This window comes from Balaenoptera borealis (genome assembly GCF_965194805.1).
Source record: "Balaenoptera borealis genome assembly, chromosome: 1".
NCBI classification, from domain to species: domain Eukaryota; kingdom Metazoa; phylum Chordata; class Mammalia; order Artiodactyla; family Balaenopteridae; genus Balaenoptera; species Balaenoptera borealis.
Genome location: NC_138860.1, coordinates 87,536,887 through 87,652,334, shown reverse-complemented (window position 1 = coordinate 87,652,334; position 115,448 = coordinate 87,536,887). Strand labels below are relative to the sequence as shown.

Here is a 115,448-nt window from a genome sequence, read left to right as displayed (position 1 = left end):
CTATCTATACCGATATCTCTATGTCTATGTCTGTATATAATATGGGATCCAAAATACGTAAACTATTTCACATCTCTTTATTCACTTGACAGGTATTATGGATGATTCTCAAAACAACCCTACAAAGTACATACTGATACACCATTTTGTCTATAAATGGATATTTGATGTACCCTCTCTGAAGGCTCCAACTTCACATCCCAGATGTTCAAAGGAAACCTCTGGAGGCTGAGGTATAGGACATGGGTCCACGGCCTTTTTCTGCAAACGGCCAGATAGAAATAGTTTAGGCTTTGCAGACCATATGGTTTCTCTTGCAACTACTTAACTCCGTGATCGCAGTGTGAAAGCAACTGTACACAACATGTGGAGGAATAAGGGTGGCTGTGTTCCAATAAAACTTTATTAACGGAGAACAAAATTTGAATTTCATATGATTTTCACATGTCGTGACCATTAGTCTTCATTTGATTTTTTCCAACCATTAGTTTAAAAATGTAAAAATCATCCTTAGATTGCAGGCTGTACTGTACAAAAATGCAACGGGCTGGATTTGGTCCACAGGTCATAGGGAGCAAACTAGCTTGCCATTCTGGAGCCTGGTTGAAAATTAGAGAGGCAGTGAAGCGTAGAAGTAATATCTTAATACAACCTTCCTGCCTTCTCAGAAGGAAGCACCCTTTCCTCTGCTTGAAATGCATTATTCCACCAAATCCACTAAAATCCTACTCAAGGTTTAGATCACGTGCTCATCCTCTGTGAAGGCGTCCCAAAATTCCCTTGAAGAAAGGGATGCTGTTCCCCTCTCAGATTCTTTTAACACTTCTTTTATAGCACTACATACTGTACTTTTCCCCGCTACCAGAATCCCTACTAGGCCTCAAAGTCTTGTGAGTTCAATTTATTTGGTGTGTATCTGGAACTCGTACAGTGCTTGCCAACTGAGAAGGATTGAACCGAATTACTGAGCTTCACTCTCACTCTGTTGGGTGCAAGAAAAAGGAACTCATTAGCTCTAGTCTAGGAGGAGGGAGGGAGGGGGGTGATTTAGAATCAGGAACATCTTAAGGAACCTAAATTCAGGAAGCCGCCACCAGAGCTAAAACCATGGTTTCCAAAGCTGACAACCAGGGATCTTCTTTCTTTCTCAGGCCACATTGACTCCCATCTCTACCGTTCTGACTAGGCTGATTTCATTACTTTTCTTTTCTCAGCAGTCCTCTGAGTTCAAGAGCTCACAGATCAACTCACTTCTGAGAGTCCTAATTTTAAATTTCTGGGAGAGAGGATCTTTTGGCTGGGGGCACTGGTTGCATGGTATAAACATAAGTGCTGAAGCTTCTCTGAGTGGGTAGTCCAGGAGCTACTCGCCAAGAACGGAGGGAATGTGTTGGGCAGACACCTCAGAATGCCTGTGATGCTTGCTGACTTCATTTATCACATGATGGCTTGTGGTTACTTGTGTGTGTGTCTCTCTTTTCCATTGTCTAGACAGCGTGCTCCTTTAGAACAGGGGCAGAGCCTCACTCATTTTGGGGTCCCCAGTTCCAGTACAGTGTTTTGCACACAACAGGTAATAACAACTGCTATTGAATTGAATTGAAAACATCACCTTCTATTCAGTCTTTAAGCATCTTTCATCTTTATGAAAGGTACACATTCCATTGCTAGGCGAAAGACTTGTGGCGTAAAAGATAAATTTTCTTTTCCTGGCTTCTGGTTTTTTTTTAATTAAATTGTCTTTAGCTCAGGTAATTGCATTATTTCCATTCCAGGTTTTCAGAGGTCAAACAACCTCAGGTCCAGATGTACTATGAATGCAACTGTAATAGTTTCAGAGCAATTATCTCCTTCCAGCTCTGCGGGGTGGAACAACTTGAGCTCTGGAGCCAAGGCTAGTAAGAAATCCTGTTATATGTACCCCTCTCAGAGTCAGCCCAAAGTGAACTCAAGGCCAGTTTGAGCAGAGAATTACTTAGCTGTGGCTAGTGGCCTAGGTAGCTGCTGCCTATGCTGGCTTCTAAGCAGGCCTGGGAGCAGCTGAGTGCCCCAGATCTTACCTGAATCCCTCTGCCCTTTTACTGAGGCCAGGGAAGCTCAGCCGCTGCAGCCGCCAAGGTCAATCAGGAGAGGCGGCCCTTTCCTGGCTGACTTGTAACTGCTGGAGAGTTTCTCTCCACCGTTTATTATTTCTCCTCTGATCTGCTCCCTTGGGGGAGAAGTTGGCTCATTGTTTACCAAACCCAGTTGCTCCCACCCGTAGCTCCGCTGCCTCTTTCTGCTCTGATGAGCTGCAAGCTTCACGCAGAAGCTGATCTCAGGGAAGAGGCATTACAGACACAGCCCAAGGCAAATGCACCACGTTCTAGTTTGTGCCTTCCTTGCCTTGGCTGACATTGATTCTTGAGGCCTTTCTCAGGCTCTTCTAAGCTCCCTTCTACGTCCTGATTAGAAGGGAGAGGAGACAAGACAAAATGGATTTTATGTCCCACTAAAATGCCAGTTGTATTATTACATATATACTTTGTTCATAACGGACAATTTAAGACTTTCAATGTTGGGGTACTTAATGTAGTTCAAGGCTGATCTTTCTCCCAAGAGGACTGTGTGTGGGTGTGCACATACATATGTGCCACATCTCATGAAGTGCATAGAACTCAGTTTATCATTAGTTACCCCACTTAAATAACAATTATAAATAAAATCAAATACATATGAACTCAAGCAGATCTCTGACTATCCTTGATCACCTAATCAGACTCCTTTAAAAGCACCCATGGGTCTTTGGCAACAATTAAAGCTTTTACAGAAAGTTGCCTGGAGAAAAATAAAATAAAATAACTGTACTTTAAAAAAATGGGGGCTTCCCTGGTGGCGCAGTGGTTGAGAATCTGCCTGCCAATGCAGGGGACACGGGTTCGAGCCCTGGTCTGGGAAGATCCCACATGCCGCGGAGCAACTAAGCCCGTGAGCCACAATTACTGAGCCTGCGCGTCTGGAGCCTGTGCTCCGCAACAAGAGAGGCCGCGACAGTGAGAGGCCCGCGCACCGTGATGAAGAGTGGCCCCCACTTGCCACAACTAGAGAAAGCCCACGCACAGAAACGAAGACCCAACACAGCCAAAAATAAATAAATAAATAAATAAAAATTAAAAAAAAAAAAAAGTTCAAACCTTTCCTTTAAAAAAAAAAAAAAAAGTTAAAAAAAAAAAAAATGGTGTTAACATCCTGATCTGATTCACAGGCCAGTTCTCATGTCTGCCCTACCACAGCCAGAGTCCTCTGAGAATGGTATAGATAATTTCTTCTGCGATTCATAGTTATTTTGAAAGGTAGTGTTTTCACAAATGTTTATATACAACCTTTGGTAACTATAGCAAATAGCATGTAAATTATGTTGTCCTTTTTGGTGTGCAACATCCTTTTTATAGTCTCAAGTATAAAATCTGGTTGTATTACTCTCCTGATTCTGACAATTAAAGTTTCTAATTCATTTAGAAGGACAAAAAAAAAATGCCGTTAAGACCTTGGGGCATTTAATCTGTTGGTCACTTCCAGAATGGTTATCCTCTCAGCGTACCCACATGTGGGTCCATTCTTCTGATTTATTGTTGTTTAAAAAGAATGAAGAAGCTATATTCATTTATTCTGAAGGAGAGAGGAATTTCTATTTCCCACTACAATGACGGTCTATTTTTACCTGCTATCTCTCTTCAGAGTTCAATAATGTGTATCTCTTGTTAATACGTGTATTTCAACTTGTGTTCCTTTAAACTTTTTTTTTTTTTTTCTGGCCTGTAAAAATTGTAGTTCTCAATTTTCTACCCATCTCTTAAAGTTTGGGGGGAGGCATATTATAGTTTGTGGATTACCTGGATACCTTATTTTTCTTTCTTCTATACTGTAGCTTTTGGCCACTAAATGCTCTTTATTGACCTGAAGCTTAGCTAAGAAAAGATGATGAGGGAATTCCCTGGCAGTCCAGTGGTTAGGACTCCGCACATTCACTGCCAAGGGCCCAGGTTCAATCTCTGGTCGGGGAACTAAGATCCAGCAAGCTGCGTGGCACGGCTGGAAAAAAAAAAAAAAAGAGAAAGAAAGAAAATTTTAAACTAATAATTTTTAATTTCTAAAACATGATTTGTCACAGTACTTTTCTGAGATGCTTGAACTCTACTCTGGATTACTTTGAGGGATCTTTTCAAGTAGTATTTTTAAATGATAACATTATTTCTCTAAGATGTTCTGTCTGGAAAATATTTTCCCTGAGTGCTTATGTTTGCAGACTAATAGTTCAAGTGGGAAGCTAATAAAGGTAAAACAAATGATGATGCAATTAGTATGTCCTTTCAATTATCTGTGGTTCAAAAAAGTCGATGGTGAGATAGACAATATAAAAGAACAGGAGCTTTGGATCAAACAGAACCACATTTTGGGCCCCTTATATTTATGAGCTGTGTGACCTTGGGCAAAGCACTTAATCTCAGCAAGTCTGTAAAATGAGAACTAATATAACATCTAACATTTGTTGATTACTTGTTATGGGCTGGGCACTGTGCTAATTATGTCACATGCATTCATTATCTCATTTCATCCTCAAAATAATCCTATGAGGAAGGTACTATTAATATCCTCATTTACAAATGAAGAAATTGAAACTCAAAAAGGTTGAGTAATTTGTCCAAAATCACAGAGTAGCAGAGTCTGTAACTCAATGCCATGTCTGGCTCTAGAGACCAAATATATAAACACCACACTATATTGTGTCCCTATCGTAGAACTCTACTCATAAAGTGAGTTATGAGGATTAAATGCGATAATGCAGGAAAAGAGCATGCCTGGCACATAGTTAGTTCTCTTATTCTTATTACATGTTATTACATATTACCAGCAAAAATTTGTATAGCACTTTACTCGTTATAAAGCTCATTGACATAGTAGATCATTACTTCATGATATCATGTGAAGTATCATAAAACTGTGGCTCAGAAAGGTTAAAAGACTTGGCCAAGGTCATTTAGCTTATAAGCACACTGATATGGGAACTCAGATCTTTTAATGCCAGAGCACAGAAACTTCACTGCCTTCTAATCATGGGGGGGGTATATTTTTATATAATTAGTTTAAATTATTATTAGAAGAGGTGGCTATTTCTAGATTGAGTTCTAAACTTTCCTGCCTCTAAATTGCTGCTTTATCTTAGTAAATCTTGAAACTTGTTTCTTGATTCTCTCCTTTACGTCAGACAATTCACCTTTGAGAAATGTGAAGAGAAAATCCTCTTTTTCCTGACTCCCACATTTTTTTCCCCACAGTTAAATGTATTGATAGATATCATGTAGATATCTATTATGAATCATACACATATAGATAGATATCAAATTATGAATGGGCTGGGTGTTTTAGGGTGAATTTGTAAGTTGGATGTTTGGAAAGCTGAGCATTTTTCCTTCATAAAAACCATCTTTTAGATGGAACTTAAGCCCCACAATGACCCCAGAGGAACCTATCATAAGTATGTGCCAGATGCAGGGAAAGGGGGGTAAAGAGTGTAGAGGGAGATAAAGCAAAGTCCTTCTCCCTCCTTTAACTCCAGGCTTGCCCCAGAAGTAATTTTGAAACAGACTATTTGCTTTTAGTATTTCCTCTCTTTCTCATAGTTTATGCCATCTCTTCATGCCCCTTTATCTTCTCTTGCTCTGAGCAACCTCCAGATCAGGCCTTCCTTACACCAAGGAGTCCTCTAAATTCTAAAACTAACTACCTGCCCCTCCCCTCGTCTTTCCACTTCACCTTCCAATCTAAATGGCTGTTGGATATGAACTAGGTGTTTGGAGGAAAGCAGCCTAATGAAATAATTCACACTGAAGTATAAGAGACTGATTTTCCTTATTCCCTCTAGAGTTTTGCTTTTTAAAAAGATTATTAGTTTTAGACTCACAGACGTAGAGATCAGACTTGCGGTTGCCAAGGGGGAAGGGTGGAGGGAGAGGAATGGACTGGGAATTTGGGGTTGGTAGATGCAAACTATTACATTTAGAATGGATAAACAACAAGGTCTTACGGTATAGCACAGGGAACTATATCCAATCTCCTGGGATAAACCATAATGGAAAAGAATATTTAAAAAAGAACGTACATATGTATAAAATCGAGTCACTCTGCTGTACAGCAGGGATCGGCACAACACTGTAAATCAATTATACCTCAATTAAAAAAAAGATTATTAGTTTTGCATGTACATTTGTAATTGGTGGAAATTCTAGCAATGGAACAAAACAAAGTGAAAATAGATACTATGTAGAAGGTATTTTGGAAGTGATGTGCCATAATATGGGGAGACCAGCCCAACAAGGGTCTTTCTTGCCCTATCCTTTTATGCCACCAACCTCTCCAGTACACATACGCACACATGCACATAAACACACATCTCATCAGCTACCTTGGCTGCTAATCTTTTCCTCATCAACTGGACAATTATTAGAATGATGGCATTTCAGTGCTGGAGAGGGTTCTAGAGCTAATGTCATTAGCTCATTTTATAATTGAGGAAACAAAGCTCAGGGACAAGGGCTTGATGAGTGGTAGAATTGGCACGAGGTCTTCTGCCCAAGAATCTAGGGTAATTTCTTCTACACTCCATGCTTAACATTCAGAAGTCTTGCAGAATAAACTTAGAAACACTCATGATTGACCTTGTTCACTTATCCACTTGGATTCTCTTTTCCCTCTTTGGAGTTGGCAGGTAGAAGCCATCACTGCTGGGGGCAAGAGAGTCTGACCTGCTCTTCCTACCAACATGCTCTGACCCAGAGGCTGGAGATTCTCTGTCCTCTGCCAAGTGGGACTGTGGAGGAATTAGAAAACTGGGGCTGTTTGGGGGCCCTGGTACATGCTTTCTTCTTCATTAGCTACTCATGGAGAACATGTGAAAATATGAGGATTATTATTGCCTCTCTCCTCTTTCTCTCACTGAGCGCTTAGATTTTCACTCTAATAATTGGAACTACTCTTTTCACTCCCTCAGCAGTACAGCAGAGTGGGGGAGAGCACGGTCTCTGGGGAGGCAGGCTGCCTGGGACCATAGCTCAGCTAGCACTTCCTGACTGAGCGAACGTAGCAGGTTACTGAACCTCTGTGCCTCAGCTTCTTCTTCTGGAAAATGGGAGCAATAATAGTTTATACTTTATGGGGTTGTTTAATATAGATACCTGCTTAATACATGTTAGCTCTCGTCATCATCGTCATTACCATCAACACCTTGTGGGTGCTCTTAGTTTGCTTTGTAAATTTTTTTAAGGAAGGGAAGCCTTTCTGGTCTTAGCTGCCTTTCTCCATTGCCTGGCAATCCGTAAATCATACAGTCATTAAAGGTCAAGTTGACCCTTTGTGCAATTCTTGACTAGGAGGCCTCATTGTATATAGTGAGTCACCACCACTTGGAAGTGGATGGTGAATCAGTAGCCCATTAAGGAGAGGTCAGAAGGTCCCCTGGCTCAAAGTGAGAGGATCCAAACCTAGCTCTGGGGTGCAGAAAGAAACCGTGCACTTATATGGCTGAGTGGACTTGGGGTGCCATGGAGAACCTGTGCTACTCAGGTCAGAGGACATAAAATGGTGGGTAAATGCTGGAGCTTTAGAATCACACAGACCTGAGTCTGATTTCAGCTCCATCTTTACCTTGCTGTGGGACCTCAGGCAAGTTATTTAACCTCTCTGTGCCTCATTTTTTATCATCTGTAGATAGAGATGGTCTTAATAGAAATGACTTCATGGTAAAAAATGCTTGGAAAATGCTGAGAATCAAGTAAATACTCAATCAAAAGGAATTATTTTCATTATCATCACCATTATTATCGTGAATATGGGTCAGAACAGACAGTTCTAGGCATCAGCCATAATGGAGAAGCAAACTAAGGGGAAAAGGTAGCAGGAACAAGGATGTGTCTGATGTGGTGAGTTTTAGGTAGTGACGAGCCATTTAGCTAGTATTAAATGTAAAAAGTCATAATTTATTCTTTATTGTACCCCAACGAAGGAATGAGTGTTGTGTGTTGACATAATTTGCATTTTGTAGAGGAAGCGTCAGAGGACTGGAATATAAATAACCTTCCTGCAAAACACAGATCTGGTAGCTCCACTTAGGAGCTGAGCTTCCATTCAGGTCTTGCTTGTAGAAGGGTAACCATCCCGGCCCAGGCGAAGAAGACCTTGTCAGGTTTATAACTCCACAACTGGCTAAAAATATGAATGTCACATAATCATCCCGTCCTTCTTCTTGATCTCGATTGGCCCTCCTGACTTCATGCCATCTGCAAATTTGCACATCCTTTGTGCTCCTTTTTGCTCACGTTTTATGCCTTCTTTTGCCATCTCATTTACTCCGCATGTTTCAATCTCTGGGCTGCCATTTTTCTTCTTCATTTTTAATGCGGTGGTTATTCTCCTCCTCTCTTTCTCTTCCCTCCTTTACACCCCCACCTTCCTCCTCCCTCCACACCAATCAAATTCCTGCTTGCTTCTTGCCATGTTCATTATCCTACCTCATTCCCCCCTCATTCCTCGAAAACTGCTCACAGAGACTCACCCTTCCCCCCTCCAACTCTCAGTGCCCACCCTCCATAAATTCCAGCAGCCTGGCAATCAGTAACTTTAGCATCACACTTCACAGCTCCCAGAGTTTATACTACTTGTTACTACTCTCCTTGCTACTGCTCTCTAGGGTTCCTGCTAAAAAAAAAAAATTTTTTTTAATTCCACTTAAAAATATCTTGGGTACAAGTTGAACCCACAGTTAAGTTTACTCACACATTTACCGCATTTCCTGGTTTTATTTTAACTAGTAGCTCAGTTCTAGACTCCATTATGCAGTGAAGAAAGACTAGATCCTTAGGGAACACATTTTTTTTTCTACTGTGAAGAAGAAAACCACCTAAACATTCAACAGAAACCCCAGCCCTGGGTCCACCCACTCTCTTATCTCCCCACTCCCCCAAGCTGCAGCTGACGGGACAAGGCTTTTTCCTTCGTGGAGTCATTGATTTCACTCTTCCTGGAGCTCAGACTGCCTCCCAGTGTGTGTCTGTGTGCACACGTGAGTGGCCTCTGCTGTTTTTGCAGAGGGCTCACCTCTCTTCTGCCATTTTACCAGGACACAGGAGGCTGCTCTCCCGCTCTCCCTCTCGCTTTCTCTCCCTGCCCCCAACTCAGCCTAGGCTTTTTCCTGTCTCTTAACTCCACCAGTGCAGCAGCAACTAGCTGAGCTGCTTGCGTGAGAGAGAGAGAGAGAGAGAGAGAAAGAGAGAGAGAGAGAGAGAGAGAGTGTGTGTGTGTGTGTGTGTGTGTGTGTGTGTGTGTGTGTGTCTGCGTGCGCAGCTAGGCCAAGCCTGCGAGCCTGCCTGTCACTGGAGAGTTTTAGTTTGCATTCAGAAGAAAGGAGGAGGGGAGACGGGGGTTGGGGGGGGGGAGGAAAAGGTGGAGGGGGGAGGAGGGGGGGCGCGGAGAAGGGAGGGAGAATGTCTTGTTTGTGGCTTGTCAGCAATTGCTTGAGACAAGCTTCCATGTGTGAAAGCTACTTGGCATGAATGCCTGGGCCGTACCAAGTGTCACCGCAGCAAGAGGGGGAGTCAGAAGAAAAACAGATCAGACCAGAGCAGACAATAGGCCCCTAAAGTGTTCCCCCTAAGTTGCTTTGATGTTGTCCTAGTGTCTTGATACCAGGAGGCCAGGGATTGCAGGAAAAGGGTCTTTTTTGTCTTCATTCACTTTCCCCCCTCAGTTTCTGAAATGATTCTCCAGAATTTCTCCTCATAAAAAAGGTAAGAGCCCTAACAATTCCTTCTTCTGTGGCAGGCTGGTTCGCCCGTGCCTGGAAGTCGGGGTCTCATTTCTGCGCTGCTCAGGACGAGCGCTGGGGTCCTGCAATTGGAGCTCTAGCCTTGCCCCTGGAAGTCTTCGCAGGCACTCAGGGCTGGGGATGGCCCCTCTTTCTAGGGAACCCCAGTAACACGATCTGTGCCTCTGGGTTGTTGGGGGAGAAGGGGTGGATGGAGAGGGATGGGAGGAGGGTGTGAGGGTGGAGGGTGTGAAGGGGAAAAAAAGAGAGAGAGAGCAGCCTGAAAGAGAGCGAGAGAAGGGCAGAGCCCTCGTTCAGAGCAGCCCCAGCCCGGAGCCCAAGGAGGCCTCCTTGCAAGCTTGAGCTGTGCCTTCTCAGGCTGAGCAAGGGCCGTCTGAGGCTCTGCCGAGTGCCTGCAGAGATTGCACGGAGCTTTGTGTGTGCGAGTGTGCCTGTGTGCGTGTGCGTGTGTGCACTTCCCACACCCTGCCCTGGCGTGGCTCGTCGTGAAGGGGAGGTACCCCAATCCTTACCACCCGAGCCCAGACGCTCCGAGAAAGAGCGGCATGGCAGGCTAGGAGGGAGGGCAAGAGAACTCTGCCGCCAGACAATCCAGAAACTTTTCCCGTCTCAGGGATTTCTCTGGTGGTAGGGACCGTGAAGCAGCTGTGGGCTGCCCCGTGCCTCAGTTTCCCCGGCTGTAAAATCCAGAGAGCCGACCAAGGGTGCTGCATGCCTCCCTGGGATTTGGTAAAACGGAACACATAACCATTCTGTCTCAAACGCGTGGAGAAAGCTTCGAGCTAGAAATGCTGTGGAATCACAAAGTAGAAGTGTTATCATTGTTCTTGATCATCATCATCACGATAATAAAACCATCATTAAGACACCCTGAGACAAATAGACCGGGGAACACAGATCAAGTGTCTGAGCATTTCTAAGGAAACAAAAAGCCTTTTTCCACCTGTTGGCTTCTGTCCTTTTCTCTTGTGTCTTTTCGTTAGATTTATTGGCCGATTTGTACAGAGAATGGGGTGGGAGGGGTTGGGTTTTCCCCTTTCCTCCTCCTTGGTACATATTTTTTTTAAAAAGAAGGTCAATGTAAGATGCTTGAGACAGAAAATATGCCTCCCGTTATAGGAGTTTATTCAAGACCTTGTGTTTTCTGGCGCTGGCAGGGCATACAGGCACATCTATAAACTCTACCTTGGAGGTTAAAGATTTTTATTTTGGCTTTTAGAGATTAAACAAGATTTATTTACAATTGCTGTTTATCAGAGAGTAAATATCTTACTGTGTGCGTGAGGGTAAGAATGTGAAGGCTGTTTACTCGCTGGTGGTTTTGTGGATAAAACCTTTGCTTTTTAAAGTGACATCTTGAGAGATGGGAGTAGAGGACTAAAATCGGTGCCTAATAGTCAGATAAAAAATTTTTTTAAGAAAAAAAAATGTCTGCTTATTTTCTTGAATTGTGGGTTTCCCTTCCTCAGTTCTTATAACAGTGATTGTTTCAAGGCTCTCAGTTGTAGCTCTCTTTGAATTCTCTGAAGGAATTTTGCTTTCTTACCTAATTCTAGGTTTTCTGTGACTCTGCTACTTGTCCAAAAAAAAAAAAAAAAAAAAAATCTGTAAAAGTCTGGGAGGCTGTGCTTCCTTCCATTCTAACTGCAAATGTTTATCAGACCGACTCCCTGTGATAGCTAGAGATTGAAGCAAAGCGCCAGCCCTGGTTGAGAATATTTATGTTCTTCCCATTGAGGCCTAGAGAACCTGACTTCTGGGTGTGGGAAAGGATGAAGGGAAGGTATTAACCGGCTTGGATCTGGCAAGAAGCCACCCCTACCCCCAAAAAATGTTTCATTGAACAAGAACGGAACTTCATAGTTTAGAAATTAATTGTTTTCTACTTTGTAAGCAGAAGGTCTTACCATGGTTTGTCTCTGGCAAGATTTCAGGGTCCAGATATCTTCCTAAATGGTTAGAATTTCAGAACTGCAAGGGAAAAGAAAGGTTATTCCTCAAGTTTTAAATGAGGGCACTAAAGCCCGGGAAAGATCAGCACCGATCTGAGGGGGCTCAATGCAGCTGTGGTTGCATCTGGATCACACCCTGGGGTTCAGAGTGCCCTGCGTGTCAGTCGTTATGCCAGCCACCCTTACCTGGCCTCCACACTTGACTTTGCGTACCCCAGCATTGGGCCAGCCAAAGATAGGCACCTTTTGGAGTTCTTTTTGCTGTGCTCTGTTATAACAGCACACTCAGCCCTGCTCAAGGCACAAACGTGGCAAACATTTGTCACAACATGAATTTGCATGAATTCATTCGTGTATTCATTTGTTTATTCAAGTAGTATTTTAGGAGCACTTGCTATGTATCAGGCACCTTGCTGAGCACTGAGGATGTAGGAAAGAACAAGGCAGATGCACCCTTGCTCTCAGGGAGCTTGCAATCTTGGTGGTAGAATCAACGTTAACTGCATAAACAAATTAGTAGTTATAAGATTGATAATATACATTGAACAGCATGCAGATACGATAATGCAGGGCCTAAAGTTGTATAAGTCATTGACCTGAAGTTTGTAACTAGGCATAAGCTAACTGTCTTTTTGCCTTTGTGGTTGAGTTCTTCTTGCCCTGGCCAACTTGCATTCTGCTGGTAGCATTCCTACTCCCATGGAGTCCAGTGTTTCCAAAGACAGCAGAAAATTCCCTCTCTCTCTTTCCCCCCACCCTCCTCCGCACAATACAACAGAGACACAAATAACGTCTGCTAACCCTTTTACACTTGTACTATTAAACAAGTTCACACTCATTGTGAGCCAGCCTATATAACTGTCATTATCTGGGTGATTCACGTTAGCTATAGCCTCTGTGCACTGTTAAACCAGATGCGCATGGGCGGGGGACATGTGGTTAGTGAGGCTCTTGTCTCACTGTACTTGTTCCATAGTTCTTCCAGTTGATACGAAACACTTAGCTGCAGGCCACTCCACCGTTATCACTGTCATCTTGGAATTGCAAAGATAGTAGTGTAATGAAATGGCTTTGCCCATCCCTACCAACAAGGACACATATCTATAAAGGGAGAACATTTTTAAAATCTCTTCCATGGGTCACCTTTTGGTTGGGTTATGAATATCTTACTGGTTTTATGAGGTCAAAGGTAGGAGCACCCCGACACCCCACTTACCGTCTTGTTTGGAGAGAATATTTGATTGAAATGCCAGTTATTTCCTTGCAGGCAGATTTGTGTTAACGCTTGTATCACTATTTTCTACATCGTGTCTTTCTCAGTACTCAGAGGTGTTGTCTTCAATGTTGTCAATCCATTTTTTTTTTAGATTAATTTCGTAGTTTAAAAGGAGGACAGATATGCCCCCCCCCCACATAAATCATTAGGTCTGGCGCCTATACTTTGAGACCACACACAGGTTGTGTGGTCAAGTCGTGTGAATAAGAGTCATTTCTACGCACCCAACATTGTTACGCAGTGAGGTTGCTGACCCACATTGTCGCAACTGCCCTGTCCGGCGCTTGGGTAGTCGCCTGCATTTGGCACCTGTGGCCACTGCCTTCTCCTGTGAGCTGTATGACTTCATCTGCATGTATTTGATCACTTCCGAGACACTCCCCCCAACCCGCCTTGTTACTCACTGGGGAGCTGCCTTTGGGGGAGGCGCTCCGAGTTGCCTTGGAAGAGTAATCCAAAGAGAGGGGTAATCTGGGTGGGGAGTTAAGAAGTGAAGAAAACACGAATCTGGTTGGGGAAAAGATTGAACAGAACTGGGGAACCAGGCAGGAGTGATCCCAGTCATCCGTAACTCGGGGGGAATAAGAATGAAGACTGTGATGCTATTGTAAAAGGTACAGCGTGTGGATACTTGTATAAATAAAAGTGCTAGAGCCTCTAGTCCTACTGAAGTTAAAACCAGTACAACATGGAAGACAGTACCAAAACTCCTTGGTTACAAGCACTGCTTTTGCATGTAGTTTTACTGAAGGAAATTTTGTGGCCCCGCCCACTCCCAAAGAGACATACATATAAGATGTAAAATGGAAATTTTCTACATTTCCTTTAAGTCTTGACATTTTAATGCACTTTAAAATGGTATCTGCTTAGTCCTTTCTTGTAATTAAATAACATTGTTTAGTTAAGTATATTGTTATCCTTCTGTTATATTTGAGTAAGGTTATGTGTCTCATCCAAGGACTCACAAGAACATAAGGGGCAAGATGGCCAACTGATTAAATCTCCCCATTAGGTTAAATCCCTTCAAGAGTTGAGAAGCAAAGGAGTGAGGCAGTCACCAAATCACCATGATATTCGGGTCAAAAGTATTGTGTGGACATGGCATTAAAATAATTGCTTTAGTTTTGGCCCCCTTTTTAAAGACTGAGATTTAGAATGTTGATCAGAAGAGAGGGATCCCCAATTCTTATTTAATAATTACATGTTTTCTTACAAAGTACATTGGACCAGTTTCTGGTTTTGGTTTTGCCGATCTATGACCTAGGACTCCCCGTTCTTCTCCAGACCTCTTTTAGAATGAACGGGTTGGACTAAATCCTCTCTGTTTCCTTCCAGCTGCATTATTGAGTATTTCTCTGATTCTATGCATAGGATCTTCCATGAATCTGGTCTTTTGGTCACCTTACACAAGGCCCAGTTCAAGAACTATGGTTACCAAAGGGGAAATGTGACTTTTGTGGATATATGGGATTAATTCCTCTACACCCAAACTATGTTGACATTTTGAAGTGAAAAGCACAATAGGAAAAAGTGGGATTTTAACTTATGGATTTTAAGAGAATTTGCCAGTCAGCATGCAGGCACATGTGCAAGGAGACTTAAGAACCAATTTCAAAAGAATCAACGATTTTGAATGCATGTCTTCCTGTATAATAAGTATGAATTTAAAATGGACGGGCACTGGGTACATCTCTTAGCTTCACCATTCTCACAGCTTTTTCACAGAAATTGTGCTGTTCCTTTTTGCATTATGCTTACATGTTGTTTTGAGGATGCAAGGGACCAGTTTAAGCAATTATAGTGTTTATGATACATGCTGTATGTTTAATGTTATGCTTTTGGGGATGACAGGACTGTTGATGATCTTTATGATATGCAACTCCTGAAGGATATTGCTGAAGACTTGCTGATAGAATGATAAATAAATAAATAAATGTATGTGTGCATATATATATATATATATATATATATATATATATATATATATATATATGATGCCTTTAGGATGTGAGTAATAAATTGCTTCTGAAATGTGGCCAAGAGTGGGACAAAGAGCATTGAGAGTGAATGACATTTTTATTAAGCATGTTTTCTATGCGTAATTCCAAGCACTATTCATTTGAAATTGGCTAAAGCTTTGAAAAGATATAATTTAAAAATTTTACATGGTAGCTTTTAATGCAATTTTTAGAACCCCAGAGTAAATTCTTCTGCCGTGTTTTAGAAATATCATCTTCCTTGTAGCAAGGGGGATCAGTTCAAGGCTGCTTTGACAATTAGTAAATCACTGACTCTCTTTGAATTGGTCTTATTTCTATCTGGAAAAAAATAGTATATAATATATAATTACTTTCTAACTAGGGAAGAGAATTTTGAAAACCACATATAATAATTTTTTCACTTATATTGTTCTTTTATTCTTGATAGCTTAAAATTTCTGACATTGGATATCTTACTTAACCTTATATAACAATCCTTGGAAGGAGATACATAAGAGAAAGACATTATTGACTTTAAAGATGGGAAACAGGAATAGGTTTGTGAAATAGTATACCGGCACGCTTTTTAGAATGTAAGAATATACTCTCTAGAAATATGTGTAGTGTTTGGTTATTGATAAATGATAAACTATGATGGAAAGTAATACTCTACGTATTATTGCTGTCAATCTAATTTTTAATGATATAAATAATTATCAAAAGCATTTTTATGCTATTCACTTAAAGATTCAACATGCCTCTAATCTAAAGCTCTGGAGAACTGAAATGATTTCCATGAAAACCAGAATCACTCTTTTTCTTGAAAAATAAATTCACAAACTCAAAATTAACAGTAATGGTGGTTGAAAGAAGCCAAGCCATCATTTGCTCAGAAGAGAAACTTGTGAATCTTGAGGTAGCTTTATCTTGCCTAATACTAGATATATTGGACTGTCTATTACCCTTGGGGCTTGTGTAGTCAGTATATGTTTGAGGAGGAAAATTTCACTGAGGGTCTGTGGACAAGGGACTTTTTGAATGCAGGTCAAGGGCACACTTGCTCTGAGGAGTGGTGATTTATTGTATAGAAATCCATGACATACTGGGCTGTTTAAGGCAACCATACTCTAAAGAATGCAGGATTTTAGCTCTTGTGCCGGTGCCCAGGCACCTCTGCCTGCAACATTCTTCTGCCTTGTCTTTTCCAAGCCAACTCCCGCTACTCCTTTAAAACTGATCCTGGGCATTTCTTCTGGAAAGCTCCTTAGACCCAAACCACCCTACCTCTGCTCCACTGTTCCTGGGCTAAGCATTCACTTATGTGGCCCTTATCACGCTGCACTGGAATCATCTGGCTCCCACTCTGGTCTGTGGCCCCATCAAGGATTGGGGCTGTCTTTGGCTTTTGTACCCCTAATGCCTAGCATAGGGTGAAACAGAGCAGGTGATCAATAAATGTTGTTGAATGAATAAACAGTTTATATTGAAATATAGCTTCTTAATAAATTTAAATACAAAAAAGAATGACAGGTAAAAATCTTAAATTATACAATCTTATGTCCCACATTTTAAAAAATGGAAACTTCTTATATTAGGGTATTCACTCTTCTCCCCCTTTGCAAAGAATAAGTTACACATTCATAACGAAGTATTTTTATACCCTTGAATCCTCCTTTTTCTGATGTCCAGTTTTTCTCCCCTACAGCTTATTTGTCATGTTTCCCATTCTTGGATCTTGTGCTTCCCTTACCTAAGAGTTTATTTTTTGTTTCAGAGAATCCGGTGATAAATGAGTTGGTGAAATTTGTCTTGATATTTAGGTAGTAGCTGAAGACAACTTTCTTCTATCTCAGAACAGGGAAAATATAGAAATATTTTGAGGAAGTCAGGAAAATCAGGATAGTAAGGTGAGTGACTGACTTCTAGGAATCCGCAACTGTGACCCATCTGAAACAAAGAAGGGGAACAGTACAACTTAACTTTCATCTTCTAAAAAAGGTTTTAAGTGCTGAACCCTCTAGAAAAGGCATGCTGGTTGCAAAGAACTGACTCACTGAAATTTCTTCAAGAAAAGGGGCGTTCATTGTGAGGATGCTCACAGATGGAACCTGGAATCAGAATTAGAAATCTTTCAGCTACTGAAGCAGCTCTAGGGACAACTTTCTGTCTTCTATCCATCCCGTCCTCTCACTGTGTGTCTGCTTTACTTGGGCTCCTTTTGCTACCTGCTGGTTTGGTCTTCTAGCTTTATTCTGAGTAACCGCTCTCAATCTCATAGCTTTTGCTTACAAAGAATTGTTGCTTCTTTGACGTGCCAAGATCCCCCATGTCCAAAACCCTACCATCTCTACCTTACTTCCTTCCTGGCTTCTTCCTCATAGCTTCTGTCCTTATATTCTTTCATTTGTAGTATTTCCTGTTAATTGCTTCATTCTCTCAGAATTCCCTAATTCAGATTCCCAAGAAAGAATCCAACTCATCTTTCCATTGTCCTTCCTTACAGGACTTTAACCAGCCTGTGATTGGAGTTGCCCAAGGGTCAGAACTACATCTCTAGTCCAGGGTGTTATAGCAAAGGGAGGTGGGTGGGAACGGGGGATTGTCGTTCGGTACAAAACTGGATTGCCTTTTAGTAGGAACTATGGAAGGGCCATCTTCCCTTCCATGTAGCTGTCAACAAATGTACTTGACATGTCTATTATGAGTCCATTATGGAAGTCTAAGAAATTAAGGATAACCAGATTATTAAAAATTAAAATGTTTCATGGATGATGATTATTATAACGGAAATAAGAAGACCGTGGGAACAAATAGCAAATTTATAACCAGGAAAGAAATTGAGAGAGGGAAGTGTATTATAGTTAGTTCTTAATGAGTGACATAATTTCATATATTTATTAAAAACGAAAGTAGGTGAATAGTGAAAGGGAGACTATATTGGTATGGATCCCAGAGGCTAGTTTAAAAAGCAAGCATCAGGACTTCCCTGGCAGTCCAGTGGTTAGGGCTCCATGTTTCCACTGCAGGGGGCACAGTTTCCATCCCTGGTCCAGGAACCAAGATCCCGCATCCTGCATGCTGCAAGGCATGGAAAAAAAAAAGCAAGCATCATCCTGGAATTGGGGGCTAGACGACAAATAGGAATACTAAGGTTAAGGAGTTTCTGCCTATATTCTCTTCCTGTATTTTCTTCCTCTACTTCTCTGTTCTGTACTTGATTCCTCTTATCTTTAGCTTCTTCTGGAATAATCTGTCATCAACTAGTGATGTGACCTTGGGCTGGTTATTTATTCTCTCTGAAACTCAATTTACTCATCTGTAAAATAGGGCTAATGATTATTATTTCAATAGCTTATTATATGAATTAAATTAGATGGCATAATATATTTAAAGTGACTGGTACACATTACCTAGAATGTAATAGGTGCTCAGTCAATTGTAGCAATTATTCTAGCACACAGGAAGGAAGGAAACATTGACTAAACAATGTGCTGGGCAAAATTTTGCTTGTCATATCATTTATTCCTTATAGCAGTCCTGCAGGTCTTGTATTATTATTTCTATTTTTTATTGAGGTACAGGTACAGTATTATATAAGTTTCAGGTGTTATTTCTACTTTATGAATGAGGATACAATAATAATACTTAATGGAGTATTTGCTATGTGTAAAGCACTGAGCTAAACTCTTCCATGTGTTGTCATATTTAAACCAAGATAGGTGCTATTCATGTCTTCATCTCATAGTAGAGGAAACTAAGGTCTAGAGAGTTTGACTTGCCCAAAGTCATACAACTAGTAAGTGACAAATCAGAGCTTGTGTGTAAGTCTATCTGAACTTAGGTCAGTCTGACTCTAAAGTTTTCCAAAATCACAGAGTTGATGAATGTGAGTGTGACTAAGTCAAGATTCAGGTCTGGTTTAGGGCAATAATTCTGCAGTTCACTACCAGAGAAACATGCTGATTGATGAAGAATAGTGGTAGCCATACACACACTTATGCTGCATCTGAATCTGAGTGCCGTGATTAGACAGCAAGGGCAAATTTTGGAAAGGGTTCAAAGGGAGAATTTTTTTAATAATTAGAATATGTCAAAATAAGGTCTCTCAGACCTGGTGAAATGATTTAACAAACATGTGTTGAATGTCTATTGTGGGTCAGGCAGTGAAAAATAGTCTTAACACTGTGGAAATGCAAAATGCATAAGGCTGAATCCCTCTCTTTAAGGTGCTTTCATTCTGGTGGAGGGAGATAGATCCTCACGCAACAAATGATAAAGCATATAGCAATGGATCGAAGGACTGTGGAATCAAGAGAGAGAACATTAATTTGGTGGTGAAGGGAATGGTGGTAGAAGGAACTTGGGAAGGCTTCATGATGGAGATGGCATTTGCAATGGTCTGTGAGGCGACGAATATCAAAGTACTAGAAGGCTTCTATAGCTTCCTTTTTCTTCACGTCAAGGGTTTTATAAAGGGTGGTATAAAGTAGCTAACTACTGTGGTAATATATTGTCAGACAATAGAGTTTTCAAAGATTAGGCTCTTTGACTAAAAGTGGAGAAACATTTACTCTGATTAATCATAGAGAATAAACAACAAGGTCCTACTGTATAGCACAGGGAACTATATTCAGTATTCTGTGATAAACCATAATGGAAAAGAATATGAAAAAGAATGTATCAATATATATATGTATAACTGAATCACTTTGCTGTACAGCAGAAACTAACACAACATTGTAAATCAACTAAACTTCAATTAAAAAATGTTTTAAAAATTTAAAAAATTAAAGGAAAAAATCAGAGGCATATTGGCATTTTTGTGGTCTATACTTATCTATATTTTTATTGAAGGAATCATAAAATGGAATCCTCTATTCTGTGCATCCTCAGTTGGGGATCTGTAGTTGTCCAGCAAACCAACAAGGGCCTGCAAATCCCTCCAATGGCCAAATGGTACACCAGTATCAGTTCTCAGCTGTACTGAGTGGTATTAAGTAGTACTAAGGTACCGGCAGATAGGTCATTTATCCATCTACACTTTGATTGGAGATTTTTCTCTGTAATTGGGACTTCCCAATTTTCCTTACGTACAATACCAGGGTTTCTGGAATTTTTTTGAGACATCCTAATTTAAAACATTCTGTCTTGTCTCCATAAGTATATTCATGATTGGTAGTCTATGTGTTCTGATTGTTATTTCAGGTTGTTAATTAAATGGAGTTTCCCCATCTTAATCCTGTTTATAGAGGCCAAGTAGACATCTTCTGCATACGTACCTTATCCACTTGCAGTGAGAATGTCCATACTTGTCTTTACTCTGTGAGGTAGAAACCCAGCTAAGATCTATTGTTTTGATTTATTTTGGTTCTTTGCTCAAGTCCCTCTTTTCCCAAGCTCTGTCAATGGACTTTATGCTCATCCTTTTTTCAAGGCCTGGCTCAAATGTCACCTTCCTCACAAAGTCTTTCTCAATTCCTAGAGCCTGAGAAATCTCTCCAGCTCCATGGTGTCCATGTTACTTGTACTTTTCTTGGAATGATCATAATAGCTATACATATGTGTTCACTATCACAAATCCCTTAACAGGTAATAAACAAGAGGACAGGGCCTTAGGTTCTATTCACCGATGTGTCCCTCAAAATACCCAACAGGGTCCCTGCCTTACAAGTGGTTGGTGCTCAGAGGTGTTTATTGAACTGAACTGAGTCGAATTCTTGGCTTCGTTGGATTGGCTTTGGGTATGGTTAACATTGATGTCCGAGCCCCAGTTCCCTTTTAGAAAAGAAATGTTGCTTTAAAAAAAAGTATCATCTTACTGATTTTAGAATGAAAGAAACCATGTAATATAAACAGTTATTGTAATTATTATTAATAAGCATTATTAAAATAGCATGAACTGATAGGATTACTTCCTTCAGGCTTGGTAAACAAACTGGTCTTTTCCATCTCCAGTATCTGTGATTCTTTGAAATTTTATGTAGACAAGTACACGCTAATGTACACTGGAAGGAACAATTGAAACAGCTCATACTCACTGATGGGCTCTGAATTACTCTACTTGTAAGTGCTCAGGAAAAAGATCTCGGATTCATTGTGGATTGCTCAATGGAGACATCTGCTTGCTGTGCAGCCGTAGTCAGAAGAATGAATGAGATATAATAGGCTGTATTAACTTTGAGAATGGGATAAAGAATAATGCAGAAAATAATATAGTGCACATAATTTGGCATTGACTATTTCTGTAATTACAATAAAACACTTTAATGATATACATTGATGTTATGACTTCACCTTAAAATCAGGATTCGGCATTGGGTCCTTTCATTTCAAAGAAAACAAAGCAGAAATACAAAGGATCCAGAGAAAAACAACAGACTGTCTCCAAGACATACAAGGGATTTGCCTGTAATGAGAAACTGAAAAGACAAGGACATGTTAATTTGGATAAAGGGGGGAAAATGACATTGTATAAATTTATTTAAAATTAATGAAAGTTTCAGAAAATTGCTAGAGCTAGCTTCTGATTATCCCTGGTAATGGAGGTCAGAGATAGGCAGGATAATTGAAATCCTTGATAATCTCCAACCCTCATTTTAGCTATTAGTTGCAGCATCCTGTCCTATGAAAAGTTTTAACAGATGAATAAATACAAGACATAGCAGCCCATGGTTTGTCAACTAAATGGCTCATGAGAAAGACAGTCTGGGGTGTTGGGAAGCACACAGAATTTGGAATAAGGTGAGCAGGGTTCTATTTTATCATTTCTGTTTATCATCTGTACAACCTTGAGTGATATGCTTAACTTCTATGAGACCCAGTTAGTTCCCTCATCTGTAAAATGAAGGATCTGTAAAATTACGGGTTTGTTGGGAGAACTAAACAAGCTAGTGGAAGTGGTTGGTGAGCGGTAATGTATGAATTTGAGAGCTGGTTGTCAAGTGCTCCTGCTTTCCTACTTGTCTTGCCCATCTCAAGAGCAGACATGGCTCCCAGCACCTGGGGGCTTACACCACACCTTCCCTTCTCTTGAATCTTCTACTGCTTGTGCTCGTGGCAGGAGATTTTAGAAGAGGTATGCAACATTTCCATCATATCCAGAATCATCTGCAGCATGCCTAGTCCCTTGCTCCCAGAAAACCTTAAGATAATTTTGCATCTGTTTTTATTAATGCCTGATTATTTAAAGGTCATCTCCGGTAATTTTCTCAATAGCCCTTTGAGGTGCATACTGCAATTATCCTCACCTTCCAGATGCAGACGCTGAGGCACAGACAGCTTGCTTAGAGACAGATAATAATGACAGAGTAAAGAATCAAACCTATGCTAACTTGCCTCTGGGTTGATTTTAAAAGTCTAAAAATAGACTCATGTGACAGTATCTGCCCTGGAGAGTGACTGGCTTTTCCTTATTTCCCTAGGAACTCCTACTCTATCCTCGGGCACACAGTTCAGTACTCACCTCCATCATAGAGCCCATCCTAAGCCCTCTCCTCCCTTGGAAGAAGTCATCTTGTCTACCTGCACACCCTGTATTATAGCTCTTAACAGGCTGTTATGTTAACAACAGAGGAAACCCTTATACCCTATTCAGTTAATAGTTGCTGACTTAGCTGAACAAGTTAGTTAAAGCAAGAATCATACAAAATGATGGAATCATTCCTTAAGCCTTTATTTCAACTTAAAACATCCCTCAAGTTTTTGATGTAGGGCCAAGGCCTGTCTTTTGAGTTTAGGGCCTCCCATTAGTGCTTTGCATCCTACTTCTCGTATAAGCCACACCTCCGAGGCTTTCACAATCATTTTGTCTCAGTTTCTTTAAAGTGGAGCGAGATCTTAAAGACGTTTTGTGAGACAATCCGATTTTTCCAGATTTAATGATGTTTTACAGTTGGCTCTCCCACGTCTAAGTTGAGAGTACATTTTCAGTAACTCACCTTTTATGTGCCTTTCCCAAACATTCAACTTGGATCTTATAGAAACAACTTATCTCTTTGGCACTCATATTTCATTACTTTAAGTAACTTTAATTAAATTGTGTTAATTATGATAATAGGAAGAACTAGCATAAACAACTTTGGGAACAAACAGATTGGCTTCTGGTGAGCAGACAACTCCACAGGTGGGAGTAGCAGGGTGCAGGCCTGCTAGAGTAGCCACTACTGGCTGTGATCACGCAGCATGTCGTGGGCCTTGTCTTTACATTTGCAGAGGGAATGGAGACCACAGATTAGTCAGTTCAGTGTCAGCCACTTAAGAGAGCCCTGGCTCAGTATGGCTTCTGTTCCATGTCTGGCCTAGAAGATGAATACCTTGAAGGTCTAGCTTTTATCTTTCTGGTTAGTTCCAGAACCTAGCACAGTGGTGGGTGTATAGTGGGCCCTCAATAAATGTTGATAAACTAGCTAACTGACTATACCATCAAAAACAAAACTCAGCTTTGCCACTGCACATCTTCTGGTGAGGGTCCTAAGCACCAATCCACTGGGCAGAAGTTGGATTAGAGAGAAAGAGCTAGCAAATGAATTCCTAATATTGCTGTAAGATGAGATGATATATCACCATTAAGTAGTAAAATGGAAGGCAGCTATAAAGAAGTGAATTTTGTGTAATACGTAATTAACCCAGGTAACTCACTAACACAAAATAATAGTGAGACAATACACTTGATAACATCTTATAAAGGATTAGATAATATTCTTACATGAGGAAAAATCCACATTTACAACCACAGTATTTGACTATAAAAACCTCTCTGATGATTATGTTCTGGACCAGCTGGGTCAAGAAAAAATTTCCCTGACTGATGTATCCTTGCAGCACTGAGTTTATTATATGCTTCTTGTGACAAAGTAAAGCATCTTGAATTGAGCACCAGAAGAGGAAAGAAGTCAGAGCTGAAGGATATTAAACTTGATGGTAGGTTTTGGAGAAGCGGGTAGAGTGTTGGTGATGGCAGGGATATCCTCTTTCCTAAGATAAAGTGGGCAAAAACATTTAGCCTTACGCTCAAAAAATGTGTGAAACAAAATAAACTGAACAAGCACAGTTGGAAAAGTACAGAAAGTTTATATGACAAGGAAATGGGATGAGAAAGAGTATATATATACATATATAGTATATGTGTATGTGTGTAGAGTAGAAATAACCCTCCATAGGATCTGGTGTAAACCTTCTCATTAATTCTTTTAAATTAATTTTTAATTAATTAATTTATTTTTGGCTGCGTTGGGTCTTCGTTGCTGCATGCAGGCTTTCTTTAGTTGCGGCGAGCAGGGGCTACTCTTCATTTCGGTGCCTGGGCTTCTCATTTCAGTGGCTTCTCTTGTTGTGGAGCACGGGCTCTAGGTGCCCGGGCTTCAGTAGTTGCGGCACATGGGCTCAGTAGTCGTGGCTCGCGGGCTCTAGAGCACGGGCTCAGTAGTTGTGGTGCACAGGCTTAGTTGCTCTGCAGCATGTGGGATCTGCCCGGACCAGGGCTTGAACCCGTGTTCCCTGCATTGGCAGGCAGATTCTTAACCCCACTGCGCCACCAGGGAAGTCCCAGTATATATTATATGTGTGTGTGTGTAGAGTAGAAATAACCCTCCATAGGATCTGGTGTGAACCTTCTCATTAATTTTCTGTATTGAGAATCTGTAGGCCAATTCCAATAATTAATTCTTGAGGCCCTCCCTTCTCCTCAAGAGGTTTTGAAGCAGTTGTCTAGAAAAGGAAGAATGGAATTAACACTGTATTGAGCACTCATTTTATGCCAGTTATTATGCTAAGTGTTTAATATATGTGAGCATATGCCTTTGAATATAAGTTGCAATTGATTTTTGTAAGATCCACATTACTTTATGTGCCACTATGAAAGAAAAAAAAAACTTCTCCCAATTAAACCATGGTGTACCGTCAATGTTAAAATACATCTTGATTTCAGAACTGTTGAACGTGAAAAATATGCATCTTAGAATCAGTGAGATGTGGTACCTCATTCAATCCTCCCAACAACCCTTAAATTAAGTATTAATATTGCCGGATGAAGAAAGTGAGGCTCAGAGAGGTCAAGTAATTTGCCTGAAGTGAAGTAGCAGATAAGTGTTAGAGCTGGAGTTTAACCCAAATTAGTCTGTCTCCAAATCCAGTGCCCTTTCCATAGTACTATGCTGCTGATGGAAATCAGTGCTTGCCCAGGAATCAGAGATTTTAGAAAATAAATAATAAAAACAACGTATTCTAGTAAAAGCAGTTAGTTTTGGACTTGTCTCCCCAAAACCTTTTCTCAGGGGAAAACTGAGAGACCCTGGAGTCAAAGAGAGCCATGGATTTCTAAGAGTAGAAGGACAATCTGAGTTCCTCTGGTTCAGTCTCTGTCTGGTGCTTGAACCCCGAACATGACATTCCCCCAAGGAGCCCTGTGGCCTCTGAGAAGCACCAGCAGGGCAGGGCCACTTGGGCAGCTCAGTGCACCTTTTGTGAGCTTTGCTTTCATCTACTCACTGGTCCTGGTTCTATGTGTGGAGACATCTAGAGTTAGCCTCATTGTCTTAGCACCACGTGGCCCTTCCCGTATTTGAAAACAAGTATGAGGGCCCCTCCAATACTTCTTTTCTCTAAGTTGAACAATCTGAGTTCCTTATAGGACATGGTATAGAAATCTCTCTGGCCGCTATTCTGATGTCTGTATTCCTTTTAAAGAGAGGCATTCAGAGTTGATCATTTTGTTTCGTATGGAATAGAGAACTATCACCTCCCTTACTTTAGGTACAATATTTCTCTTGGTACAACCTGTGAGTACATTTGATGTTTCCAGCACCTCATCAGGGAAGTATAAACTCCTCTTTCCGCAGCCCCTTCTTCTTTACTCTCCTTCTCTATTTTTTTTTTTTTTTTAAACACCTACTGCTATGTAGGCAACCTGGACTTTAAAATTTATTTTGTTAGAGTTGACTTTCTAAGGATTTTTTACTTTGGACTTTTGTTTTGTTTTGTTGGGGTTTGTTTTTTGTTTTTTGTTTTTGCATTTGACGCTCATCTCTCCCAATTTTGTAACATCCACAAATGAGATTTTTAAAAAAGGTTTTTCAGAGCATTAACAAAAGTATTGCTATACAAATTGAGCCAGACAGAGCCAAAGAGAGAGCTGGTTGGGAGGTCGTAGGAAATCTTTTAGTTGTTCACTACCAATCCACCAAATTCTTCTGTCATACCCTATATTTCTCTATCTTGTTTATAAGAATATCAGGGGCCTTACACATGCCATCCCATTTAACCTGGGTAAAACATCCATGAACCAGATATTACTGTTGCTGTTTTACAGTTAGGCAAAATGAGCCTGAGACAGGTGAAAGAGCTTGCCCAGGATCATTTGTTAGAAGCAGAACCAGGATTTGCACCCATGTTTTCACATCCCTTCTCCTCTACCCGTGGATGTACCCCTTGCAAATTACTTTGCTGAAATCCAGAAATGGCATTTTTACCTCATTTTCCTGAACTACAGGAGAGTACTTTTGACCTCAAGGAGCCAAACGTCATAAAAGAAATGCACTCTCTTCCTCCTTCCCCCGGCGAACCACAGCCAAGAGAGTGGATACCTCATTCACCTCTAAGCATAGGTAGGACTCACACCCTTTCCTTCCTGTTGATCTCTCTTAGACACAAAAACAGCATTTGAAAAAAAAGATTCTTTCCTGGACCCTCTGGGCAATTGAACAGTAGTTGGTCCTGAAGGCCAGGAGCTAGGCCCAGAGAAAACAGAGATTTTAAGAAGCTGGTAAAAGCTAATTACCTAAATTCTTGGTAATAAAGTCAATTTCCATTCCTCAGCACATGCTATGAGGACTTCATATTTCAAAATAAATTACAGTTGTAAAGTTAAAAAAGAAAGGAAAAGAAAACAACAGAAGTGATGCACAGAAGATCCAGGGAACCAGCCATACTGCTCAGATCATGACTGGTATCCAGCTTGTTGGTAGGGAAGAAGGTGTGTGGGCACGGATGGGATTCATAAGGGGGCGCCACTCCAGCGTGAGGTGAGCCATACACTGAGGAAGTGTTGACTTCCACGTTGCTCTCTCGCTGAGGGACTGATCTTTGGTGGATTCCTTAACCTTCCAGGAGGAGTCTTTTTAACCATTAAATAGTGATAAAAACAAGGCACCATTAGTTCATGGGAGCGTCATGATTCTCAGACATAATTAATAACAGATGGTTTGCAACTAAACAATGCACTAGCAATATGTATAATTTAAATAATGGGGGCATCTGATTATCCTCCTTCATAAAGAGAGTCAAGGTCTGTGCTTGAAGCAAAAGATAGTGAATGAGGAAAGGTTGCCCTGTTGCTTCCCAAACAAGCGTTGTGCCCATTTTCTACGTAAACAGAAGCCTTTGCTCGGTGAGGAAGTTCATTCAGTACTTTTCTTCCAAAGCAACGTCGCTGAAGATAAATGAACTCACCGACACAGCTGATTGAGGTAAACCCCAACACGCTAATTCAGTCTTTCTGGAATGCTAATATAGTACAGTGAAGAATTAGGGAATTAGCTGAAACTTTTATCTTTTTTTCTAAAAAGGAACTACTCAACTCAAAATTAATTGCTAAGGGCAATGGTTCTACATTATTTCCCATAAACCTACCTTGGGGATTGAAGGACTGTGGGTAGTGGGAGCCACAGACACAGAATCTGTGTCCTAGGGCACTGTTAACACAGCGCAGGATTTTCAGGCAACTCCCAAGTGACTTTTTCTCACATCCATTCCATGTAAAACAATGGAAACCTATTTCCATGCTTATTTGTGTTTCCCGGGAGCCCTTAAATGCCATGGTGAAGATTAGAGGGCTAGGCCCTTCTTATTCCCTCTAGTGATTATTCATAATTTTCTAAAATCATCTTATTGAATGACGCCACCTAAAGATGAATTTTAGGTTTAATTGTCTATTTGTTCATTCATTCATTCAATAAATATTTATCAGGTACCTCCTGTACACTATGTTCTCTGCTAGGGACTAACAAGCATAAAAAATGAATAGGATTCAGTCATCATCCTCCAGGAGCTAATAATTTCGTACAGAGTAAGACATGGACACAGATAACTATAATACAAAGAACAATTTAATAAATGCTTTAAAAAGAGTCAGGCAAAATCCTGTGGGAGGTTCACATCTAGTCAGAAAGAGCAGAGAAAGCATCACGAAGATGGTATCATTTGACTCCAGGGATTGAACAGTATAAGGCATCTCACAGATGTAATTGGAGGAAGCATCCGTTCAGACCCAGGAAACAGCATAAATAAAAGCAAGCCATGTGCCAAGAAGAGTAAATAGACCAGTTTAGCCAAAGCATAGGATGAATGTAGGCACGTATGGAGAGAACAGTAGCTTAGGATACATGGTGAAGGATCTTAAACACTGAGTTAGAGAATTATAATCGAGTTTCTTGGGCAGTGGAGAGCCATTGAAAGTTCTTGAACAAGAAAAGTGACATAAGCAGACCTTTACTTTTGGAAGATTTATCTGGCAGTAGTATGTGGGGTGGAAGGGTCAGTCCAGAGTCTGGAAGACCAGTTAGAGAGCTACTAGAGTAATGGCGAGAAGTGGTGAGGACTTGAATTAGGGTGACGGCGCTGGGAATGCGACGGTGGGGTTGAACTTCAGAAACACAAGAGGCCGACTTGATAGGATTTGGCAACAGATTAAATGGGGGTGGGGAGAGACTCACGCATGGCAGGTAACTGGCAAAATAATGATGCTCTTAAGAGAAACTGGATGCATGCACTTATGTACTTACATTTATGTGTTTGGGCGAGGGGATGGCAGGATTAGGAATAATCTTTTTAAAAGGCAAATCAGATCCCATTGCTCCCCTGCTTAATAATATCCAAATGGCCATCCACTGCATTTAGCATGAAATGCTAACTCCTTACCATGGCCTAGTGTAAGCTCTACATGATCTGGCCCCTGGTTCACTCTAACCTCATCTCTTGGCACCCTCTCCAGTACTTCAGCTTTAGCTACACTGGCCTTCTTTCAGTCCCTGAAATGCACCAACTTTATTCCTGCCTCAGGGCCTTTGCATTTGCTGCACCCTATGCCCAGAACACTCTGCCCTCACATAACTGGCCCTTCTTGTCAGTCAGGTCTCAGCTTAGATGTTATCTCCTCAGAGAGGCCTTTCCTAACCAATCAATTACCGTACTCTTTGCCCACAGCCACTCTTTATCACGTCATCCTGCTTTTATTCTTCACAGCATTTGCCATAATCTGAAATGATCTTGTTTGTGTACATTGTATCTGTTCCCCTCTAACAAAAGTAAGCTCCAAGACTGTGTCCATATCATCACTATATCTCAATTATTAGAATCAAGCCTAGCATATATGAGGTGCTTCATAAATAGTTGCCGAATGAATGAATGAGTGAATGAATGGATTCTCTTTGGAGAATGTTGGCTTTTTATTCAGGTGTCACTTCGGGTAGAGATGGGCAACAAAGACTTGGATATGTGGGACTAGAGCTCAAGATAGGCCCAGGTTTGACATCTGTCTTCCAGGAGATGAAAAGTCAGGAAACATATTACAGCTCCAGTGCCTTTTTGAGCAAAGACATCACTTTAATGTTTCAGCCTCAATCGCTGATCCTAAAGCTACAATCTCCGACTCAACCTACATTGTCCAGGTGTGTGTATTCTGTCCTCCAGAGATTGTCTACTTGGTAGACTTTAGCAAAAATGCTACTTTGTCTGAAATAGTTTTGGAATACCTTTTTAGAGTTGACCACAGAGTCTGTAGCACCTTAATAATAATGCAAAATATTAATAACTTTCATTCACTAAGCACTTGTGCCAGGTACTGTAATAAGTATTTTCACATATTATCTCATTTAATCCACCTTAAAACCTTGTAAAGTAGGTAAAAAGGCTCCCTAATTTTGCAATTGAGGAAACCAAGACTGGAAGCATTAAAATCCTTGAAAAATGTCAAAACTAAAGTTTAAATTTAGTCTCAGTGACTCCAAAGCCTGCATGCTTACCCGCTTTGCAGGATGCTCTGTGGTGAGGTGTGTGTATGGGGAGAGTTTGTGGGAGGGTGGGAAGGGGGTGGGAATCTTTCTCTTCCTTTGAATGTGAATGTGACTTCTGAAAACAGCCAGGAGCTGTAGAACAGAATCCCGGTTGTACCACTCAATAGGCGTGTGATCTCAGACTAATAACTTTATCAACGATAAAATGCTGCTGAGAATGCTGTCTCATAGAACTTGTTCTGTCACGTACAATCTGCAAAACACTTGGCACACAGTGGGACTTAACTTTTCGCTCCTTTCTTTTTCTCACAAGAGACACAACTAACTTTTGATTCTTTTAGGTTTTGATGGTCTAGTTGGTAGATTATTGAGTCCCTTGCTTTTCCTCATCTTTCCTATTATCATATTTAAGAGTATTGTATAATTTGTTACCACTTCCACAATGAAGTTAGGCAAGAGGTAGGATTGGAGGTTGTACTGTCTGTGAAAGGAACCAGAGAAATGAAGTCTGTATTGATTGATTTAAATTATTGCTTCATTACTGTTTGAAATCTGTGACCTTAGGCAAGCATCCAGGTCTCAATTTGCTCCTCTGTAAAATGAGATCATATTATTTGTCTTCTACATCACAGGGTTGTTGTGAGGACCAAATTATTGTCACGAAAGAACTCTGGAGAGCATAAAGTCATATATAATTGTAAGGTACTATTATTGCCTTCATTACAAAATGAGAGTCCATCCTTCTTTTTAGAAGGTCTAAAACAATAATAGTCCTCTGATTGTAAACTGCCTGAATTAAACTCATGCCTTCTTTTATTCTTCCATTGAAATAATCCTCAAACCACTCTCTTATTCTTTTGTTTTTATAAAGTTCTGGCTTAAATGAAGTTTACATCTGCCCTATCCAGTATGGTAGCCAATATTCACCTGTAGCCATCTACATTTGATTTAATAAAATTAAATTCAGTTCTTCAGTCACACTAGCCTCATTTCAAGCACTCAATAGCCAACGTGTAGCTAACGGCTACCAAATTTGACAGTGCAGATAGAGAACATTTCCATCTTTGCAGGAAGTTCCATTGGGTAGCACTGTTGTTGATTTTCTTGAGTTCCATTTTTCCATTCTTTCTCATAGCCCTATAGCCATGATAAAACCAAGCTAGATGTTCTTCAGATGAGGAAATTGAGACCCAATGTAATTGCAAACAACCATATGATAGAATATCAAGGATCGAAAGAATGTTGGCCATCATCTATTCCAACTTCCTAATTTTATACAATAGAAAATTTAAGCCCAAGGAAGTGAGATCACTTGCTTGAGCTCATACAACTCTTCAGTGGATTTCCACTGTTCTTTTCACAGTTTAACTGTGGACACAGAAGTAGTAGAGTAGGCTTCTTTTCCTCTTGAAGGGATGCTAATACCATCCATCTCAGAAGAAAATATGCCTGAGACAAAATTTACAAGCTGCTTGCTATTGTCATTCAGCATCCTTCTCCTGCCTGGCCAAATGCTGCTGGTGAGCCCTTCCTATGTCACAGTGAAGATATGCTGAAAGCTGGGGAGCACACCCTTCCATGACTGCCTCTGTTAAGTTACATGGGCCCTAGAAGGCTGGCTGCCTTGAGAACCAGAGTATTCTGTGATCGAGAACCAGAGTATTCTGTGATTGAGAATTTGAATAAATTCCCCAGATCAGCTCAAATTCCATGAGACTGGCCTCACTTCCTCTACACTCATTTAAATCATGAAAATATTGGATCTTTAAGCAAAGTGCAAGGGAATTTAAAATGGGGATTGTTGTTCCCAGGGTTATATGCAATATGGTTGTAAAATGGTAAACAGCTCTTGGTATATGGTAGGTGCCCAGTAGACGTTTAATTCCCTTCACTCCAGCTCCACCCACTTCTACCCCCATCCTCTTACCAGCTGCTGGCCCTTTCCTAGATAACCAACATAACACTTGCAATTTCCAAGCTGCTAGAACCCTAAACTCCTGTTTCGTTTTGTTTTTTAAATTCTTATCCCTATGATCAACCTTCTTTGAGAGCCTACAATCAAGGGCCCTGTATATGAACAGTTGTAAAGGTATGCAGGGGGGAGATAGTTTAAGAATTTATCAAGGCAAAGGATGTGGTTGGTATAAAAGCATGTCTAGAAACAAGAGGGTACATTTGAAGTAGGAAGCATACCAGAAAATCTGCGCTGTGTGGTTGCCCTGCCCCTTCATGCATCTGTGTGGATTAAACAACTGTGGGTTCCATTCTTCAGGTGAAATGGCCATTGGGGCCTTATCGGGAAAGGGGTTAGCTGGGTACTTGAGAATCAAATATATGTATAGGCAGAGGTGGGTCCAGGTTTGGGGGAACTTGAAGTTTATTCAATTTGGGGGACTCTCCTGAAGAAAAGAATATTCAAAATTAATTAGGCACAGGACCCTGGAGGGGAGCTGTGAAAGTGAGGCTAAAGCTTCATTGTCTTTTGTCTTTTGTTTATAGGTTTAAGACCTAACTATGAGGGTTTCTTTATGTTTATGATATCCCATGGGGGAGGGGGAGGCGTACTGGGGATGCTGGGAGAAAGCTAATCAGAGAAGGATTCTGGATATGTGAGGTTATTGCATCAGGCATCTTTTATTAACTAATCTTGTATGGAAGCTAGAAAAAAAGGCTGAATTGGACCCTGTGGGAAATAGAGTCTGGGTGGTTAGGAAACTGAAGGGGTGAAAAGAACATCTTTCAATGTGGGAAAGGAGCAAATACTAACATTGTCTGTTTGCAGTTGTATTTGACTCAATGAAGTGATATTGTATTCTTTTTTTCCTCTCTTGTTTTCTAAAAAAAGCAACCCCTTCCTAACCCTCCCTCACCTGACACACACACACACACACACACACACACACACACACACACACAACTCCAACAAGTGGATTTTACAAACCCACTGGCTTTGATAATGAATTCTTGTAAAAGTGAATTCATTGACTGTACGGAAGCTAGGAAATCAGGGTAAGATTTTTAAAATCTCCTTAACATGTTACTATTACAATAGCAATTCTACTCTGGCCTGCTTTTCACCATCATAGATAATTTATTTCCAAAATATTCTAATTGAGTTGACATTTCACACATACTTGATATATGTCTAAGGGAAATTTAGGAGGGAAGACCAAAATGGAACCCATTCATTTTTTTTTTCATTTATTTTTGAGTCCAGTAAGAGCAAGGAGAAAATATTTTATTTTAAAAAACCAGATATGTTCAACAATTAGTGGTACAAAAATCAATATTTTTTTAAAGCATCAAACTTGGCTTGTAACTGACACTCAGTAGGGAATAATGCCTAACTCTGTTGAAAGAAAATATGTGAGGAAATAATGAGAATATAAGAAGTGAAAGCGGGCTTCCTTGGTAGCACAGTGGTTAAGAATGCGCCTGCCAATGCAGGGGACACAGGTTCGATCCCTGGTCCGGGAAGATCCCACATGCCGCGGAGCAACTAAGCCTGTGCACCACAACTACTGTGACTGTGCTCTAGAGCCCGTGAGCCACAACTGCTGAGTCCACGTGCCGCAACTACTGAAGCCTGCTTGCCTAGAGCCCGTGCTCTGCAACAAGAGTAGCCCCCACTCGTTGCAACTAGAGAGAGCCCGCGTGCAGCAACGAAGACGCAATGCAGCCAAAAATAAATAAATTAAATAAATTTATTTAAAAAAAAAAATGAAGTGAAAGCAAGTAGTGTTCCTGCATAATGAAACCTAAATCCATTCTTGTCCTACGACCTCCACCCCCACCCCAATCTCAAGAATCAATCTCTTCCTCCTCCTAATGCAGAGATACCCTTATTTACTTTGAGGGTGGCATTGCTAGTGACCCAGCAGGTCTGACTGCCTTTCTGCTCAACTGCTGGCTATCTATTTCAAATTTTATGTTTCATTTCAGCTCTAATAATCTCGCACTTTCAAATTGCATGCATACTGCTCTGTAACTCACTTGTGCACACGAACACTGGTAAACCCCATTCACTCTCCTTGATAAAGCCTGCTGTCTCCTTTCTTTTGGAAGGCCTTGCGTATCAAGCTTTTGATATGCTAATGATCCCACTGACCTCTGTAGCCAATGCCTTATCTTTTTAGACTTCCAAGGGACCCACTCATCCCAAGAAAGTTCTAGTCACGTTACTTCTCCCAATAGGGCTCTGTTTTAAGTGCTTTAGGGAAAAAATGTGGTCGAATTATCTCGTAAAAGGTGAGTTCCACAGCCTTTAGAGGCTTTATAACCTAACAGAACAAATTCTTCCTAACAAATACCCCGTTGACCATTTAACCTAGAATGCTGGACTTCATGGAATCACAAAATTTCAGAGTTGCAAGGAATCACATTTGGTCCAACATCTCACTGAATGCTTAAAACCCTTCTCTCATTAAATTTCATACCTGGGCAATGTTGAACCAGAAAGCTTGTTGGGGAAAAAAGGCAAAAACAAGCCAGTCTCTTTGTCATTTTACTTGGTTCCAAACAGAACAAAAATTAATAGTTTGTGATTTCTATACACCTATCTGAGTGGGAACCTTTTACTTTTTCTTTTTCTTTTTTTCAAATATAGAAACGGATCAGATGAAATGGGAGGGCAAATTCAAGAGGACTTTTAGCAGACTTCTTTTACTCGAAGTCCCTTTTACTTTAGCTTCCCTCTTTCCCACAGTCTTTCTAAAAGACATAGTAAGTGAAATAATTAGACTTGAGGACATCTTTGAAGAAAGGCCACCTTCTATCTAGGCCCAGAGCAGAGGTTTTCCAAGAGAAGGTACATTTCTTTATGTGTATCGTTGTATACATGCTTACATTTCTCCCACGGCTTTTTTATACGTGTGTCCCGTTTCCCATCATTCTCGTCCATTCATTCATTTATTCAGTCATTCCCTGAGTACCTACCACTGTTCCAGGTGCTAGGGATCCCTAGGAATCATAGATAAATTGTCTTCCCTTCAGGGAGAGTACTGTGTAGTGTATGAATAAACAGTCCAATATAAAGTGGCAAAAATGATAAACAGAATCCTGGAGGAGGGAAGGTGACCACCAGGCAGCTGGGGGAAGCAGGGGAAGAAGAAAACTCTTACAGTGAGCTTTACAGGTCTAGAGGAGCCTTCTGGGTGAACAAATGGGGAAGGGAGGCAAGTGGAGGAAGGGCACCCACTAAGGGGGAACAGAATGTGTGAGGTCATAAAGCCACTCGAGAACCAAGCCTTCTTAGTAAATAATTATTTTCTTAAAAAGGATTCTTTTTGGGGAGAGTAGACGGAAATGAGCAAGGGGCCAGGAGAGAAAGGATCTGTCCCACAACAAAGACTTTGAAATTTATCCTGTAAGATCATTCTGACAGCACTTTGGACCAAGGCAAGACTACAGCCAGAGATATTAAATAGCCGACTCTCACAGTGAAACTGGGGGGGAAGGGGTGAAGGTCATTGGCAGTGAGAATGAGGAGGAAGGGGTGTATTTAAAACATTTTGGAGGTAGAATCTGAAAGACAACGTGGTAGTGAGACAGTAGATCCTGGGATGACTCTGGACGCTGGTTTAGGTACCTGGGTATTAAAGGTACCATCTTCTGAATTTAAAAAAAAGAATAGGGGTTAAAAAAGGAAGATCAGCCACAGGAGAAGATTACTTCTGTTTATGCTGAATCTGAAGACTGTGGGACATCCTGATGTCCTAATGCAGCCTGCGGTTGGGAAAAGTCCGGCTAAAGATCAGTTAGTTTCCACAGACAAATGTTGATTATATACTTTCTATATGTCACCTATTGTGTTCAGAGGATGTCTGGGATAGAGATATTGGTTTGAGAACCATCTGTTTGTAAGTGGCAATTGAAGCTATGGGATATCACCCAGGAAGAGCATGTTGAATGAAAAGAGAAGTCTTGAGATGGAAGTCTGGGGATCCCTGATACTTCATGAAAAGTAGAAGAAAGCTGGGAAAAAATGGGAAGTGAGAGGAGAATTAGAAAGGTGGCATCACAGAAGCTACAGGGAGACAACTGCAAGAGGCCTTGAGGAGTCAATAGTGTGAATCAGGCAGGAGATAGGGTGGAAAGTGCCTTCTGCAGTTGACAGTTTGAAGTCATTTGTGACCTACATGAAAGCAATGGGGTAGATGGGAACTTTGCATTATCTTCTTAGGGTCAGGGATCATGTTTTCAAATTCTTATATATTTATGCTCTACGTTTGTCTCTCTTCCTCATCCTATCCCTTTGCACCCCCCTCCCCAAATACAACATTATTTTCTGATTTCTCTCCTCAATTCCAGACACATTTACAACCACCCATGGACACCACGAGCAAAACAAAATGCATGCACTTTCATCTAAAAAGCCAGAATCTCTTCCTGTATTCCCTTTCCTACTTAAATAATCCCACCTTTCATCTGGTCCCCTAAGCTAGAACTCTTGGGCTCATTGAATTCTTTCTCTTCCTCACCTTCTACTTCCAAACAGTCATGAGAATCTACTGACTCTACCTTAAAAATATATCCAAATTCAGCATTTTCTTTCTCTATCTAGCACTATGTACATATTTCTTCTAGAACTTATTTCATTTCATCATAATGTTGTATATGTTCATGTTTCTTTCTCTAAATCCTGGGATCCTTGAGAATAAGGTTGTCCACTTATTTAATCTTATAACTCTGCCCCTAGTGTAGTATCAGGCACCCGGTAGATGCTCAACACGTGTTTGTTGAATGAATGAATGGCAAGACCTTTTCATATTTGACATTTGCTTCACTGTCCAGAAGCTTATGGAACCCATCCTCTGCCTGTGGTCTGCCCTTTCTGCTCTCTGATCTGCCTGCCAACCTCCCTGTTCACTTTAGCTCCAATTGGATGACATGTGACCTTTGCCTGAAGATGATCAGATGCATTAAACCAACCAGTTAAAATTTGCCCCTCTTCACCCCTCCAACAGAGGAAAACATTTCTCAGATAAGAAGAGGGATAGATAATCTAGTCTTCAGGGGTATAGAGGTATGGGTAATTACTGGAGAGTAATGACCCCTTCATTTCAGGGATTCTGTCTTCCCAAAGTTACCCTATTTTGTGGCTCAGAATAGAAACCCAGTAAGTGCCAGGTGGATGAATGAGCAAAAGCTTGAATACAGAGAAATGTCAGTCAGACCCCCAACCTCAAAGAAGGACCACTTTCTTTCTACCAGGGAAGACTAACTTCAAGGACTTTTAAGGAAGACCCATTTTAAAGTTAGGCCTCATGGTGTGGTTCTTACTAGGGAGATTCTAGCCCTTCAGCAAGAGTGGACCATATTTTCAGGGACAGTCATAGTCGTTAAAGGGGAATGGATGGACATACGTAGTCCTAAAGATACCAGCCCCATTTGGGGCTTTTCCTGGCTAAATGGGGTGAAAGAATAGACAAGACACGGTCTCACTGACACCTCTGCCTCAGGCGACTTCCCGGTACCTCTGTCGTTTGTAGGAACCAGTCTTGGGTTGCTCGGAGTCCCATATTCACTGGGCCATTTCTCTGACGCCTTTAAATGGGAGGCCTTGTTTTTTGGCAGCTTCGTTGATTTTTGTTTTCCCTTCTGTAGCAACAAATGTGAAACACTTTTGTTTTTCTTTTGCCTCAGATGAGGAAAGCTGGTATGTTTTCTCAGGCAAATATCCCAACATGCTGTCTTCAGAGGGGCATAGTTCTATGGACCTGGGCACATCATGTAAACTTTCTGATCCACAGTTTTCTTTCTTTTTTTTTTTTTATAAATTTATTTTATTTATTTATTTTTGGCTGCATTGGGTCTTTGTTGCTGTGCACGGGCTATCTCTAGTTGCGGCGAGTGGGGGCTACTCTTTGTTGCGGTGCGCGGGCTTCTCATTGTGGTGGCTTCTCTTGTTGCAAAGCACGGGCTCCAGGCACGCGGGCTTCAGTAGTTGTGGCATGTGGGCTCAGTAGTTGTGGCTCACGGGCTTAGTTGCTCCGCGGCATGTGGGATCTTCCTGGACCAGGGCTTGAACCCATGTTCCCTGCATTGGCAGGCGGATTCTTAACCCCTGTGCCACCAGGGAAGCCCCACAGTTTTCTTATCTGTCACATGAAGGGGTTGGCTGACTTACCCAAATTCTCTCTTAGACCTGCTATGCTGTGATTTGGGGATTCAGAATATTTCCCTCACCACCCTAGCCACAGAGGCCCTGGCTCTCTGTCTGGCATGCCCTAGATAGCACCAGAAGCTGAGTTATCTCAGCTGTATTAAGAAAACAAAAATGATACATTGAAACTGTATTCACACAAAAGACAAAATGAGAATCAGGAGAATGGCATGATGATTCCTCTTATAAAAGGTTTCTTCACTTTACCCAAATATTTACTTATTCATTAATATATTCATTTTTCATCCTCAAATTAATCACCTATTATGTCTTAAGGCCTGTGCTAATTTTTGCTCCCTTTCAGGATTCCTTAAAACTGTGCTCTTCTAATATGTCAAACTGGGGTTCCCTGTGACCAAGGGCCTTTCTCTAAGTCCTTCACTTGCTAGGGTTGCCCATGCTCTTAGGAATGGTAAGGAACCAATCCTTGTGACCGGTAGAAAATAAGGAAGGACTCCTTAGCTCCCATAGGTCTTCAGCCATATAAACCCATCTCCAGCAAAGTAAGAGATGGAGGCCAGGAAGGCCTTGTGTGTGCCATCAGCTGCTTAGGTGTAAATCTCTGGAAACATCCTGCCAGATGAGCAGCCAAACCAATCTCTGGCAAAGACAGACTCACACTTGGTCTCAGGGAACCTGCCTGCGCATCTCCCATCCACCAGCTATACACCATGGGGCCCACCCAGGTGTCCCTGAGGACACAGTGGGTCACAGACATTCCTAAGCAGGTCCCATTACAATTAGAGACAATTAATTAGTGGGCAAGAGGTAACAACTCACTGTTATGTGACATTTGCAGTGTGCGGTCAGTTGTAGCATTCATTACCCCTTTTGGTCCTTATAACTGAGGTGGGGAGGATTGCTTTTATCATCCCCATTTTACACAGGAAGAAAGTTAAGCTACCCCGTCTGAGACTTGAGTTTTCTGCTCCCAGCTCCATTGTTTCTTCCTTCTCTTTGTGCTTTCTGACCAACCATAACTAAGGCTCTCACCTTGCAAGTGAGGAACCAACTTGACATTGCCCCTGGGCAGTCTATTTCAGACAGAGGCAAGGGTAGTTAAGTGTTTTTCAATCTCCGAAGCGTTAGCTGCAGACAGAGACCCACTTTTCCGTCAAAGCCAAGCTCCGGGGTTGCGAAATGCTCAGTGTTCTGGGCATTCAGGCAGGGTCTACCCACCAGCCTCTGCGCAGGGTGACGTTGAGGTCCTTGGATTCTTCCTCAGCAGGTGAGAAACCATCCTCTTCCCTCATCCCATGCCATTTTCCTCCACTGAGAGACCCTGGAGCGAGGGAATCAGACCCAGGGACTGCCTTCACCACAGGATGTGGCCGTGGGCAGCTCTGCAGACATAGGAGTCAAAGAACAGCCCAGACTATTTAAGGTTACCTCCTGAGGAGATGCCAGAAGCGTGCACTAAAGGGGAGGAAAGATGCACCTTCCCAGAGCTCCACATGTCTGAAAAGGTGTAGAAGCTTCTTTGGTTTTGCCCCAAACTCCTGCACTGGAACCCAGTGCTCCACATACATTTATTGAGCATCTACTATATGCTAGTCTCTGTTCTGGGTACTGGAGATGAGTATCTACTATATGCTAGTCTCTGTTCTGGGTACTGGAGATGAGCATCTACTATATGCTAGTCTCTGTTCTGGGTACTGGAGATGCTAGTCTCTGTTCTGGGTACTGGAGATGCTAGTCTCTGTTCTGGGTACTGGAGATGAAATTCTGTCCTCCTGGAGTTTACATTCTAGTGGGGTAAAGACTGGAGGCCAGCTTTAGAGCAGGCTTTTGCTGCAAAGGCCCCTAAGAGTCAGGTGGCCAATGTGTTTCCATTCCAGGCTCTTCTGGCAACAACAGAAATCACTTCCGAGATAGGCTGCAGGAAATTCTTGATCTGAGCTGACCATAGGTGACCAGCCAGCCTTTGCATTTTGATCACCTTAACACTTCTCTAGAAGAAAAGGTGCCTGGTTTGAAGGTTTCAATTCTCTCTATTATTTAAGAACAGAGGTTTGGGCTTTATTTATGGGTTTTGTTTCCCCCAATAGAACGATCCAGCAAAGATCTGTCTGTGTATACGTACTCAATATTTATGGAGTCTCTGATTAGACTCTGAGGATAAAAGAGAACCAGAGTCCCTGGTTCCACATGAATTTTTTTCTCAGAGGGAAAAAAACAAAAGCCCCAGTGGCAGAGCCCAAAGAAGATAGCATAAGTGAGGATTTTCCACAAGATGGAAGTTAGTTTCATTGTTGTGAAAAGAGTTAAGATATGTAATTCTGATAGGAGCAAACATCTGTCAAAGCACAGGAACTCTAAGGCAGGTAGTCTAACAATGAAGTTCGTCAGGTGTTTGTGTTGGGGAGGGAGCATCTTATTTTCCCTAGAATGCCGCCTATATTAGACACACAATAAAGACTTCATAATTGATTAGTATTGCTGTCTAAGAATAAGGTGGAGAGGCTCACCCCCTTGGACAGAACCACAGATTCTCAGAGAAGCCTTCTCTAGTTGCTTCAGTTACAAATGGGAAGGAAAAAAAAGGCAATTCAGTGTAACAGTGATTAAGAGGGCAGGCTCTGGAGTAAGACATGGGTTCAATTCCTGACCTTGTCATATAACAACAGTGACAGATTGTTTTTGTTTTTGAAAATTATTTATTTAGGTCTCAGATTCCTCATCTCTAAAATGAGGAGTATTGCTATAAAGGTTAAGTCAAAAAATTCATGTGAAAGAGTCAATACTGGACCTGGCTCAGTACATGCAGCAAATGTCGTTATTTTCCAGGAAGGAGAAGTGACTTGCTCAAGTCACACAGCTAGTTAGAGATAAACCTGAAAATAACTAGGTTTCCTAACTCCCTGTCATGTGCTTTCTCCACCACCGCTGCACCATGCCCGAAAAGAGTAGCAAGACAGGTAACATGAGGACTTAGATCAGAAGTGAGTATTATGGTGCCTTAAAGAAAAAAAAAAGTCCTATTGCTTATTGAGGGCTACCATGTGCCAAGTACCATCCTACATTCCGTATGTGTTACCTTGTTAATCCTCACAGAAATGCTTCATGGCATTATCATTAGCCCTACACTAGAGCTGTCAAACTGAGACTTAGGTAGAATAAATAAGTTACCCAAACCCATGTCATGCTGTATGCTCTGAAGACTGTGGTAAGACTGTTGATTGTACATGAAATGTACGTGGAAAGAAAAAGGGACTCTGAATAAGGCTGTGAGTAGTCACCCTTTGCTACTGTCAATGATCTCAGTGGCTGCCCCTTCATGGGGAGATGACTGTCATCTGTGGAAGGACACAGCATGATGATTTGAGTGGACAGCATTTTTACAGTATTTGTTTCACTGTGTAGGAGAATCCGCGTAGACAAATGAAGAACCTGCTGCCATCTGGGACCAGAATTCCAGAGGAGTAAACTATCTGCACACCTTGGTGGCAGGGGATGGTGTTTCATTTCCAGTGTGAAATGCCAAATAGTCCAGGAATGATAAAATCACCCTAGTTTTTCTTATGAACTCCTAGAAGTCATCTTTGTTGGTATAAATGAGATCATTTAGCCTAATTAGTTCCAAGCTTAATTAGCAGTAATTATCCCAACATGGGAGTAATATCTGAGCAGGAAGTGCCGAGTCCTCGATTAGATAGATCTCTAATTGGTGTTACAATATTGTAATTAAAGCGTGTTTGTACGCCTCTGCCGCAGCACGCCATTTGTTTCATGTCTGATTAAACAGGGAGACCCAGCAGCCTTTTAGGGGGCCAGGACTTCAGATCTGACTCATATAACATGTTAACCCTGTGACAAAGAAGATTTGAGCCCCTGCCTCCACGGTCACGGTGAGTGTGCTGCCCTGAGCCTGAGGGCATTCCTGCCGAGAGGATGTGTACTTGGCCTGCTTATCCCTTCCCCTCCTGTGTAGCACGTGCAGGAGAACATAAGTATTTGGCTGAAGGTTCATTTTGTAAGTTTTACACTTTTGAGCACAGCCTCATATATAAACTGGAGAAGGCTGTACAAAATGAACAAATAATAATAGCTATCGTTTATTGAGCATTTACTATGTGCCAGATGCTGCACCAAACGCTTTAGATATCAAAACGCATTAAATCTTCAGAGAAAACCTCTGAGATAGCAGTCATAATCCCTGTTTTACAGACAAGGACCTGAAGATAAGGGAGTTGCTTCACCTGCTAACTCCAGGTCATCCTTCAGGTCTTACCTTGAACATCACTCCTCCAAAAGGCCAACTCTGACCCCTAGACTAGGTTAGCTCCTTGTCACGTTCCCTCACAAACTTTATTATAATTAAATTGTCCATCTTCCCCACCAAATGATAAACTCATTTCTCCTTTGTTCTCTGCTCTATGCCCAGTGCCCAGCACCCAGCAAAGTGCCTGCAGTATAGCAGGCATTTAACAAATAAGAGCTAAATGAATTGTCAAAGACACCCAACTAATAAGTTCGGTGATTTAGACTTAGCTCTGTGTGGTCCTGTAGTCTGTGTGTTTTCCATTGCATCATGTTTCCTTTTTTTAGTTTTTAAAATTCCAAGGTTAAGTCTCTAGGCGGTACAAGTACAACATTGGAGGGGAGGGTTAAGGGATTTTCTTTCCTCTCATTTTAAAATGCTGTATTACAATTTTGCAATAAGTCCCTTAACCATTCACCATATTTATCTATTCAATGCTTCAACCTTATCTTACAATTTAGAGATTTTTGCCCATAGTCAAATAATTGGTAATTGAATCTAATAAGCCCAAGAGAATTGGAGTAAACCAGATAAAATTTATGTGCATTTATATGCCACTGGATTCTGCAAATTTTTTAAAATGTAACTAGCACTTTCAGAATCTGTATTTCATTGATTCCTGACTATAGTTTTGGCACACTCCAAGAATGTCCAGTTATTTTGAACAGTGACACACAATTCTTGGGATTTTTTTCTTCAAGTTAACTTTGCTGGATGTTTAAAAGGAAATGTGGCACAAGAAACATTGTGGAGGAATAAGAGGCAAGCTAGATCAGAATGGAGCCAATGCCTTTAAAACTTTGGAAATCAACTGCTATTTAATCTTGGTCACAGCTGCAACATATTTGGGGATTAAGAAGCTCGACAAGAATATTTGTTTATTCATTAAAAAATTTTAAACATATTTTTCAAATGAATAGATGATACTTACCCAAAGTATAAAATTCACAAAGAGATAAAAATGAAAAGGCCCCCTTCCACCTTGTCCCATCCCCCAGCCACTTCAGAGATAACCAGTTTTCCATGTTTTTCTGGAGATAGTCGATGAATATGCAAATATATACATTTTAAAAGGTATTATTTCTTTTTTTTTTAATTTATCTATTCACTTATTTATTTTTGGCTGCGTTGGGTCTTTGTTGCTGAGTGCAGGCTTTTCTCTAGTTGCGGCGGGTGGGGGCTGCTCTTCGTTGCGGTGCGTGGGCTTCTCATTGCGGTGGTTTCTCTTGTTGCAGAGCACGGGCTCTAGGCACGCGGGCTTCAGTAGTTGTGGCACATGGGCTCAGTAGTTGTGGCTTACGGGCTGTAGAGCTCAGTAGTTGTAGCGCATGGGCTTAGCTGCTCCGTAGCATGTGCGATCTTCCCGGACCAGGGCTTGAACTCGTGTCCCCTGCATTGGCAGGCAGGTTCTTAACTACTGCGCCACCAGGGAAGTCCTTAAAAGGTATTATTTCTTGATAAAACAGCATAGTACACACTGAATCATAAGAGTGAATTAGCTCACTTCCTAGTCAAGGCAAAAACAGGAAGTGAGAGGGAGGAATTCAATATATAGAAACCAAAAGCACAGAGCTCTGTAAGTCTATTTTCTTAGAAACTATTACTAAACATCACGGTTATTGAAATTTGAAATATGGTCCTAATGAATGAGAAATGCTGCGTGACTTAGGACAATAATGACATCATCAAGTGTGAGTCCTGCATCGGCCTGGGTGTTCTGTTCTAACTCTTAGGATGATGTTTCTATATGGCTGTTTATTCAATATCAGCATAATGAGGCAGATGCCATGGGTTCCAGTCACTTAACGTTAGCAACTTAACTTACTGCTGGTCTCTGTCTCTAGAGGAGTTAGGTGAGAAAATGAGTATGAATTCATACAAATCTATTATCATCGAAAGAGAAATGTCTATATAAAGGACATCATCATTATATATTATTTTGCAAGGACAGGGCTTGATGCATATCTTGGATGACTTATTTTAGTGCAAGAATAATCCACAAATCTTCTGGCAGTTATTACACTAATACTTGGGAATTTATTTTTGTTTTGGCTTTTGAATAATGAGAAATATCTAACCATGATATTAAAATAATTGAATTTGCATTTGTACAAGTAACAGATAAACAGGGTTAAAATTGCTGCTGTATGAGTATCTTATGATGCCCAAGGAGTGCCCTGGCCAAGGTCATCATCAGTTTACTTTAGTTTATATTTAGAATTTATTGAGCCCTGCGCATGTTAGGCTTTGCAGAAAATCTGATGCCCTGGGAACTGATACTCTTATGTTATTTATCATCTTATTTTGTTTATGAAGGACTTGCCTGTAGTCCCTCTAGCATTTCTTTTCATCAAGGGCTCACCTTGGGTGGAGACAGACTCTGTCGCTTCTCTTATGACTGTGGAAGTCTCTCATGACTCTGAGTAGTGTGTGATTCCCTTCTGAAACGTGCCTTTGGCAAACAAGAGGACCAACGCAGTGGAATGTTCTGGAAGCATCATCAAGGACCACAGTAACCTTTTGTTTTTATCTTAAATATTCTGTTCCATTAGGCCTATAAATGCTCTTGTATTTTGTGTCCCAATTTTTGGCTTCGAAAATATTAGCACTAGAGCTAGAACAAAGTGGCTCTAGTTTTGGGCCCAACCCTTTCTCGCTTTCCTTAGTGAAAAGGTAAGTTTTTGCTTTGTTTCTCTGGACCTTAATCTTTCCATTGGTAATGAGACGTTGGACCAAGTGATCTCTAAGTCCCCTTGTCTTTAGCATTTTACTAGTATGAGCTTTGGAGCAGTGCTTCCAAAGTTTTCTACCTATTGTCTCATTGTGGGTTTTAAAAAAAACGTCTCTATGATATCAATCTCTGAATGAATCTGGCTACGATCATGTGATGAATCAAGACATTATGTCTATAAGGACAAACTCCAAAATTTTTGAAATCTAAGTTAATTGATTGTTTCCCTTTTACCCAGCTTAAATTTAGAAAAACTTGCCTGTCTGTAAAACCTTAATACAATCTGAATTCTCCCTCTCACTGTATATTTCCTCATGGTTCCTGGCCAGCTTTTCTTTGCCATCACAATATTTCCAAGAATCTGCTTTTTCCTCCTGCTGTCTTATAACTGTCTGTGTAACTTACTTCAGTCATTCCCCTTTTACCATTAATAAGTTTAGTTAGTACTGCTGTCTTTTAGGGCACGCACTGTGATATTCATTTTTTGGGCTTCCTCCTCTATACGCCAAGTGCTTGGTACACATTAGGCACTCAGAAAATTGTTGTTGAATTAAACTGAATTTCTGACAATTCCTACCAAACACATCTTCAGAACTTCCTCCAAAGAAACCTTTCTGGACTAAGTCAATTCAGACTTTGCATTCCTTTAATTTGTCTTCCACAGTACTTCTGTACACATGGTTTGTATCATATTAACTTGTGTAGTTATTTGTTCTAGCTGTTCCTTTTGAAGTATCAAAAATGAACCATAAGGGAATGGTACCCAGACTTGGAGTTAGGAAACGTTGGTTCTATCTCTGCTAATTTACTGGTTGAGTGACCAAGGACAGTCAGTCAGCCTCCCTAGGTTTCAATGTTATTGTCGTTGCTTAATCTAAAAGATGGAGGGAGGGAAAAGTTGAGAATGAATCAAATGATTCCAGCCTTAGAACTCTGATATTTGGCATACTGGTTCCCTAACAAAATTATAGACTTCTCAAAGGCAAAGGATTTCCTTTTTCTACAATATGGAATAGATATACTGCCTGACATTGATGGTGCTTAATAAATTCTTCCTTAGAAAATGACCGTTATTCTACGCCTTCTGGCAAGAAGGTTAAACCCGGGTGTGCCCCTCTCATATCACAGCCCATGACCTGAAAGGGCTCTCAGATCCGCTCTGGGAATTTCTATTCTGGACTCAGGACATCGGCAGCTAAGACCAGCACACGGTATTAGTCATGAAGTTAAGGGGTACACCTAACAGCTTTGCCTTTTTAAGTAAATGTGTTTATGGTTTGTGCTGCTTTCCTCAGTAAGATCATTTCCTTACAAGTAATGAGAGCTGTGTGTGATATGGTTGAAATCCCGTCCCTCGGCTGAGATGGAGAACTCACGTGATGCTGAGCGGGGCCCATTATCCCACCGGCACTCACAGGAATGCTCAGTCTGGCAAATATTAACTCAGGAGCCACAGCAGCAGTTAGGAGACAGCAGTCTGCCCACCTTCCTGAACCTACCACTTTTGGGGTATTTTTTGATTATCCTTTACTTGGCTTGAACATTGTGCTTATTTCCCCTTTCATTCATTCTTCTTTCCTCCTTAAAAAAAAAAAAAAAAGCAAAAACAAAACAAGACATTCTATTTCCTCGATTTGTCCCCAACTGAAAGCCCTGATGTCCTCATTCATTTCAGAGCAAGCCTTTTCCTCTTTTGCCTAAGTGATGTACAGTACATGTATTCACCCTCCCTGCCTCCAAGCCACAGGCCCGGGCTTTGGAAGAATTCTGGAGTCTTCCAGAGGTCTCTGGGAACAGACCGGCTCTGGATAGAATAGATGGGTTGTGAGAGCAGCTCAAAACCATTCCTGTGTGCTGGAGAAGCTTTCTTTGGAGGGAGAGAAGCATATGTTGTTTTTCCATATGGCAGGGAAGGGAATGACATATTAGGTGGAAGAAAGCTAACACACATCTGAATGTATGTAAAGAAAAGACATAACTAACAGGGAGGAGTTGTGGTTTAGGTTAAAACCACAAAGGAAGTGAAGGACGTTACCACCTTCCTCTTTGTGGGTAGAAGATTCTCCTTTGGCTCATCTCATGGGCTCTGTGAGACTGAGTCTTCCTATAGGAATATGTTTATTGCTCCTACCCTTCTAGAAAAGCACCATGCACCGTAGTCTGTGGTCTTAAAGAGTTTAGACTTGCTTTTTAAAGCATGAACCTGCCATAACGTTCTCCCATTTCCAAACTTGCTGTCCCAAACATGCTTCCCTTATCTTAAATAGAAAAGAATTAAAGCTCTCTGGGAAATGAGGGGAAGGAAAAGCCTTTTCCCAGGTTACCTTAGCAATTTCCCTACTTTACTTTAACTCTCCTTTGTTTTCCTAGAAGAAACCTTCTGATTAAGCTTTGACTTAGCAAAGGAAATTAGTAGTAGTTGTGTTCTCCTAATAGCAACCATTCATTGAGCACTTACAATGTGCTGGGTATTTTCCTTATATTGTTTCTGAACTTCCAAAAGTTTTGAGAAATAGGTTTTATCATCCCCATTTTTATAGGTGAGAAAACTGAGGCTAAGAAAAATCAACTCATACTATGATCTTGAACCTTGAACTCAGGTGTGTTTGATGGTAACACTTGAACTCTACCCTGCCTTTCCTTAAAATCTGGCTTTAGAAACATTTCAGCCACCAATGCCACAAACTTAGAAGATTTGAAACCAGGCTCTGCCCCTTATTACCTAGATGACCCTGGACAAATTATTTGATTCCTCTAGGCCTTATCTGGTAGGTCTTGACTGGTATGACAATTGCTTAGATAATGTTGGGGAAAGTCCTCCTTATTGGCTTCTTATTAGAACTAAATGAAGCAACCAACATAAAGGGGTAGAATATCAAGTGGCAAACAGTAACCTCCCCAAAAGATAGCCATACACTAATTGTGTGTAGGTGAGGTTCTGGACCAAACTGAAAGAGTTGAAGTTTGCCTGGGAACCTTCCATTTCCTGCCCTAACTCCCCACTCTCACTTTCCAGCAAAAGATGCATCCAAGTGTAAATGGCTAGTTAACACTTGGAAGAGCAAAAGCCATACCTCTTTAAAAACAAAACGAAAGAAGCAAGCTTTCCTTATAGAATTCTTTCTTTCTAAAGCTTGAGACAGGGGTTGTTTTTTGGTCTATTGTTGGCAATGGGCGGGGGGGGGGGGGCGGGGGGGGCGGGGCGGTTGTTGGAAGAGGAGGAAAAACAAGCATCTGAGTGCCCCCATCCACACTATGCACAAGGACAGGTCCTTTAATCTATGCTTCTTTTGGGGGATATGTTCAGTGTAGGGTCAGTCATAGATTCCAGGTCTCAGCTGCTTTCGATCAGAACTTTTTTTTTTCCTCCTGTGGTGATTTTGCTTGAGTTTTAGACCCAGGCGAATTTCAGTTGCCTGGGTCTGTTTTTCATTGCAGATTTTGTCAAGATTTTACATCTAGGTTGCATTGGAAAGGCTTTTCTCTTTTTTTCTTCTCTGACTATTCTGTGTAAACTTCAGATTCTGGATTTTTTTCCCAGTTTATTTTATTTTAAATATAATATCAGTGTCTTCCTAAGTACAAGGGTAATAACTATTTATTGTAGAGAATTACTAGAACAAAAGAATAAAGAAAAATTTAATCACTCATGAACCCAGCATCCAGGGCACTATTCACATTTTATTGCATTTCCTTCAGTCTTTTCTCTATGTACATATATATGTATATTTCTATCTATATAAATTGTATGTACATATGTTTTGCGAAATTAGGATAGGACAATGTATACATTTTATATCCAGCCTTTTTCACATAACTTTATCACAAGCATTTTTCGAATGTCATAAAATACTTTTTGCAAAAGATTTATGGCTGCATATTTCATTATGAACGTACCAAGGTTTATTTAACCATTCCCAGTCTGCTGGATGTTTAGATACTTCTTTGCATAAATTTCTGTCTGAGTTTCCTCATTTCCTTTTTCCTTATAAATAATTCCTAGAAAGGGAATTACAGGGCAATTAGGGAAAAGAGTACAAACTTTCCACTTTTCATTTTAAAAATTATTTGTACCAGATTATTTTAATACTGGCAAGCCTGTGTATGGCCTTTTTAAAGGCTCTTGATATATAGTGCCAAACTGATTTCCAGAAGTGTTGCTCTAGGACAGGGCAAACTATGACACATAAGCCAAATCTGGCCCATGGTCTGTTTTTGTACAGTCCATGAGATAAGAATGGTTTTTACATGTTTAAATGACTGGGGAAAAATCCAAAGAAGAATAATATTTCATGACATTAAAATTATTTGGAATTCTCATTTCAGTTTCCATAAATAGCATATTTTTGGAACACAGTCATGTTCATTCATTTACATATCGTCTCTGGCTGTTTTCATCCTACGATGGCAGAGCCCAATAGTTGCAACAGAGATTGTACGGCTTGCAAACCCCCAAATATTTACTGTCTGCTCTTTACAGAAACAGTTTGCTGACCCCTGCTTTCGTATGTAATCCTACAGGTTGCATGTGAGAGCACTCGTTTGACCGCACACTAAACATTGGGATTTTCTTATTTTTTGTTAATTTGAACAAGTCAACAAATATTTACCACATGTTTATCCTGTGCCAGGCCTGCATAGAAAATATGATTTATTTATTATATTACTTTTTTGAGTACTAGCTAGAATGAATTTTTTCGTAAGTTCAAGTGATTTTTTTTCTGTTAATTTTCTGTGTATATGAAGTGTTAAATTTCAACTCAGGTATTTACATTTTTCATATTGCTTTGTGTTAGTTCTTTATATACTAAGAATATTAACTTCTTTTCAGTCATATCTGTTGAAATCTTACTTGTTGGAAATATTTTGTTTTCATTAGGTTGTTTGACTTTTAGTTTTGTGATTTTTTTTAACATACAGAATTTTACATTTTTATGTAGTCAAATCTACTGAATTATTTATTTTTTTCCCTTGATTTTATTCTAAGAATATCTTTCCCTGTCCCCAAGGTGAGATAAATATTCATCTATGTTTCTTCTAGTTTTTTTAAAAAAACTAATTCATTTTTATATTTATCTCTTTAATCCCTCTGGAATTTTGTATTATATGATGTGAGATAAGGATCTGAATTTTTTTCCCCAAACAGTAGGACAATTATTTCAACATTATTTCTTGAGCAAGCCTTCCTTTTTCTACTTATCTGTGATGTCCCCTTTACTAAATTCTTATGTATCCTGAGATGTGTTTCTGGCCCACATTCTAGTTATCTTTAAGTGTGTGTGTGTGTGTGTGTGTGTGTGTGTGTCTGTATTCCTTGTGGATGTTCACTTTGTTGTTCCTGATTAAGTCTGTACAGTACACACATCCTGGCTGGATTTTTGGCTTTATATTTTTTTGTTCCTCCAGTGTTTTACTCCTTTACCATTGTAAATTTCAGTAGCATCTCCCCTTCTCGTGGTCAATTTGTCAGGAATGTGGTATAAGCTTATCTCCTAAAAGTACACAAATGGTAAGGAACCTTCCTACCAAACAAGAGATAAAGGCCAAAGCCAGGCCTTGCACCTATGTGACCCCAGAACCGTAGTACTCATTTATAACCACTCCAGGTGACAAATAGCATTTGTAACCTAGGAGGTTGGAGGTTTTCTGGCCGAGTAGTATCAACTGGCATAAAAGGAGCAAATCTCTGGAAGGGGTTCCCAGAAGAGCTGCTACATGATGCACAGTCCCTAACCTTCTGTTAACGGCTCACCCCAACCCGACCTTGGTTCACAATGGAGTTATTTCATTTACCAGGTATGAAAATTGGATTTTATCACAGAGGAGGGGAGTTATTACCTATCAGGTCTGCTCTTTAGAGGAGCAGAGATTGTGGTGGGACTTATTAAGAGATTTGCTATGCATGGAACATATAATTAGAGATGTGTTCCTTTAAAATGGATTTCCTATCTTTGTCATTTTAGGAGTGCTGTTCTTTTCTGTCTGACAGCCTTCTTTCCCGTGTAGGTTGCGCATATCCTACCGAGGATCTGAATATTTTATACGGCACCCTTCTGCCAAGAGAGGGACCTCAGGGGTGTGACAAAGAGTACAGCTTAGGGGGCTGGTGGGGACTGCCTATAGTTTGGATGCTGATATTAGTCACATATTGATACTAAGAATGGGAGGGGGGATGATAAAGTAATTTTCATGTTTATTCATTGCTGTCTGGTCCAGGCCTCAGTTTGATAGAGATATTAGGGTCACTCTGAGACTCTCTGATGAAGGAATTCTTGAAAATCAAGAGTTTAGATTTAATTACCTGTTGTTAGAGACAGCCTCAGATTTAGTATCTGGTTAACCATATCTGCTTTTTAGAAAGACACCTTGTTTACTATCATGACGAGGAAGTGGCTGAATTTATTATTGTTTAGCGTTTCCAGCACACTTTGTTCTTGCCGAGTGCCTTGGACTTATTTATGTATGTATATTGGTTGCTCTCCACAGCACTCCCATGAGATGAGTGGGTGATAAGTTTTATTATCATCTGCTTTTCCAACGAGGAGGAAACGGGAGCTCCTGAGAAGAGAAGGGGCTTGCCTGGGTTTACAGCTCAGATTGCCCTTCACCTTGTTAGGGGATCCTCAACAAAATGGTGATAAAGGCAGCCCTTGCAGCCTTCCTTTGCCCCATCCCAGTCTTGGTGTGCGACCTGCGCCTCATTTTGTACACCACTAACCAGTGGCTGCTCCCTTAAAAGAAATATCATCACTATTCTTGGCCCCTGACTCTGTGCCGCCGCTTTACACCTCAACACCTTGCTTCCTCACCTGCTTTATAGTAAAGGCGTCTTCCTCCCCTGCTTTGCTTTTAAAGGCCTTACTGTTTTCCTCACTGCCCAACTCAAATCCCTGGAGTCCTCTGTGACTCAGCCCCTCCACCCACTTCAGTTGCCCAGTGAGCCATGTAGAGTCTGTCATCTGGACGTCTTTCCGTTTGTCCCTTCCCTCCTCTTCCCCCTGCCACTGCCATACTTCGTAATACTCCCTACCTGGGCGTCTGTAACAGCCCTTACCACTTTCCAACCTCATCTCTCCTGTCTCTAAATCTTCGTAAGCACGGCTTTGATAAATACCACTCTCCCTCTGGGTCCATTCTCCGGAGCTCCCCGCCGCCTTCCGATTTAAATGCAGATTCTTACCGTGCATTCAAAGCCTACCATCCTTTTAGCCTTCTCTCCTATTAAGTCACTAAACAACTGCGCGTCAAGATATGGGTAACCAGGCGCTTGCCGGCAGAGGTCCCGACTCGGCGGGTCTGCGTGGCGGCCGGGAACCTGAGCTGTTAACACTCATCCCCCCATCCCCCCATCCCCCCATCCCCCCATCCCCCCACCCCCGTCAGGTGCGCCGCGTGCCGCGCGCTCTGGATCACGCGCGGCTCCAGCACCGTTCTGACCAAGCCATATGCTATCGGCCCTGTGCCTGGCTGTGCTGTTCGTTTCTCCTGAAACACTCCCCTCCCTGCCCCATCTCCACCTGTTGAAATTTTTCTCAGGCTTTCAGGCCCAGCTCAAATGTCTCCTCCTTCAAGAAGCCTTTCTGATTGTTCCAGAGGGTGAGGATGCAAACTCCTCAGCATTAAATGTAAGGTCCGGTTCACACAGTACAGCCCGGCTATACAATTCCAGTCCCCCCCTCCCCCCACCCCCTCCTGCCTGGTTCCTCCACTATCCCTAAACTCCTACTGAAAATGCATTCTCAGAACAGGCCCTTTTACACATACCTCTGCCAGGAATGCGGTGCCCCTCCCCCTCCTCCTCCCTTCCCCCATCTCTCTCTCTCTCTCTCTCTCCCTTTTTTTTTAAAACTTATCCTACTAGACTCAGCTCATATGTCACTTCCTCCGTGCCACATTCATCGCAACCAACAGTCTTTCTAGGCTCTCCCCGCCCCCACCGGCACTGCGTTACTCCCTCCTCTGTGCTTCCCCGGTCTTTTATACCCCACAGTGAACTCAATGCCAGTAGCTTACTTCGTGTTTTACCTGTTTAACTTAACCCTAGGCAGTGACCTTGACTAAGGTTGTATTCTGTGGATCTGGCACCGAGTGAATACTCAGTCACTCTTTCTGGAATGCAAGCATGAGGGAGTCTCTTTCCTCCCGAACCATCCCTCCCCCAGGACGATCTTTGCTCTTTGCACTTTCCGCGTAGCATTTCTCTTTCCCCTGTCTTTTCTGTACTTGTTTTATGCCTCCTACTAGATTGCTGGCACCCTTGAGGGGAGAAACCTTGCAGAGTTTCGCTTGCCATCCCCAAGCCTGGTTCCTTACCCGTTGCAGGAGCTCAATAAATGTTTGCTTAATTGAATTGTAGGGTGTTGTGCTCAGCTAGCTGCTAAACAACCCCATTTAAGGGGTTAACTAATAACACTTGGAGAAGTTCTTCTCATTTGGGGGCATTTGCAATTTAATGGGAATCTTAAAAACCCAAAGGAAATGTTCACTAATGGTGGGACCGCAGGCACAGCAGGAAGGCTCACTTTTGGTGGTGCTGGATGAGGACTGGGGAGTTTTTCCAGCCAGGGAGTCCTTCACCTTTTTTGTGACATGGACCCCCTTGGGCAGTCTGGTGAAGCCTATGGACAGAATAATGATTTTAAACACATAAAACAAAAGACATTGTGAACAAAAATAGTTATAATGAAATATCAAAATATTAAAGGCATCAAATTTGTGATATAGTATTACATGTGTTTCTTTATTAGAGCATTAATAAAAAAGGTCTACTGGCAGATCTAATAACTACTGTAATTTTGTCGTAGTGATGCATGTAAGCGATATTTAGGATATCTGCCACAGCTGTAAGATGATGTGAAATATCTGTGATTCTATTGGTAAAAAGTCATGAATTGCTCTACCTTGATCTCTTGCTTACATTCAGAATTGAAGGAAATTTCAGTTAGAAGCTAGTGAAAATAAAGGTTTATTTTCCCTCCATCTAAATTCTACCTTGGTGTCCACCTTGCACCCAGGACTGAGAACCCCTGCTGAGCTGACTCCCTCCCCCCCATATGATGTGGGTGGTAGGTGGTCCTGAAGCCAGTGTTCTTCCAACCTTGGGCTTCCTTTTCTATCTTAAGCTCCCTGACTTTTTGAATCTTTTTTTTTTATCCTTTATTTTCACAGCCAAGGTCTGTCGTCTAAGTTTGCTTCATTTACACCAGAAATGTGACAGAAGGAGAAACAAAAAGGATCGTCAGGCCTTGGGGGAGGGAAGACATCTTTGGTCCCTAGCCTGGGAGGGTCTCCTCCCCAAAGTTCTAAGCTTTGGGTAGGGATAGGGTGGGGGCAGGAGGAGGAAGGGTCCACTAATTCTGAGGTGAGAAAGCAGTTGTAGAGTTTACCTGAGTCTCTGCTGGCTCCTAAATTCAGAAGTCAATTTTGGGGCCAAAGAGTCCAATTCCAGGGGTGGTCCAGCATAATATCCATCCTTCTTGGTTGGTAGTGACTAAGTGAAATATCATTGTTCTTGAAAACTGCACTCCCTAATGCTGATGTTGCTTCTAATTTGGGTAAAAGTGTTTGTGCAGTTCTCTTTTTAACATCAAAATACAGGGAACATATTCAGTCCATTCCCAGTTATCCTTATGTATTTTAGTCACTTAGAGGCAATTTTCCCCCAGGTAGATTTACCCTACTGTTTGCCATGCTATGGGACACGTACCTTTGCTCTCAGTGGGTGTATGCTTAGAGAATACAAGTAAATCTGAATATTAGCTAGATGCGTCGCTACCAGGGTAAATACCACATTAGCCCAGATAAACCATCATCCTTGCCCCTAAATGGTAGTGACACCAAACGTTTGCCATTGGCATCTTCCTTTCTTCCTTTCGTCTTGTGTGCTTTTTTTTTTTTCTTTCGTGATCTTATCCATTTTTATTGCTTTGGCTCTCACCTCTGCACCTCTAGCCTACCCTCTTACCTGGTGGGACATCTCCACTTTAGTGTTTAATGGTCACTTATGATTCTAAAACTTAACTCTCTTTCTTCCTTCACAAACCAGCTTCATCTTTCTAAAGAACATCTTTATTGAGATATAATTTGCATACCATAATTTCACCCATTTTAAGTGTATGACTCAAAGATTTTTTGGTAAATTTACAGTGTTGTGCAGCCATCACCAAAATCCAGTTTTATAACATATGCTTCACCCCAAAAAGATTCCTCATACTCATTTGCAGTTGATCCTTATTCCCAGCCCCACTAATGCGCTTTCTGTCTTCATAGATTTGCTTTTTCTGGACATTGCATGTTAATAAACTTATACAATATATAGTCTTTTGTGTCTGGCTTCTTTCACTTAGCATAGTGATTTTGAGGTGCACCCATGTTATAGTATGTATCAGTACTTGATTATTTTTTATTGTTGAATGTATTCCATTGTATGGATATACCACATTTTTATTTATCCATTCATCAGTTGATGGATATTTGGATTGTTTCCATATTTTGGCTATAGAGAATAATGCCGCTGTAGAACATTCACATACAAGTCTTTGTGGACATATAGGAGTGAAATTGCTGGGTCATATGGTAAATTATGTTTAACTTTTTAAGAAACTACTAAACTGTTTCCAAAGGCGGCTGCACCATTTTCCCTTCCCACAGCAATGTATGAGAGTGGCAGCATCTCTCCATGGTCACAACACTTGATATTGTCTGTCTTTTTTTTTTTTTTTAATTTCTATTTATTTATTTATTTTTGGCTGTGTTGGGTCTTCGTTTCTGTGCGAGGGCTTTCTCCAGTTGTGGCAAGCGGGGGCCACTCTTCATCGCGGTGCGCGGGCCTCTCACTATCGCGGCCTCTCTTGTTGCGGAGCACAGGCTCCAGACGCGCAGGCTCAGTAGTTGTGGCTCACGGGCCCAGTTGCTCCGCGGCATGTGGGATCTTCCCAGACCAGGGCTCGAACCCGTGTCCCCTGCATTGGCAGGCAGATTCTCAACCACTGCGCCACCAGGAAACCCTGTCTGTCTTTTTAAAAATCCATCCTAAGTTGGTGTGTAGTGTTATCTTACCGTGGACCAGTGCCATTTTTGAACCACTCTCATTTCTGGCCACAATGCCCCTCTTTTCACCAATTTTATGGCTAGAAGCCAAACTTAAGCTATTTTTCCTTCTATATTTACATGCTGCAGAAGTGAGCTGCTATAACCTTCCTCAGATAGCCCCTGGCTTTGCCACCTCTTCATTCCCCCTCACACTATGCTACCTGGCTCTGCATCATCTCTACACACTAGTCTTCCAGCTGCTCTTCTTGCTGGTTGTAGCTCTCTCTTCAAATTATCCTTCCTGTAGCTGCAGATTCATTATTAGAATAGTAACATGAAAAGGGCGTGTGTGGATGTGGAATCTGGGGATCTGTGCTCTAGTCCAGGAATCACACTCGTTATCACATGACCTTGAATTAGTTCTGTAACTTATCTGAGCCCAGCCTCCTTCATTAAGTTACTTAACCTCTCTTAACACCAGTTAGGAGAGCCCCAGTTTCCTCATGTGCAAGGAAGGATAATAATAGAGCCTATCTTATAGAGTTGTTATGAACCAACCGTACAATCCATGTAAAGTTCTTAGCATAGTGCCAGGTGTATGGGGAACACTCAATCAGTGCTGGCTAATATTATTATTCTAATGATTATTATGACTATTATTATTATTCACTATGCTGGAGGTATCTTCCCAACCTGTCACATGGTCATCATAAGGACCAGCTGTTACTATGAATGTGAAAATGCTTTGAAAAATACCATGTATGTTGCAGTGGTGTTATTTTTACACAGTTTTTCCCTTGCTCAAGGAGAGAGGCTGTGTAGGATAGCAGCAAGGGCACAGGCGTTGCCGCCAGCCTAGCATTCAAATCTGGACTGAGCTGTTTAACTATTGTGAGGCTTGGGCAAGCCATTTAACCTCTTCATTTTGGTTTTCTCACCTGTAAAATGGGTGTAATTATAAATCACATTCAGGATGATACTGAAAGGAAGGTGCCTGTTCCACGAGCAGTGTTCAGTAAACTATGACTTTTTCTTATTAGTAAAGACTTAGAATGTTGTTTTAGCTATATAAATGCATATGTACACATGCTTTGGTTCTGTTTTGATAAATATAGGCATCTATTGCAATATTTGCTAGTATTTTCAAATACACATATCTTTGTTAAATGTCTACCAGTAAATGACATTATAAAAATTATTCATAGAAAAGCTGTAAATTTTTAAGCACGGTACTTTTCTTTTTACAATATTATTTTATTTAGAATGAACAATCTTTTGGTTGAAAGTTACTAACAGAATAAACCACGAAGAAAAAGTAAGCACGTTACTTTTATAATACTAGGGTTTTTGTTACTCTTTTTTTATTGAAGTATAGTTACTGTATAATATTATATAAGTTACAAGTGTACAATATAGTGATGCAATTATTAAAGGTTATATATACTCCATTTATAATTATTATAAAGTATTGGCTACATTCCGCTTCCGCATATTGTAGAATCTATCCTTATAGCTTATTTTATGTGGCTTTTTTTAAAACTCACAGTGTACCCTTCTTGCATGCTTTCTCTAAACTATATTTTGTGTCATGAATTCCCAACTTATTTAACCAATTGTATGCCCACTGCATCCTAATACCCGCACTGAAGAGAGGCTGTAGTGTGGGGTGGTTAAGAGCTTTCACCTCAGGTTGACTTGGGTTATAATCTCAGCCCCCACTTAGCTGCATGATTTAGGACAGTTACATACTCCTTGAAGCATCTGAGCCCTCAACTGTAAAATGAGAATAACAGATCATACCTCATGACGTTATTATGGGTATTAAGTGAGACAATATAAATGTAGTGCTCAGAATAGTGCTTGTTACAGGCACATACTAAATACTCAATAAGGGACAGCTGTCATTATGGTTGTTGGAAATGACCTTTACTGTTGTAATTTTTGGTCCACACATATGCTGTTCTCTTTTCAGTCCCTGGCTTGCTCCTTGTCTCTCTTCCTCTGGGGTCATTGTCCCCTCCTGGAACTGCCCAAATCCTGTTCTTCAAGGCCCAGTTCAACTTCTGACCCTTCAAATTATTGCTTGCTACTCCAGACTTTCCTCACTGCTTTTTTTTTTTTTTTTTTTTTCCTGCAAGTCTAGAGTTTGTGTCATGTCTGTAATACAATTTAGGAATTAATTGTTATTGAAATCTTTTTGCTTCCTCAATTGGACTGTAAGGTCCCTGAGAGGGATTATTTCTTCAGCCTCTAATGAAATTCTCACTCTACTTAATTTGGCACTAAGACAGATAGTAGGTATTTATTAGTTACTGTATAATATTATATAAGTTACAGGTGTACAATATAGTTTTTGATCATGAAGAAAGCCAACATGTAAAAGTCATTATGAAATTTTAAAACCAGGGGTACTTGGTCCCCTGTATAGTCTCCTTCATTAATATGAATCAAGATGTATCCTGAAAAGAATGATTTATTCCAAAACACAGCACAGAGTGGAGAAAGGAGTGGTGGATGAAGAGTTCCAAAGTCAAGGTCAGCACTGTTTGTTAAGTTAGTAAAGCTTGTCTTTACTGACACAAATGACCTTGTTTTTGTTGTCCTCATTACTTCTTGTCATCTCTCTCCTACCTCACCTCTTTCTCCAATCCCAGAGGACCTACTGCCCTCAGAAAGCCCTCTGAGTATCTCCTTCTAGCTTAAGTTTCTGGGGAAGGTTCTCCAAGCTTCAGAATTAGCCTTTTCTTTCTTCTCCATAATATTTCCTCAGTACAGTTGACAGTTAAGAAAGATAGAGGTCTGGCCAGATAAATTATTAAAATAAAACAGGGCGAACGCCCTATTATGTTCCTTCCCAAGGGATTGGGGAAGTGACATCTTAAATCCAAAGGTATGAATTTCTTTCTTTCTTTCTTTGCAGAGCATGGGCTCTAGGCATGTGAGCTTCAGTAGTTGTGGCACGTGGGCTCAGTAGCTGTGGTGCACAGGCTTAGTTGCTCCGCAGCATGTGGGATCTTCCTGGACTAGGGATCGAACCCGTGTCCCCTGCACTGGCAGGCAGATTCTTAACCACTGCGCCACCAGGCAAGTCCCCCAAAGGTATGAATTTCTAATGATAGAATTTAAAGGAGTGTATTAGGAGAGTTGAAGAGATACCAGTGAGTGAGATTTGATGTGAGAATAAGCGAAGTATTGAGGAGATGGCCTTTTCAGTGCTCCTAAAATCTCTCTGAAGGCCAATCCCATTGTGAATAATCCAGAGATGAACAAATGTAATAATAATAACCAACACTTATTGGGCACTTACTGTGTGCCAGGCACTATTCCTAGACATCTACGTTAGTTATTCATTTGTTCCTCGTACTACCCTGTGAGGAAATACTATCATGACTCCATTTTATGGAAGAAAAAATTCGACCCTAGAGAAGTTAAGTAATTTTTCTAGAGTCGCACAGCCCTCTAATGGCAGAGCTGGGATTCAAAGCTAGGCAGTCTGATTGAGAGTCCCTCCACCCAGAGATGGCTTTTTTGAATCATGAGTCTCCCCTTGTAGACATTCTAGGAAGAGGGAAGAGGCAACTTCATGAGAAAAACCTAGGTATCACCATCATCATCATAATCATCACCATCATCACAGCGAACAAGGCACTGGTGCCATTGTGTACAGGGCACTGCATAGACTGCTGAGAAGGCAAAGAGGCCTCTGGCCCCGCTGCACGTCTGCACCCAACCCCTGAACCCTTCAGGTTGCTTCAAATGCCTCCACTTCCACAAAGCAGTTTCTGCTCACCTCATAGAACTCCCAATAATGTATCTCCTCTGACAGCCACTTTTTGCCTCTGCTCTGCCACTTATTTATTACTTTCTCTCTTGTATTGTGGTTATTTATATACACTGTCACACAGCTGAGCCTTTGCACATTGCTGAGTCCTTTGCCTGGCTGACTCCTACGCATTCTTTAAGATTCCACTCAGGTCTTATCGCATTTCCTGACTCTCCTGTCTGGATTAGATACCCCTCCTCTGTGTGCCCCAAACTCCTGGTATTTATCCATATCACAGCATTTACTATACTTGATTATAAATGTTTACTTGTTAGTATTCCTAACTAGATAGATCCCAGATCCTAACATCAGGGAACATGTCCTCTTATTTGAATCTTCAGTACTTTGCACAATACCTGGCACAAATTAGGCATTTACTAAACTTTTTTTTTTCCCAATGAATGAATCTTCCATGTAAGTCTAATTATACTTTGAAGACAAAATTGGATATCTCATTCATTTTTTTTATCCCCCTCAAGATGCCCTGCACCAAGTAGATGCTCAATAAATATAGCAATGACTAAATGACTGCAAAACACAAAGAGGTGTCAGATTCTGCTCTCAGGATATAGGGGAGGACTGGCAACTACAGTAAAAGGTAGATGACATTAAAAGTTTGCGTGTCTAGGTTATGTTCTGAAATTGGTGATATAGACATCTACAACTGAAATAAATGATAAAGAAAATAACGTTTTTTCCTATTGAAGTTTGAGGTTATTTGGCCAGTAAAATGCAGTCCAATATTCAAACCCAGGTCCAGGTGACTCTAAAACCAATATTGTTCCTGCAATACGACATTGTTGAGATGTTAGGGTAGAGGGGCCCTAGTTGGGCCCAGAAGAACCAGTAGGGCTAGGGTAATTAGAGACGAATAGGTACTGCACAAATGATAATATACATATTATATATATATTATGATAATTATATCACATATATAATGATATCATATATGATATATCATATATCATTATATATGATGATTATATATATATATGTGTATATATACACACACACACACACACACACACACACACACACACGTCTTTTAGGAAGCTCTATCTGGAAAGAGCATGGAGAATTGACTGATAAGGGGAAAAGCTGGAGGCAGGAATGTTTACTTGGAAATTATTACAAAAGTCTCAACTTGGGAACAGAAAACAAGAAATTGATTTAAGTGGGAATTTGTGGACATTGGTGATTGAGAAAAATACATAGACAGCTGGAAACTTTGAGTCAGGATTACTCCAAAGTTTTGAGCCTAAGTGAGAGACAGTGAATTCAGAAGTGAGACAATTTTGAAAGATGGTGAGTTTTGTTTTTTGATGTGTTAAACTGACTTCTAGATGGGCAAGCTGAGTGGATAGAAATGCAGGATTTAAGCTCAAGAGAGGCCTGAGCTAGACCTGAAGATGTGTTGATCATCTGCAAAGAGGTGTTGGCTAAAGTTAGGAGAGTGAGAGAGAGAGAGATCCTAGGGAGAAGTGGAGAAAGAAAAGATCAAAGAACCAAGGAGTTTAAGGAACATTCAAGGAATGTTCAGGTCAAGGAAGTATTAAAATCAATACAGACAGACCTCTGGCTTCCCTGGTGGTGCAGTGGTTAAGAATCCGCCTGCCAATGCAGCGGACACGGGTTTGAGCCCTGGTCCGGGAGGATCCCACATGCCGCAGAGCAGCTAAGCCTGTGCGCCACAACTATTGAGCCTGTGCTCTAGAGCCCGTGAGCCACAACTACTGAGCCCACATGCCACAACTACTGAAGCCCACGTGCCTAGAGCCCAGGCTCTGCAACTAGAGAAGCCCGTTGCACCGCAACGAACAGTAGCCCCCACTCGCCGCAACTAGAGAAAGACTGCGTGCAGCAATGAAGACCCAACACAGCCAAAAATAAATTAAATAAATAAGTTTAAAAATAAAAAAAAGAAGACAGACCTCTAGTTATCTGTTCGAAGGAAATGAAATTACGATCTTGAAGAGATATCTGCACCCTCATGTTCACTGCAGCATTATTTACAACAGCCAAGACATAGGAACAACCTAAGTGCCCATCAAGAGATGAATGAATAAAGAAAATGTGGCGCATATATATATACTATATATATATACTATATATATATATTACACACAATGAAATATTATTCAACAATAGAAAAGAAGGAAATCTTGTCATTTGCCATAACTTGGATGAAACTTGAGGGCATTATCCTAAGTGAAATAAGTCAGAGAAAGGCAAATACTGTGTGATCTCACTTATATGTGAAATCTAAAAAACCCAGACTCACAGAAACAGAGAACAGATTGGTGGTTACCAGAGGCAGAGGGTAGAGGGTTGGGGGAAATGTGTGAAGGTATTCAAAAGGTAGAAACTTCCAGTTATAAGATAAATAGGTTCTGGGGATGTAATGTACAGCATGGTGACTATAGCCAACAATACTGTATTGCATATTTGAAAGTTGCTAGGAGAGTAGATCTTAAAAGTGCTCATCACACACACAAAAATTGTAACTATGTGAGATGATGGATGTTAACTAAACTTAGTGTGGTAATCATTTCACGACATATACGTATATCAAATCATCATATGTACATGTTAAACTTATACAATGTTATATGTCAATTATATCTCAATAAAGTTGGGGGGTGGGGAGGGAGACAAAACCAGAATATCATCGTATCTTGGAATTCAAACTGTAAGAGAGTAAGGAAAGGATATTCATTGGATGGATTTGGTGATTAGGTTTGGCCATACTGGAGGAAGAATTTGGTAAGTGGTTGGGTTAATTACAGAGGAAGAAAAGGAATTGTGGTAGCAGAGAATGTAGGTTACCCTTTGGATAAGTTGGGAATGAAAAGAAAGGGGAAAAAAAGAGTATTTGTGTAAGAAAGATTTTACTGAAGATACTAAAGTAAAGAGAAAGTAAATGGAAGAGAGAGAACTGAGCAAAACCCTTCTGAGGTGAGATGAGATGACAAGGTTGGTCCTGCAATGTAGGAGTAGTGGATAAAATTTGGAATATTTGCTGTGGGAAATGATATAGGAGGCAATGAGGATGCATAAAAGGATTGCCAAGTAAAAACTAATAAAGTTCAACTGAAGTTTCCATCACCTGAAATTTGATTGAGATCCATTTTCTTGGTTTCATGGTTTTTTTCTAGTAATGTCTGCCAGCCCAGGAGTGGAAACAAATGTAGGTACATCTCAGCCTTAGGAATTTCCATTGCTGGGATGATGGGTGGTCAAGGATTCCAAAAGACAACGTGGCTAATAGGAGCAACCTGGATGCAAACCATGGAGGTGAGGTCAAAGCTGCAGTAGTTGGGTACCAATCACAGAGAGGCCGGGAAGAGATTGTGGGAAGTGGGAAGAGTTCAGCAGTGAAGGCAGAACCCAGGAAAAATAACATAGGTGTATCTGAAGGGCAAAATTCCTAGAGAAATGTCTAGTAGAATAAAATGAAATGAAGTAGTAGAAATACTTTCCCAGAATTATTCTTGGGAAAGAGGTTAAGAATAAGAAATGAAATAGTAAATTAGTGGAAACTGAAGAGGAAAGGGGACATGAGACTGTAAGGACAGATGTGAAGAACTGGCCTGAAGACCAAGAAATCTGGGGAGAAATGGTTAGAGCACGTGGAACACATAGGTTGTTAAGCCATGATGGACTATGGCTAAATTGGAAAGCTGGGGAAGGGGATCAGCATTTAATATATCAATCAATTAGGGCTCAGGAGTTTGCGGGCTGAATGTCACAAAGTTTGACTTTTAGAAGGCAGGCAATGAGGGTAGGAGGCACAACCATGTAGGTTTGAGTGTGAAAATGAAGGAGAAACATTGGTGGTACCGTCTAAAGGGATCTGAGTGTCACATCACAGATCTGTCAGAGCTTTTACAGATAGGGTGCCTCTAATTCCCAGGTTGTGGAAAGCAGATATGTGGGGACACAGAACAAGACCCAAGCTCACATCAGAGTGCCAATGGCCCCAGGTGGAGCTGCAGGAAGGCAGGAGGTGGGAATTCTGATTTTTTCCTTCCAAAAGAGACACTTAGCCCTCAATTTTCCTGGCAGGTATGAAGCTCTGGGACTCCCCATTGGCTTAAATGGACTGGTGAAAGCTAGGATAGGGAGATTTTTTTCTCCTCCATGGGCAACCTAAAGAAGAAATCCCTTCCTGACTATTTTATTACAGCACTGTGAAAGTCAAGATGCCATTCCATTCTAACCCCTCATTTTCAGTCATAAATGATTATCTTGGTAGTATTCCTTTGGGGTTGAAATTTGCCAGTTTTGCTTTAGACAATGAGGTAGATGAATTGGTAAGAAATAGTATAAGCAGCAGGAAATCGTGGACAAACTAAGGGCTTTGACCAAGGCAAGGATTTATTAGGGCCTCTTATAAACCTAGCACCAGCTGGCTGAGTGGGTTCAACCCTTCTGAGTCTTGATTTCATCATTCCTAAGGTAGAATTTCATGTTCTCTCCTACAATAGTAAATATTGTTAGGAATGAATAATCCTTGGAGGTTAGAACAGTGCTGTAGAGTGCTGGACTTAAATTCTAGTCCCTAAAAATGGGCATAATTTTGGCAAGTCATTAAACTTCTACGTCTTAGATTTCTCATCTGTAAAATAGGAGGTGGTTCTTTCCAACCCTAAAATTTAAGTATACGTTTATCAAGAGCTGAGAGAACAAAAGTGTTTCGAAGGTGGAGTTCACAGGTAGAAAAGACTGGTGGCACACTTAAATAACAGATGCTGTGATTACTTGAAGAACTAAGAAGCCAGACATACAATCCATGTTTGTATCACAGTGAGTGCATGTCATCATTATGAGACGCAAATTTCAGAAAGTAAAAAATCAAACCCAGATCTCTTTAGTGTTGAAAGCTTTTATTTTTAACAATATTACCATTTAGATTTAAAAAAATGATTTATCTTAGAATTTCTAGAGTGACAGAAATAGTTTGAAGCTTTTATTTATAGGATGCTTTTAACAATGATTTCATTATTATCCATTAGTATTTATGTATATACAGTGTACTAGATCCCTGTACAGCAAAATAGAATTCTTTCCCAAGTGAGATGGAAATGCATGGAAGTTAGAAAATTCAGAGGAAAAAATTCTAGTAAAAATAGATAAACTATTTCATTACAATAAATAATATTTTAAAGTGCATTTCTATCCCATGTGCAAGGTAGCTAAATTAACATGACTTACAGCTTGCTTAAATTCTCAGTATTATTGCTCTTTTAGCCTAGTGTTGCACATTTAATATTCATTTGCTTTTTTCTTCTGGTTCAATAAATAATTCCGAACTTTGACACATATAAAGTGTCAAAGTTAAGTGAGGGTGTAAGGCCTAGTAAAATGGTTAAGACTTTTTTGCATGTGTGTCATTATTATAATGAGCTTGTTTTTTGAGCTCTCTGAGCAGAGGTGATCTGGTATGGAACACCCCAGCCCAGAATTTATGTTAGTAGTGGTTTTCTCTTACAGATAAGTCTGTGAATCCCTTCTTTCCATCTACCTTAGCAATCCCAAATGCTTCTTGCATATTTCTGGATTTAGTTGTCTTTTCATATGTCCATACCTGACTTTTTCCTCCTGCCTTCTTTTTACAGAGGTCCCTACTATGTTTCATCAAATATTCTATCACCAAAACTTGACAAGAAAACATTTTAATTATTTCCCATTTGGAATCCTTCAACTGATCCTAAATTTATATGTTTATACCTGCTTTTGTCTTTTTTCTTTATTTATATGCTCAGTTATAACAGAAGACAAGGAGAAAACATCTTGCTATGAAAAAACAGTTTTTCATAGAATCTAAGCTGCGGAGCCATGGTATAGAAACTTACATGACCAGCTTACAGTTTTAAATGGTTTCGAAAGCTTTATCATTTTGGGCTCTCCTGTACCATCCTTTACAACCAGCATCATTCGTTAAAAGATTGCCCTAAGGAAGGTTTCCTATTTTCTAGACAGGGAAAGTGACATAGAAATAAGTACCTGGTTAAAACCATGGTGATAGAAGCAAAAGCTGAAAAAAATTTATCTACTTCTCTTGGCCATGTTGCCTCCATCTATCTTTGGGGAGAATACGCAGTACATTATAACATAAGCAGTCTTCGCTTAACTGATTCAGAAAAGCTGCCGGGCCAGTGCATATAGTTGCAGAAACATCTTAGATCAAGACTCTACAAACACAGAGATGTAACACTGTGTTCTGGGGAGGGCTGTGGAGCAGACAGGGCTGTAATAACAGTTGGGCAGGGCAGCAACAAGGGCCACAAAGATAAAACAGGAGTAGTGGGAATCTGAGCTTTATTCAGCAACATGCGCTCACCATGATGCCATCATTTTTCCTTCTAAGAAAAAGTGCAGTCTAATGGGTTACCCTCTCACTTCACAGGGGACAGTGCCGGGATGCCCGGGCTTTGAGCTCTCCAAAGCACAGGCCTTCTAAAAATCAGGGAAGTGATGCTGCGATTAAAAAAGCGGTTGTGAAGCGATTCGAGGATCTAGGCAGAGGTCCTCAATGGGCACTAGGTAGCGATGCGTGAGCGGGGCTGGGCCAGGCCCCATAAGGAAGGGGAAACCCTGCACCAGCCAACGCATCTGCAGGACCTGGCGAGAACGTGCTTTGGAGAAGGTGGACGAGAGTTCAACCCCAAGAGGGGCCTGCACCCTTGGGAGGGGAGAAAGCCGGCAACAGCAAAGGCAGTGCAGAGACTGAGGGGTGAAGACAAGGGACGGGAGAGGGGATGGGGCAGGGTGGAACCGCATCCTGGAGGTGTGCGGGGGTCGCCTTGAAGATTGAGGACTAGGCCGGGACCAGGACAGCAGGGAAGTGTGAGGGAAAGACCCCTTCCTTTGGCAGCTCCTAATGTATTTCTGTCAAAGATGGCCAAATTCCACGCTGCCCTTCCCCCCTCCGCGCCTTTTCCACTGGGCTGCTTCTCAATGCTGCGAGAGGCGGTGGGGAGGTCCGGGTGAGTGTGCGCGTGGGGAGGAAGGTGCGGGAAAGAAGAGACCCTCCCTGGCCGCCCCTCCCACCCCACCGGCCTTTCGGGAGGTTCTTTTAGTTGAGAAAGGGGGCTCTGCCGCTTTAAGGTGGAGAATAGGCGTCACCTCTGGCCGGGTGACGAACTGGGGCGGGGACCTGGTGGGCGTGTCCATGCAAAGCAGGAGGTGGTGCCGGCGGTGGGCGGCCCCATAGTAAAATATTGGAGGGAGGGGCGGGGTCGAGGAGGCGAGGCTACTTGGTGGGCGGGGCGCAGGGGGCGGTGCCTCTTAGGGAAGGCAGGGGAGGGGGAGGAGGAAGCGGCCGGTTGGTACCATTACGCGCGTTCCGGAAGGGGGACAAGTGACATTCCCTTGGAGGGGGGCGGGCCCTTCCCGGCGGCGGGGCCCTTGCTGAAGCGGGGAGGGGCGTTCCCCCTTCCCCCGCCGGGCGGGACGTCGGGGCCGGGGGGAGGGGGCACTTCTTCGCTCGCGTCCGAGGCGGGGCTGTCGGTACCTTTCGTGGCGCGGTGCGGCTGGGGGAGGGCCAAGGGGAGGGGGAAGGGGCGGTACCAGGAGGGGGGTGCCGGAAAGGGGGAGGCGCCGGCGGACAATGGAGCCTATGTGTGCCTGCGGGAGTGGGACGGCGCCGCCGCCGCCGCTGCCGCCGCCGGGGGGAGACGCTGCGCCGCCGCTGCCGCTGGCCCCGGCCCCGGCCCCCCGGGGCTGAGAGCCGCCCCGGACCGAAGCCCCCTCCCCTACTCTGCTCCTCCTCTCCCCTCCCCCACTCCTGCCTCGGGGGTAAGTGGCACCTCAGGGGGAGGGGGAGGGGAAGGACCGAAGCCGGGGTGGGGGGGCCGGGTCCGCGTCCGCGTGTTTTGAGCGGGTTTGAGGGCAGGGGTAGCGAAAGCCGCGAAGGGCTAGGGGGGTGGGGTGAGGGGAGAGAAGCGGTGGGGGTCGAGGTCGTAGATTTAGAGTTGAGTCTAGAGAAACCTGTGGGGGGAGATGGGGGGGCGTCCTCTGCCCACCGCTCACTGAGCGGTGGGGAGAGACGGAGGCATCTCTCGGTTTATTTTTTAGAGGTTGTGTCCCAGGCGGTGCTTGGAGAGACTAAACGAGGAGATGGGACGGTCCCAGGGTCCTGGGATGAAGGGGCATTCGAGGGGCGAGATGGAGAGCTAAATGAGGGAATTCGAGTTGAGTCTGGTGGGGTCTGTTAGACCCCGGAGATGGATAGTGAGGTACAGGGGACTTTGCAGGCCAGTGACTTGTTGGAGGGTTGGGGGGAAGTGAAAGTGAAGAAGAATGTTCTTGTAGTAAAGGGCTCCAGCAGGTGAGGTGGGGGTGTCTAGGTCACTGAGTCATTGTGGGGGTCGTGGACACACCAGTGGTTTCCAAAGTGGAGCTGTAGCCATTAACCTTTGAAAGTTGCAAAGACTATTAAGATGTCACTGGTTAGTGTTGGGCGAGCCTGGTGAAATGGAGATATCCCAAGGAAAAAACAGTGGGGTTGGTTATTATGTTCAGAGAGAAGGGCCAGAGGCCTGTAACAGTGTTGCTGGGGGCCTTATGTGAAGGCTCCCAAGCCTGAAGGAGGAGGCCTGAAATCTGTCCTCCAGAGCCCTGCCCTGTGATAGAGAGGAGTGACTTAGAGCCTAGATTGCAGACAGTTGGGGACTATTAAAGTTACTAGACAAAGTAGAGAAATGGACATAACTATGTGTTGGTAGCGAGAGACTAAGGTGGGGTAGAATTGATGCAGAGTTAGACTGTGGTTAGGGCAGACATGGACAGATCCCTGGCAATGACTTTAGTGGGAAAATGATTGAGTGGCTGTGTAAAGAGTTACATTTTGATCAATGGTGTGTGATGGAGTATTTGTTAGCATTTGATGTATTCAAGAATTAAGTGTTTATTCTTAGGTCAGAGATCTAGACTCTTGTACACTGAGCACAAAGTGATGAATCAGAATTAGCAAGTAGGAAGGATACGTAGTTGAGAGTAAGGGGTAGGGGGTGCAAATGAATATTGATAGATAAGACTCCTGTGTAGACAAGAACTTTTCACTCTTCATGGAGATTGTACAACATGGTTGTTCTGTTGACTTTGGTTTTTGACTGGATACTAATGATATGGGAAGGTTTAACAAGGAGTTAGTGTGAACAATGTTATGGTCCTAAGTACAAATTTAAGAAGGACCTCCTTACTAACTATTGAAAAAGACCCAATCTGTAAGACACAGAAATGGGTTAATAAAAGCAGTTAGATGGCATAAGGATGCTTTGGGGAATGAGGATTCCATTAATTAGTGGTTTGGATAAGAAGAGAAAATTTAATGCAAAGTTGAGATAGGGATGACCTTTAATAGTGTTAGAATCTAGGATCTAATGGTATTGAACCATTAGAATATTATTTTGTAATAACAGTGTTGAATGTAAGATGATAATAGTTCCTAAACATAACGGTAGATCGATAAGAAGGTCATTGACTAAAAGATGAAGGAACAATTTCCATACTGTTCTCTTCTTATAAGGCAGGTTTTATGTAGTAACTTGGCTCCTGAGCTAAGGATTCCTGACCTGGATTCTTAGATGACTAGTGTAAGTGAAAAAGCACTTACGTACTTTGGAATTTATTCTATGGGATATTTTTCCCATAGCCTTCAGAAGTGTGTCTGCTCCCGTGGATCAAAAGAAAATGCTCTCTGGCTTGTAGGGGAAAAAAGTACAGAGGTTTCACAAGCATTATAATCAACTAAATATTTGATCATGGTGATTTGGTATAGTGGTTAGAGCCTTGAACTTGGAATCAGGAAGCTGGTTTTACCATTGACTTATGTGTGACTTTAAACAAATCTCTCATATTTATTCTCCAGTTTTGCTATTTATGAAGTGGGGATACCACTGCTCTAACCACTCACAACGCATTGCAGCGCTTAACAAGTTAATGCTTATCTGCACAGTGCCTTGGACACTTCTGGGAATGAAAGTTTACGTAGCCCAACTTTTTTCTCACTTGTAAAAAACTGCTATCTCTGGAACAGACCAAATTCAGCTTCTGTAACAATTACAGCAGCATGCTTGATCAAGGAACAAAAAGGAGTACCTTATACATCTGCCTTGTTCTATTGTCCAGGTTTTGGTTTTATATTAGTTTTGAAAGGTGATACCTCTTCCCCATTTAGTGGTGAAACAGGATAGTGATGACAATTGTAGAAATGTAAGCAAAGGTCCCCATGGGAGAGTGGGACTATACATGTTGTGAGTGTTAACCTAGGCTGATGCTGACTCTAAATTTGTGTGACCTTGGACATGTTACTTGGCTTCCTGGTGGCTTAATTTTTTTCAACTATGAAGTACTGCTAATGGAATGACTTACTTGTCTGTATGCCTTGGTGACTATGTTAGGGTCTATAGAAACTTTATGTGCTCTAGATCAGAAGTTCTTAATCTTCTATGTCCCATGTTTTCCTTTGGCAGTTTAACAAAACATAGGACCCCTTCTGAGAATCATGTTTTTTAAATGTATAACATAAAATATATAGAATTACAAATGACACGGAAACAGTTATCAAACTGTTAGACAATTGTAATACAGTAGTTTGTATGTTTATAACACATTAAATAACAAAATGTAGCTTCAGGTCTAATGATACTATAATTTTGAAGTAGTGATGAGTGTAAATATTATGTTGAGAGATCTGCAATAACTGTAATGTGATGTGAAGTGTTTTATGGTTCCTCTTGGTGACATAGTCACGGAATTGCTAATACTGCTCTGGGTTGTTACCTACAGTCACAGTTAAAGGTGGTGCTAACTTTTACTTGGGGGTTAGTGAGTATGAAGATCAAAATTTTCGCCAGCCAAGTCCACAGGTGCCACCCCTCCTAAGTCTCTCCAGAGACCCCTTAAGAGGTCGTGGATCCCAGGTTAAGAAAGAGGTCCTGCTCTAGACCAGCTGATTTTTGAAAGTTGAATTATCTAATGGCCACTTGCCTTTTAAGCTTTGTAATATTTTTTTGCAGCATCTTCACCATGCTAAGAACAAGGGCATAGAGAAGATATGAAATAAAAGTCTATTTTACAACCTGTGATAACTGTTCTTGGATGGGGAGAAAGTTAAAAACAGTGATTAGAATGAGGCTTTTGTGCCTGATGGATTTTGCTTTTCTAAACTTCCCAGTCTTCAGTAGGATAGAAGTAGGCTATAGTGCTCCAGCTTCTTGCATTTTGAGTTTTAGTGGTTTTGCGTTCTTTCCCCATTTTTGACCTAATTATTTTCTTACTATTCTTACAAATATTGTTTTGGTCACAGAGCATTGGGGAATGGGTGGTTTTCTTTGCCGATGGTGTGATGGGGTATGAACTTTTCCATTCTTCTCATTCCTGTAGGACTGAATGTGGGACTAGCTGGTGTTACTCCACTTTGACCTAAAAATTCCTTTCTGTTTGGGAGGCAGAGATCACTCTTGGAAAGTTCCTCTGCGTCCCAATGTTAGAAGAGAGAGCAAATTGGACATCTTGAAAGGTAAAGAGCCCGATGATGAGCACGTAACTTCTGTGATTCAGTCTGTGCATTTTGGATTTTGTTTCTGCTTCTGTAGGGTCTCTTGTAAGTTAAAACTATATTTGTTCATTATTGTAGCAGTTCCCAAGGCAGAGGTCATCAAGTTAAATGCAAGTCATAACTGTAAGTGCAATTACCTTATACTTTCCTATGAACAGGGACTTCTGCAATAAGTTATTTCCTAGGAAAGGCAGATGGTAAGAAGTTAAACAAGTATTTATTGTGTCATCATTGATTTGTATGAATGTGCGGCAAGAGTAACAATACACAAGCCTCAAGCTCATGATAATACACGAATCAACCAGCATTTATTGAGTTTCTTTTGGGCCCTGAGATGATGACCCTTTCCTCAGGGGGTTCCCTGACTATATATAACAGGGATACAATTTTTAAAGTGTTCTAACAGTGTCATGAATGTAATGCTGTGGGGCCATGGAGGACATTCCTGGGGATAGTTTGGAATCAAGGAAAATTTCACAAAGAAGGGATATTTGTGCTGACATTTTACTTTGGGTAGCCATTACTCTAAATGATGATAGATGACGTTCATTTTTGAATGGTTAAATTCTGTCGAAACTCTTGAGCTTGATATAAATTTATTTGCTTGCTTAAAGTTTGTTAGCTTGAAGGACAGTAGGTGAGTTTTTACCCTTCGAGTACGAAAACATATATTAGCATTTTGTTTGGACCAAAGTTTTCTATATAAGTCCATAGTATAGTTTTCTTTTCTCCACATGTTTTGGAAAGATTGGTTCTTCCTATTGTGTGCTTTTTCTGAGAGGAAGCCTTTTAGTAGTTGGCATGCCAGAAGTTAAGAATGAGCTAGGAATGGAATCCTGAGGCCTTTTAGTTCCACATTCTAAGTTTGATACTATGCCTTTTATGGTGTAGTGGTCATAGCATAGAAGTGAAATTTGTTAAACATGACATAGTTGTAATAAACTTGACTTCTTAGAGCAGGAGAGTGGAAAAGGATCATTGGAAGAGTTGAAATCGGAATTATAGAGGTGATTCTGACCTAAGTTAGACTAATTTGTGAATTTATTTACAACTTTGTGGTAACCTTATAGAGTTTCCTTTTAAAGATTCCTGAATAATTTGGCCTTAGGACAATCTGGAACTTGGTTCTTCCTTGCCATTTCAAAACTATAAATTCTGGGCAAAGGGGGAGGCTTGGTGTTATAATTCTAGTTTACAAGGACTAATGTTGGAAATTGTTCTGCCTGGTGAGTTACTTAGTGTTTTATTGAATTATCTAGCTCAAGTCAGTATAGCATTTCACACAGAGTAGGCTTTCAAGCAAAGGAAATCATATGGTCCTGTTGTTCAGTCATATGTTCCCCCAAAAGTATGTGAAAATAAATTTCCTTGCTGCATGCTTGCCCTGTAGAGTTACAGTTGAGAGTAGGGAGGAACTGTGAATGGTATGCACTTTGTGAATTCAGAAGTGTATCTGGAATTTTGAATCTTTCACCTTTACAGTCAGCTCTCAATTCTCTGTACTAATTAGGAATGGGAAGAAGCAAAAATGTGAAGGTTTTTTTCCTACTAAATGTTCAGAAAAGTAGAAAAATTGATTTTATTTGCTATTAATATTTTTCCAGTTTCTAAAAAGAAAATATGCAGTTGGGAAGGAGGGAAAGTCACAAGGCCCTTGAGATATCTACAGATTGGATAATATACCCTTTAATAATTGGAAGGTGATTCTGTTTACATGGGAGGTGATAACTTCCTCCTAAACTAATACTCTAGAATAAATAGGAAACCTGTTCTTCTCTTAAGATAGTAACAAAATGATACTATTGATTTTTTTTTTTAATCACTTAGAAACTCTTCTTCTTTATTTTATCCTCATCCAGGTGAGGGTCACCTTTGAGACAGGGGTTCCTGGACTCCGCAAGCTCCTCCCCTCCAGGATGAGCACTGCCGTATCGTGACCCTTGGGGTTTTGGTGAGTAGCCTGATGGATGATAGCACTAGAGAGCACGCCTGGCTTAGAAAGATGATCTTGGGGAAAAGCTTCAACTTTTATTCAACAGATATTTTTTGAGCAAATAGCATGTGTCAGACACTATAGTAAGTGCTAGGAATACAGGGATGAACAAATCAGTCTTGATCCCTGCCTTCACGGAGCCTAACATGAGAGATGAATGTTACGCAAATGATCACATAATCATACAACATGGGAAATGTTGTGAAGGAAAAACACAGGATGCTATGAAAAGAGTGTAATGGAGAATTTTGTCTAGATTAGTGGCTTTACAGTATCCTTTCTCTCTAAAGAAGAAACACTGAAGCTGAGCTTTTCTTCACTCAGCAAAAATATTCAACTTGATATGGAAGGTTAGGGGTGAGGGAGAGAGGTATCAAGAATGACTCCAAATTTCTGTCATGAGCAGCTGGGTGGATGAAGGTGCCATTTACTAAAACATAGAAAACTGAAGGGAAAATACTTTTGGGAGGGAGGCTATATACAGATGAAGAATTCATCTTTGTCTTTGTTAGGTTTCAGACATCTAGGGAGATGTCAAGTTGGCAGTTGTGTATACAGGTCAGCAGAGCAGAAGCTGAGCCGGAGATGGAAATTTGGGAGTTGTTGGCATGTAAAGAACTTATAGAATAAGAAGAGAAGAAGCCCCAGGGTAGAGTCGTGAGGAACTCAAAATTGTGGAGGTTGGATAGAGAAGGGGCCAGCAAAGGAAGCAGATGAAGAGTGACTTGAAGGAGGAAGACTGGGAAGGTGTGGTATTATGGGAACCAAGAGAGGGGAGCTTCAAGAAGGAAGTGATCAACTGGCAGAGTCTACGAGATGGAGTAAGATGAGGTTAGAAAAGCGGTCAGTGGTGACCTTAACAAAAGTCATGGTTTTTGTGATCTGTGGGTAGAAGTTGGTTTAAAATGGTTAAAGGGTGAATGGCAAGTAAGGAACTGAAGACTGTGTCTTATCAACTCTGGTAGAGAATCTTGGCTCCAAAGGGGAATAGAATGCCAGAGCTGGTTTTGTTTTGCTTTAATTTTTTTTTTTTTTAAATCTGGAAGATACTACAACATGTCTGAAAGCTGATTGGAAATATCCAGGAGATGCAGGACGTAGAGAGGTGGCCACCGGCGAGAGTGAGGGTGCTCAGTAAGCTGGAAGGGATGGGACCTAGACCACCTGTGGTAGGACTGACCTTTGGGGAGAAGTGGGCTATTTTTTTCGGTTTCATTAATAGGGAAGAAAGATGGGATAGGTACTGATTAAAAGAGATTTGCAGATTTGGTGGTGAGGAATCCTGCCTGGTGACTTCTCTTATCCCTGTTAAGTCCTGGGCAAGGCCATGCACTAGGAGAGGAGGATGATGGTTGGAGACGGCGAAGGTAAGAAATGCCATTAGGCAGGATAGATGAGTGAGCTTGCTAGAGGATGGCAGTAGTCATGGTTAACCTGAATGTTTATGTTGTGCTGCTAAGCATTTTCTATGTACTGGCTCACCTTGTCCACCAAGTCCGTGCTTAGCCAGGCACTGCAGTGATGAAGAGCATGGCCAGCGTGTCTGGCTGAATGCCAGCTCCACCACTTACTAGGGTGTGACCCAACTTACTTGGGCAAATTACTTACTGTTTCAGAGCCTCAGTTTCCTCATCTCTAAAATAGGGATAGTAGTAGGACCTGCCTTCTGTGGTTGTTGTGAATGAGTTAGTATGTACACATAGTAAAAATTTTAAGTATTATTTAAGAAGAAAAGAGAGAAAAATTATATAAGCAGATCTTAGAGTTAGGAGATTTAGTTATACTGGGGAAATATCTCACTCTGGATACAATTAACCATTCTGTGGAAGATCTTTTCTAGTCCTTAAAGGTAAACAGTTGAGCACTAACCTGAAAATGTAGGAGCTGCAAGAGTCTCATTTTATTCTTTGGGGTTGTATGATAAGATACCTGGCAGATTTCTTGCTTGGTTGTTTTTGGTGTCAGGCTAAAGCTAGGGTGACTTATTTCAACAACTCCCTTGAATTAGGGGTTAAAACACCTGGATTTTATTCCCATCACTGGGTGAGCCCACAAGCTTGTTTCAGCCTTCTGTGCTGTCTTTCCACCCATAAAGTAATGGTAAGGAGATGGCTTAGAGGAAAGAGCAGGTCAGAGAGCACTGATGCGAAACCTGGGAGAACCCCGTTCACACCTGTGTGCTCCGTCCATTCATCTGTAAAATGCCGTTGATTATTATTATTAGAAATAATCTCTGCTACCAGCTCATCAGAAATGCCTGGCAGATTGAGGTGATTTGATATTTGTAATATGTTTAGAGTTTCTTTGGAAGGAGAGTGCAACACAAGTGCCAGGTGTTTCTGCTCTGAGAGGAGCTGGGTACATCACCAAGAGTCCAACCACATTCTTAGTACATCATACTGAGTATTACAGAAAAATCAAAGAACTTGAAAAGAAGGTTCTTGTCTTCAAAGAGCATAGTCTACGTAGGGAGATAAAAAATACACATGGGACTATTCAATTCGACATATGATTGAGTGCTAGAATGTGTGATGCAGACAGAAAGTACCAGAAGAAGTTACAGAAGGGGACCATATAGGTGATAACTTCTTTTTTTTTCCTGAGGTAAATGTTTTCTTATGGCTTTGTCCATGCAAGATTCATTTACTACTTCTGTTTTACCAGTGATTCCCGACGTTTAGTGGGAGGTTACAATATGGTTTATGATCATATATTATGTTGAACTTGACAACCACAATCAGGTTTATAGTCTAAACTGGAAAAAAAAAAAAAAAAGCTAAAGGTGGTGAGGGATAGACGTACAACCTTAAATATAATCAAGACCAAAATGTTTTTAGGATGCTTTCTCCCAAGGTCAGCATAGAAACATTCCATAACATTGTATTCTAGTTCTTTTTCCTGACTTCTTCATTTAAAAGAAAAAAATGTGATTGTACGCACTCAGAACTTCCATAAATTCCTTTCATGGTCTCAGGTAAAATCGCTGGGACTGCTGCAAATTTCTAAATGAAGAAATAGACGTCTAACACTTGACAATGATCATATTCAGTGCCAAGTGCCAGAATATAATGGACCCTCCCAATTTTAGTCCAGTTCTTGAGCCTCTCAAAGTGTATGTAACACCTAAGCTACTTCTAACTCCCTTTGATTCTTTAGCCACTAATCCTGTATCTAATATCCTCATTCAGTCCTATACCCCATGGGTAAAATACCAGAATGTAGAGCGGGAGGTGCAGGGGGACAGTGGTTACCAAAAAACCACATTGGAACTGCCCTGGAAGGAGCAGTGACTGAAAGTGTATCTTGGTTTTCCCTGAACCAGTTTAGGCTTCCCTAAATAAAGGGCTTTCTCATTTGTTCTCTGGCTAGGTTTGGGAATATTTTCTTGACCTTTTATGCTTCAAATTAGCCTTGCAAATTGGCTCAAAAAATATCTTAGCCTTCAAAGATGTTCTTTTACCTTCCGCATTATGGATCATTCCCATGCTTACCCATGCCTACAGCTCCTGTCATTAAGCAGTGAGAACACAGGACACATACTCAGCATAATTTAGTAGAAAGATCATAGAAATCAGGGGACAGAACTGATTGTATTTGGTATTGGCTCAATAGTTGATTTCAGAAGTACCTCCTTTAATGTCTCCCCACCCTGAGGCCCTGAGAATATAAAGAGAGAGTAATTTGTTTCATGGTTTGAAATTGGGATGGGTTGGTTACATTTCAGAGCCATCAGAGGTGAAACACCAGATAGTTGCTATGGATTTGGAGTACTCAGTGGTTTCAAAGCATTGTTTTGAAGAAAGAAAAACCCAGGTTTTTGAGGGTTTTGTATCTGGACGTAGAGCAATGTAAGGGAGGATATATGGCTAAAGATAAAAATGTCTTTCTCATCTGCTTACAAACGCCTGGTACACGAAGATTGGGTGGGAGGCTTGTATGCTTGGCAGAAAGTCTTAGTCACTCTTCAGCTGCTTTAGCACCAGGGCCTTTTGGCCAGAATATGCACATCTCCCTTTCCTTTAACCCTGATGGAAGCTGAGGAACCATCTAGCTCTGCACCATCAAGTTGGCGGTGCTTTAGCCTCGGTCCTGCTGTAAAGGTGTTTGATGTCTCCATTTTTGCTCTTTTTGCTCCCAGTGTGCCCTGGAGATGCGAGATTTTCCTTTGGCAGCAGGAGGCACACACCCGGAGAATGCTGGAGCCGCAAGGGGACAGGACCCACTTCCACAGCGGAGAAAAACAAAGAGGAAAAAGGCGTGCAGGTGGCCAGCGCTAAGGGACTCGCCCAGCAAGCAGTGGGCCACTGCCGCTGTCCTCAGCAGCTGTTTCTGCTGCAGCCCGAGAGGAACTCGGTGAGCCCGTCCCTGTTGGTGGCTGCAAGCTCAGGATTTCAATCAATGCATTCCAGTAACCCTAAAGTGAGGAACTCTCCGTCAGGAAACACACAGAGGTGAGGGCTAGGGCCTGGCCCAGCTGCCCCTTGGGGATGTCATAGTGGACCATGAACGCTCATTGGTGGAACAACATGTTGAATTAGAAGCGAATGGGGAAAGAAAAAAAGATAAGTAAATGGTGATAGAATAGTGAATCAGAGTTTAGGTTAGAGTTTTCCTCTGTTATTATTTGTCCATTATTACCTGGCCGCTCCTATTTACCACCCCTCTCCTCACCAAAACATAAAGAAAAAGACCTTAAAGACCAGCCAGTACAGTGAGCTAAACTTGGCACATGAGGAAACCGAGACCTGGAATGGTGAGGAGGCCTAAGGTCCTAGAACTAAAACACCAGCCCCTGGACTCGCACCGTGAGGCCTTTTCCTCTGTTCCGTGGAAGTTAAGCTGATGCCCTAAAAGAGTTTTTCCTCTCCCCTGGCGGCAGTGGTTAGTGTGTCTGCGCTGGTGTGATACTGCTTGTTCAGGGAGTAGTGTCCTGGAGGGTTTCCCTAACCTGCCAGTCATGGGCAGGTTTCCTCGCACTCTCCTGGACCTGCTCGTATTTTCCAGCAGGGAGGCTAGTCTCTTGTTACAGCTGTTCCTTGTCATCAGCCGAGGGGCGGGTGGTATTTTGATCTTAACGATGTCTGTTTGTTTACTCTGAGCTAGTCTTAGTGTGAGAGTCATTTCTCTGTGTACATAGAAACCGTTGTCCTTTATTGACAGAAGCCCCAGAGATGGGTCCCCATGTGACTCTAGGGTTCCCAAGACCTGGCAGGCCACTCTGCTTGATCCTCCTCTCTGTTGAGAGCTCTGAAATGAGAGCAGGGGAGGAGGGAGCAAGCAAGTGGCTGAGGTGAAAGGTGGGGTGGTTACTTAGTGGTCCAGGTCTCCTTGACCTATGATAAAAATCAGTCCTCCCTCATTTGTGCTGCCCAGTTGTATCCGGTGTCTGATCTCCCTTTGTTATTTGTCTCTTTTAGTAGCCCTAAGTCAAAGCAGGAGGTGATGGTCCGTCCCCCTACAGTGATGTCCCCATCTGGAAACCCCCAGCTGGATTCCAAATTCTCCAATCAGGGTAAACAGGGGGGCTCAGCCAGCCAATCCCAGCCATCCCCCTGTGACTCCAAGAGTGGGGGCCATACCCCTAAAGCACTCCCTGGCCCAGGTGGGAGCATGGGGCTGAAGAATGGGGCTGGAAATGGTGCCAAGGGCAAGGGGAAAAGGGAGCGAAGTATTTCCGCCGACTCCTTTGATCAGAGAGATCCTGGGACTCCAAACGATGACTCTGACATGAAAGGTATGTCTATAAGATATTTGAGACTCAGAGGGAAGTAGGTATTCCTGAGGAAAGGCCTCTGACGGTGGATGCCAGAGAGCCTAATAGCAGCCACGTGGGGAGAGTAGGCGCATCAGATTCAGGAGTTCTCGCAGTTTAAGATGGAACTCTTTCTGGTTGTTTTCCTACTGACTGAAGAATAGTTTGGAACCACCTTGTTGACTTCTTGCTCTTGAGGATGCAAGCGTTTTAGGATGTTCCACGGCCCTAGCCACGTTCTTGTGGATGTTCCTGGCCTCCATGCTCTTTGTACTTAAGTGTCAAGCCGGTAGCTCCAGTTTGTCTATGCCAGGGTCCACCCTGGAGCGGTCTTTCTGACACTCCTCCTCTTCTCCATCAAATTCATCCTTCAAGACTTGGGTTTTGTGCACTCTGGCTGCCAGAGTTGTAGGCACAAGAGGCAGCCCTGGCACTAGTCCAGGTTTGTCACAGCCAATTTCAGTGTGGCAGGAACGAGTGGCTACATGTAGTAGATACAGTAGGCACCAAAATGGAGTGAGCCAGAAAGAGTATGGGACCAATGGCTGTGGTTTTAGGCTTTTTTCCTCCTAGTATAAAATAAAAAATCTTAACTATAGGCCAGAACATGAAACTAGTATTCAAGCAGTGGAAGTGTTACTTCCCGACCCAAATTTGAAACGAGAACCTGGGTGATCGTTCCCCTGTCTTTCCTTTCTTCTTCAGGTGTTTGTAGGAGGCCTGTTACGAGCGCCAGCACTATGCTGGGGGCTGGGGGTGCCATGGTCAGCAAAACAGAAACAGTTGCTATCCTCAAGGGTTTGAATGCACCTAGACAGCAGATCATTAAACAATTACAGTAAAATTTGATAAATGCTGAAATAAGGGGAGTTAGGGGGCTATGGGTTCGACTAGCAGGCGCAGCCAGTCCAGGAGGATCCAAAAGGGGTTTCCAGGAAGGAGGGACATTTATGCTAATATCTGAAGAATGCATAGTAGAGAAGTAAGGAGGTGGGGGGAGAGTGCTTTGTAATTAGTCATTTAGGGAGAAGTGTATTTGTGTTTTTATGAATAGAAGAGGTTTTCTCTTAGCAAGGTACTTCCTCCTTGAAATTCTCAAGGTGTTTGCATTATGATGCTGTAAATGCTGGCAGAAAAAAGAGTTTTATTCTTTCTATGACATGACTCTTTTCATTCTTTTAGAATGTAATTCTGCTGACCACATAAAGTCCCAGGATTCCCAGCACACGCCACACTCGATGACCCCGTCGAATGCTACAGTCCCCAGGTCTTCCACCCCCTCCCATGGCCAGACTACTGCCCCAGAGCCCACACCTGCTCAGAAGACTCCCGCCAAAGTGGTGTATGTGTTTTCTACTGAGATGGCCAATAAGTAAGTTGATGGCTGTGTCTTGCTATTGGCGTGGCTTGCGTGTTTGGGCATCTAAGTTCTTATTCCCTTTGAAGATTGATCCTTTTTTGGCCCACTTGTATTATTACTTAAAGTTAACCCTACAGAAAGAGGTAAAAGAAAATATAAAACCTCCCCACCCCTACTCCCCAGAGGCAACCACTGATGATACTTCCTTGGCTTTCCTTCCAGAAATTTTTTGTGCTTGTACAAATATACATATATATACTTTTTTAAGCACAAAAGGGATTGATTGCACAATATACACTTTTCTGCAACTTAGTATTCTTTTTAAAATGACACAAGTAATGTCCATTTTGGAATAATTAGAAAATGTAAATAACTAAAAAAAAAAAAAATCTCAGGAATTTACAGAGATAACTACTGTGAACATTTTGGTACATACATCTCTAGTGGATGGATGGATCAATGGATATTTATTTATTTATTTAAAATGTGAATATACCCTAGTTTTTTTCATTTAAGATTTTTAAAATTAAGATATAGAATGAATCTTGGCAGCCTTTAATTATTATTAGGTGTGAGAATTCATTTTACCCTTCTTGGGTTGGGATTTTGAACTACGATTCTCTATAAAACACCTACCAGAGTGGATGGCTTTGAAGGAGAAAATCCTGGGGGTTTTTAATACCTCTTTTGAGATTTGCTAATGGCTATCTTTTAATTTCAGAAGTTTGATGGTAAATGATAGACAAATAATGAAAACCTTTTTCTCTTGATTTCTTCTCATTCAACATTGCTGGTGGTTCTTTATACTTCTCCTTCCTCTCTTATACCAGTTTAATCGGGTTAAAGTGCTTTGGATTTACAATTAGTGAAATAGGAACAAGTCCTAGTGTGTGCATCTCTTTTGTCTTTGCAGAGCTGCAGAAGCTGTATTGAAGGGCCAGGTTGAAACTATTGTCTCTTTCCACATCCAGAACATCTCTAACAGCAAGACAGAGAGAAGCACAGCCCCTCTGGTACGTCATTTTGGAACTGGAATAATGGTTTAAAGGTTCTGCAGTGACCGTAAAGGTGGGAGATGGTGAATTTCACTGATAGGGAGATAGTCTTTTTTTTCTTCTCCCAGTTTTATTGAGATACAATTGACCGACAGCACCGTATAAGTTAAAAGTGTACAGCCTACTGTGCTGTATACTGTATACTTTAACTTACATACGTGACGAAATGATTACCATCATCTCATATAGATAACAAAATTAAAGACATAGAAAAAATATATATTTTTTCCTTGTGGTGAGAACTCTTAGGATGTACTTTCTTAACAACTTTTATATAGAACATATGGCAGCATTCATTATATTTATCATGTTGTACATTACATTCTTAGTACTTATTTATTCTATAACTGGAAGTTTGTGCCTTTTGACTACCCTCCTCCAATTCTCCCTCCCCCAGCCCTTCCACTTTTGGTAACCACAAATCTGATCTCTTTTTCTATGAGTTTGTTTGTTTGTTTGTGGTCATTGACCTACAACACTATGTTAGTCTGTGGTATACACATAGTGATTCGATATTTCTATACATTTCAAAATGATCACCATAAGTCTAGTTACTGTCTATCACCATACAAAGATATTACATAATCATTGACTGTATTCCCCACACTGTGCATTTCATACCCATGACTTATTTATTTTGTAACTGAAAGATTGTACCTTTTAATTTTCCTCACCTATTTCTCTCCTCTCCCCAACCCCCTCTCCTCTTTCAGCTACCTGTTTGTTCTCTGCATCTATGACTCTGTTTCTGTTTAGTTATGTTTGTTCATTTGCTTTGTTTTTTAGATTCCACATGTAGGTGAAATCATACAGTATTTGTCTTTCTCTGTCTGACTTATTTCACTTAGCCTAAACCTTCTAGGTCCATCCATGTTTTTGAAAATGGCAAGATTTCATTCTTTTTTGTGGCTAAGTAATATTCCATTGTATATATGTACCACATCTTCTTTATCTATTCATTTATTGATGGGCACTTAGGTTGTGTCCATATCTTGGCTATTGTAAATAATGCTGCGGTGAACTTAAGGGTACATGTATCTTTTCTAATCGGTGTTTTTGTTTTCTTTGGATAAATACCCAGGAGTGAAATTGCTGGATTTTATGTTAGTTGTATTTTTAATTTTTTGTGGAATCTCCACACTGTTTTCCATAGTGGCTACACCAATTTACATTCCCACCAACAGTGTATGAAGGTTCAATGGGAGATAATCTTGATGGTATAAACTACATTCTGAGCATTTAACCTAATTGTGTGGTTTTAGGCATATCACACTGCATTGGCCTTTTCTACTAACATGCTGATACACTGATGAATCACTAGGAGAGAAGAGGTACAAAATAGAAAAGGAGATATTTAGATATCTTAGGATTTCCATCATGTAGCCATCTCTGGGAAATTATGAATTCAGACCCTCTGTACGGAGCAGGATTTTAAAAAATAGCAAACACTCTTGAGTTACTTGAAGAACAGAAAAAGAGCAGCAACAAAAACTACAGTACTGGAGTACTTGCTGATGATACCATAATTAAGGTCTCAGTGACTTTCAAAATGATTCTTATTTATTTCAAAGTGAGAGAACCATTGAATGCTTTTAATTGCTTGATATTTCCAAAATTATAGTAAACATTAGTCTGTTTCCTCTCTGGAACTTAAGCACCTACTATAAATTACATTAGAAAATGCACATAATGGTTGTTTTAATACATGTAGTGTTCCAAATTGAACCAAAAGATATTTCTTGTGTCTCACATTGTCAAGGCATTGCACCAAATGCTGTGGGGACACTAGAGGTTCAAGATACAGTCCCTGCGTTCAGGAAGCATAAAATCTAAAACTTGGATGAGTCTTAAACATGGGAAAAGTTAAATGACAATAAACGACTGAAGTGACAATTCAATACAGAATGGATGACATTTCATCCTTGTTGTATATGAACATAGAAGTCCCCCCTGTGACATAGCAGGCTTAGGCTTTCCTAGGCCTAGAAAAAAAATTTCATGTCCCTCTGCATCTCTGCTACTCAAGGGTAGACGATGGATATATATAATATTTTAAATGTATATATTTTTAAATTTATACTTTAAAAATATTGTTTATTTATAATTTATATTGTTTTGGAATGCACAGGGTACATTGCAACTCAAACTGACATTTTATTGACTTAATGACAGATCTTAAGTCATTAAGACAGTTTTCACCTCCACCTTCTCTGGTACTAAAATGAAATCAGAAAAGGAGTTAATAAGGAGGGAATTGGGAATAGTCCAATCACCATTGCTCCAAATCTAAAATAAAAAGGGTGGTACTAAACTGTTTCTTCTGTCACGGTCACCTTGTAGGAAATCAGTGACCACCCTTAACAACAAAACCAAACTTAAACTGGCACTGGAGAGAAAATTAAGGTGACCTCCACACCCCAGTTAAGGAGTCAGAGAGACAGAGGACACTGCAACATCCAGAGTCATCCAAGTTCAGCCAGTCTTACCCCCACCAGTCTCGGTCTGCAGACACAGATGCATGGAGAGTACCAGCAAGTGGAACACTTGCATACATACCCACGGAACGTGAACTGTTCGTGTTCAGGGATATGCATGATGATTCCTGTACAAATCTGCGCCTTGATAAACGTTCCAGAGAGTAGGTGGGGATGTAAGTAAGAGCGTTCAGGGTTTGGAAATACAGCCTTGATTAAGCGAACAGGTAGGAGCAAGTGAACATCAAAAAGGGATCACGCGGCTCACTGGAGGCTGGTGAGAGATCCCTTGATGGAGTCACTAGACTGGGCCCGTCTGTTCTTCAGTACTGCCCTTCTCTAGTACCAGTACCTCCAGCAGTGCTAAGGTGTAGACCCAGAACATTACGAGTCCCTCTTCCAGACACTGACAGCGTCCGTGTCACCTATTGTAGGTGAGCGTGCCTTTACCCAGGACTTAGCATCGGTACTTAATAAATAATAATAAGGCGATCATCCAGCCTGCAGAAAGGGCCGGGTGCTGTCTGTTGGAAAGAACAGATCAAGAGACACCACGAGCTAGATAGCCTCAGATTTCTCTGCTGACCCTTCCTGCCTACAGATGATCTTACTACAGTTAATGTACAAATTCTCGTATGGAATCAGTGATCACAAACTGAAAACAGAAATCGGAGATGTCAGGCCCCTGGAAACTCAAGGAGAGGAGTACTTCACTAGTCACCGTGCCAGGGGAAACACTGAAGTGGAGCGGCCGTACCTCCCGCCTTTGATGGGCAGAGTACAGAGCTGGAAGTGACAACGACTTTCAGTTGAAAACATTAGACTTTTTGATTGACAATGAGAAGTCTACATACCCAGTTATACTTTCGGGGAAAGAAAAAGGTGTTAGGTACAGCCTCCCACATACCAAGAAACTAATCTCTCCCTGAATCAGAAACACATAGTAGACATGTGATATCAAACCTGTTCCTCGAAATAGATACTCAAATGTATTCACTTTGGCAGCGTGGCTTTCCCTTGGCATGCTTTAAAGTTATTGAAACCTAATCTTCAGCAAGGGAAAGAGGATGCCGTTTGACAGCAAAGTGTGAGAAAGAAATCAAAATGTCTGCATGTCCAGAGTGGGGTTGTACATGAGCAGTTTCTACAGCAAGTGTCAGTGTAGATTTATGTGGCTGGGACAAGTCCTTTATAACATATCTTGCTCTTTTCATTGCCCTTCTGTTCAGTTCACCAGTGATTTTTAAAATCTCATTTATCTTCAGAACACACAGATATCTGCCCTTCGGAATGATCCGAAACCTCTCCCACAACAGCCCCCCGCTCCAGCCACCCAGGACCAGACTTCTTCCCAGAACACCAGACTGCAGCCAACTCCACCCATTCCGGCACCAGCACCCAAGCCTGCCGCCCCCCCGCGTCCCCTGGACCGGGAGAGTCCTGGGGTAGAAAACAAACTGATTCCTTCTGTAGGCAGCCCTGCCAGCTCCACTCCACTGCCGCCAGACGGTACCGGGCCAAACTCGACGCCCAACAACCGAGCGGTGACTCCCGTTTCCCAGGGGAGCAGTAGCTCTTCAGCAGATCCCAAAGCCCCCCCGCCTCCACCGGTGTCCAGTGGAGAGCCCCCCGCACTGGGAGAGAACCCCGACGGACTGTCTCAGGAGCAGCTGGAGCACCGGGAGCGCTCCTTACAAACGCTCAGAGATATCCAGCGTATGCTCTTCCCTGATGAGAAAGAATTCCCAGGAGGACAGAGTGGGGGACCCCAGCAGAATACTGGGGTGTTAGATGGACCTCAGAAAAAACCAGAAGGGCCAATACAGGCCATGATGGCTCAATCCCAAAGCCTAGGTAAGGGACCTGGGCCCCGGACAGACGTGGGGGCTCCCTTTGGCCCTCAGGGACACAGAGATGTGCCCTTTTCTCCAGATGAAATGGTTCCACCTTCCATGAACTCCCAGTCTGGGCCCATTGGACCCGACCACCTGGATCACATGACCCCTGAGCAGATAGCGTGGCTGAAACTGCAGCAAGAGTTCTATGAGGAGAAGAGGAGAAAGCAGGAGCAAGTGGTCGTGCAGCAGTGCTCCCTCCAGGACATGATGGTCCATCAGCACGGGCCGCGGGGCGTGGTCCGAGGGCCTCCCCCTCCGTACCAGATGACCCCCAGCGAGGCCTGGGGGCCTGGGGGTGCAGAGCCCTTTGCCGACGGGATCAACATGCCCCATTCTCTGCCCCCGAGGGCCATGGCTCCCCACCCCAACATGCCAGGGAGCCAGATGCGCCTCCCTGGATTTGCAGGAATGATGAACTCGGAAATGGAGGGGCCTAATGTCCCCAACGCGGCATCTAGACCAGGTCTTTCTGGAGTCAGCTGGCCAGACGATGTGCCAAAAATCCCAGATGGTCGAAACTTCCCGCCTGGCCAGGGCGTCTTCAGTGGTCCTGGCCGAGGGGAACGTTTCCCAAACCCCCAAGGATTGTCTGAAGAGATGTTTCAACAGCAGCTGGCAGAGAAACAGCTGGGTCTGCCGCCGGGGATGAGCATGGAAGGCATCAGGCCCGGCATGGAGATGAACAGGATGATCCCTGGCTCCCAGCGACACATGGAGCCGGGGAGTAATCCCATCTTCCCTCGAATACCAGTGGAGGGCCCGCTGAGCCCTTCTAGGGGTGACTTTCCAAAAGGAATGCCCCCACAGATGGGCCCCGGTCGGGAACTCGAGTTTGGGATGGTTCCTAGTGGGATGAAGGGAGATGTCAGTCTAAATGTCAACATGGGATCCAACTCTCAGATGATACCTCAGAAGATGAGAGAGGCTGGGGCGGGGCCCGAGGAGATGATGAAACTCCGCGCCGGCGGTGCAGACATGCTGCCTGCTCAGCAGAAGATGGTGCCCCTGCCCTTCGGCGAGCACCCTCAGCAAGAGTATGGCATGGGCCCCAGGCCGTTCCTCCCCATGTCTCAGGGTCCAGGCGGCAACAGTGGCTTGCGGAATCTCAGAGAACCAATTGGGCCCGACCAAAGGACTAACAGCCGGCTCAGTCATATGCCACCACTACCTCTCAACCCTTCTAGTAACCCCACTAGCCTCAACACGGCTCCTCCCGTTCAGCGCGGCCTGGGGCGGAAGCCCGTGGATCTCTCTGTGGCAGGCAGCCAGGTGCATTCCCCAGGCATTAACCCTCTGAAGTCTCCCACGATGCGCCAAGTCCAGTCGCCAATGCTGGGCTCGCCCTCGGGGAACCTCAAGTCCCCCCAGACTCCATCGCAGCTGGCAGGCATGCTGGCGGGCCCAGCTGCTGCTGCTTCCATTAAGTCCCCCCCTGTCTTGGGGTCTGCTGCTGCTTCGCCTGTTCACCTCAAGTCTCCATCACTTCCCGCCCCGTCACCTGGATGGACCTCCTCTCCAAAACCTCCCCTTCAGAGTCCCGGGATCCCTCCAAACCATAAAGCACCCCTCACCATGGCCTCCCCAGCCATGCTGGGAAGTGTAGAGTCAGGTCAGTATGCTTTCATCCTCACAGTTGCATCTTAAAGCCAGAGATTGCGAAAGCCTGATTTACGTACTTTAAGAAAACTGGTGTCTTAACCTGATTATGCAACCAAAGGAGGTGGCTTTTGCCAAGATGGACGTATTTGTGGCAGAGTGCATAATCGGGACTTCCATGGGGTTATGCTCTTAGTGCAGAATATGTTTCTCAGATAGGACTGGGAGGAAGATGGGAAATGTGCGTCATTTCACTGAATGATTTACATTTGCACAGTGAACTCACGGTGGTGGAATAGAATGTCTCAACAGTGGGTAAATGTGGCCTTAAATACTAGATCCACCCACTTCAAAGGGCTGCCTTCATCATGTCAAGAGAGTCTGAGTATCATCCCAAGCAAAGAGGGGAGGCTGCTGAGAGACTTGAGTGGTTCTCGTAAATACGTGTTGACCATAGAAACTGTTACCGAAACATTCTCCTTGGTAAACTGCTGTTCTCACAGATCAGCTACAATTTATTAGTATTTTCTTCCTAGGAGAAGCTCTCACTGATGATGGTGGTTTTGTGAACGGGACCAGAGGTGGTCAGTGGAAGATGAGCACTGAGGTATAAATACTAGGTCTGTGCTGTCTCCACTTGAGAAAGAATCAGAATAAGATAGGAGATTTATCCTACCAAGCTAAAGTGTGTCTCTCCGTTGGGGAGCAGTTCACAAGAGCAGTACAGTGGAGTTGCCCCCTCAGACCTTTTCAGTTCAGACATCTTGGTGGCAGAAAATCAATCAAGAGCATGTGTAGGGCGATTCTGTTAGTACCTGGGGTGGGATTGCTAATCTGGCTTCCTAGCATACTAATGCATGAGTCGAATTCTAAATTGTGATTGGCAAGGGAAAGAGATCCATAAGAGTTGCCTGTAACCCATGGTTTTCCCAAGTTTGAACTAATATTTCTTACGCATTCTTGGTGTGTTTGTCTTCCCATCTGCTGAGCTGTCACCTCCATCTCACACTGCAGTTTCCCTCTGCACACACACGGAGCTTGACTAGAGACTGATGATTCATGTCCTGGGTCTCATAACACTGTCCTGTTCATCTGTCTCATTCCTGGCCCTGCTAGTTCATAATGATATGCCCAGTAGCTTTCAAGAGAAATCTAATTCCCTGCCCTTTTTTGTTTTGTCTTGCTTTCTTCTCCTAGGTGGCCCCCCACCTCCTACAGCCAGCCAGTCTGCCTCTGTGAGTATCCCGGGAAGTCTTCCCTCTAGTACACCTTACACCATGCCTCCAGAGCCGACCCTTTCCCAGAACCCACTGTCTATTATGATGTCTCGAATGTCCAAGTTTGCAATGCCCAGTTCTACCCCGTTATACCACGATGCCATCAAGACCGTGGCCAGCTCAGATGACGACTCCCCTCCAGCTCGTTCTCCCAACTTGCCATCAATGAATAATATGCCAGGTAAGAAATCAGGAAGATAGGATATGGAGCTAGCTCTGGACAAAAGAAAAACTTCTTGAAGTCTTTTCTTGATGGCTGGACGTTCACCAAGTTGAAAAAGTATACCATCTGAGTTAATTTCAGTAAAACTAAAGTGTCTTGCCTAGAGGAAGAGAATGATCACAATATTTTTTATTAGCTTAATTCAGTATTTGTTGATAAGAAAGCAGGTTTCTTTGTAGTTCTTGTCATTTTCTTATGGAAGTTTTGATGCTTCTGTGTACCTAGATACTTTTTTTTTTTTTTTGGTGGAGGTTGGGGAGGTCCTCCTGGCACAAAAGTGAGAGCGGTATCTTTTTAACATGCTGATCGGAACGTCTTTAGTCCTCAGATATTTTCCTGGAAGGGCAGCCTCAAACCACAAGCAGCCACAGGATTTCAGACAATGGAAAGCCCCTATTTCCTAGAGAATCACTTTCTTTAGGACTGGAGAGAGAATAAAATTCCTCCCTTCCCTACTCATTCTATTCTCCTTCACTCCTACACCTCCCGTCTCCCCAAATCTCACTAGTAGGACATGATCTGGTATGGTGAAGGTGGTCAGTAAAGAGACCATGACTTTTGAGCCATGGGTTTCTGGTTCCAGTTTCGTTCTGATTGTTAGGGATGCTCTTTATCATCAGGCAGGTGAGGGCATGCTCTGTGGGTGGCACAAGCACCATCCTTACCATTCTCAGTGGTTAACTCCATGGAGAGACCAAATATTTAAATGTCCCAGAGACCAGAGCAGAACCTGTGTGTTTTCCTTTTCCATTAAAAATTAGCTTTTCTTTACCATTTCATATAACGTAGAGTTCAAAATGCTCTCTCTGTAAGGTAATATAAAATAGTGATGCCAAGTATCAATTGAAAAAGGCCTGTTTGGTTTCCTTGTCCTTATTGCTGATTCTTAGACTCATAGGACTAATTAGTCCTCTTTCTCCAAAAAGGACCATGCTGAGTCATCCAGGCAAATTGTTTTCTTCTATATTAAATGTCTCCAATGAAGAAGACTGTACTCATTTGCATATTCACTTGTAACTTTTCACACAGGAGACTTCTTCCTAGCTGTCTTCTATATACCTTTGTGTCCTACAGTTTAAGACTCAATAATACATTGTCTTGTAGAGCTGTCGGTTTGTGTGCCCCAAAATGCATTACAATCTTACTGAGGGCAGAGGTTGTGCATTGTATGTTTCCCCAGCACAGTACCGTGCACACTTGATGCACAAGAGTTTTTTTGTTAATTTGATTTATGATAGTTTTCCTGAGTTGCTTTTGGTTAAGTTGATTCCTTTGATATCTTTATTTTTCTAGGAATGGGCATTAATACACAGAATCCTCGAATTTCAGGTCCAAACCCCGTGGTTCCAATGCCAACCCTCAGCCCAATGGGAATGACCCAGCCACTTTCTCACTCCAATCAGATGCCCTCTCCGAATGCCATGGGACCCACCATACCTCCTCACGGGGTCCCGATGGGGCCTGGCTTGATGTCACACAATCCTATCATGGGGCATGGGTCCCAGGAGCCTCCGATGGTACCTCAAGGACGGATGGGTTTCCCCCAGGGCTTCCCTCCAGTTCAATCTCCTCCACAGCAGGTTCCATTTCCTCACAATGGCCCCAGTGGGGGGCAGGGCAACTTCCCAGGAGGGATGGGTTTCCCAGGAGAAGGGCCCCTTGGCCGCCCCAGCAACCTGCCCCAAAGTTCAGCAGATGCAGCACTTTGCAAGCCTGGAGGCCCAGGGGGTCCTGACTCCTTTGCTGTCCTGGGGAACAGCATGCCTTCAGTGTTTACAGACCCAGATCTACAGGAGGTCATCCGACCTGGAGCCACCGGAATACCTGAGTTTGATCTGTCTCGCATTATTCCATCTGAGAAGCCTAGCCAGACACTGCAATATTTCCCTCGAGGGGAAGTCCCAGGCCGTAAACAGCCCCAGGGTCCTGGACCTGGGTTTTCGCACATGCAGGGGATGATGGGCGAACAAGCCCCCAGAATGGGACTAGCATTACCTGGCATGGGAGGTCCAGGGCCAGTGGGAACTCCGGACATCCCTCTTGGTACAGCTCCATCCATGCCAGGCCACAACCCAATGAGACCACCAGCCTTTCTCCAGCAAGGCATGATGGGACCTCACCATCGGATGATGTCACCAGCACAATCTACAATGCCCGGCCAGCCCACCCTGATGAGCAATCCAGCTGCTGCCGTGGGCATGATTCCTGGCAAGGATCGAGGGCCTGCCGGGCTCTACACCCACCCTGGGCCTGTGGGCTCTCCAGGCATGATGATGTCCATGCAGGGCATGATGGGACCCCAACAGAACATCATGATCCCCCCACAGATGAGGCCCCGGGGCATGGCCGCTGATGTGGGCATGGGTGGATTTAGCCAAGGACCTGGCAACCCAGGAAACATGATGTTTTAAGCTGCTAAGATTGGATGTGCCGATCCTTGTCAAGATGAGATTCCAGGTCCTGAGAGCTGCTTTGAGGGAGTTCCAGGAGTACTGTTGGTCATGCAATAGGAGAACAGAGACCCAAGGGCTGCTTTGGGGGAGGGGGGAACTCGAGAATGTATGGATTTATCTGAAAACAAATTATTCATTTAATCAACAGGTGTGTTTTTTTTAAGATTTATTTTTTAAAAATTATTTTTGTGGACTTGGGTATCCCATGATGGCACCTACTTTTGGGAATCTGTAGCCGTGCTTTGAGAATTGCCATGGGTCATGTGTTGCACCATTCTCTGTATGTTTACGTCCTTTGGACTGGCTTCTCCCAGGATTCTTTTCTGGTTTTGTTTTTGCTTTGGGCTTTATTTTTTTTGTGTGTACTGTACTATATTGTAAAAGGGATTTTAGCAGAGACTTTAGTCTTTGGGACAAGAGAACAGGAATGCTGGGCTGTTTACTTTAGGTGGAGAATCCATCTTCAGACCTTTGGACTATTTTCTTTCAACTCCAGTGTATAGAAAAACCAAACTACGACCTCAGAGCAGAGTATTAATGAAAAGCACAAAAAGAGGAACTAAGTTCAGCGAGGGGTGGGGGGAGGGGGGAGATTTTTCTTTTTAAAAATAATGATGCTTAGGACGTTTGTTTTTCAGTTCAAGTGCTCTTCAGCACTGTCTGTCTCTCCCAATCTGAAGACCCACCTTCACATTTTTCTCTTGTTTTCCCTCCTCTCTCCTTCCCTATCTTCTTGGTTAAGTGAGTTTCCTCCTGTTGTGTCCCCCACTGGTGACCCCCTGCTTCCCTCCTCTCTTTTTCCCTTTGGCAGCTGCAATACACGGTGTTATTTGGGGGAAATAAATCTAACGAAGCCTCGCCTTCCATGCCGAGCGTTGTCCCGGCTCTGGGAGGGAAAGGTCTGTCTTTGGGATGCTCGATGGTCTTCTTTGCCCTTCGTCTTTTCTTCCCCAGCCTACCCTTCCCTGCCCGCCTTGTTTTCTGTTCTCCTTTTACTAGGAATTCCCAAGTGAATTTTATTAATGTGGGAGTGGAACAGATGCTAAAAGCTATCCAAGATTTTGTTTTTGTTTTTAATTTTGTGTTTCCTTCCCTTTCCTCCCCGTCCCATGCGTCAAACGTTCTGTGTAACCTCCATTAAATTTGGTACAAAACCACTCACCAGAGCTGTGGTGTCAGAAAAATAAAATATATTGTTTCTTACAAAATTGAATTGCCTTTTTTGTCCATTTGGATTCCTGTTTGTTCGGTATTGGGCATATTAGTTGCCATGTGACCCAGAAGCATGACCCAGAAGCTTTGTATCGGAGTTGATCTGGGTGAAGGTTAGGGGAAGTACATAAAAGCGCTTTTGCAGATGAAGCGTATTGCTTGCTGTTGAGGCGTAACTACTCGTGTAGACTGTTTCTGTCCCAATCAGGAAATCCTAGCTACAGGCAGAGGAGCAGCCCTGGTCCCCATGCCCCACCTCTAGAGGCAATTCATGGTCTTTACTGGGAATTTTTGTGAGAGCCAATGTAATGGTGTGAGGTAATTAAGAGACCAAAGGTATATTTTTAGTCATTTGAAAAGCCATGAAATGTCCCTGGAGCTTGTCAAGGTGAAGTATTCTTACTGCACCCGCAATCGTGGGTCTCTGTCGTCCGTTCTGCTTCCCCACCTCGCTGCCTGCCCGCATCCCCTCTGCAGGCCCTGCTCAGTCTACACAGCTCACTTCCACGCACACACCCTCGGCACGCCAGCGTGTGTCCCGCAAGGTACGCCTCTAAGGGACCAGCTGTTTGTGTTTCTGTGCAGTTAGGTTTGTTCTGCTGTGTGTATTTGAGTTGTAGGCGTCTTTAGCTAAGCAAGTGGGTGTCCGTGTGCGTGTCTGTTCTCAGGTGAGAGAATCTAAGCGAGGAGCAGCAGGTGCAGCGTCGTCTGCAGACAGGCTTGTACAGATTGGGCTCTGCCGGTGTTCCACAGTCTGAGTTTTACCTATGACTGTTTCTCTCTCTCCCCGAGAGTGTTTTGAGAGTCACTTTCTCTTCCACCTTCAGCAGCCCTATCTTCTCAGTAACACAAGAGCCCCAGACCACAAAAGTGAGATTTAATTTGAGCACCTCCTCTACCAGTCACCTCCACTCTACTTGCGTTCCCTTGCAAATTCTTGAGGGGCCCTAGGAAGTAGGTTGTAATCATCTCATTTGCAGTTGAGAAAACTGGGCTCACTGGTTTAAGAATTCTGACACAATCAGATCTTTACAGAGGGTCCTGGGCGGTGAAAATTTTACCTTGTGGAGAAATTAGGAGAGTACAACGAGCATTTTGTTTCATGAATTTAGCCCTGTTCCTAGGTTCTCTGGCTTTGAAGTAACAGAAGAGAACAGGGAAACAGCTAGGCATGGGGAGCGTGAGATGAGAGCCCTGAAAGGAAGGCTGGGACCTGGCGTTTGTCCACTGGTCTGGCTTCGTGGGCAGCCCCACTTCCTGCTGCATCTCATAGTGCTGTGGTCACTAATGCTGTGTGGTCCCTTTGCGTCTGTCCCAAGGAGGGAGCCAAAGGCAGGCAGGAGTCTTGTGGACCCTTGCTGGGAGAGGCTGGGGATGTGGCACTCTGCGCGCTGCCCCCTGCTGGAGAACTTGCAGCAGTGCAGACCAACGTACCCGTTTCAAAGAAGCTGGGTTTTGAAAAGACCCCTTCATAAATCTTCATTCATTTACATTTTCAGCATATACATTTCATCATGATGACATCTGGTAAACTAAGTTCATTTGGGGTTTAAATGTAACAATTTCTAATTTGCCACTCTTGCTATGAAATAAAATCACATTTGAGAGATTGGATGCTTTTGCATGGAGAACTAATGATGCAAGATTTTTTTAAAAATCAGCGAAGGGGTGATAAAGATGTTTCATGTTAACATAATCCCGTGAAAGCCAAGGCAGTCTCTCCCACTCCTGCCCCTGCCAAAATTTTGGGATTAAATGAAGGAGATACAATAATGATGTGTAACTTCATTTCTGGGCCAAGTGGTGAGGTGTGGATCATAGCATTATTTCTTAAGGACTAATGAAGCCTATGTGGTATTTTCCCTAAAACAATGTGAAATAAAATTACTTACTTTTTTAAAGGATCTGCACTTATAAATGAAAACAAGCAAACATAACTGGAGGGACCTTATGAAGGGTTGGGGCAAGAGAAAATAAGTTTTAAAACAATTTTACATATTTTAAAGCTGTGATCCAAAAAATTGATCCAAAATTTCTCCCAGCCTCCCTGCTCTCCTGTACTTCTTGATATTGTGATCCTGATGCAACTTCTGTCATCAGGGCAGCTTCCTGGCCATGTGACCTGTGCAGCTGCACAAGGCCCGGCTTGGTTTAATGCTCTGCTGTCACATGTGGAAATTCTTAATAATCTTTGAACAGGGGCTCCACATGTCCGTTTTGCACTGGGTCCCACAGATGAAGTAGCCGGTCCTGGCTGTTATGAAAAATTCCAGCAGCTCCACAGCAGAGCTGGAATCCTGGTCTCTGTCTTTATTCTTGCTTTCTCCTTCCCAGTGGCCAGGAGTACCCTAGACAGGGTTGGTACTGTGTTCTGTATAAACTGTCTACACTTTAGCCACTTCCTTTTCCTTTTCTGACTACTTTTAAAGTGCTGAGAGGAGAGGAAAGCTGTATTTCACCCAAAGACTCATTTATTCAGCAACCAGCAACCATTTAGAGAGTGCCTAGTGTGTGTCAAGAACTGTGCTAAGGCTGGGACCGGGAAATGCGTGTGTGTGAATTGACCATTCCGTGTACTAATGATCATTGCCATAGTGAAGGTGCGGACAGAGTGCCACGGGCCAGAGAAGAAGGTACGGTGAAGACTCCACGAAAGGTGGTTTTGAGTTTACTCTTGAAGGAGGGAGTACTTCCTGGTGGAGGGTGGTGGTAGGCTTTTAAACAGGAAGTGGGGGTGGCAAAGGCCTGCTTGTTGCAGCCTGCTGGGCTCTTCAAAGGGGGTGGAGAGAAGAAATTAGCCCAGAAAGAGAACAGGCCACGGGAGAACCTGGGGTGGCCCACTGAGGAGTTTGAACTTCCAAGGTTTAAGCACGGGAATCTGGTGATGAGATTGGCTCTGCAGAAAGATTACTGCCCTGGGGTGTGGAGGATAGGCTGGGGGAGGGGTGAGAGAGCCACAGGAAGATCATGTGCAAAAACTTGCTTATTCTACGAAATCTTTAAACTCACAGACTCATCTCTTTTGCTTTAAAAAACATCAAATTGCATCATATTTCTTCTGCTGCTTAAGTAAGTTGAGCCTACCGTCACTTTCTTTTCTCTAACCCAGACCAGTCATGTTTTTCAAAATCACAAACACTTATGTTTAAGAAAAGTCAAGGAATCTTAATTTGGTGGTAAAATTTTAATGACACATTTAAAGCAAACAGTTTATAGAGCCCAGAAGCCGGTTTGTGGCCCAATATTTTATATTGGAGGGAGTTAAATCATAAACTAGATTAAAAAGAAGGTATGCTATGAGGATTGTGTAAATAAAAAAGCCTCTCTCTCTCTCTCTCTCTCTCTCACGGCTTCTTATCTGGGTTACTGTAACAGACCCGATCTGTTTTCTGCCTATAGGTAACCACACTTCAACTGTTAACTTTCTGGCTCAGTGCTTAGTTGTGCTTGGCAACCAATGCTGCCAGAGGAAGAAGGTGAGTATATGATCACAGAAAGAAGATAAAGAGAAGCTTCAGATATGAGTTCCTCACGTGTATTTAAAGCATGGAAAAATTCAGTTATTTCACCAAACATACAAGAACTCAGGCTTCCCTTGCAAAATCCCCCCTCAGAGCCTGAAGCAATTATGAGGGACCCCGGGGTTCCAAAGAACAGGTTAAAAAAAAAATGACAAAACCCAGCCTTAGGAAAGTGCAGGTCTTCCCCATGGCGGGGAGAGGGGGACAGGACTGGACTGGTTTGATGTGTGACTCCAGGAAGTTTGGTTCTTCATACTGTACAACCTGCCCACAGCTCTGTGCTAGACTCCCTCTTTCTTTCTCCTGTGGCTGGAGCTAGGGTCAAAGGCAAAACGGACTTAGAAATCTCAGTGGTATTCACTGTCCAGCTAATTAGTGTTGAGGGTGGATTTAACTTTTCAAGTTTTTTGTTTTTTGTTTTTTTTGTCAGAGCCTAAGTTTCTTCCGTTGAAGACTCCTGGGAGCCTGTGTTTATTTCTCAGTCTTTGCCAAGCTTTCAGGAGCTTTCATTTTCCCCACATAGAAACCCCACAGCTCCGCCGAGAGTTTCTTTTCCTGGAGACTCTCGCACTTCCCCATGAATCAATCTGATCTAAGCATGTGCTTTCGGCTGGGCGTTAAGATCTCTGGAGCGCTGGCCTCTGGCTGCTCAGTTCCCAGCATCAAATACAGTCCAGCCGGGCCCAGCACCTTGCTAGACACTGAGTCATCACCATTGCCTTCACTCAAAGTGTGTTTGGTTACAGGGAATCATGGATTACTGTGATTTATTTTGTTCTCTAAACTGCAAAAGTTCTTCCAGGCTTTGGTGAAGTTCTCTGTTACAGCTGTCAGTAGTTGAGCTATTAAAAAATTTTATACACACACACAGATTTATTTATACAAATGTATATGTACTTTTAATATACTACAGTATGTAAATAATTAAATGCTAGTTTTGAAATGTCAGTACACTGTCGTAAAGATTAGTTTGTCTTTTCCTTGTCAATGAAGCTAGAGAATTCCTACAATCCTCTTCATTCCTATTATACTTAGTGTCTGCAAGGCCTTTAAAATATAATCATTATTAGTTAAAAGTGTAATAATACCAATAAGGAAATACAAGGATCACATCCATACAAAGTATGAACTAGGAGTCACTTGGCCCAGGAAAGAAATGGTCTTTAGCATTATATAACAGAATCCATGGTTTCAGCAAGGGCCTTATAAGAAACACTGAGCATTTATCTTATATCCTGCACTGGGCTGGGCACAGTGGAGTAAAAGGAAAGTATAACAGCTGCCTACGAGGACCCTACATCTAATTGAAGACATATATCCTAGCAATGGCTGTAAAATAGAACTACATTCTATTCTCAGCATCATCATATTCCATATTCATAGTCCGTATTGAAATAATTACTAAATTAGCCAATAAAGACAGACTAGGGCCATATAGAATGTAGTTACTGGTCTTGTGATCATCTCTCCTCTGCCTTTAGATCATTCCCATCAGCATGCAGACATGCCCTGGGATTGGCCCTAGGCCTTCTGCTTCCTGTTCTAATTCATCCAGTCACAAATCACTAAATACCATCTGTATGATCGTAAGTCTAGAATTTCTATCTCCCTCTCAGCCTATCCATAGGAGTTCTAGACTCATAGTCAACTGGCACCTTTGACACACTGCCTTGCAAGTGTCTCGCCGGCACCTCAAACTTAAGTCCCAAATTTAACTTCTGAATTTCCCCCAAGTCTAATCTCCATACCCCATTTCCCCATCCCAGTAAATGATACATGTCCATCCACCTAGTTATCATGTCAGATACACGGGAGTCATTTTTAATTCTTTACTCTTCACGTAAAACCATAAGCAAATCCTTTTACGTCTCTTTCCAGAACATATCTTAAATCTATCTACTCCTCTCCATTGCTCTAGTTGAAGTTACCATCTTTCACCTCGTCTATTACATTCATTTCTTAACTTCTACTTCCACTCTTGCTCTCCGTCAATCTATTCTCCACATAGTAGCCAGAGTTATCTTAAAAACTATAAGTCATTTACATCAATTCCTTCCTTAAAACCCTTTAATGGCTTTCTAGTATAATTCATATAAAATCCAAGATCTTTAAACAGGGCCTACCAGGCCCCAGGCATTCTCCAGTTTCACCTCATGCCCTTCTCCCCTCACTCACTATGCTCCAGCCAAACCATTCTAACTCCAGTACCTCCAACATGCCAAGCTCTTCCTGCCTCAGGACTCTTACACACACTGGTTTCTTTTTTATTTATTTATTTATTTATTTATTTATTTATTTATTTATTTATTTATTTATTTTTGGCTGTGTTGGGTCTTCGTTTCTGTGTGAGGGCTTTCTTTGGTTGTGGCGAGCGGGGGCCACTCTTCATCGCGGTCGCGGGCCTCTCACTGTCGCGGCCTCTCTTGTGGAGCACAGGCTCCAGACGCACAGGCTCAGTAGTTGTGGCTCACGGGCCCAGCTGCTCCGCGGCATGTGGGATCTTCCCAGACCAGGGCTCGAACCCGTGTCCCCTGCATTGGCAGGCAGATTCTCAACCACTGCGCCACCAGGGAAGCCCCACACACTGGTTTCTTGCACTGGCATGCTCTCGACTCTGGCCCTTCCCAATGGCTGACACCTTCACATCCTTCAGGTCTCAGCTTGATTGTTACCTCCTCAGAAAGGCCTTTTCTGATTACCCCATCAAAATATCCACCCATCCTCAGCACATGCGCGCACACACACACACACACACCCACACACACACACACACACCATCATTTTGTAGCACAACATCCTATTTGTGTCCTCTGTAGCAATTGTTTATTCTATCTCACCCATTCCATGAAGTCAGGAACTGAATTTTTCTTGCTCATCACTTGTTCACCAGCATCTAGCATAGTACCTGCATTCTAAGAGCAATCAGTAAATATTTGTTCAGTGAATGAAAGAAAGGAAGGATCAGGGTGAGTTTCGGAGATTTTGTATGGTTGTGGTACATGAGGTGGTCTGTATAATAAAGCGGGGGGCGGGGGCTACACAGAAGGACAACACACATGAGGGAATGGAGTGGGAATGAACCGGTGAAGACAATCAGGCTAGTTGACATTGAAGCGAACAGCTTAACCAAAATAGATCATTTGGGTAATAGAATGTGAGATGGAAAAGAGAGGGAAAGAAGAATGGCCCCAAAAGGCAAGAAAAGAAATTTCATTTTGATGTGGAAGGCAGTGGGAAACCACTCTTTGGTCTTGATCAGGGGAATTACATGGTAAATATTTTATAAAATAAGTCTGGCAGGAGCATGCAGAATGGATTGAAGCAAGCAGCCCCAAAGCTGGAACAGCTGACTGGCAGCATGCACAAGTCATCCAGGGTTGAGGAGGTAAGGCTGCTGGCAATGGCAGTGAAGAGTAAAGGGTAAAGCCAAGAGGGCTGTGAAGGAAAAGCCCTTAAGACGTCATTAGATATTGGGGGAAAGAAGAAGGAGGAGTCAAACAATGCCAAGACTGAGAAACTGAAAGGAAGCTAGAATCATGGTGTTGGAAAGGACCCACCTACTGCCCTACAGCGTTCCTGACAGGTGGCCACCCAGTACCGGGAGGCCATTCTATTGAATGTCATCAGTTCTAATATTTAGAAAATTTTGCCACACAAAGAATCAGGCTTCTTTTAGCTTTTTATCTATCCCAATTCTGCTCTTAAGAGTAAATACAGAATAAAGACCGTCCTTATTTCACAGGCCAGCCTTTCAGATAATTGAAAACAATTATTCTGTTCCTCTTAATTTTCTTTTTCCCAGGCTAAATCCCCTTATTCATCAATCAAGAACCATGAGATCTGGTTTTGAGTTCCCTAACGGTCCTCACAGTTTTATCCTGCTTTATTACAGCTTATAAACTTCTTGAATGTACAATACCGAGAACTGAAGAGAGTGGTGCCCCAGTCTTGTCTGATCAGCACTGAGCACAGTGAGACTGTTACTTCCTTTTATCTGAACATGGTTCTACTAATAGGGGAAAGTTATCTTTTAAAAGTATATATTTCTAGGCTTCCCTGGTGGCGCAGTGGTTGAGAATCTGCCTGCCAATGCAGGGGACACGGGTTCGAGCCCTGGTCTGGGAAGATCCCACATGCCGCGGAGCAACTAGGCCCGTGAGCCACAACTACTGAGCCTGCGCGTCTGGAGCCTGTGCTCCACAACAAGAGAGGCCGCGATAATGAGAGGCCCGCGCACCGCGATGAAGAGTGGCCCCCGCTTGCCACAACTAGAGAAAGCCCTCGCACAGAAACGAAGACCCAACACAGCAAAAATAAATAAATAATTTTAAAAATAATTAAAATATATCATTAAAAAAAAGTAAAATAATATTTTTTAAAAAAATATATATATATATATTTCTGCTGTGGGGTTACTTTGGAATTTTAGGAAATGAAAACGGCAAGATCTTTTGCATGTGAAATAAGTCATTGCCCTAATCCTATATAAATTTTGCTTATTTTATATTCTGCATTCAGAATTTTACAGTTATTCCTCCTTAATTTCAATATTAATATTAATCTATTACTCCAGAATCTTAAAATCCTTAGAAAATTGTTCTAACATTGTTTGTATTGGTTCTCTCCAAGTGATGAAAGGGCCCAGAATAAAATCCTGAAGCTCACAATTAGAGTTACTCTTTTTTTTTCACCTATTTCTTTTTATTGTGGTAAAAAAGAAATAACATAAAATTTACCATTTTAACCATTTCTAAGTGTACAATTCTGTGGTAGTAAGTATATCATCGTGGTTCAACCATCACCACCATCCCTGTCCAGGACTCTTCATCTTGCAAAACTGAAACTCTGTACCCATTAACAATAACTCCCTGTTTCCTCCTCCCTCCAGCCACTGGCACCCAACATTCTACTCTCTGTCTCTATGAATCTGACTGCTCTAGGTGCCTTGAATACGTGGAATTATCATATAATATTTGTCCTTTTGTGACTGGCTTATTTCACTTAGCATAATTTCTTCAAGGTTCATCCGTGTTATAGCATGTTTGAGAATTTCCCTTCTTTTTAGCACTGAGTAATATCCATTTTGTGTATATATCCCATTTTTTTAATCCATTCCTCTGTCAATGGACACTTGGGTTACTTCCATCTTTTGGCTATTGTGAATACTGCTGCTATAAACGTGGGTATACAAGTATCTGTTTGAGTCCCTGCTTTAACTTTTTTTTCTTTAATTAATTTTTAATGTAAGTCAACTTCATTAACTTATAGAAGTAGAATTTCTGGATCATATGGTAATTCTAAGCTTGACTTTTTTGAGGAATTGCCACACAGTTTTCCACAGTGGCTATACCATTTTGCATTCCCACCAGGAATGTGCAAGGCTTCCAATTTCTCTGCATCCTTGCCAACACTTGTTATTTTCTGTTCGTTTTTTTTTTTTTTTTTAATAATAGCCATCCTAATGGGTGTGAAGTGGTTTGCGTTTGCATTGTCCTGATGACTAGTGATGCTGAACATTGTTTCATGTGCTTATGGGCCATCTGTATATCTTCTTTAGGGAAATGTCTATTCAAGTCCTTTGCCCTTTTTTTTTTAACATCTTTATTGGAGTATAATTGCTTTACAATGGTGTGTTAGATTCTGCTTTATAACAAAGTGAATCAGCTATATATATACATATATCCCCATATCTCCTCCCTCTTGCGTCTCCCTCCCACCCTCCCTATCCCACCCCTCTAGGTGGTCACAAAGCTCCAAGCTGATCTCCCTGTGCTGTGCGGCTGCTTCCCACTAGCTAGCTATTCTACATTTGGTAATATATATAAGTCCATGCCACTCTCTCACTTCGTCCCAGCTTACCCTTCCCCCCTCCCTGTGTCCTCAAGTCCATTCTCTACATCTACGTCTTTATTCCTGTCCTGCCCCTAGGTTCTTCAGAACCTTTTTTTTTTTTTTTAGATTACATATATATGTGTTAGCATACGGTATTTATTTTTCTCTTTCTGACTTACTTCACTCTGTATGACAGTCTCTAGGTCCATCCACCTCACTACAAATAACTCAATTTCATTTCTTTTTATGGCTGAGTAATATCCATTGTATATATGTGCCACATCTTCTTTATCCATTCATCTGTCGATGGACACTTAGGTTGCTTCCATATCCTGGCTATTGTAAACAGAGCTGCAGTGAACATTGTGGTACATGACTCTAGAGCTAATCAATGAATTCGGTAAAGTAGCAGGATACAAAATTAATGCACAGAAATCTCTTGCATTCCTATACATTAATGATGAAAAATCTGAAAGAGAAATTAAGGAAACACTCCCATTTACCATTGCAACAAAAAGAATAAAATACCTAGGAATAAACCTACCTAAGGAGACAAAAGACCTGTATACAGAAAACTGTAAGACACTGATGAAAGAAATTAAAGATGATACAAACAGATGGAGAGATATACCATGTTCTTGGATTGGAAGAATCAACATTGTGAAAATGACTATACTACCCAAAACAATCTACAGATTCAATGCAATCCCTATCAAGCTACCAATGGCATTTTTCACAGAACTAGAACAAAAAATTGCACAATTTGTATGGAAACACAAAAGATCCCGAATAGCCAAAGCAATCTTGAGAAAGAAAAATGGAGCTGGAGGAATCAGGCTCCCTGATTTCAGACTATACTACAAAGCTACAGTAATCAAGACAGTATGGTACTGACACAAAAACAAAAATATAGATCAATGGAACAGGATAGAAAGCTCAGAGATAAACCCACGCACATATGGTCACCTTTGCCCTTTTTTGAATTGGGTTGTTTGTGTCTATTGAGTTGTAGGAGTTCTTTATATATTCTGGGTATCAATTCCTTATCAGATACATGATTTGTATCTCCCATCCATGGGCTACCTTTTCACTGTTGATAGTGTCCTTTGAAGCACAAACTTTTAAAATTTTGATGATGTCCAACTTATCCATTTTTTTTCTTTCCTGTGCTTTTGGTGTCATATCCAAGAAATCACTGCCAAATCCAGTGTCATGAAGCTTCCCCTCTGTTATCTTCCAAGAGTTTTATAGTTAGAGCTAATCTTTAGATTGGCATCAATTTAGTAATTCATTAATATTTTAAGTATATTTTTGCAATCACTTATAAATCTATTATCATCCAGTTCACATTTTCTACCTACCCATTAAGTAATTAATCCTTTTATCTATTATTTTAATGAGTACCTACAAAGCTAAGAATTATGGATATAGCAGTGAAGTGGTCAGGAATGGTCCCACCCTGCCCTCACCAAGCTCATAGCCTATTGATTGAAGAAGCCAGACACGGAACAGGTGATTACAAGCACAGGTATGACATGAAAGAAAAGGAAACTGCCAACATGTAAGACTGAGAAACATAAACTAACCAAAAAGATTTTATCAATTTCTTGGGAATCTTTGACTTATTGGTCTATTAGCCCAAACAAAAGAAATACTTTAGCTAACAACTGACTCCGAATGGTAATTATTGCTTTCTTCTCTAAGTGCTCACAAACTTTTATTAGTTTCAGAGTCCACTCTAGGCTCTACCAGGGGCCAAGGAGCTCTTGGTCTTCAGATTCTGGAGTCTAACATTTCACGGGTTTTAAAAAACTAGGACCACATTTGCCTTTGTATTTTTGGCTCTCTGAGACTCAATATCTTAATTTCTCATAGATAATTCTCTGAAGTAACATTTATAACTTCTTTATCTACCTTGGGGTATTATTCACTGGATATGAAGACCTGAAGTCATTAAAAGCAAACCGGGGCTTCCCTGGTGGCGCAGCGGTTGAGAGTCTGCCTGCCAATGCAGGGGACACGGGTTCGAGCCCTGGTCTGGGAGGATCCCACATGCCGCGGAGCAACTGGGCCCGTGAGCCACAACTGCTGAGCCTGCGTGTCTGGAGCTTGTGCTCCGCAACAAGAGAGGCCGCGATGGTGAGAGGCCCGCGCGCCGCGATGAAGAGTGGCCCCCACTTGCCGCAACTAGAGAAGGCCCTCGCACAGAAACGAAGACCCAACACAGCCATAAAAAATAAAATAAATAAATAAATAAATAAACCCAAAGTTTAAAAAAAAAAAAAAAAAGAGTATGTGTTCAATAAACATTAGCTTTAAAAAAAAAAAAAAAAAGCAACCCGGTGTTATGTGCTCACCTCTTTAAGGTTTTGATCCCTCCTAACAATGTTTGTTTGGCCATTTTTGGCTTGAAGATTGGTTCCCTTTATAGCAAAGAGAGGAGAATTTGGAGTTAAATGATTTCATTTTGTCTCTCCCCTTTATTAAATCTTTTCCTCCAGATACTTGGATCTATATTTTACTTTTTCATTATATTCTCAGAATATAGTTTAAAAGCAGTTCGCTTCCCCTCCTCACCCCACCTTACCCAAGCCTCGGGTATCATGGATAAAAATTGGGGGAGTTGGGGAGAAGTGCTTGTTGGGGGTTGAGGAAGTGCTGAGTATGAAGTGAGTGATGATGTGGCATCTATGTGTGCACAGCTGGAAGTAAAGGCAGGGGGATGAGAGGTTTGGATTGGTTATGGAGATGTGAATTTTTCCACATGGAGACGAGTATAGATTATCTGTCCATGGGAGTGGGAGAAAAGAGAGTCACATGGAAGGCCAAGAACTAAGTCATGAAGGATTGGCACAGTCAGAAGTGGGGAGAAGTTTCAGCCAAAGAAACTGAAATTCATAGAATAGGAAGAAAGCTTAGAAATGATCTAGCCCACCTCTTTCATGTAACTGATGAGGAAATGGTTGTCCAGATAAAAAAGAATCAGTCAATGGAATAGCTACAAAGGTATAGAGTTGTATAAATCCTGAGAGGGTGGGAAAGTGGTTTTCAAGAAATAGGAGATGGTCCACAGGGCCAAATGGTACTGAGGAATCGAAGAATGTGAGGGCACTAAGGATGGGTCTCAAAATTGATTAAATGATGCTTTGGTCTTCCAGAGTACAGTTCTGATAAAGCAAAAAAAAAAAAAAGGAAGCCAGATTGCAAGGGTAAGTATCAGGGAAAAGGGTTTGAGTGTGAAAGAGACAAGGAGATAGATAGTGAGTTATAATACACTCAGTAGGTTTGGCAGTACTAGGCAAGAGAAATAAGATGATAGCTAGAAGGAAAGGAGAAATAAAGTTTAAGATAATGGAAATATTACTATTTAAAGACAGAAAGGAAGGAACCAATTGAGTGGGAGGGATTGAGGATGCAAGAGAACTCCTGCCATCCTTGGCAGGAAGATCACAAGAAGCAGAAAAGGAACCAGAGCACAGGTGGATGTAAGCCTTGGAGAAAGGAAGATACTGGAAAGTGAAAAGAAGAAGGTACCACATGTGGTGAAGGAGGCAAAGCAAAAGGAAAGCCACATCCCAGAGGACAGGTATGGGGATATGGGGAGAAAACCAAGCTGACCTCAAGGTCCAAGGTGGGACTCTGAGTCCTGCCTCTGCCTCTCCCTGGAACACTGACTTTGATCCCTCGGAGCCAGCAGCTTTACATTTGGATGTCACAGAGTTTTTATGAGACTGATATCAGGTAACATACATGCATATGCCTAGTACAAGCTGAGTTATCGGAGCATTTTTGAGATTCATCCTGGGGCTCACAATGCAAAAAGAGAAGATCTGAAATGGCTGCTCTAGTGAGTAAATTCAAAAGTTCACAAGATGTGTGCTGGCTGGGCAGTAGGAAGGTTCTAGCTGGAGCTGGAAATTGTGTTTCTTCTTTCAGAAGAGAGACCCAGGGAGCCCTCTTGCTGCTCTCCTGGGCACTGAAAGGCAGCACAGAAAAGCCTTAGAGAAAGAAGCACCAGAGTGTAAATTCTGAGATGGGATGGTGGGAGCAGTAGCAAGAAGGTACTATTTCAAGAGCCACTATTCCCTGGAGTCTCAAAGCCCAACCGGCCCAAGGTGATGGTAGCAACACTTTTAACAGGGTTATACTGAGGTCATCAGATTCTCAAGCACCCCCCTCTTCTTTAAAGTTCAGAACCATCAAATTAGAGGACCAAACCCCATCCTTGACCACATGAAAAACAAAATGAGGCCTGCCTCTGACTCAGACTGTTCACAGGGAATGAAGGCTGCTGTGGAGTCATAGGAGCAGAGATTCTCAGGGTGGGTAGAGACTTTAAAGGCCATTTATTCCACCACCTGGCTGGTGTGCGACCCTTTTCCATACTCTGGCAAAATGCCAGTGTAAACTCAAAATCCTCCAGTGACAGCCCACTTCATGCGTGGCAGCTCTGATTATTTCACCGACTCTCCTTATATTGGTCTAAAGTCTATATGTCCCTATACTATCCTTATATTGATCTAAAGTCTATATGTCCCTATAGCTTACATACTGGTCTGAATGTAGTCCTTGGGATCCACATAAAAAAATCTTTGATGTGCCCTCAGCGCCTCCATTCCTCCCCCTTGATGGTCCTTTTCCAGTTGACATGTTTGTCTGTCTCTGCTACCAAGTCTGGCTCTCAGATCCGAGCACAGCTCTCTGGGTGTGCTCCGGGCTGCGTGGGACAAAACAGCGCCATCACCTCCTTCATTTCAGGGACCAGCGCAGACACAGCACATTTAGAGTTTTGAGGAACACATCATATTATTGATTCACACTGAACAAATTGCTCACTACAACCCCTATACTGTTGTGGGCAACTGATTGTGAGATCAAGAACTCTGTATTTATCCCCAGTAAGTTACATCTTGTAATATTTGGCCCAGGAACAAAAGAAAGATATCAACATGGACATATCTGGACATATCTAACATACTTATCATTTATTCACTCTCATTCATTCATTCAATAAGCTGTTCCTCCCAGTTTTATGCCCTTAGTAAATGTGACTAGCCTGCACTCTATGTTTATTCGGTTGTATTTTTACACAAACCATTGAAAAACATGTCCAAAAGGGCAGAGGCCTACAGTACAACATGAAACACCTCCCTGAAGAATGATTGACCACTGATTTAGTTACTTTATTAATTCAGCAAATTCACTCAATTAATATGTGTTGAGGCTGTATGTACCAGGTCATGATCTATGTGCCGGAGAAACACACAGCAGTGAACAAACCAGACAATGTTCCTGCTGATTATAGAGGGAGAGACAGGATAATACTAATACTACTACTAATAATAGCTAACATTTATCGAGCATTTCCTATGTGCCAGGTATTTTTCTAAACACTTTACATGTTTATTCTTCACAAAATCTTATGAAGTAAATACAGTACTATCATTATTCCCATTTTATAGATTAAGTGTTCGGAGGCACAGAGGAGTTAAGACACGTGCTCAAGATCACACAGATCCTAACGGATGGAGCATCAGCCTAGGCTGTCTGGCAACAGAGCCTATCTGTTTAACCACTGAGTTTCTATTGGGTCTCTGCAAAAATAAACACTAACTTAAACATACACATAAACACATAAGGAAATATTCTCATATGAAAAAGTCACATTTAAGCTGAGGTCTGAATGACAAGAGGGAGACAACATCTCAAGAACTGAGGGAAGAGCAAGAGGTAGGAGAGGTGGGCAGAGGGCCTATCATGAGGGGCCTCTAGTACTAGGGGAATGCTAGGGATATAGCTATAGGAATTCAAGCGTTTATAAATATGCCTAATTGCTTCAGTATCCAGCCTACACATGATCATTTTTTCCACAAATATAACGTGAATGATTTCCATTCCTAATCCCTACACATGATCAAAGATGCCCCCTTTACATTCTGACAGTTCCCTTCTAGCTGTCACCATCACTGGTGTATACCAAGACACACTCTGGACCCACAGTCAAGATTCAGCATCCGTTGCATCTGCATCGTGCTATGTCAAGTCACAGCCTCTCTGATCTTCAGTTTCTGGGGATTTTGCCCATTGCTCCAGAATGCTACCTTACTCCTAGAACTGAACCACTAGGGTGTTAAGCGTCTGGGGACACTTTGATCTAGGGAGCAATCACTCTTTCAACCTTTCCCCTTCCTGATCTCTTCCATCCTTCTCCCCACAGGCCCAGGTAAGCTGTGTCTAACATTATGCATCTGGCTTCCATTACTAGCAGCTCCAGGGACTGCTCTCTCATCTCCCAGAAGCCCTGCTGGTTTGACCCCATCAAGTTCTACTTACCCAAGTGTTATACAACCCTCCCCTTAATTACACACTCAATCAGTTCCTCCCGAGCTCAGCAATTTGTGGTCTCTGGGCATTCCCTGGCTGCTTTTCTGGAGGTAGCTCCCAGGCTGGGCCTTGGCAAGCCTCTGAAGCACTGACTGGGTTTCTAAGGCCACGGTGCCCAGAGTTGAAAGCCCTGCTGCTATTTCACACTCTATTTCCTTCCAAATTAATTCTCTGATGAATACTGTCCTTTGCAGTGATACAGTACAGGCCATTTTCTTACATCTTTCCTTTACCTTTGAGACTTTTAATCTCTCTTGAATCCAGATTTTCCTCCGTGGAAAACCTGCCTCAGGGAAAAATGCCCTGCTTTCCAACCAATATAAACAGACCTACCCCACAGCACACTTCCTTTACTGGTTTACCTAGGCCCTACTTCTGATTTCAAAGCACATGCTTGCACTCTCTAAACATCCTTACACCACAAGGAGCAACTCAAACTTCAGGGCATGTAACAAGCTGCTGAATTCTAGTTTCTTTAAGCCCCAAATACATGAAGATGCAGATTCAAAGTCTGTACTTAAGAAGCTACCATGTTCCAGACCCTTTTATATAGTTATTTTGCTTTACACTCTCCACCACTTTCCCCCTCCAACGTGCAGAGAGTATCATCATCCTCAATATACAGATAAAGAGAGACTTGGCCATGTTAAGTGAGTGGCCCACGGTCACAAAGCCCAGGAAAGTGGTAAAGCTGGCATTCAAGTCCCTGGTTCTTTACTCCAAGGTGGGTGCTCTCTTACCATCCCACAAGTGGTTTAAGTGCCTCTAAAACAGTCACCAGGATCTTACCACCAATGGCAGGCCATCTAGGATGCGGCGCCCACTGCCACAGCTGCCTGAGGAACACTCAGAAGGAGCCACAAAGAGGCTTTTCTGGCAATAATTTGAGCAATGCCTCACGTTTGTATAACACTTTTTTACATTATGAAGTGCTTTACATATGTGATCCCTGGGATAGTTCTGTGAGGGAGGCGCTATATTTGAGTCCCACCGTACAAATGAGGATACGCAGGCTTGTTAATGGAAAGTGAACAGAATGTCCGAAGTCACACGGAAAGTACATACAGAGGTAGGACTTGAACTCACAGCTCGTGACTCCAAGACCAGTTCTCTCTCAAGTCCTTACACGTTAGTTTGGATTTTTGCTTCAGAAATGGAGATTCCATGCCACCAGCCCTCTTCCACCACCTCCCACCTTCAGGGAAGTGTACACTTCAAAAGCCAGGTGGAGAGAAAGGAGCTCAGGGAAGACCAGCTTTTTATTGGGGAAAGTGTTTCTCCCCTCTCTCCACTCACCCTTGGGCAGGGACCAGGTTCCTAGAGGTTGGCGGGGTGGACCGGGAGGGTCAGGGCTGCGTGGCTGGTCCCCTTGGCCCCTAGAAGGCGGGGTCTGAACAGAGCACACAGCCCTCTCCCCAGAGAATTCTCCAGCCAGCCAAAGGGACTCACACTTGCCCTAGCAGACCCAGGGTGCACAGCGAACCACAGCTCTTGGCCCCAAAGCTGAAGAATGATACTTCCCTGGCATATAGTAAACAAAGTAGTGGCTCTTAGCCCCTCCCAGCCTCCTTCGCAGGTACATGGGCAGTGCCCTAGCGGAGTCCGGCTAAGGAAAAGGGGTGCCAGGTATCACTTACAAAGACCCAAGTTTCTTATAATAAATACAAACAGGTCAGCATGCCAAGACCCAGTGCTCTGAGGTCTGGGGGTGGGGTGGGATGGGAACTCTTTCTTCCTCCCTCTCTCTCTCCAGGTGGAACTTTCAGAGTTTTGACATCCTTGCTGTTCTTTTAAACTGTCTACATGAAACTATTAAAGGGGTGCCAGCACGTAGCAATGCCTGGCCTTGTCTACTAACAGCTATTTCATCCCACCACGTACCAGACCAAGAGCTCTTGAGTAAGATAAGCCGTGAGGCCCTCAGGAGGGTTTGGCAGGTGAGTCCCCCATGAAATCAGCCTACCCGAGCAAGCCCGGTTATAAGGGGGAAGAGGAGTGACCACTCTCCCCTATCCTGGGAGGCCCTTTACTTTGCCATCCAAGGATGAGATCCCCTCTGGAAATTATTTTAACCTTAACAACACTCATTTTCAAAAGCACTAAGAGAAAGGATTCAAGGGCAAGGGCTGGTTAGGAGTTTATGAAGTGCTTTTCACGTCCATCCTCAGAACAAATCGTCAGGTAGGCAAATAGCAACATCAGTGTTTTATAGTTGGGAAAGCATAAGCTCAGAGGAGTTAAATGACTTGCCCACAGTTGCACAACTGGTGGGCGAGGGGCCAGAGTTCTCCTGCACACACAGGCTCACTCTTCTCGGTAACGGCAGGCAGAGGAGAGGCACTGCCTACAGAGGGGGTGGCTGGAAAGAACAATCCCAGTTTCCTACTAGTTGAGGAAACCTGTTACAGCTAAGAATCTAGTGGGGAAGAAGTAGCCAAAGGGCAAAAAGGAAAGTTTGAAGGCCCTTATATTTACTCAATTCTCACAACGACCCTAATTAGTAGGTATAATTATCTCCATTTTACTTGAGAGGAAAAACAGGCTCAGAGACACCTGTCCAAGGGTCACAAATACCAGCTTCAGAATTTGAACCCAGTAGAAGCCGCGTGTTTGCTTTACTCCATGCTTCCCCCTGGTGGTGAGTGGGGAAGAGTACACAGAAGCCCCTTTGCGCAAAGCGGAAACAAGGAGAGGGAGAGGTCAGAATCCATTCAGTAAATCCTGGCTGAAGTCCACTTTGTGCCACGTCTTGTACTTGGCTCTAGGAACACAATAATGGACAAGACAGGCAGCCCCCTACTGAGGGACAAACAGAAACACAGGAGGCATACAGATGAGAGGGATAGGGACTTCCCTGGTGGTCCTGTGGTTAAGATTCCACGCTTCCAATGCAGGGGGTACGGGTTCGATCCCTGATCAGGGAACTAAGATCCCACATGCCACAAGGCACGGCCAAAAAAAAAAAAGAAGAAGAAGGAATTCTCAAGACAGCAACATAGAAACCCTGCCTGAGTTTCCAACCATCAGACTCAAGGTGGCAACACCAGCTCTTACCTGAGCCTCCTTCCTAAAGACTTGCTGGTCCCCAGGATTGTGTGAGCCAACTCCTTAAAATAAACGTCTCTCTTTCTCCTTAAAAAAAAATTGCTTAATTAAAAAAAAAAAAAAAAGATGAGAGGGATACATGGGCAAAGGGAGGGTGTGTCGGGGGCCAGGGGAGGAAACAGTGTGTCACAAGGGCCAGAGGAGCGAGACTAACTTTTCTTGAAACAGTTCAGTCTGGCCTGGGGGCGATGCATGAGGGGGCGTGAGGGACGAGGATGGAGATATAAGCAGGGGCCACGTCTCAAAGGGTAACAGAGCACAAGAAAGGGAGTGACCCGTTAGGAAGGCACTGAATAACCTGGGAGGATGATTATGGGCCCAGGAGAGCAGTGCCAGAGGTGCTCACTCACTCAACAAATCTGTGAGCACTAGCGCGTGCTAGGCACTATTCTCAGTGCTGGGGACACATCGGCGAACAAGGTAAAGTCTGCCTTCATGGAGTTTACGTTCTCATCAGGGAGATAAACAAATAGATACATAGATGTGTAATATCAAGCACTGAGAAATACCACAGGGGAAAAGAGACAGGACAAGGTGGATGGATTTGCTTGGGCTACTGTGACAGAATATTACAGATCAGGTAGCTTAAACAACAGAAATGTATTTCCTCACAGTTCTGGAGGCTGGAAGTCCAAGATCATGGTGTCAGCAGGATTGGTTTCTTCTAAGGCCTCTCTCCTTGGCTTACAGATGACCATCTTCTCCCTGTGACTTCACATGGTCTTCCTTCTGTGTCAGGGTCCTAATGTTCTCTTCTTTACCTGGTCATATTGGATTAGGGCCCACCCATATGACCTCTTTTTTTTTTAAGTCGAGAAATATGGTTTTTCAAAATTAATTAATTACTTTATTTATTTATTTATTTTTGGCTGCGTTGGGTCTTCGTTGCTGCACGTGGGCTTTCTCTAGTTGCAGTGAGCGGGGACTACTCTTCGTTGCGGTGGGCGGGCTTCTCATTGCGGTGGCTTCTCTTGTTGTGGAGCATGGGCTCTAGGTGAGCGGGCTTCAGTAGTTGTGGTGCATGGGCTTAGCTGCTTCACGGCATGTGGGATCTTCCCGGACCACGGCTCGAACCTGTGTCCCCTGCATTGGCAGGCGGATTCTTAACCACTGCGCCACCAGGGAAGCCCATATGACCTCTTTTTACCTTAACTGCCTCTTTAAAGGCTCTATTCCAAATACAGTCACATTTGAGGTACTGGGGGTTAGGACTCCAAAATGTGAATTTTGAAGGGACATAATTCCACCCATAACACAAGGTGATAGAGTGTAACTAGGCTGGAGGTAGAGTGAGGGGGTGGATCTGAAATATCTTATGTAGGACAACAGGGAAGGGCCTCCCTGAGATGACAGTGAGCTGAGATCTGAATGAAGAAAGGGCGCTAGCCATGCCCATGTCTAGGAGAGCATTGCAGAGAGGGGAAGAGCTTGTGCAAAGAGCCTGAGGTGAGGACATGACTCGGGGCTCCTTGGCAGACGAGAACGGTAAGGCGGCTAGTGCAGCCGGCGTAAAGTAAGAAGAGACAGGTAGGAGAGGAAGTCACATAAAGGCCTTGACGACCATTATGACTGGCTCTTTCTTTGAGATGGGAAGCCCGGGGAGAATTTTGAGCAGAAGAGTGACATGATCTGACTCATATTTTATTTTTTATTTTTTTTGACTCATATTTTAAAAGCAACACCTGTGTTGAGGATAAATTAGCAAAGAGGGAAAGGGCAGAAACAGGAGACTTTGCAATAATCCAGGTGAGAGGTGATGCTGGGATGAAAACAGTAGCAATGGAAGTCTTAAGAAGTGGTCAATTCTGGATAAAGTTTGAAGAGAGGTGCAATAGGATTTACTGACGGATTAGATGTAGTACACGAGAAAAAGAGAGGCGTTAAGGGCAACTCCAAAGTTCTTGGCCCAACCGACTGGGTTAATGGTGGTGCCATTTACCTCAATCGGGAAGCATGTGGGAGAAGTTGAAGAGGCATGAGAATTGAGAGTTTAGCATGGACAATGGGAAGTTCAATACATATTAAATAGCTTAAATATCCATGCAGAGATGTTGAGTAGACAGTTGGAAATGGAACCAGAATTCAGGGGAAAGGTCCAGATTGAAGGTATGAATTTAGGAGACATTATGTAAATAATATTTTAAATTATGGAACTGCTTGAGATCACCTAGGGGGGTAAGTGTAGGAGAAAAGGTCCAAGGACTAAGCCTTGAGATACTCCAACACTTAGAGAGTTTTAAAAGGTAGATTCAGCAAAAACTGAGAATTTGAGAAGTGAGGAAAACCAAGAGAGTATTTGTCAAGGAAGCCAAATGAAGAAAATATTCCAAGAGTGCTGATGAGAGGCTGAGTAAGAAGACTGAACACTGGCTACTGATTTAGCACTCAGAGGTCACTGATGATTTTGACAAAGCTGTTTCCATGGAGTGGGAGGGGTGAATGCCAAATCACAATTGGTTCAAGAGAGAAGGGGAAGGGAAGAATCAGAGATGGCAAGTATGAACAACTCTTTTGAGCAGTTTTGCTACAAAGTGAAGAAGAAAATAGCATAGTAGTTCAAAGATGTGGGAAAACTTTTTAAGACAGGAGATTTTACAGCATATGTGTAAGCTAATGGGAATAATTGGGAAGAAGAGAAAATTAACAATAGAGGAACGAAATAATTGTAGGAATTAATGCAAAGCTGCAGGGTTGGCCTTGGATAGGAGTAGGGATGGTTCATTCTTAGTAACAGGAAGGAGGGCCTTATAGGCACCAATGCAGCTGGGTTAGCAGGTTGGGGGTGGGGTGATGGATATGGAAGTTCTCTTCTGATTGCTTTTACTTTCTTAGTGAAATAAGAAATATAGCAATTAGTAGGGTGAGGGGATATTGAAGATCGAGGGAAAAAGATATGAGTATATTCAAGAAATAAACAGGTAGGACTGATAGAACTTAACTGATTAGACATAGAAAAATGTGAGAGGAAGGAGACAAGGATAGATTTCTGGTTTAGTAACTGAGTGGATGGTGGCGGCGTCTTCCATTCAAATAGGGAAGGCTGCAGGAAGAGCAGGTCTAGGAGGAGAGGGGGAAAATTTTGTGTCTGTGGGAAATCCAAGTGGACATAAGTGTCTGAAGCTCGGAAGAAAAACCTTGAACTAGAGAAGTAGATCTGGGAGTCATCAACATAAAGATAGGAAGCAGAGAGGTTTTTGTGCTTGCTATTTTCTCTGAGAAGGAAAGGGGTTGGTGGCTCGAGATCAGAGAAAGTTTGAAATAGATTCCGGGGAAGAATGAGAAAATTGATAAGGAAATAGGGGGATCACCAGGTAACCTTGGGGGCCCAGGTCACGGTGGAGCACTTATGCTGAGAGTGGACCCGACCCGCCATGTGAGCCCTCATCCACGCTCCTGGAGCTCCAGCCACCAGAAGCCAGTGTCCTTCCTGCCAGGTCTCCACAGCAGGGCCCCACCTCATTGCCCAGCAACGTGCCCTGACCTTCAAGCCTGCCTTTTACATAACACCACTTCCTTCTTGCTTACCTGGTTAACTCCTACTCCCTCATTTTCTCTATTCAGATCAGGACAGAACGTCCCAAGAAGCGTTTAACTGCTCCCCGCAGCCCCTGCCAACTGGGGCTGGGGGTGTCTTCTCTGTACTCAAGTAGCCCCTGATCTACCTTATCA

The 115,448-nt window shown here is 42.4% G+C and overlaps 2 protein-coding genes across 6 annotated transcripts; both read left to right on the top strand.

Annotated features, from left to right (window-relative positions):
* Window positions 1–9,545: 9,545 nt before the first annotated feature.
* LOC309616912 (uncharacterized protein) lies at window positions 9,546–77,994 on the top strand (the record flags this gene model as incomplete). Of its 3 annotated transcripts, XM_082368307.1 has the most annotated exons (5): window positions 67,657–67,878; window positions 71,470–71,605; window positions 71,723–71,767; window positions 73,504–73,595; window positions 77,776–77,994. In XM_082368307.1, the coding sequence occupies exon 5, from the start codon at window positions 77,788–77,790 to the stop codon at window positions 77,992–77,994; it is 207 nt and encodes a 68-aa protein (XP_082224433.1). In that variant the 5' UTR covers window positions 67,657–67,878; window positions 71,470–71,605; window positions 71,723–71,767; window positions 73,504–73,595; window positions 77,776–77,787. The 3 variants fall into 3 exon arrangements, with proteins under 3 accessions (XP_082224432.1, XP_082224433.1, XP_082224431.1); XM_082368306.1 differs by lacking the exons at window positions 67,657–67,878; window positions 71,723–71,767 and adding an exon at window positions 9,546–9,818; XM_082368305.1 differs by lacking the exon at window positions 71,723–71,767.
* Window positions 77,955–92,933, top strand: BCL9 (BCL9 transcription coactivator). 3 transcript variants are annotated; one of them, XM_082367284.1, is made up of 7 exons: window positions 77,955–78,088; window positions 79,055–79,149; window positions 80,572–80,761; window positions 81,663–81,762; window positions 85,544–87,785; window positions 88,970–89,230; window positions 90,566–92,933. In XM_082367284.1, the coding sequence occupies exons 1-7, from the start codon at window positions 78,036–78,038 to the stop codon at window positions 91,681–91,683; spliced, it is 4,059 nt and encodes a 1,352-aa protein (XP_082223410.1). In that variant the 5' UTR covers window positions 77,955–78,035; the 3' UTR covers window positions 91,684–92,933. The 3 variants fall into 3 exon arrangements, with proteins under 3 accessions (XP_082223410.1, XP_082223409.1, XP_082223408.1); XM_082367283.1 differs by having other exon boundaries at window positions 79,055–79,371; window positions 90,602–92,933; XM_082367282.1 differs by having other exon boundaries at window positions 79,055–79,371.
* The last annotated feature ends 22,515 nt before the right edge of the window (window positions 92,934–115,448 follow it).

Coding starts and splice junctions, on each gene's coding strand:
- BCL9 (XM_082367282.1), top strand. CDS start 78,036: ATGCATTCCAGTAACCCTAAAGTGAGGAACTCTCCGTCAGGAAACACA. Junction 80,762..81,662: donor TCTACTGAGATGGCCAATAA/GTAAGTTGATGG, acceptor TTGTCTTTGCAG/AGCTGCAGAAGCTGTATTGA. Junction 89,231..90,565: donor ATCAATGAATAATATGCCAG/GTAAGAAATCAG, acceptor TTATTTTTCTAG/GAATGGGCATTAATACACAG.